Consider the following 136,946-nt stretch of genomic DNA (forward strand, 5'->3'; position numbering starts at 1 on the left):
TTTGAGACTTGATATTGCAAATGAATGTAGGGCCCTATGATTGAATCCAGTCATAAAAATGGAATTTACCAAATAACGCGGAAAGTTTGAATGAATTAATCAAAAATCGGACATTACACTTAAACCAAACCGCAATATGGACTAGTATCTGTAAATATTACGCCGCAAAAATACTATTTAAATGTGAATCCTGCATGTTCTGTGTGTCTCTGTTTTAATGGAGCAGACGAGCGGTTTTGTTTACTACACACACTGAAGCGCACATGACGCTCACTGTGATTTCAGCGTCTGTCGTCTCACTAAAAGAAGACATAAATACATGAACAATATCTGCTGAAAGTCACTTCATGAGCATTTGACCGTTCCATTTTTGGAAAACTAGCATTATATTATATATACACACAGAAATGTAAAGGTAGACACGGCAACCCGTCAAAATAAAAGTCCGGTTTAACTAAAGACATTGTGCCAGATATATATTACTACTACTACTACTACTAAAATGAAACAAACTGTATTTTTTAGGGTATAATCACACAACATTTCTTCCATGTTTTAATTTTAATAGTAACTTCCCCTTTGTTTGCCAAAAAAAAAGTTTGCTTAATTTTCAATAATTAAAAGATAAATGAAATTAATGTTTTATGTCTTCATTTGATAACCAGAACATTTTAAATACACAGAATTTCTGAGGGTAAAGAAACCTTTCATAAGGCTATTTTAAGAATAAATGTGAATAAATTAAGTATGCATTCAAATAATTAGACATGCTAAAACACAGAATTTGATAACAATAAAACATATGGTGAGAAAAAAAAATAAAACATTTCAGAGGGCCCTAAACATCATTTTTGGTAAAGTATTATTAAATTAATGTGAAATTGTATAAGTTTTATGATTTTAATTAATTAAACATGCTCTTTGATTAATAATATTTAATCTAACAATTAAAAAGGAGTTGAGAAAAATTTAAACGGAAAAAACGTAATTTGGAAAAAAAAAATAAAACGGATTTCATAGGGCCCTATTAATGTCTTACCATATTACTTTAATGTGGTATCCTATTTGTGCGATCTCCACGTAAAACTGATCGTGCAGACCAAACTATAAGTCATACAGACTTGAAATTTGGGGATGGGATGGTAGTACCAAAGTCCCAAAGTACATATAATGTTTTTGGTATTACTCACACTGCCTATGACATGACCAAGGCTCGCCTGACGGGGACACTACAGCGTACAAAAGTACGAAATCGCTCAAAACTCCTAAACTGTCAGTCGCAGACTCAAGTGTCTTATGTTGCTGGAAACCTAATTGGCTCATGCTAGACAAAATGCACAAATCAGATTCAGTCGCATTTTTTGAAAAACCTACTTTTGCAAACTAAGTTTCGCCTGAACGAAAACAAACCAGTGCAGAAAGATTCTCTGGAGAGTGAATATCAATTATTATAAAAAAGGTGAACTTTTGACTCACCATTGCAAAGGGACACCAAAATGTTCAAAAGGGGCAGGGACGCTTTTAGTAAAATGCCTATGACTCCTGAATATAATGAGATATCTCCAAACTCAGAACACTTATGTTAGAACTCCAACTGTGGTCACAGAATAAAAATTGCAGAGCTGGCGCTATAAGAGCAAAAAATACAGAAATGGCTATAACTACGCAACCATTCATCCTGTCAACATGAAAATTGGTGTGTACAGTCTTGGTCCGAAGTGCCACAAGTGTCTACAAGGATATTTGTGTATCTCAAAAAAACAATTTTGAGCAGCTCTTAGACAAGGTTAACGGAAAGCGGTCGGAACAAAAAACGGTGGGCCTGTTCGACTCCTGGCCCCAAAGGTCTGAGAGAAATCTGAAAGAAATCAGCCACTGGGGGCGTTATCACATTTTTAAAGTTTGCAAATGATTGTACATTGCATGGATTTTTACACATAAGCACGTTATTCATATCATACTACTGAACTCCTCATTCCGGACAACTTTGCCTCTAAAGCAACTGCTGTCAATCAAATTGTTTGTTAAAGGATTGAGATGTCGTCAACTACCTAATTTGCAAACTAGTCCTAGGTTTTCGCTCAATCTAGGAAAAACAGTGCAATACAATTCTCTGGACTCTCTAGGCCAATAATTATCAAAAAATGCTGAAATTTACCCTTTGGGAAACTTTAATGGGGTCATTTAGACAAGGGGCCTCTCCGAATTTACCCAAAATCCTATAAAGCCTAAAGGAAAACTCAAAACTTCACAAAACCTGCTGAGCACACGAGACAGGTGAGTCTAAACAAGCATGCAATGTTTTAAGGGGATTGGATCACAGCTGATGCTATAGCAGTCACAAACGTTAAAAAACATATTTCTTTGGTGAATTACCTGGTTTTGCCAAAAATGCTTTTTTAAAATCAATACTTTAGGTGGTTACAGGCTTGCTAAGTAATGTCTTTTTCCATACAAGCTTAATAACTTAAAGCACTTGAACCCCGGTAATCGGTGCTTGCAGCTATTTCTTCTCAGTATTACCCTATAGCGGCTAACAAACCGGATGTCTTGCCCATAGGCTTCTGTATTGAAAAATCTTACACCTTAAAAAGTTTTCACCAAAAATGTAAATTAAGCAACTGCCTTAAAATTTTGTTAAATCAACTTAAAAGTACAAGTCATTTTAACTCACTTTATTGTAATGAGTTGAAATGACTTGTAGTTTTAGGTTGATTTAACATCATCCATCAGAGATGTAAATAAGTTATTTAATCAAGAAACTTAGCATGACACCACTTGCTCACTGTAGCGAATGGGTGCCGTCAGAATGAGTTCAAACATCCCCACAAATTCAGTTTTCGAGTTGTAAAGCCAAAGGATGTTAATGAAGTGCAGAAGAGTTTTATAGTATTCAACTCAAGTTAAAGCACTGCACCAACTCCCAATTAATTGCCAAAAGTTTAATTCATTTCAGCAAAAGAATATCATCTGCACACATACAATATAGTCAATATAGAAATGACATGACAAGAACGTTGTGATTGTAAAAACATTTTGCCTGGAGAGCTGCTGTGAATACACATTCACAGCAAGCAAACAGACAGGCCCTTTATTCTATAGTCACAACATATATTTATTCGTATTTACAAATGTACACAATCAAATCCATACAAAGACACAAAATGAGACGTCCGGTTAACTAAATAAATACTGTAAACGTGTGCTGAGGGTCACAATCACCAGAACACTGCTGCTCCTTTACTTGGTTTCAATTGAACTGAATACAAACAGTGTGTGTTGTAATGCATCTGCGATTATCAGCTAAGGGCTAAAATGCACAAAACGTATTTGCCCGATAACTATTTTGTAACAGTGATGCTTGTTTCGTCAGTTTCTTTCTCAAATGGAGTGTTACGTTAATGCTTTTTCCCCAACAAATCACATTCCTTCTGCTTATGGCTGTCCAAAAATACCATTCGCCACAAAGGGCTGGAAGAACTGAACTTGAAGGGCATATTTATTCAAAAACCCTCCAAATGTTTATCCTCACATTCTCCTGCTGCTCACAGAGCTGTTCTCACATTATGGGAAGATGACGAGAAATCATATGCTGTCCAACTGCTTCATTTAATTTCTCTTGCACTATAAAAATCCAATGTCAGTTCAGCTTCATCGTATCTCTCTTGGCATGCGAGTCCTCAGGGGTTTTTTGGCGTAAGACAGAGACGTTGGTTAAAGACGAAGGTCATTGTCACCGACTGATGTCGCGGTTCCCCTCCCAGCTCTTTCCGGCGCTCTGTTCAGCGCTGCTGATGGTGCTCTGAAAGAAAGGATGCCTCAGGGCCGCAGCCAGAGTGAGACGCTTCGTCGGCTCGTACTCCAGCATGGCCTCGATCAGATCGAACAGCTGGTGATGCTCTTCAGCTTCAGACAGAAGATATCTCTGAGAGAGAAAATTGTATGAGAACATTAACATATGACTGGCCCGATTTATGTAAAGATTCAAAAACAAATTTATATCCAGAATTACAATTGGCCTGGAAAGCAAAAGTCGTCATTATGGAAGCCCGTTTTCACAACTGAATAAAAGTTTTTTATTCAAAAAAAAAAAAAAAATTTTTTTCGTGACTTTTTTTCTCAGAATTGTGAGATATAAACTGTAAAACAACTTTTCTCAGACATTTCTGTTTATATCTTGCAATTGTGACACTTCTCAGAATTGTGAGATATAAACTCATAAACTTCAAGACATAAACTATAAACTTCGTAACGCAACTTTAAGTTCATAGCTCACAATTCTGAGAACAAATGCCAAAAAAAGTCAGAATTGCGAGATATAAAATCACAATTTGTTTTTCTCAGAATTGCGTGATATAAACTTTACTGCGAAAAAAAAAAAAAGAGATAAAGACCTCACAACTCAGATTTTTTTTGCGAATGCAAGTTTCTCAATTCTAAGAAAAAAATAATAATAAATTGAGTTTATCTCGCTATTCTGACTTTAACACGCGATCGCCAGTTCTGAAAACAAAAGTCAGAATTGCAAGATATAAACTCAAAATGCTGACTTTTTCCTCCTCAGAAATGATATAAATTGCAAGTCAAAATTGCGTTAAAAAAGTTATTGTGACATCTCACAATTCTGACTTTTTTTCCCTCATAATTGTGATATAAACTCAACTGCGAGAAATTAAGTCAGAATTGCGAAATATAAACTCAAAATTCTGACTTTTTTCGCCAATTGATATAAACTTGCATTTGCAAAAAGTCAGAACTGCTTTTTTTTTTTTCCGCAAGGTTATTGCGACTTTTTCACCTTACAATTCTGACTTTTTTTTCTGATTTGTGATACAAACTCACAATTGTGAGAAATTAATTGCAAGAAAAAAAAAAAAAATATCAGAAAGCAAGTTTTTTCTCAATGTAAATTTATATAAATTCTGAGAAAAGTCAGAATTTTGAGTATATATCTTGCAAATCTGACTTTATAACTTGGGAGTTAATATCATGCAATTCTGAGAGGAAAAAAAAGCAAGAATGAGTTATGAGAATAATAAGTTGCAATACCCTTTTTTAAAATTTTTATTCAGTGGCAGAAATGGGCTTTCATAGGCCATATATATTGTAACTCAATCTGCCAAAAACTAAAATTCTGTAGATTTACAATAAATAAACTTGTATTGTATTTTTTTTTTTTTTAAAAATACATACATACATACATAACATACAATTGTTTATACTTAAAAAAAAAAAAATAAATAAAAATAAAATAAAATAAAATAAAATAAAATAAAATAAAAAGTGAAAACAAAAGTGATATCAAAAGATTTAAATATGAAGCCTCAAAACAGTCTGTTAGGTACCCGTAAAGGTTTGCAGTTTTCTCTGACGTATCTTCCTGCTGAAGAGTTTTCGTCCCAGTCCAGACGTCCGCGATAAAAGTATTTCTGTTTCCTGTGGTGTGAAGAAATGATCATTTTAGCTGCACAAACTGCTGTGCATGTAAACATGACTGAAATAGAAACTATGCTTTGAAGACAAAAACAAACCAAAAGAAAAAAAAAAAAACCCCAACAACCCAAAAACAGTTCTCAGCATCAACAACTTACCTAGTCTTACGAATCATCCGGGATGGAACAGGGCCCAAAATTCTCTCCATCATGGCTAAATGCTCCCGATTATCATGAGTCTGAGATATTAAAAAAGAACATTAAGATGGATGAATATTGCATATTTAGATGGGTTTTACAATACAGGTATGACAAATGTTCCTATACAGGGATCTGTGTGTGTCCGTGAGAACGAGAAAGAGCATTAGTGAGTGCATCTCGGGTCAAAGGGTTAATAGCAGGTGTTTGGCTTCAGTGTGCGTATGTGGACACCTGTAACCCTTTGGTCAGATTCTACCTGATCTTAAGCTGCTTAGTGAACATAAACAAGAGTGACTGTATAGACCTGCTGTCATGACTCAGTAAGGTGGCTTGAAAAAGGAAGTAGTGGTTAGATTTTGTACCTGGAAGAGAGTGAAGCCGAGGTAGTACTCGAAGAGGATGCAGCCTATACTCCACACGTCACACGGCTGACTCCAGCCCAATTCTACAAGGAAAAACCATTTGGTATAACATTTTGAGGTATGGAGTCATCTAATGGTGACATCCTGTTACTGCATCATAACCTTACACCAGCACACTGTGTACAGTACATACAGTCAGCAGCAAGTGTGCAAACTGTTCACTCCTTATGATTCTCTTTAAGGAGTGTAGGTGCATTATACATACACCAACAGTCAAAAGTTTTTGAACAGTAAGATTTTCAAATATTATATTAAATTTACATGTGTGTATTTTATTCTCATCCTATGTTTATTGTCTGTATGTTGTTGCTGTCTCTGTGTACTGGAAGCTAATGACACTAAAACAAATTCCTAGTATGCGCAAGCATACTTGGCAATAAAAAAAAGATTCTGATTCTGATTCTGAAACAAGTCTCTTCTGCTCAAAGACTGCATTTGATTTAAAGTACAGGAAAAACTGCAAAAAAAAAAAAATCAAATATTTTTACAATTTAAAATAACTGTTTTCTATTTGAATACATTTTATTCCTGTGATTTCAAAGCTGAATTTTTAGCATCATTACGCCAGTCACATGATCCTTTAGAAATCACTCTAATATTCTGATTTGCTGCTGCTGCTAAAAAAAAAATAAATAAAAAACCTATTGTTGAAAACAGAGTTTAATTTTTTTCAGGTATAAGGTTAATTTCTATAACGTAGAATGTTACAAAAGCTATTGCAATTACAAGAATAACTTACATTTTAAAACATTAAAATAGAAGACAGCTATTTTAAATAATATAATATTTCACAACATAAATAATAAATGCAGCCTTTGCGAGCATAAGAGACTTTCAAAACCATTTTTAAAATCTTACAAGCCCCAACCTTTTTATATAAACTCAAAATTCTGACTTTTTTCTCCAATTGATATAAACTTGCATTTGCAAAAAGTCAGAACTTTTTTTTTTTTTTTAAAGGTTATTGCACCTCACAATTCTGACTTTTTTTTTCATTTGTGATATAAACTCACAATTGTGAGAAATTAAATGCAAGATAAAAAAATATCAGAAAGCAAGTTTTTTTTTTCTCAATGCAAGTTTATATAAATTCTGAGAAAAGTCAGAATTTTGAGTTTATATCTTGCAATTCTGACTCAACCTTTTTATAGCATATTTCATAACAGATTAAGGTTGAGTATAAGCTTTCATGGCAACCAGTGTTACGTTGGACAATTCCCTGCAGTCTGTTGAATGAAGTCACTGTGGTCTCTAGCTGGCTCTAATTAAATTCTTTGTGGTGGAAAGGAAGAAGCTAATCTGTGTTGCTGCAGTGATTAACTCATTCTTGTCCTGTGCCTTAACTAGTCACGTTTCATGCTAATACCAACAGTTACCATAGTTAAAGGATAATGTGTACCACTAAAAAACATGCTTGTTTGGTCAGTCATTTGGCATGATCATCCTTACCTAAAATAACTTCAGGTGCTCTGTAGTGCCGGGTGGAAACAATGGTGCTGTGGTGCTCGTGGTCGAATGTAGCGCTGCCAAAATCCACCACCCTCACCGCTGTGTTCTTCACAGTACGCTCATCTCGCTTCTACCACAGAGAGAATCTAGATTAGTGGTCAGCTAATGGGGTTTTTTTTTTAGCTACTGTTGATGTCAACCAGTGGTTAAAAACTAAAGAAACGCTCATCACCTTCTCCACATTGTATGTAATTGTGAAGTCAGAGTTGACAAATAGGATGTTTTCTGGTTTCAGGTCTGTGTGGGTTAATTTGTTTTCATGCAAAACTGCAAATAACGAGAAACAGGAGAAATCAGCATATTCATAAACACTCTAAGCAGGGCCCTGGCCCTTTAACACACAGCAAAAGGAGTGCAACATCTGCTTTATTTGTAAAAAAAACATTCATTCCAATTTCAAAGAGCTTTTTGAAAAGTGTGTTTACTTACACTTGACAGCTAGGCAGATCTGGTAGGCCATATGACGCACTTGACTGATGGAATAGGGCAGGTAATTGTTTTCTTTCAGGAAATCAAAAGTGCTGAGAGCCAACAGCTCAAAACTGATACACATATGGCCATGATAGTCAAACCAGTCAAACATCTGCACACACAGACTAAGAATCGAGAAACAGAGAAAAGAAAACATTTTTCTTTAACAAGTCATCAATACAGGTAGGCTTGCACCTAGAATCTCTATACTTTATTGCGTATACAATTAGGGCTGGGTTAAAAAAAAAAACAAAAACAAAAAAACAAAAAAACAAATTTGATTTCTCAATTTTAATCTTTTCTCATTTTTACGAAACCATATTGATTCTTAAATCCCATGAATCAATTAGTCTAGCCTGTTGATTAGTTAATGAACGGAGTGCACCTCCCATCCAATAAATCACAATAAGCTTTTTTATTATGGTATTCAAACAATAAATGTAGTTTTGGCGCAGTTTAACATCGAGTGACAGATCACTGTAGCACCTCCGTTCAAGTGCACGCGAGCTGATCGCCTCCTCTGATTTAATACCAGTTTCAGCATGAAATAAACATGAACCACTGGAAGTAAAGAGCACAACTTTCCATAACTTTCCGTAATTGTTCAATCAATGTTTCAACTGTGCAAAGATGTCAATATAACAGCTTGTAAGCAACAGCCGGGTTTCCACCCAAAGTTGTGAATTTAACTTATGCGGAAAATTGGAATATCGCATAAACATTTGCGAACAAGCACCGTTTCCATCCAACGAGTCAAAGAGAACAAAATCATCACTTCCTGATAAACTGGCACTAAATCACTAAGAAAAGTAGGAGAAGCCACAGAATGTGTTAATTTTTATATCTCATACATTGCTTGCACCTCAGAGCAAGCAGATAAAACAAAATAAATGTGGTCACTGCTTTCAGAAGTGGATGCCTGCTATTTGAGAACGCAGTCGTCTATGACAGTTCTGGGAGGCAATTATACAGAAGTACTTTGATGACAGACTTTGCTCAGGCATTTCAGAATGACCATAACAATATTTCAGATGCTGTGGAACGAGATCGGTCCACTGGTTAGTCAGGTTTTGCTGTTCCATAGCGCAAAGACACATGACTATTTTGATGTGCATAGAGGAATTTATTCGGCAAATGCGTTTCCATCTTCCATTATTCACATTAGCACTTTTTCGCACAAGTCAAAATCCACCTCAAGCGAGCATAAAAACTTTTTTGCCATTTCCATCCCTCGTTTCTGATGCAATACTTCAAAATGTGCATTAAAACAGAGTGATGGAAACATAGCTAATGTCTCCTAACATTATTTACCTTTGTGACTTAAAACTCTTTAATCAGCTAGAAAAATTTACTCTAGAGTACTAAACATGCACCATAAAACATATTCATTATGATTTTCTGTTCTTCAATGTTTAATTTATGTTTGAATAAACCCATCAAGTTATGATGACATTCACCATTTAAATGTTTATATTTAAACTAACTGGAGTAGAAATACAATTACACAATTGTGACTTATTTTAAAAACTTTACTGAATGTAATTTAAGCATTTGTATACAAATCAGTCAATTTTAACCTTCAAAATTATAGTATTGTAGTACCAACTGACTCACGTATATTTTATCGCATTGGTTGAGAGATTTTTTTTCTTGAGACAATCTGGCACATACCTTACTGGATACATATGCAAAATAATTAATATTAGATCGATTTGGAAATCAAATCGCAAGCTTGTGAAGCAGAATTGAATAGAATCAAATTGTGAAATTTGTGTTAAAACCCAGCCCTATATACAATTATACTATACACAGATTTTGATCCAAACTCACTTCTTATTCTCAGGATCTTTCTCATTGATTCGTTCCAGTACGTTGATCTCTAGCCGTGCAGCCTCTTTGTACTTCTCCACATTTTTGATGATCTTCAGAGCGACGTGTGCTCCACCCCTTAATCAAGCAGAAGAGCGTTAGTTCAAACATTGCAGTTTTCACTTCTCTGTCAGTTAGCTTTCTAACCGCATACATGTTTTCAAACCTATAGAAGTAGTAGAAGAAATTATCCACATGCCACACTGATGGGACTAGTAAATAGATTTCTTGTTTGTTGTAGGGTGACATGAGTAAAACAGATTTAAAAAAATAATTTAAAAAAAAAAAAAAAAAAAAAAAAATGCTACTTGTAGAGCAATAAATGTAGGGATGCAGCAAAATAAAAATTGTGGGCCAAAACAAAAACTGAAAATTCCAAATGCACTTGGTGAAAAAAGAAAACGAAAATACTGATTATTTATCATTTTATTAATTAAATTAAATTATTATTATTATTTTTTTTTTTTTTGACTTTTAAGCCAAAATTTTGGCACATCCCTAAATAAAAGCACTGGCAAGATATTGGATAGTCCTTATTTTGCTTAACATTTTTTTAAAAGGAATATAATACATATACATATAATGATCATACACTGCATTTCTGGCCACAAGAGCAGATATTTCCCAGCCTAACAACTACACATTCATTTTAACAGCCAAGCATCACTTTTTTTGTTTGAAGTTCACACCATGCTGGTTTTGTACTAAAGCAGCCGATTGGTTGCCAAGCGATGGCGCTCACCTGCGATGATCAATACATTGCATCACCCTCCCGAAGGTGCCCTCGCCCAAAGTGCTGACAATCTCATCTAAGAGACAAATAGAGGGAACAAGACGTAGACAAAGGAGAGGGGAAGACGTAAAGAGAACAATTAGACAGCGCATTTAAAGAGCAATCCTAAACAAGCTTTTTAATAAATAAACTAATCTATTTGGGTTAACCTTAAAAAAAATAAATATAAATAATACGCACAGAATCGCTGAAAGGAATAAAGTAAACATGGTTTGAAAAAACGTCACGTTTTTCCAACAAAAATAGTCTGCATTTCGTTTTTTTTTTTTTATTAAGTAAAAAAAAAAATCAGATGTAGATGCATAAGCGGCTTTTATTAGATAAAAAGTTTACGGGAACATGTTAAACTACTTTAAAAACTAAAAATTATGCGCATAGTCACTATGGAAATAGCAATCATATCCTTAAATCTAAACGACTGACAGCATTCGATGTAGGCGCAATGTGAATCTTGATGTAGCCAAAAGCTGCAACAAGACCAGAATAAAACGCACATTATGGAGACGTGGAAAAGCTAAATCTGGAAACCTGGTGGTCAGGAATTAAAAAGGATCATAATTCTTCTACACAGCAACACAAACAGCCCAACCCCATAGAAAGAATAAATAAAGGAGCTACTAAAGACATGTTGGACATGCCTTCCCCCTTGCCTGTTCCGGCAAAAGGGGAGAACATTCTACGACAGCAATCGTCATCACCACCAACATCATGATCATGACCTCCTGCCCTCCCCTGTGTGTGTCTGCTGTGTGCTGGTACTGATAGGGAGAAAGGTTACGATATAGGAGTAGAGGAGTAGTAGTAGTGGCAGTGTGTACATCTCTCTTGCAGGACGTCGCCACTCCGACAGATCAGGTGACCCTCCTCGTCGTCCCTCACACACAGTGCCCGCGTCCCGCTGTCACTCCGCTGCTTCGGCCCCGGCCAGGGTCACAGGTCAGAGGTCACGCCACGACCGCAGAGGGAGGAGGGGAGGTGGGCGGAGCGGGGAGAGTGGAGGGGGGCAGCCGTAGCCACGGCGACGAAGATGAGCAGTGTTGTAGTTGTTGTAGGTAGGTTTGGTGGTCATGGGGCGATTCGTATGACACCACGTGAGGAGATATATATAACGATAGGGATATAGTGCAAGGGATCAAGTCAAAGATAACATTTTACCCCTCCCTTCTTGCTTGCTTGCTTTCAAACTCCCCCTCATCCCTCTGCCTAGCAAAGTCACAAAAAGCAACCTGCATCAACATTTACTCATAGAAGAGCACATGAGTAAAGGCATTGCTAATTCACAACTATTACACTTCTCCAAAGAAAAAGCTTGCTCTAATGGGAGAATGGACATAAAATTAAAAACAGCATACTTTCATTTTAAAAAAATCTTTTTTTTTTGGGTGAAAGAGTTAAATAGGTGTGTAGATAGAGCAAGATTAAGAATGGATGAGAGTTATGAGATATTACTTACAGAGGCTCTCCCAACAAGCCTATTTACTACTTACATTAACATTAACGTCTACTGGATTGAGCCTCGCTATAATGTTACAGATGGGGCTAATAAACACTGAAGGTCAAGACTTGGACTATCACTATTCAAAAAAAGACAAAAACGTCAACAAAAAGAAGAACATAAAACAAAGGAGGTTCATACTTACCCAATCCTGGGGCTGTGGAAAAGAAAAGCATTACAGAGAAAGAAAGACAGGAGCGTGTAGAAGTAGAGATAGAAGAAGGGGATTTGGGGGTGGGAAAGAGCAGGCTCGGGTATTGAAGTACTCACCGAGGACGATGGGCTATAGGACCTGGTTCTACGCCGCCTTCGTTTGTGCTTACGCCTGCTGCCTTTCCTCCGGTACGAGTCCTCGCGGTCCCGGTCGCGGCCCCGGCGGTAGTCGTAGCTGGGCGAGGCGTCGCGGGAGTAGTAGTTGCTCGGCGTCCCGTGTTCCCTGTCGCGATCCCTGTCCCGGTCGCGGCTGTGGTCCAGGCGCCGATAGCTCTCGCCGTAGTGTCTGTCGTACGGCCTGCGGTCTGAAGAGCGGTTGTCGTAGCTGGGGAAAAGAGAAGTGCTATTCAACAGGAGTGCTATTTGCTTCCAAGTGACCACTGCATACTACCTGGCTGGTTTTGAATTAATATTCATTTAAAGCTGCAGTCTGTAACTTTTAGCGCTACATGAGACTTGTTGAAGAACACTGTAGCCGGAGCTGCTTCTCTCAGTTTATGTCTATGACAAAACACTCAGGTACTGGGCTACTCCGCAGCTGTTCCTACCAGAACCGGTCTAAAATAGTCTGAATATAAAAATGTATTATTGGTAGGGCTGGGCGATTTTTCAGATTTTAATCGATTAATTCGAATTTAATGTTTTGCTACGATTTTATTTTTTTTTTTAGAAATTGAGGAATCGCGATTTTGAATAGAAATATTACCAAATGTTAGAATTAGACACTTTGTAATATGCCAATGATAACAGTAAATAGAAAAGAATGATCCAATGCGATTACCCACTCACATGTGACATGCTCATATCGCTAGCTTTTATGTTGACAAAGATGCTACATGGGCAGTGGAACAGGAAAAACATGCAAGAAGATTAAAGTGAACTTCTTTCAACTTCAGTGCCACATTTTTAGAATGCCGATTCACGCATAACCTGCTGCAAGACATGCGAGTGCAATAATCAAACGTGTCCATGTGTACCTAGAATAAACAATGGAAAAGCAGCGCAATTGAATTTAAAAAAAAAAAAAAAAAAAACTTGTGAAGAACTACTACTGTATGTCTGATATTTCAGTTTGTATCATGATGGCAGGCTGAAAGCAGCGGTTCATTGTTTTTACAAAATATTTATAGTTATTAAGAGTCTACTGGTGTTATACCTTCAGTCAATTTGAATTTGAATGAACTTTACTTTTGAGATTTTTTTAAAAGCATTTTCCTCTTATTATTTCTTAACATATATGTATAAGACAAGTTTGTACAAGATCTAGCTGTAGTTCATGCATCTTTTCTGGAAAGATATTTAACACGTAATTTGTTTCATTTTCTTTAACTAGAGGGTTAATAAAGAAAAAGTTATTTAAATCATGTTGTAGTCACATTTTTAAGCTGATTAGTTAAAAACCGTTAAAAATAATAATAATAATAATAATAATAATAATAATTAAAAAAAAAAAAAAAAAAAAAAAAAAAAAGTCAAATCACCTGGAAGAAGAAGAAAAAAAAGCCCTAATTACAGGTGTACCATAATGATTCAGGATTCAGGAAAATTTATGATGTACTCACTAATTATACGACTTTTGTAAATTATAAACAGAGTTCTGGACTGCATTTAAAAATTCTAATAAAATATATTACATTTGACACCGCAAAAAAAACCCTGATTACCATATTACCAGAAGTTTAAAAATGCATTATTTTTATTTCAAATAAAGTCAACTGCATACAAATTAAGAAAAATTAAAAAAAAAAAAAAATTAATTTAAATTTGAAAAATGATTCATTTGCTATCCAAAAAGAAAAGAAGCAAAGGAACTACTGGCTTCATTTTATGTAGGACTACTAAATTTAATAAACATAGCATACGTAAATCAAATTTTTTTTTTTTTTTGAAATACTTTCATTTATATTTAAAAAAAAATCCACTTTGTTATGTTTATTAAATATTGTGTTAACTACTTGCAATATTATCATTGTTTTATATACACATATTAATCTTTTTGAAAGTCCCATGCTTTTTAATCATCAAAAATATAGTAAAAACAGTACTGTAAAATATTACAATTTAAAATTTCTATTGGAATATATTTTAAAATGCAATTTACTGATCCTTCAGAAATCATTCTAATATGCTGATTGGGTGCTGAAGAAACATCTATCATCAGTGCTGAATATTGCTTAATATTTTATGCAAATTAAAAAGTACTACTAACACCTTTATTACTTAAGCTAAAAAATATTTCCCTGATAAATAAAAAAGCATTATAATAATGCTAACTTACAGTGCAACTAAACCGACAACATGTTCCTGTGGTTCCTGTGGTCAGGGTTGAGAACAATCCTATTACACAGCTTAATGCAAATCCTGCTGAATTGCTGTGAGCATCAAGCACTAGTAAACCACCCCACCTTGGTCAATACTTCCAGTACACAATCATACCTCCTGGATCGGGCATAGCCGGCATCCTGTCTGTGTCCTCTCCCTCTCCTCTCACGTTCACTGCTGGAGGAGAATGTCGGTGAACGGCGATGCCGAGGTTTTCTCCCTCGATCTCGGTCTCTGTCTCTGTCCCGCTCCCGGTAACGATCTTGGTAGCTGCTGCGGCTGGCCCTCTCCGAGGACGGGTACCGCCTGGAGTGCGGCATCTGCTCAAGATAAAAGTATACTATAATAATCATAAGAAATAAAAATGGGCATTGGAATATCTTGAACATTTTTTTTAACTGGAGAGGTCAAAAACTAAACTACATAAATCTTTAAACATCATATTTTAAATAAGATGAGAACACAACATATATTAACAAAATTGTTGACATCTCAATGTTTTCATTAAGTAGGGAAGACTGACATCTAAATAAATATATATGTGCTACAAATAGAGGAGGTGACAATCACTAGTCTGTGACTTTTATAAGTCACTTATTGATTTTGGATTATTAAAAAAAAAAAAAAAAAAAAAAAAAAAAAAAGTATTTACCCAGGGACAAGTGTAAAACAACATATGTCACCCTGGACCACAATACCAGTCATAAGTAGCACAGGTATATTTGTAGCAAAAGAAAACAATACATTAGGTCAAAATTATATATATATATATTTATATATATATATTTTTTGACCTGATGTACTGTTGGCTATTGCTACAAATGTGAATATGTAATATTTCACACGTTGTTAGTGTTATGCAATACTGAATACTTAAGAAAGGTTCTAGGTCTGCATGGAAACCAGTCTTTATATTATAATATTATCGAGAATATTACACTGGGTATTACACATAGTACTACGCACAAAAACATATTTAGGGAGAAAACGACGAGACTTGAGAAAATGAAATTAGAGTTTAAAAACGAGAATTAAGATTACCATTTAAATATAAACAAGTATTTAAACGGCACCCTGGTTAGAAAGCTGACTGGTAAGAATACAGAAATATATCAAGACCTAGAAATTTGAGCCAACTTCTATATTTAGCCAAGAAACCACAGACGATGATGTAACGAGGTAGGAAATACCAAGTACCTCGAAATTAACAGTAGTGAGTCATGTAAGCAGATTTACAGGTGTTTGTTATATATATAATAACTAGAAAAAACGACACTTTGGCAGAAACGAAAGGATATGCTAACTAACTAGCTCAAGTTGTTATTGTTTTTTCATCGCGATTTCTTTCACAGTGTAACTGCAGGGAATTCACATAGTAGTCGTTTCTATTGTTATAAAACGAGCGGTAGTGTCAAAACATGATATGGCATCGTAACGTTTGAAAACGGCAGATAAATATTATATTTTCTATCCGACCAGCTTCTCTCCGCGTCGACGGCCATTTTGAGATCTTTTAATCTTCAACGGGCCATTTCTCAAATGCTCGTTCGTGGGTAATTCGGCTCAAAGAGGGGCAAAAAGTGACAGACAGTAAAATAATGTGTTGTAATCACCGTCTTAGCAGCCAGCCCTGTCCGCTTATCCCAAAGAAAATCCGTGTTGACGCTTCGGCTCCAAATTTCTTACTCAAGCCCAATTAAACAGCGTTGAAAAAAACAACTTCCGGTCCCTCCTCCAAGGTCTTTATACGCGCGCGTGCCATTTGCACATCAGACGTAAACAACGCAATATTTATTCCAAGAGGATGATCTAAATATGTGCACTGTTACCAAATAACATAGTACAATAACACAAGTTTATTTTATTTAATTTTACAGTAGTAACTTAATTGTAATCTTATTTTATCCGATACTACAGTTCGACTAAGAGAATTTTATACATTACACATACCATTTTGTCATATAAAAGTTTTATTGCACCTTCCCAATAGTATTGTTCATACTAAGCTTTTTGACATGCATATTTGACTAAAAATAAATTACAGACAAGACAAATATTACACAAAAAGTCGTTTTTGATTTTTGCAAATTTTATTTACATTGAATAAGTGAGTATTAACAATTCTTGTAGAGGTTAAAAAGAATAAAAACAAACAGAACAGAACAAACAGAAAAATAAAAGCAACAACACAACCTTTAATATATTTTATTATTTCTTTTCATATTGAAAGGGTCATGATTGGAATGCTCTTCCAGAAAAGTGTCACAACTATGTTTCTGACAGCTTGGTGAAACTATAACACCTCAAGGAGAGTTTTAGTGTTTTATGTTGGTATCAGTATATCAGAGCAGTCTTCCTGTGCACCGCAAGGAGCCACAGCAGCAGAGCAGTACCTTCCCCTCCACACTGCCAACCTCATAGTTATAATCCCACGTCAACTCCGTACCTGCCTTGATGCGCCTGGTACAGGGAAATCAAAGGAAAATGGAATAAGACAACTTTATGGATATAATATTGAAAAAAACCACATCACATTAAATTAAAACATTAAAGGAGAAGTTCACTTCCAGAATGAAAATTTCCCATCATCCAAGATGTTTATGTCATCCTTTCTTCAGTCTAAAAGAAATTAAGGTTAAGGAAAACATTCCAGGATTTTTTTCTCCATATAGTGGACTTCAATGGGACCCAACGTGTTGAAGATCCAAATTGCAGTTTCAGTGCAGCTTCAAAGGGCTCTACACAATCCCAGTCAAGGAATAAGGGTCTTAACTAGCGAAACTGTCATTTTCAGAAAAATAATTAAATAAATAAATAAAATTAAAATGTATATACTTTTTAACCAAAAATTCTTGCACTAGCTCGACCTCAAACGTTATATAATCATGCACGCGTGACGTAGGTGGAAGTACCAACCCAGTGTTTACAAAGCGAACATGCAAAGACAATCAAACGCCGTTTTTCAAAAAAAGATAAACAACGATGTTGGACAATTTTGAAGTTTTTAACTTTTTAATTTCTAACTTTTTTTTACCTTTTTAAATTGAAGTACACAGACGAAGAACTAACCGCATATGACTTGCCAACAGAGTATGTGAGCGGAGTGTGGTGTGATTTTTAATGGCGTGAGGAGCGGATATTTTAAAAGTCGGAGCGTTGTGGTTTTCACTCGCTCCAAGAGCGCTCCAGCATCACTCCATCACGAGTAAAATTCATGACAACGACCCATAATATAGCATATTTAGCAAGAATTTGTGTTAAACACCTATTTAGCTAGCTTGATAGGAAATGGATCACTCAAATCAGAAAGAATGTGAAGACTAGGATGACAGCAATGGACAAAAGTTATACTTTTCAATTAACTAGTTTGTTCCTTCAAGATACTGAATATTTTCAGGTGAAAGCTTGATTTACACAAGTACAACACTTATTCACACGCAATGACTCTCTCAATAATGCATTCAAACAAATGTAAACTTATTGTGGTACTTCATCTGTATCCAATTTCGAATGAGAAGAAATCTGTAAGAAATGCAGCGATCTGTAGGTAAAATAACTGACGAAACGTACTGTTATTTTCATCACAAACATTTGCACTGCAAAAATCAGCAATTATACCTTTTAATGCCGACTACCATGTTAGCCTGGCATGAGGAAAAAAGTTTGCACACTAGTGTTCCAATAAGCCACTGTAAAACTATCCTGTTGTTTTATTTCTGTTATTTTCTTCTTTTAATATATGTTATGAACAGAACTGTGGTATTTCAAACATAGTAAAAGAGTTTAGATGCGGAGCGGTGTTTCTGGTATCACTGAGCGAGGAGTGGAGCGGGAAACGGTGAATCCAGAGTGGAGCGGTTATTAAATGCTCGGAGCACGGAGGGGAAATTGTTGTCGCTTCACTCCACTCACATACTCTGCTTGCCAATGTGATTATGCAATGTGCATTGCAGAGCTAGTGCAGGACAAGCATTTGTGGTCAAAAAGTATATACATTTTTGATTATTTATTTTGTTTTAGAAAATGACCGATCGTTTCGCTTGGTAAGACCCTTATTACTCAGCTGGGTTCGTGTAGAGTCCTTTGAAGCTGCATTGAAACTGCAACTGAACCTTCAATCCATTGACTCCCACTGAAGTTCACTATATACAGAAAAATCCTGGAATGTTTTCCTCAAAAAAAAACTTAAATTCTTTTCAACCAAAGAAAGCAAGACATAAACATCTTGGGGTGGGGTGAGTAAATTATCAGGAAATTTTCAATCTGGAAGTGAACTTCTCTTTAAAAAATAGCAAGGAGCAGTTTTAAAAAAGTTCACTTTCAGAACAAAAATTCACAGATAATTTACTCACTCCTTTGTCATCCAAAATGTTCATGTCTTTCTTTCTTCAGTCATAAAGAAATGATGTTTTTTGAGGAAAACATTTCAGGATTTTTCTCCATATAATGGACTTCTATGGTGCCCATGAGTTTGAACTTCCAAAATGCAGTTTAAATGCAGGGCTTTAAACGATCCCAGCCGAGGAAGAAGAGTCTTATCTAGCGAAACAATTGATTATTCTCTAAAAATAAATAAATAAATAAATTTAAAAAATTACACTTTAAATACTTTTTAACCTCCTCTTTTTTTTTTAGCTCTGCAGATGGGAACTGTCATGAACGGGAATATTCAGATTTCACGCAGAGCTAGACAAGATACGAATTTGAGGTTAAAAAGTATATAAATTGTAAATTGTAAACGCAAACTACATTTTGGAAGTTCAAACTCAGGGGCACCATAGAAGTCCACTATATATATGTTTTACTCAAAAACAAATTTCTTTACGACTAAAGAAAGACATGAACACCTTGGATGACAAGGGGGTGAGTAAATTATCTCTAAATTTTTGTTCTGGAACTGAACTTCTCCTTTAAGTAAAACTTCAATTTCTTTAATAGAAAAATCAAGCTGGTAAGAATCAAGGCACTGACTTGCTAGCAAAGAACGCCACCCATGGAAACCTGAGGTCGTGTGTGTCGACAAAGACATTCTGAACAAACAAATTCGGACTGCAGCTATGCTGTTGAGAAATGCAGAATTAGTAAAAAAAAAAAAAAAAAAAAAAAAAAATCATTGTTGGCACATCTACAACCATGAAAGGCTAAGTTTGGCTTACGTTGATGAAGCGCCCAAGGTTGCCCTCTTGTCTCGCGTCAATGATGTAACAGCTCTCTTCGCCGTTGAACAGTCTACGGGTGTTGTTGCCAGTTACAGCCGTCCTCGTTTTCTCATTCTTTGCACCTGTAGTTTCTAATGGTTTCACTCTTCTCTGGAATGATTTTATTGCAAAGCAACGCTTTGGACCTGAGGTTTCTTTACCTAGAGACACAAATCATAGACTGAGCAAATTCAACAAAACACTAAAAGCATTACATGTGGAACAGAAATTGAGAACAGAGAGAACAGAAACTGACCCTCCTCTCTCATTTGCCTGGTCACTTTTTTCTGAGCATCTTTAGATGTTACATGTGGCTTATGGGATAGTTTTTTCTCACCTAAATGTGTGTAAGTCACTGAACAGGTAAAGATGACAGGTCAAAAAAACAAACAAACAAACAAAAAAACACATCAGACACATTTGCTACATAGTACAGCAACATGAATAATGCAAAAAGGTTGCTAGATCTCAACCTATATGCATCATTGTCAATGTCTGCATCTCAGTTTGCATACTATGCATCTTAATTAATTTATTGTCTTTTTAGTTATGAAATCCCCATCACCATCCAAGTACGCAAACCAAGATGATTAAAATCATGTTTTACTGAAATAAAATAAAAAAATGAAAAATATTAAGCTAAAGCACCAAATTACTAAATGGTAAACAGGAAATAAATAAAATCTAAAAATAATAAATGTTATTAATAACATTATTAATTATTAGTTCTGTCAAAAGATTAATCGCATTCAAAATAAAAGTCTTTTTGTTTACATAATATATGTGTGTATACTGTGTATATTTATTATGTATATATAAATACACACACATACAGTATATATTTTGAAATTATTTACATTTTTCTCCATGTATATATTTATATTCATATATTTGATATTATATATAAATATTTTTAAACATAACACATTTTTCTTAAATATATACATACATGTGGGTATATTTATATATACACACATGAATATACACAGTACACACATTATGTAAACAAAAACTTTAGTTTTGGATGCAATGAATCGCAATTAATTGTTTGACAGCACTATTAATTATTAAAATAATTAGGAATATTTAAATTGAATAAAACACTGACTCAAAATATTAATCAACACAATAATAGTACAGAAAAAGAAACAAAAAAAAACACAACTTATGTAGCACTACATCTTACCTTTCATTTCCTCTTGTTCTGTGTCCAGCTCCATTTGTTCTTCTCTTTCTATGGTAAAAGCAACATAAAATTCAGTTACACATAGAAGTGAAAACACCTGCAATTGTTTGGCTTGTCTGTTCATATGGTCGTAAGGTTGAATATTTACACACGTCACACACCTTCGCCACTGCTAGAGTCTTCTTGGTACAGAGTGTTTTTCCATAATGGCCCTGTTTTCATTGTTATGGTCTTCTTGTTGTTTTCAACCTCTGTGTCTGAGAAATACGCCTCGCTCTCATATCCCTCTTTTAGTTTCTCCACACCCTCAATAAAGTCAAGGTTGGCCAAATATTCATTGCCAGACACCGTGTCATCTTCATTCACTCTGTCTTCGTTTACTATTTTACCTGTGAAGTGATATATGGAGGTGATGAGAGAGAAATTTTGTTGTGTTTATTAAAGAACGAAAATGTGTGTATCACTTACCAGTGAAAACACACAAAAATGTGCCCTTGGCCACATCATCTTTGCAGCGGATGCCCCATCCCTTGTGCTGCGTCATGAAGAGCTCCAGCCGCAGCTGCAGACCGTGCTGAACCAGCCTGTTGCTGCACATTCTCGGGTCACAACGGCACAGTGGGTTACACTCGTACACCCTACAGAGATGGAAAGAAAGAGAAGAGCGAGATTGTTTCAATCAACTTTGTCTGAAAACGTAAGTATAATGTTTTTAAGGTGAGAAAGCTACACACTACTGTTTAAAGGTTTGGGGTCAGTCTGATTTTTTTTTTTTTGGAAAGAATTGAATACTTTTATTTAGCAAGGATGCATTAAATTGATCAAAAGTGACATTAAAAACTATTACTGTTACAAATTTTATATCCATCAAAAATCTGTTTTTAACTTTAATAATAAGTAGAAATGTTGCTTGGAGCATCAAATCAGCATATTAGAATGATTTCTGAAGGATCATGTGACACTGTAGTAATGATGCTGAAAATTCAGCTTTGCATCACAGGAATAAATAACATTTTAACATATCTTCAAACAGAAAACACTTATTTTAAATTGTAAAAAAATGTTACATTACTGTTTTTATTGTATTTTTGTAAAAAAAAGTGAGCATTAGACACTTTTAAAACATTTTAACCAGATTATGTATACAATATTTTTTGACCATAAAATAAACACTAGCAATGCGTTACATCTGATTTTAGAGAGGAAAGTCCACTGTAATCAAATGAGAAACAAACAGACAGACAGAAAAACAGACTGAGGTGGTTTCTAACCCTGTTGGCAAGGAGGTTGGCAATCTCTTGTGTGTGTATCCAGCACTAACATCCACTGGACCTCCACTGCATAAGGACGTGGCCTCAATGGTCAGCTGGTGGCATGCACACTTTGACCTGTCACACATACAAATGCAAAATGTTTAATAGTCATTTCCATAATTTAAAAGGAATGTTCCACGTTCAATCCAATTTATGTACTCAAATAATTATGTCTTATTGGTCATCTAAAATCAAAAGGTATTATCAGCTCCCTAAATCACTATTTCCAAGCCAAAAAAATCTGGGAAGTCATATTTTGGGTATGACTCAAGAATTAGAAATCACAGGAATTATGATTGCTGGATAGGAATTAGTAGATACAATAAATAAATGGTTTAAAAAAAAAAAAAAAAGTTAAATGTTAGTATTTGCATGAAACATTTTATAAACTTTTTAGAGCCACCAACAACAAATAAGCAAAAGGTGCAACAACATACTTAAACGGGATAGCTCACCCAAAAATGAAAACTCAACCTCATGTTGTTTCAAACCCATAAGACCTTCGTTCATCTTCGGAACACAAATTAAGATATTTTTGATGAAATCCGAAAGCTTTCTGACCCTGCATGGACAGCAACACAACTGACACATTCAAGGTCCAGATAGGTAGTAAGGACATTGTTAAAATAGTCCATGTGACATCAGTGGTTCAACCGTAATTTTATGAAGCTACTAGAATTCTTTGTGCTCAAAGAAAACAAAAATAACGACTTTATTCAACAATGAATGCACAGTGAAGACTGACACGGAAGAGAAGAAATTGTTTTTTTTTTTTGGACACAAGAAATATTCTTAAAGCTCCAGAAAAATATTGTTGAACCACTGATGTCACTTTTAACTATGGACTATTTTTGTCCTTACTACCTTTCTGGACCGTGAATGTTTCATTGCATTGCTGTCTTTGAAGGGACAGAAAGCTCTCGGACTTCAGCAAGAATATCTTAATTTGTGTTCTAAAGAGCAACATAGGTGTTCCGGGTTTGGAACGACATGAGGGCGAGTAATTAATGACAGAATTTTCATTTTTGGGTCAACTAACCCTTTAATTTAGCAAGGGCTGACCCATATTTTTTATTGTCTTGCCCTACAGACATCCATTGTAAGTGGCACTTTTGTCTTTAATTTCAGAAATTTTTTACACTTGAAAATATGTACCTGTCCCGACAGCCATCTGTGCAGTCGCAGCCGATCAAGAAGTCTGAGCTTGTATTGATAGAAACACCTGGGGCTGGAATTCTGTCTTTAGTGTAAATGATGTTAGGAGCAAGTGTATAGTCCACTTCATTAACGCAGGGCACCGGCAACACCTCTTTGCCTTCTGTTATGTCCGGTAGGTAGAGGTGAGGCTTGCCGGTTGATGTGGAGGGAGGTCGGGCACGATTCACAAGAACAAATGGGTCCATACAGAACATTTCCAGGAAAAGGAAGTCACAACGCGTTTCAAGCAAGTATTCCTGCACTTCATGCATGTCGCACAAGCTCCGCCCACAAGGAGAACGATAGAAAATGTGGAAAAACACCTAGAGAGAGCAAATAACAAGAAATGTTCCTTGAGCAACCAATCAGCATATGTGACCCTGGACCACAAAACCAGTCTCAAGTAGCATGGGTATGCTTGTAGCAATAGCCAAAAATACATTGTATGGGTCAAAATAATCAAGTTTTCTTTTATACCAAAAATCATTAGCATGTTTAGTAAAGATCCAAGATCCAAAGATTCCATTAAGATATTTTGTAAATTTCCTACTGTGAATATATCAAAACTTAACCTTTGAATAATAATATGCATTGCTAAGAACTTCATTTGGACAACTTTAAAGGCAACTTTCTCAATATTTTGCATCCTCAGATTCCAGATTTTCAAATAGTTGTATCTCAGCCAAATATTGTCCTATCTTAACAAACCACACATCCACGGAAAGCTTATTTATTCAGTTTTCAGATTTCTGAAAACGTATTTCTAAAAAAACTCTGACCCTTATGACTTGTTTTGTGGTCCCGAGTCATATTAGAATGATTTCTGAAGGATCATGTGACACTGAAGATTGGAGAAATGATGTTGAAAATTCAGCTTTGCATCACAGGAATAAATTACATTTTAAAATATAATCAAATAGAAAATACCTATTTTATATTATAATAATATTTCTCAATATTCCTTTTTTTTAATTAAATAAATGCATCATAAGAGAGCATAAGAGACTTCTTTAAAAAACACTTAGTTACAGAGTAGTTGAACACCAAATTAACTCCACCCACCTTTCCATCGATGCGCCTTCTAGCCGTCATTCGCCGAAACTTAAAAAGCAGTGGGATGAGAAGTGGATTTTGACCACGGTGCATGTCGACTTGAGATGGTCTTACCCCATCCAGACATGCTGGACAACACCGATGATGCAAGTATGTGGACTTATACTGCTGTTGCTTTGGAACACACTCTTCTTCCTCAGAAACATACTCTTCTCCCTCATCAGAGGCAGGACGTTTTGCACTTCTAGAATATACAGCCCGATATAAGGAGGTTGGTGGTTAGTATTCCAAACGATTACATATTTAAAGAAATAGTTCACCCAAAAATTAAAACTGGCTGAAAATTCATTCACCCTCAGGCCATTGAAGAACAACAGATTTTGAGAAATTTTGCATCAAATCACTTTCTCACCAATGGATCCTCTGCACTGAATGGGTGCCGTCAGAATGAGAGTCCAAAGAGCTGATAAAAATCACAATAATCTACAAGTAATCCACATGACTTCATCAGTTAACATCTTGTAAAGTGAAAAGCTGTGTGTTTGTGTACATTAAAAAAAAATAAATAAATAAAAAATAAACCATTAAATCTGGCCAAATGTGTCCATAATCCATAATAATGCTTTTTCCAGTGCAAAAGCCGATCCTTTGTTGTCGTCTCACATCAAAATCCACCGGCATATTTGTTTAGAACTGCTTAGAATGTTTGCTTAGACTGTTTTCACTTTAAACATTTTGCTTGATCTATGCACATTTCTCTCCTGACCTGAAGAAATGGCTTTCTCAGTAGAGAAAGCAGTATTACGGATTGAGGACTCATGTTTTAGCCAGATGCAATGGTTTGAAGTTAAAAAAATTGTAATGATGGATTTGTTTCTTACAAACACACTGCTTTTCACTTCACAAGACATTAAACGGATAGACTGGAGTCGTGGGGATTATTTGTGGATTATTGTGCTGTTTTATCAGCTGTTTGGACTCTCATTCTGACGGCACCCATTCACTGCACTGTATCCACTGGTGATCAAGTGATGTGATGCTAAATTTCTCCAAATCCGTTCAGATGAAGAAACAAACTCATGTACATCTTGGATGGCAAATTACATTTTTTGGGTAAACTGTTCCTTTAACCAGGACAAGCCCATTACTCACCTTAAATCTGAGGTACTGTTTACAGTCGAAGATCTTACTGTGTGCATGCTATCCTTTGATACACGGACATCTTGTAAGAGAGGTGAAAGCTTTGTTAACCTCTGGAGGATGACCTTTGGCTGGAAAGTGGCTGACATCATCTTTTGAGGGATAACAGATGATGTTTTGGTAACTGTATCAGATTGTCGGGTCAGCCGTGCAGGAGATACAGCTGCTGAGGTAACAGGTGAAGTAACAGTCGATGAGGGAACTGTTGTTGTGGAAGAAGTTGTGTCACGCTGAGGTGTGGCATTTCTTGCTAAACAACAAACAGAGGGACATGTGATGCTATCAAATTATTGTATGACATTACAAAAATGATAAATAGAAAAAGTGCTGTCCTCCTAAATGTATGAACTTCTTTAAATAAAAAGAAATGTGAACAATAACACACAAAAATGTATAATCTAAACAAATGTTTTAAGAGATTAAAGTGCAAAAGAACACAGTTTTATCATATCGATAATGAGCATGTTCTTTATCCTAAAATACTGTATTAAAGGTCTACATAAAAAGTCTACCTTTTAAAGGAGGCTGTTGTGTTTTCTGTTGCGAAGGTTGTTGTGTTTTCTGTTGCGAAGATTGTTGTGTTTTTCTGTTGCGAAGGTTGTTGTGTTTTCTGTTGCGAAGATTGTTGTGTTTTCTGTTGCGAAGGTTGTTGTGTTTTCTGTTGCGAAGGTTGTTGTGTTTTCTGTTGCGAAGATTGTTGTGTTTTCTGTTGCGAATGTTGTTGTGTTTTCTGTTGCGAAGGTTGTTGTGTTTTCTGTTGCGAAGGTTGTTGTGTTTTCTGTTGCGAAGGTTGTTGTGTTTTCTGTTGCGAAGACTGTTGTGTTTTCTGTTGCGAAGATTGTTGTGTTTTCTGTTGCGAAAATTGTTGTGTTTTCTGTTGAGAAGGTTGTTGTGATTTCTGTTGTGAAGATTGTTGTGATTTCTGTTGAGATGGTTGTTGTGATTTCTGTTGTATGGACTGTTCCTCTTTCTGCTGAGGCGGTTGTTGCGGTTTTTGTTGTGTTTTCTGTGTGCTATTCTGCGGTTTATCTTTAGCCAGACGTTTCTTGATATTTACAATGTGTTCCAACCTGTCTGAGCCTTTATAAATCCACTCTTTCTGCTTGTCTTTCTGGAAAAAAACAACAACACCACATTTATCAACATCAAAATCGCCACCCTTTCGTATTAAAGTGATAAACAATGTGATACAGCCTACTAAATTTATCTCCAAAATCAGAATCTCCTAAAATCTGTCAGTGAGATTGTCAAGTGTGGGAGAAAACTTATGAAATGCACTTCTGAATATAAAATGGTGTGACATTCCCATGAAGTAATGTTTTTTTTACGTTCCTTGGTAAATGCAGATGAAAGAGTACCACCAGGTTCGCAGAGAAAACTAGAATCCCGCAGTAGACTCATTTTCACCTTAAAGCAGATCTGGATCAGGCTGCCATCCAACTGGAGCACCGTGCAGGTCTCAAACTTGCCATCCCGCATCGCCTTGGTGTCTTGGCCCACGCGAAGCACCACAGCAACAGGGTTGGGATACACACGAAGATATTCCTTCACCTGCAACCGATATGTCTCATCCTCAATGTCCTTCCACACCTTTTTCACTGCAAAGAAAAAAAAAGGTTACAAAACTCTTTTTAGCAGTCAAGTGATTATACTGGATCTTAACCTAATGACTGAAACAGAGCAATAAAGAAATTAAAAAAGAGAATTTCTCACATTGTTTGCAGACACGACGAATGTCTGGAAGTGCCAGGTAAGCTGCTTGACCGTCATCAAAAAACACCAAGAACCTGATAAAAACATTTAAAGGGATAGTGTACCACAAAATTAAAATTCTGTCATTAATTAGTCACTCTCATGTTGTTTCAAACCCGTAAGACCTGTTCATCCTCAGAACACAAATAAAGATATTCTGATGAAATCCAAGAGCTTTCTGACCCTGGGATTGACAGCAAAGCAACTGAAACTTTCAAGGCCCAGAAAGGTAGTAAGGACATTGTTAAAATAGTCCATGTGACATCAGTGGTTCAACCTTAATTTTATAAAGCTACAAAAAAACAATTTCTCCTATTTTACAAAGACCTATGTACAGTGTGCATGCTCCAGGATTTCACCAAAAATATCTTAATTTGTGTTCCGAAGATGAACGAAGGTCTTATGGTTTTGGAACGACATGAGTGTGAGTAATTAATGAAAGAATTTTTTTATTTTTTGGTGAACTAACCCTTTGATAAAATACATATTATGGGTTTGGACTTTATATCAGAGACATATACAAGACTAAAACGAGAAAATGAGACACTGTTTAAATATTAGGGATGTTACAATATCAAAATCTCATGAAGCAATAATATTACGATATTTAAAAAAAAAAAGAAAGAAAGAAAAAAAAAAAACTTAAAATTTTTTACATTTTAAAGTTAAATTATTCTATTTAATGCACTTTGGGAGTTCAAAATTAAGAGCTCCAACCCACGTTCTTAATTAGGAAACCTTCACACTGGTGTTTTAGGAAGCGAAACAAATTAGAACATAATAATAATAATAATAATAATAATAATAATAATAATAACAACAACAACAACAACAACAACAATGATAGTAATAAAAAAAAACCTCCAGCTTTAGTTAAAACAGGCTTACAAAAATGTAAGCCTGTTTTCTTATTCTAACATAAAACAAGTTTAGAATAAGAAGTTTAAATATATTTTTAAAAACTACATTTTTTGCCTGGAAGACCTATCGTTTCATATCGTCATGTGACCACGACAATGTCGAGACAGTTTTGCTATTGCAATGTTACAATATTGAGACCATCATTACATCCCTATAAAATACTAATACTGAAAATTTTAAACAAAACAAAAAGAAATATTCTGGATATTACACCTAATATTACCTATTTTATTCCATTAAAGAACAAAAAAACACATTTTGAATGACCTGAGGATAAGAGGACTATTCCTTTAACATAAACTCACCTCATGCGATTCTTGCGCTCAGGAAGTTCAACCAATACGGCCGCATTAAACTGGACCTTTCCTTCATTATCTTTGCAGCTGGCCACAACACGACAGCCAATGAACAAATCCTTAAGAATGGGAGGCTTCAGAGAGGCCACCTGATGAGCAGGCAGCACAATCTCTTTACCACTCTTAAACTCCACCTTATATCTTAAGCCATCCTCTAAAAGGAAAGAAAGATGAGACAGGTTTAAAAAAAACAAAAAAAACAAAAAGCAACCAGATGCATTAGATTTCCTCCTTCATTTTAATGTTTGTTGAATTTACAGAAAAGTTCAGTCTTACCTGCTGTTTGGACTTCTTGTACTGTCCCTTTACACCACAAGTTGTGTCTCCTTTTCCCCAAAACTTCCATGCTGACTTTGAGTTTTAGCTCTTCATGTTCTTCAGAAGACTCGCTGGGTAAAAACTTGGAACCTAAAAAGATCAGTGACAGAGGACAAATACTGTTACTGGATGAAATAAATACAAACAGAATCACAGAATCCGATCACAAAATGGAATTTACTGTATAATGCGGAATGTCACGGAATTTGCCAAACTTTGGATAAATAAATCAAAAGTAAGTCAGTGCGCTTCAGTGTAGTGTCTGTGAATATTAAGCCTCAAAAATACTATTTAAATATGAATCCTGCATGTTCTGTGTGTCTCATTTACTACACACATACTAAAGCCCGTGTGATGCTCACAGTGTTTCCAGCCTCTGCTGCCTCACTGTATGATTATGTGAACGCAAACAATCTCTACAACTGCTCTGAGAGTCACTTCATAATTTCTTGTGACAAAAACTATCATATCATATGCAATCAGAAACTCAAAAGTCTTCACGGCAACCTGTCAAAATCAAAGTCACAATACACTTATTTGTATTGGATATTCAACTGCACAATGTTTCAAATGTTAACCATGATACAGTGTAAAAGTTTGGGTTCTGTAAGATTTTTTAATATTTTTGAAAGAAGTTTCTTATGCTCACCAAGGCTGCTTTTATTTAATCAAAAATACAGTAAACCAATAATATTGGGAAATATTACTCCAATTTAAAACTGCTTTCTATTTATTATATATTTTTAATTTATACCTTTGGTGACAAAACTGAATTTTCAGCATCATTACTCCAGTCTTCAGTGTCACATGATCCTTCAAAAACATTTCTAATATGCTGATGTGCTGCTTAAGAAATATTTCTTACTATCAATGTTGAAGATAGTTGTGCTGCTTCATATTATTGTGAAAATTTGTGATGAACAGAATTTCAAAAAACATTTATTTGAAAAATAAATTTTGTAAGTGTAAAAGTCATTAGTGTCACTTTTGATCATTTCAATGCACCCTTGCATTTTGAATGTATTCATTTCTTAATTAAAAAAAACGTACTGACCCCAAAAAATTTGAACGGTAGTGTATTTGTTTAACTAAAATGTATGACAGAAATCATAATGTAAGATTATTCATAACAGATCAATTCTGATACATCTGTAACACATTATGTAAAGCATATATACTGTGATATGAACTGTATAAATAAAAAAATAAAGCTTACTTTCGTCAGGACTGGAAGGTTCTGTAAGAGCATCATTGCCGCTGTCATCATCAGAAGAATCGCCAGATGACTGTGATTTTGATTTAGGGGGTTCATAATCACTGTTTGTTGGTGACTTTGACTGTGATTTAGGCGGTTCATTATGACTGTTTATTGATGACTTTGACTGGGATTTAGGGGGTTCATAATCCCTGCCTGTCAATGACTTTGACTGTGATTTAGCGGGTTTATGATCCCTGCCTGTCGATGACTTCGGTTGTGATTTAGGGGGTTCATAATCACTGTCTGACGATGACTCTGATTGCGATTCAGGAGGCTCATAATCACTGTCAGCAGGACTAGCAGACTGATCCTCTATGTCAGAGGGTTCATGATTACTATCTGCAGGCGATGGCGCCTTTGTTTCCGATTGTGGGCTGGAAGAGCTGCTGACATGTGCAGAGTTTTTTGAAGACCTCACCCTAGGTGTTGGACTTGTCCTGGGCACAGAGGGTTTGGCAGATCTGCTTCTTGTTTTAGGCTTTTCGGTCTCATCTGTGGACTCTGAATCGTGGCTGGCAACAGTTTCAGCTTCTTCAGAATTGCTTGGCAATGGCGACACTTCAGCAGGAGTCTCTGCGGTCGGCTCAGTCTGGTTTGTTTCTACAGTTTCTGTATCGTCACCGGCATCAATTTCCATTTGTTCTGGACTGCTTGAAGGTGAAGGCATTTCTAAAGGGGTCTCTAATGGCACTTGAGGATCAGTCTCACTGGATGCTACAGATGCTGAACTAGGACAGATACTAGCTTTTAACTGTTCTGAGAGTGAAGGGATTTCAGGAGAAGCCACTGGCGGCAACGTAAGTTTGGTCATATTTGTTGCTTCACGATCTGAATTAAGGCTGCTTGACTGTTCAGAATCGCTTTCAAGCAAAGACAAAGGTGTTAATGCTCTCAGCTGAGGTTTGGTTTTAATTGATGCAATGGATGCAATTTCAAAAGGCTTTGAAATGCTTGGAGGTGAATCCATTTCTGACTTTATGACCCTCAACTGAGGCTCAGTCTTTATTGCTGCTATGGATCCAAAAATACTGGCAGTTGTTTCTGGTGGACTCACTGCTGTCAACTGAGGTTCAGATTTAATTAATTTTAAGGATGGACAGTTAAGACTAGCAGCGGTTTCATGTCGTTTTGAAATGCTTGTTTCCCAAGGGGTTAGTGCTGTCAGTTGTGGTTCAGTCTTAATTGTCGGTCTAGAATCTGACTTACGACCGGCAACAGATTTGTATTGTTCCGAGGACATTTCAGGTACTCTCGACAGTGATTCAGTCTTAACTATTGCAATAGAGTTTTCACGTGTTTCCAGCTTTGGTGTGACAGATTCAGAATGGACAATCTCAGGGGTTGAGCTTGACGAGGGTCTGTTTGAGAAGTCAGACGATGATGATGGTGATGTTGCACTTCCGGAGAAAGATTTATTAACCATCTGGACTAAGTCCTCAACGAGTCTGGATGACTTCTGAATGGCTACAGTCACCTTTTCAAGCTAAAAAAAAAAGAATGAATCAAGACAAAAACACAGACAGGGAAACAGACAGAAAGAATGAAAAACAGACTGAAATCAAGAAGGAAAGACACAAAGAAATAGACAAAGACACAGACAGACAAAAAATGTGTAATACATAGGGAAGTAATGATATTATCAATACTGTGATATTGCGATATCAAAACTGTCTCTATATTATCGTGGTATTAAACAATAGGTCTTCCGGGGAAAAAGTGTAGTTTTTAAACTACATTTAAGCTGCTTAAAACGTCTTAAAAGCTGTGTTTTGGTACCTTATCTGTCAAATAAACTAAAACCAAAAGCACAATATGGTTTAATTTCTTCATTAATTCTGTTTGTGCTGTGCGTTTTGTTCAGGCGATCAGCTCGTGAGCCAATTTTTTCAGCACCTCAGAACGGATGCATTCACAGTGAATGAATGCAGTTGAACTCGTTTATTGCATGTGCTGTGAGTTTAGCGCGTTTGGGAACGCAACAGCCACCAGTTATGCTTTATTTTCACGGCAGATGGTTACAGCATTTCATTAGATATGTAAGCTGGTGTTTTCCTTCAAAATAAAAGCTCTACTGTCCTTTCCGTCAAAATAAAAGCTTAAAAGTACAGTATGAATTTCTGACAGCTAGCGGTTTAAATTCAAGTGTAGAAATTAGGAAAGAATTATTGTCATTTCTCTACCGTAGTGTAAAGCAAAAATAATATACCTATAAAATGTGCATTTTCATTTATTTTACAATGCAATTGTTTTACAGTACATGGCTATTAGTGTCATTGTTGTATTTATATTACTATATTCTAATGTGTTTGGCTTCTTAAAACAACAGTGTGAATGTAGTTTAGACTTCAACAGGATATCACAAATAAAAAAAGGTTAGTCCCCTATAAAGTTCAGTACAAGTCAATTCACTGACTATTTTTCTTAGTTAAGATTTCTTCGTTAAAAACATGGGGTGGAGCTCTTAATTTTGCAATCTCAGAATCTAAGAATTTAACTTAAAAAAAAAAAAAAAAAAAATGTACAAAAATGTTCATTTTCTCACAATTCTTAATTTGTCTTTTTTTTTATATCGTATCGTGGACATCATATCGTGATATTAACATATCTTGACATTTTGATATCGTTACATCCTTAGTAATAAATAAAAGACAAAATAATTGATAAATGTAAAAATCACAGAAAACAATGAAAAAAAAAAAAAAAAGCACAAAATTAAAAAATACAGAATGAAAGTAGTAACGAAAAAAAATCAGCATGTGCAACACCAATTTTTTAGTTAACATCCTCACCATTGGTTCCAAGGTTTCTTTGGTGGCTGCAAGAGAAAAACAACATTTTTAATTAAAAAGCCATAATTTATCATATTAATATTTGCAATAGGGATGGGAATCTTTAGGTATCTGACTATACGATTCATATCGATTCTAGGGGTCACGATTAGATTAAAAATCGATTCACGATTTTTCGATTTTTAATCATGATTCACAGTTTTCACCGCATTTTTTGTGCACAATGGACATCAAATGCACCAGTATTTTGATACAAAAACACACTAGTCTAGTCCTGACTCAAGAAATCAGTGTTTCCTAATAACTATTATTTTCCCAATAAATCAAAAATATTTTACGCTTCCCATTAGGGTTGTGCCCGAATACAAATACCGTGTTCGGAAAGGGAACGGCGTGTACTACGGAACCCCTAAAGGGAATAAATATGAGATGCGATGAAAAATATATATTTCGATGCTTTCTTTCTATCTAGTTCACTATCAATACAAATATTTAGAGATAATTTACTCATCCCTTTGTCATCCAAGATGTTCATGTCTTTCTTTCTTCAGTCATAAAGAAATTATGTTTTTTGAGGAAAACATTTCAGGATTTTTATCCATATAGTGGACTTCCATCGTGCCTGTGAGTTTGAACTTCCAAAATGCAGTTTAAATGCAGCTTCAAAGGGCTCTAAAGACATAGATGAGATAGCTATAAAGATAGCTAGATAAGACCCTTATTCCTCAGCTAAGATCATTTAGAGCCCTTTAAAGTTGCATTTGGTTCGATTGAATCAAACTCAAGTTCGTTTTCCCCTTGGTGCAGATCTTTTGGGCAGGTCTGCATACAGCAATCGCACTCGGGTGCAACCAAACAATCATACCAAGACCCAGCTGAAGAGGTGGTCTCGGTCCGGTGCCAAACGAACTCTGATATGGTTAAACAGATGAACCAATGAATGGATGACATTAAGCACATGTGTGGTTTTGTTTACAGTTTCTGGTTCAGGCAGCAAAAAGGGCAGTGTAAAAGCGAACCGCACCAAAAAAATAAAATAAATAAACTAGCAGACTTTCCTTACACCCTAAACTGCATTTTGGAAGTTCAAATTCACGGGCAACATGATCACTATATGGAGAGAAATTCTGAAATGTTTTCCCTCAAAAAACATAATTTCTGTATGACTGAAGAAAGAAAGAACATCTTGGATGTAAATTATCTGTAAATGTTTGTTCTGGAAGTAAACTTCTTTATTATGCTCACTTTTTACTTTTACTCTGTATACAATGGAGCGGCAGTACTTACCAAACAATTTACAAGATTAGATGTTTGTCAGTGGTGCTCAGGATCTGCAAATCATTCAGCATTGTCCTATTGGTCATTTCTCCTTAATCTGTTTATGTGGTAAGTGAAATTTTATCTAATGTAATGTAACACGCAACTGCTAGCAGGCAGCTAACCATGTCCGTAGAATGGGTTGTTGGTTTTCCGTGCCTTTGCAAATATGGATATTCGGGCACATCCCTACTTTCCATAATAACAAAAGATCAATAATTAATTGCCCTCACTGAAAATGTAGCAAAATCTATTTTGTTTTTCTCTCTCCATTGCTGTTGCTGTTTTGTTCCGACAATTAGGCCTAGGCTATTACTATTATATTAAAGGAGAAGTTCACTTCCAGAACAAAAATTGACAGATAATGTACTCACTCCATGTCATCCAAGATGTTCATGTCTTTCTTTGTTCAGTTGTAAAGAAATTGTTTTTTGAGGGAAACATTTCATGATTTTTCTCCATATAATGGAATGCAATGGTGTCCCGATTCTGAACTTCCAAAATGCAGTTATTTTCATAAAAACAATACAATTTATATCGTTTTTAATGTCAAATGCTCATCTTGTCTCACTCTCCCTGTTTTTTCCCGGTTTATGACAGTTCGGGTATGTTGAAAAATTCCCATCTCACGTTCGCCCTCAACTTCAAAATTATCTTATATCGCCATTTTACCTTTTTGGTTAAGGGTGTTTGACCTTCTTTGCATGTTCACTTTGCATAAACTGGATCTGTACTTCTGCAGCGATGTAGGATGATTTTGAAATCATTTTTGAAGCTGAGGGAGAAAACGATTATAGAGTTTTTTTTGACCCTAACTGTCTTGAATCAGAATACAGTTCAGGGAGAGAAAGACAAGATAAGCGTTTGAGATTAAAAAGTATTTAAATTGTATTTTTTAAAATAAAAATAACCAATTGTTTTACTAGGTAAGATCCTTCTTCCTCCGTTGGGATCGTTTACTACCACATTTGGGATCATTTGAAGCCGAACTGCATTTTGGAAGTTCAAAATCGGGGCACCATATCAGTCCATTATATAGAGAAAAATCCTGAAATGTTTACCTCAAAAAACAATTTCTTTATGGCTGAAGAAAGAAAGACATTAACATCTTGGATGACAAGGAGGTGAACATTATCTGTAGATTTTTGTTCTGGAAGTGGACTTTTTTTTATTTAGAAAATCGTTTTTTTGAAATTTGTGAATCAATACGAATCGCTAGAAGACTGAATTAAGATTTTAAATGCGAATCGATTTTTTTCCCCCACCCCTAATTTCCAAGAACTTTTCATTTAGATGTATGTCTCTTACCTCCAAGATCAATGACAACAATATCATCATCTTCCCCATTCAATACGCTATTTTCCTGTATCCCTTCATCTGTGATGCCAATGACACCCTGTGGTTCTCCTCCTCCTCCTTCTTCCTCCTCCGAATCCTCATCTCGGTAATCCAATCCCAGCATTCCATAAAGGCCCTTCATCACCGACTCACACTCAAGGACTGATCTGATACAGACACAAAACACAGTCAAATGGCCACCGTGATTTGGAAATACGGTCATCAGGCATTAAAAAAATACAGTAACTCACTCGTAGGCATTGCTGTACAGGAGGCGGGTGCAAGTGGATTCCCTCTCCCTCTGCTTCACCCACTCCTCCACCTGCGCCAGCTGCTCGCGTCTCTGCATCAGATGAGGGTTTCGTTCCACCTCAGCCTGGATCCAGCGCTGCAGGTCATCCTTTGTCATTCTCAGGAGGTTATCGTCATCTTTTCGGCTACTCATGGCTTTACTGGAAAACATTTTGGAAAAAGGTTGGTTGTTAATAACTGCACAAGATTTGCTCACAGATTTGGAGAAATGCAGCATTACATCACATGCTCACCAGTGGATCCTCTGCAGTGAATGGGTGCCGTCAGAGTCCAAACAGCTGATAAAAACATCACAATAATTATGCATTATATTACTATGTTATTATGGATTACAGACTCTCATTTTGGCCAGAAGCAACAGTTTAAAACATCTTAATGATGGATTTGTTTCTACGAGCACGCTGTTATTCACATACAACACATTATCACTCTGTAGCTGAATGGATAACTTGTGGATAACTGTGATGTTTTTATCAACTGTTTGGACTCATTCTGACGGCACCCATTCCCTGATTCATTGGTGAGCAAGTGATGTGATGAAGTGAGCACATTTTTAGCAGATTTTCATTTTTGGGTGAAGTACTTCTTTAACTCCTTAAGTTCTTTTTTGTATTTGTTCTTTAAGTATTTGTACAGAAGGCACATAGTTTGAATTAGATTATGCAAATAATGACTGACAGATCAAGAACTGTAAAGAGGCGTGACAACTGGAGGGAATAAACGTATAATAACTTTCATAACTTCTTTCCCTTTAATCTGACTAATACTAAGGCCTAATAAACCAAATGTGGTAACTCTTTGCTATGGCAATAAATCGCGTAAAGCAAGATTTTAACACAAGGGGACATACATACTTTCTAATTCCCCAAATCGCTGCTGTAGTCTGTCTGAATCCTGAGGAATCTCACATATCAAAAAAACGTGTAGCTGCAGATTGTATGGCGGACACTATTCCGCTTTTTATATGTCGATAAAGCACAAAGTCTGCCAGTGCTGCACGGAAGAGTCTTTACGGATAGCCTACAACCTCCGACATCTCACGAAAAACTAAAAAGTGAACAATAAAAGAACTAAAACCGCAATGAGGGACACAATATCCACACTTACTGAGCCTGTGTGCTGGCGGATGCACAGTCTACAAGAGGCATTCTGATTGGTCCATTGCACGTTGACGCGGGAGGGTTAGCCACGCCCACATCAATAGGGGGATTAACGGGCATAGTTGGGCGTAATTTAAGTATGTTAGGTCTAAATAATAATTATTTTAGTCTAAACGCGTAGTTCCACGTGTTTTTTTTATCAAATGGCTATTAAAGATTACAAAAAATTGTATTTTTTCAGGTGTAATTTATCGTCAAGCTTCTTTATGGACGAGCCTTTACACGTGCCATCTGTTACTTTTCTCAGCGCTGGGATGTATGATCCAATTACAGTCGTTTATTCAGGTTGTGTTGTGTTTAGTCTTTGAAAAAGGATCAGACATAAACAGCTCTGCAGCAATTGTCAACAGGTAAAGGAAAAATAGAGTAACATACTTATCATGTAGACTTGATTTTGAGGTTTTGTTTTAATAAACATGTAGTTTATGGTATAATGATCATTTTTAAGATATTAACTAATGCAGTTGTAGAAAATAAAGCAATTTTTTTTTGATGGAGCACAGGAGTCAGGATCCTGGACCAGTGAATGAATGACCGCCACACAACACCAGTGCAATTCACTCAAGGGTCCCATGACTCTTAAGACTAGACTTATGTCATGTCTGCTGTCTATGTTCCCAAAATACATGAGTTAGTATGGGGGGGCACAGGGTGTTGTGGATTCTCACAATCTCACAATGCCAAAAATCTATATTTATATTAAGTAAAGATCATGTTCCATGAAGATATTTTGTAAATTTCCTAACATAAATATATAAAAATGTAATTTTTAATTAGTAATATGCATTGCTAAAACCTTTGGACAACTTTAAAGGCGATTTTCTCAATATTTAGATTATTTTATTCTATTATTTTTTAAAACCTCAGATTCCAGATTTTCAAATAGTTGTATCTCAGCCAAATATTGTCCTATCATAAACCAAAAATCAATGGAAAGGTTTTTTATTAAGCTTTCAGATGACAATTTGAAAAAAAAGACCCTCATGACTGGTTTTAGTGGTCCAGGGTCACATATAGCAGAAATATACTGAGAAAAATGTACGTATAAAACAATACAGTTTTTTCAGCAATCAGTTTCAAGGGAAGAGTTTAATAGAAAATTATCAAAACAGTGAAATAACATGTAGTGACCAAAATGTTAAACAAATCAAAACTAATTTTTGAACCTTTATTTAGACCTCATTTTGCTCCATGTATAATTTCAGTGAAAATGTAAAAATACAACACAGCAAAGATAAAAAAAAGTTTAACAAATTATGAAAGCATGAAATATTAATATGGTTGAGTTGTGGCAGTAATTGCATATATTAATCCCTTCTTGTCATTTGTTAGGCTTCACTAGTGGTCTTGGGTTCACTGTGTTCATCCTCCACCCGACCAGAGCAGTTTTTCTTTAGAGGGTCCCTGAGAGACATCATTTCCTGTATCTTCAGGTAGGTGTCACAATCTGAGGGAAACTGATTCCTCTGAAAAACATAGTTGAAATCAAAACAAGCTCTTTAAAAAGGATAAATTCTCTAGAAAAAGAATGATGATACTCACGTTGAGAGAAAGACGCAGAAGACCACCTTCACCCTGGCCTTCCAGAGATGAGAGGAATGCCTTGAGTGACTGCTCAGTCAATTTATTTCCTGCATTATCAGAAAATAAAACATTACAGCAATAATGAAAAATGTTTCAGTCTAATGCTGAAATTAAATAAATTCTGAAATGAAATCACCTGAAAGATTCAGAGAAGTAAGGCATGTGTTTCCTGGATTAATGACTTTCCCTCCAGTGTGCACAATTCCAGGATCCAATAGAGGATTCACTGTTTCAACCACCTCCACTCTCTGACAAACAAATGCTTACATGTTTAATGCGAAGTATGTTTAAATTTTGAAAATCAAATTATATACACTACCAGTAAGATTTTAAATGCTTTTTAAAGAAGTCTCTTTTGCTCCCCAAGCCTGCATTTATTTGATCCAAAGTACAGCAAAACAGAAAAATGTAAAATATTTTTACTGTTTAAAATAATAGTTTTCTATTTGAATATACAGGTGCATCTCAATAAATTAGAATGCCATGGAAAAGTTCATTTATTTCAGTAATTCAACTCAAATTGTGAAACTCATGTATTAAATAAATTCAGTGCACACAGACTGAAGTAGTTTAAGTCTGTGGTTCTTTTAATTGTGATGATTTTGGCTCACATTTAACAAAAACCCACCAATTCACTATCTCAACAAATTAGAATATGGTGACCTGCCAATCAGCTAATCAACTTAAAACACCTGCAGATGGTCTCTCAGTTTGGTTCACTAGGCTACACAATCATGGGGAAGACTGCTGATCTGACAGTTGTCCAGAAGACAATCATTGACACCCTTCACAAGGAGGGTAAGCCACAAACATTCATTGCCAAAGATGCTGGCTGTTCACAGAGTGCTGTATCCAAGCATGTTAACAGAAAGTTGAGTGGAAGGAAAAATTGTGGAAGAAAAAGATGCACAACCAACCAAGAGAAACGCAGCCTTGAGATGCTTGTCAGGCTAAAAAACCATTCAAGAATTTGGGTGAACTTCACAAGGAATGGACTGAGGCTGGGGTCAAGGCATCAAGAGCCATTACCAAGAGATTACTCCAGTCACATGTTCATTGAAAAATCATTCTAATATTCTGATTTGCTGCTCAAAGCATCCTGAAATGATAATAATAAAATTTTTTCTTGAACAGCCAATCAGTATATTAGAATGATTATCTGAAGAATCATGTGACACTGAAGCCTGGAGTAATGCTGAAAATGTAGGTCTGATTACAGGAATAAATTACATTTTAAAATATATTTGAATAGAAAGCAGTTATTTTTTTTAACAGTAAAAATATTTCAAAATAAAACTGCTTTTGCCGTATTTTGGATAAAATAAATCCAGGCTTGGTGAGCAAAAGAGAATTCTTTAGAAAACATTAAAAAATCTTTTGACTGGTAGTGAATATAAATGCTTTTTGGAAAATGTATTTTCCTTCCTGGAAGATCCTTATCTTTGTCTTATTCTTACCTCTTGTTCAGATACTACGAGATTATTGTCTTTGCCTGCTGATTTTCCAGCCTGACTACGGGGAACTTTATTATCTGAATGAAAAGCAAGAAAGAAATATTTTCTCTACATATAAACTATGTAAAATATAAAGTCCATTTCTGAATCTCAAAAACAGGCGTCAAAGGAATTTAAATACCTTTCTTGGCCACCTTTGGCTCCTCTTTCTTTGCTGCCTGACCTGCCGCTGGTTTTTCCTCTTTTTTTAGGGTTTTCCTACATACAATAAAGTGAAATCATGCAACAAACATTTAAAAATATACATGTCATAAAATGCATATGCAATATATAGGAAACAACACTACTTTACCTTCTTTTTGGTGGAGTTCTTTGTACTCTTGCTGAGACGATCCAGCGAAGAGCTGCTGCGGACAGAGACGGGCCGCTCATGTGAGTCTGCAAGACTAACCAGAGATGGCTGGACCATTGTTGATTCTTCACCTTTAATTAGCAGCTTCCTCCTCTCAACTATCTCCTCATGTGACAAAGCAAAGGGCCCAAGCACCTAAACAAGGAAATGAGAAAAGATTCATGGAAATATCCTTGTTTAATGTGTCAAGTTTGAGCAAGGCAGATCAAATGTAGTTGCTAATAGGAGTATATAAGTATACCTCAGCCAGATGAGCTGCTCCATTATCCCCTATTTGATTGTAGGATAACGACAGACACAGCAAGGAACGGTTGAGACGCAGACCCTTTAAAAAAAGAGGTATGGCTGAAAAACTCTTGACATCATTACAAACTGTCTGAATGCCTTCACATAGACAGACTTTAATTTTACACACCTGAGCAATGTGAATTGCACCCGCATCACCAAAACTATTAAAGGCTAGGTTGAGTGACAGGAGGTTTTTGTTGGCAGAGTGTACTGTAGACAGAGCCGAGCCAATCAGACGGGCTCCTTCCTCTCCTATATGATTATTACGTAGTGATAAATCTGTCAACCTAGCATAGACATTATTTGAAAAGAACTGAGTGAAAAAACACTACAAACAATGCATAATCATAATGAGAGAGATATATTATAACACACTTGAATTCTATATTTTTACCCAGAAGTGAACTAAATCTGACAGAACCTAAAATAAAATATTTTTTTACTACAATTTAAAATAGCAGTTTTCATTTTAATATTTTAATTTGATTGTAATTTATTCCTACTATGGCAACACTGAATTTTTAGCTGCCATTACTAGTTAGTTTTCAGTGTCACATGATCCTTCAGAAATCATTCCAGTATGCTGATTTGCTACCCAAGAAACATTTTTATTATTATCAATGTTGAAAGCATTTTTGCTGTTTAATATTTTTGAGGAAGGTCTAATGCAATGTTACCCAAAACATTTATCTCAAACTTCTGAATGGTAGAATATATTGTAAGCATCATGTGTATGTGTGTTTAAAAATGAAAATGACTCACATGCTGTCTTCCCCTATGAGTAAATGGTAACTCTGCTCAGGGAGTGGATTGCCCTCTAAAACCACCTTCCTATCAAGATATAAGTTGGTAGATGATGTCATAAGATAATCTATTATCATAAATTATATTCCAAATAGATCTTTTTTTATGTGGTGCAAAGCACAAAGTAGTAGGCCTATCCAACTTTTTCCTACCCGTAAGAGTGAGTGCATTTGTTTGTTCATTTTATGGTTCTGGCTTCCAGTCTCATCTGCATCCAGCTATTTTTAGCTGTACAAAACAGCTTGTTTTGCTGCTGGATATTGCAAATTGGGGTGTCTTACCATATTACTTTAATGTATTGTATTAATTATGAGCACACTGGTTTGTAGTGCAAACAATTTTATTGTTTTCTGTGCATTGTAATTCTTGTTATTTGACTAGGGTAGTCATGGCACTTAGAGAGTCGGGCTTGTAAAAAAGGTTGCTGGTTCGATTCCCGCACCAGCAGGAATTGAAGGTGGGGATTGTGAATAAACAGCACTCTTTCCATCTTCAATACCATGACTGAAGTGCCCTTGAGCAAGGCACCGAACCCCCAATTGCTCCCTGGGTGCTAGAGCAATGGCTGCCCACTGCTCCGGGTGTGTGTTCACAGTGTGTGTGTGTGCATGTGTGTTCACTTTTCACTGCTGTGTGTGTGCACTCGTGATGGGTTAAATGCAGAGGACCAATTTCGAGTATGGGTCACCATACTTGACAATACATCGTCACTTCACTTTTACTTATTTCCACGTTAAAGAAAAAGGTGGATAGCCCATTAATGAATATGATTTCGTGAAAGATAATCATTTTAAGCCTTAAATAACATTCTGTGATTTACTTTATGTTTTCTTTAAATTAATTAGTTAAAGATTACTTAAAACCCACTGAATGTGGTTCTTAATAACACCAGAATAAGAATGAATGTAAAGGGCCTTGAAGATGATTTGACTGTTCTTACCTGAGATTTGAACACAGAGAAACTGTGTTTCTCATAGAGTTGAAAGTGTGATCCGTCAAGCCCATACGCCACATGCTGCAAAACAACACCGTTAATGGAAATCTGACATAACATATTGTTAATTTGCAACATAAACACTCACAGACACAGGCTTACTGTAAGCACTGTAAGTTACTGAGGGACGGCAATAGCCTGCTCAACACCTGAAGCAGCACCTCATCCACCTTCCATCCTATTGCAAGATAATAACAATAATAAACAAAAGACATTTCATCTTTGTAAATATCTTATTGTTTACAAAGAAGCAACAGCCTTACCAGATATTTTGACTTCCTTGACACTGCCGTGGTCTTCGTTATCTAGCTCTATCTGGAGGCAAGGCTTAGAGGACCATGTTGTCATCTGACTTTCTAATGATGTCTGAAATTGATTGTCTTTTTCAGTCCATGTTAGGGATTTCATTAGGAGAAAATGAAGAGTTTTTATTAAGAGATACGAATAAGAAATATACTTTTTATCTTTCAGCAGAGTAGACATTAGAATGTACATTTTATGTACAACAGTATTTACCCATAACTCCTCCATTTGTAGATGCTGACCGCTTTATCTTCACAGAAGGGATCTCTTTCACAGCCATGAGTTTACACAGCTCTGTGAAGTCCAGCTCCAGATTTCCTGAACACTGGTAATCATCTAGTGTGAGCGATACAACAAAACACTTACCTTCATTGACTACCACACAACACATTTGCATTTGAACTCCATCACACAGGACATATAGTTCGGTTATTTAAAGATCACATTAAGTCAAAATTTAGTCTGTCTGTCTTTACAGTCACACACCTGCAGTTTTAGGCGGTTCTTCGTCAGTCACAGAATCCACCTTGTCCACTTTCTCCTTGGAGGATTTTTCAACTCGTTTTTTCATCTTTCGAGCGGTGAACTAACCAACAAAGCTAAATAATTAATAAAACAAAGCTAAATAGTTCATAAAATGATTAATAATTTATAATAAATACACAGTGAAGTAACTTTTCTCGTTAGTTCTGCCACTCGTTCAGGTTGTATTTCGTTGCCATGTCAACAGCTCGAGCTAATCAAACTCACCTGGAATGCAACGAGTACCAACTGCGTCACCTAGCGGATGGCGGCAAACAGAAAACGGAAAATATACCGCTCTGGTAGGTAAAACCTTACAAAAATTACCATAGTATTTTTTCTTTTTTGCCTGTCACTCAAAAACTGTCACCGCTAGTAGATGCAAGAAAAATAATGTGCCGAATAACTAACATAAATATCGACAAATGCACTTCAATTCAATAATAAACATAAATAAACTGAGACGGCAGAATGGTTTAAAAAAGATGAATCGTTATCCCTAATTAGTGCTTTCAAACGATTAATCGCATCCAAAATAAGTTTTTGTTTACAAAATATGTGTGTACTGTGTATATGTATTATGTACACTACCAGTCAAAAGATTTTGAACAGTAAGATTTTTTTTTTTTTTTTAAAAGAAGTCTCTTCTGCTCACCAAGTCTGCATTTACTTGATTCAAAGTACAGCAAAAACAGTAAAACTTTGAAATGTTTTTACTATTTAAAATAATTATTTTTTATTTGAATATTTTTTAAAATGTAATTTATTCCTGTGATTTCAAAACGGAATTTTTAGCATCGTTACTCCAGTCACATGATCCTTCAGAAATCATTCTGATTTGCTGCTCAAAAAACATTATCATTATTATTATTATTATTATTATTATTATTATTATTATGTTGAAAACAGCTAAGTACAATTTTTTCAGGTTTCTTTGATGAATAAAAAAGTTCAGAAGAACAGCATTTCTCTGAAATAGAAATCTTTTGTAGCATTATCACTTTTTATCAATTTAAACGATCATTGTTAAATAAAAGTAATTTTTATAATTTTTTCCCCAAAAAAAAAAAAAAAAAGCTTTTGAATAGCTGAATGGCAATTTAAATGATTCCTGAAGAATCATGTGACACTGAAGACTGGAGTAATGATGCTGAAAATTAGGTTTGATCCCATTAATAAATTACATTTTAAAATATATTCATATAAAAATAAAAATATTTCAAACTTCTACCGTTTTTGCTGTACTTTGGATCAAATAAGTGTAGGCTTGGTGAGCAGAAGATACTTCTAAAAAAAAACATTAAAAATCTTACTGTTCAAAAACTTTTGACTGGTAGTGTATAAATACACACATATAGTATATATTTTAATTTATATTATATATAAATATATTTAATATATGAATAAAACATTTTTCTTAAATATATACTTGCATGTGTATTTATTTATATATAATAAATATACAAGGTACACACATATGTGAACAAAAACTTATTTTGGATGCGATTAATCATTTGACACCACTAAAATGAATATATTTCTTCTGTCAGGAGGACATAGTAGTAATATTTTTTAAATGTAACACTGTAATCTTTACGAAGTATGAATCATAGTCCAATTTTCGAAGCAAAAATGTGGCAAATTTAAAAACAAATGGCTCAATCTCAAAAGTTAATATCTGCATCAAAGTCAATGTATGTGAAAACATCATTTACATCTGGCATTAATAAAAGAGCATTGAATAATGAATTACTTTCACTGTGTTTGGTAGTTCAAATGATGGTACACAATGTCAATGTGCTACGCAATAGTTAAAATTCACTTTATTTGAAGATGTAATGACTGTCCATACAGTTAAAATACGATTTGTCTGTATACCTGGAGTAATAACGGTTATGACCTAATAAAGAACTGTATCACAGATTCTCTGCTAAATGTATGAGCAACAGGCAAGTATATTCACAATAATGTAGTGCTTTTTATTAAAAAACAAACAAACAAACAAAACAAATAGAATATAAAACAAAAAAAAAAAAGTAAAAACCAACAGCATTTTCATGACTTTATAATTACAAACTTTGAACCAGAGTGGAAGAAGTTTCGACAAACTGTACACAACATCACAAAATGCCTGCCAGTCTGTCCATATACAATGCTTGCATCTTATTTTGTGATTGTCTAAAAAGAACTAAACAAATCACACAAAAAACACACAAATACAAGAAATACAAGCATTATATTTATGACCGCTATCACAAAAAACAGAACAATCTTTTCTCATCTGAAGAACCAAAAATATGACAACAGAAAAAATTAAAAAGGAGATTAAGAACATGATATCGGGTTGACAGCGTCTTTTTCTCTGCCAAAATATCATTTTACATTTTTATGTTGGTTTGTTTTTTTAGTGTTCAACACTTTGCAGCAAAAAACGAGGAACATTATATCTTTTTCTCCTCAGAAAGTAATAATAATAATAATTATAATAATGTTAATATTAATTATTACAGTGACGGGTGCCAGGTGTGGGGTCACTGCGACGTCCCCCTATCCACAAAGTCCATCAGACGATCCTCCCTCTCGCAATGAGCTCAATTCAGCTTTCTGGGTAACAAAGTTTTTGGAAATTTGTAGCGATTATTATCATAACGCGTCTGCCGCTTTCATTCGCTTCTCGTAAAGTTACATGTGACAGTTCTGTCAATACAAATCGCATAATAATCATAAGAATCGTAATAATAATAATAATAATAATAATAACAATAATAATAATAATAATAATAATACATATAGGGCTGAATCCTGTACAATACAATACACAAAATCCATTATCAAGATATTGCTTTTGGAGACATTTCTCACATTTTACCGTCTGTTTATATACATAGCTTGGCACTATACAACGTTCTTTCCTTTCGTTTGTCAGTTTTCATTGTGTGTTTTTTTTTTCATCTTAGGGGTCTGAAATACTTCTGTCATAGCTGATGCATTAAGGGCAAAAATCTCATTGTGATTTTGTTTATAAACATTCTCCATGGCAAAGGCCATTAAAAACAATAAAAGAAAAGAAAATGCACTAAAACCTGGACCCGCCCCCGTCCCGCCCGCCCTACAAGCCACTCACAAAAAATATGACATCACATGATACAATACGTTCTTGTGAATTCATGAATTTAACTGTTTATTAACTGCTGTCAAGCCCTTAGTTGTTTCCTCTTTCATATTTATATTATTAGAATGGGCTCACACACACACACACACACACACACACACACACACACACACACGCTCACAAACACCGTAAAGAATCTCACACACTACCATAAACAAAAAAAACGCTCAAGATAATGGCATTCTAAGGCGGTATATAAAGCCAGCGCGCCTCCACTGCTAGATTTTGTCTTTTTTTTTTTCATTTTGAGCTGGTGAATTAAATACTTTTAAAAAAGGGGCGGGGCTGGCAGCCATTCTAACCAATCACAATGCCCACGATAACAGAAGCGAAACATTCCAGCCCAGTCCCGAAGTCCCGAGCTCACAAATATGGATAACCCCCACCCCGTCGTGCTCTGTTACTAATGTAATTACAGTATAACAAATAAAAAACGAACAGAAAAAGAAGGTAACATACTTATGTTTTGCTTTATCATACAGCATTGATCAATACTGCGTGAGTGTTAGTGTGTCTTTTCCGTACATCTCCGGGAGCGAATGATGTCCTTGTTGTTAAAAGTGCAGTTAGCCAACGTTTTTTTTTTTCTCAGCTCTCTCCTTTCTCAGTCTACGGGCAGTGTGTGTGCGCTACACTGCACCTCCTATGATTTTTTTATTTTTTTTTTTACATTTTTTGCCTCGTTTTCTTTCTCAAGTCAACCACAAGGTGGCGCCGGACTCCCATTTTTCCCATGTGCACCCGGAACGAAGGCCAAATATAGTACCACTTAGTCATAGGAGACATTTGACCAGTGAAGTCGTAGTTCGTCTGCGACAGTTCGGTCGCCTTTTTCTTTTTTCTTCAGTTTGAACTTTCCTATGTCTGACGCTTGTACTTTTAAATGCATCTTGGTTGACGACAAATTGCATGTTCTCAGTGCACGAAGCTCGGGCTGGTCTCTCTCGTAGTTTCTTTAGAAAAAAGAAACCGTGAGATATAAATATGAACTTGTCGCCTTTCACCTGTTTACCGCCTTGTTTTCAGGTGTAGTCCATCCACCTCTGCTCCTCTATATTCGTTATTCTGTTGCTGCTCTGCGGGCGTGCTCGGCAGAGTGTGTTGTCAGCATTACTTTCTACAAATGAATTCGCTCAGTCCAAGCGTCCGTCTGCGGAGGCGGCGACCAGAGCCTTCCTCGAGAAGATACGTCACATCTATCGCTGTAAGGGAGACGTAAAAAAAATGTTTTTAATCAAACTAGAGGTTACAGTAGATTTGTAGCTGTATGCAGCTAAATGAGCAGATTAAGAATATACATGGTGTTTACAAGTTTTTTTTTAAAAATCTATATAAGACAAGTCCCAGTTCTTATGAATTGTTTTTTCAATTATTCTAAATAAAATAAAGAGTATAATAATAATAAATAATATTTCCCAAATAAAACTATTAATAAAGTATTAATTAAATAATACGCACTACATACATATACATAATAAAACTGGATGAATCTCCAAATATCGTATGATAAAAATAATAATAATATTAATAACATTTCCCAATTAAAACTGTGAAAATATTAATAAAATCATACATTACTGACTATAATATAACGGTCCAAATCTCCAAATTAATAACAGTAATAATAATAATAATAATAATAATAAATAATAAATAATATTAATAAAATAATACATTATTGACTGTCTGAATCTCCAAATATTCTATAATAAATAAATAAATGCATACATACAATTTCCCAACTAAAACTGTGAAAATATTAATAAAATATCACATTATTTACTATAATATAGCTGGCTGAATCTCCAAATATATATAAATAATAATAATAATAAAATAATATTTCCCAACTCAAACTGTATTAATATTAATAGTATTAATGAAAAAATACATTATTGACTATAACTGTCCAAATCTCCAAATATATAATAATAATAATAACAACAACAACAACAACAACAACCACAACAACAACAACAACAACAACAACACTACTACTACTAATAATAAACAGTAATAAAAGAATACATTATTGACTAAAATATAACTGTCTGAATCTCCAAATGTTATATAATAATAATAATAATAATAATAATAAACAGTATTAATAAAATAATACATTATTGACTATAACTGTCAGAATCTCCAAATATAATAACAACAACAACAACAACAACAACAACAACACTACTACTACTAATAATAAACAGTAATAAAATAATACATTATTGACTAAAATATAACTGTCTGAATCTCCAAAAGTTATATAATAATAATAATAATAATAATAATAAAAATAAACAGTATTAATAAAATAATACATTATTGACTATAACTGTCAGAATCTCCAAATATTGTAATAATAATAATAATAATATTTCCTAACTAAAACTGTGAAAAGAGGTCAAAGAAAAAATAAACATTTTTAAAAAGTAAAATGTAACATAGCTATATTAAATTTTAGAACACAAAACAATAATTAATAGTATTAATTATTAAAATAAATAAAACATTTCCCATCTTAAACTGGAAAGTATAAAATGAATGACATTTGTTAGCCAATCTAACAGAAAATGTGCAGGCAATAAAATAAAATAAAACAAAATAAAACAAAACAAAATAAAATAAAATAATGTCTGAATCTCATGAAATCTCATCTTTCATTAAATGTCAAAAAAAAAAAATCTAAACAAAGACTATGACAATGCATATTTTGTTGTATACTATAATATAATTCAACTGTAACACAAAATAATCTATTAATAATTAATTTGAATATGAATAATATTTTTATGAATATCTTTGTTAAATCATTAATATGAATAATGCCATCTGAAATTAAAATATGAATAAAATAAATTATTGACCACATTCACAGTTACGGGTGAATCTCAGAAATAAATTAAAGAAATATAATAAATATAATAAATTAAGAAAAGAAATAAATATATAAGGTTTAGTTTGTATTAAATATTCAATGAATATGAAAAACTTTCAGTGAAGTCTTTTCTCATTTGTGTTTGGAGCAACAAAGATTTAAAAAAATGTTAATTTATGGTACTGAATGACAAAAAAAGGCTTTTACAACCTAGTCAAAGATAATTAACATATTAGAAGAAATTAGGTTGGAAGGAATGTAGCCTTTTGGTTAAATAAATCTTCTCTGTCTCTTACCATTCTTGCTGGGCGCCCGGTGCAGCAGGTCGAGCAGGATCTTGTTCAGTCGCTCTCTCTGTGCTTCCCTTCTTCCCAGAATTGATGGATGAAGGGGTGATGAGGAGAGTGAGGATGAGCATGGGGCATCCGACGCTTCCTGTCCTCCTCCTCCTCCCCTCTCTCGGGATCCCTCGTCCGTCTCTCTCCTCTCTCCCCTCTCTTCACCCTCCTCTTCTTCCTCCACATCTTCCTCCTCCCCACCTGTCCTCCTTTCCTGTGATGTGGATAGCTGGGGAACAGGGGCGCTGGATTCCTCCTGAGTGGTCTCCATCTCTGCCTCCGCTCCTCTACCTCCCTCCTCCTCCCCACCTCTCGAAAAGCCGGCAGACAGCCGGTCACATGACGCGCTGGGGGAGGGCTCTTCATCGCAGGTTGCAGCACCTTTGGGCCGCTCACTTTTCCAGGCAGAGCGGCCGCCGTTCCTCTTGTAGTTATCCGGCACATAGTGAGGCTGTAGAGATAAGAGAAAATAAAAAAGTAAGTGGAAGCAACTTGCGGATTTAACAACTAGTTAATATTCAAAAAACCATGGGTTAAGTAGTTATGTATAAACCATGAAAAAAAGCAGACTTAATTTAATCAGATTTACAGACAGCCCATAATGCCACTTCCCATTGCAACTAAAACTGTCAAAATATGAATACAAAAAGACTATGGGCTATAATAATTTACAGGTGACTCCCAAAAAGGAAAGTCCAGTTAAAATGTCAACCTTAATTGAAAAAAAAAAAAAAAAATTACACACACACATATACAGAAGAATAATTAGAAAAACAATCTTAAAACAAAATAATACTACTATTAATATCCGGAAACATTTAAATTTAAATCTGTAAAAATATGAATAAAATAAATTAACCATAAAATAAAAATGATGCCTGAATCGCAGAAAGAAATGTCCCAAAAAACCTCGAAGTAAATCTGTAATGTAATAAATTAAACTTTAACAAAGTCATAACAATGTTAATATTAATAATAATTATTAATATTAATATCATAATTTCCTCAATTAAAAAAAAAAATAGGGAAACATTTTGATATGTTACATAATATTTTATATTAAATATAAAAATGTGAAAGAAAATAATGTTACATTTCCCAAGAAATACTATAAAATATTGTATTTTATGAATCTCGAGTTATGAGTTTGTGATATAATATATGTGATATATATGATATAACACAAGTTTATATTAAATATTAAAATGTGCACTATTAAAAATAGTAAAAATAATTTTAATTTAAAAAAAATAAGAAGAAAACATTACATACATAAAATTATTTTTTATATTAAAATGTGAAGTAAAATTAAATTAAATTCAATTAAATTGAAAATTTCCCAAGTAATGCTGTAAAATATGAATTAAAAATTATTGTCAATAATTTGTAACAGGTAAATCTCAGAAAAGAAATGTCCAGGTCAGATTTCACCTCCCAAAAAATAGGAAAACATTTTGATATTAATGTAACATAAGTTTATATTAAATATTAAAACATGCACCATTAAAAGACTAAAAAAAGTAACAATAATAATAATAATAATAATAATAATAATGTTAATATAAATAATAATTATTAATATTAATATCAGCACTTCCCAAGCAATACTGTAAAATATTAATTTAAAAAATAATATTGTCAATAATTACAGGTGAATCTCAGAAAAGAAATGTTCAGGTTGAATTTCAACCCTCAAAAAAATAAGAAAACATTTTGTGATATAAATGTAGCAATTCTTTATATTAAATAAAATAATATTTAAAATTCCCAAGTAATACTGTAAAATAAAAAAAAAAAAAAAAAAAAAAATATATATATATATATATATATATATATATATATATATATATATGTATATGTATATATATATATATATATATATATATATATATATATATATATATATATATATATGTATATATATATATATATATATATATATATATATATATATATATATATATATATATATATATATATATATATATATATATATAAAAAAAAAAAAAAAAAAGAAATCACTTTGTGTTATAATGTTACATAAGTTTATATTAAATATGAAAATGTGCACCATTAAAAGACCATAATAGACCATTATAAAAGACCATAATAAATGTCAATATTAATAATAATTATTAATAATAATAGCTGTGAAATATAGTATATTGTATACTGTATAGTATATATATATATAAGTATACTGTGAAATATGAATAAGAAAAAAAGCTATTTTCATCAATAATTTGTTATGGGTGAATCTAAGAAAAGAAATGTCCAGGTCAAATTTCCACCCCCAGAAAAATAAAAAAAAATAAAACATTTTGTGATATGATGTAACATAAGGTTATATTAAATATTAAAATATGCACCAGTAAAAGACCAAAAATATATTTTTTGATTCAATATAGCCATATTAAATAATAAAATACGTAATATTTTACATATATACTATGCAAATACTTCTGTATTAGTTTTGTGAGATTCCCAGCTTAAACAACTACTCACTGAGAAGTCCCTCTTCGGCGTCAGTCTCTTGGGGAAGTGGTTGAACGCGTAGGGCTTGGTGCAAACTGGGTACCGGTTGCGATGGATCTTGTAGAACAGGTGTGCCGATTTATCCAGCCGGTAGTCGCAGATGTAAACGTCCTGTTCCTTTACCCCTTTCGGACGACCTGAATCCATTAGCGAGAGCAGCAGGCATTAGCATGCAAAGCGTATGGAGTTTTCAGCAAGTAACATCTGGTTCAGTACATTTCTTGGATCTCACTGTTGATTTGTTTATGTAAAACTGTTGTATGTGTGAACATCTCACCCTTGCAGTAAGTATACAGGTCCAACACGCAGCACGTTCCCACCACCGCCTCCAGCGGGATGATCTCATAGAGAGGCACTCGGAACAACTCGTTATGATAGAAGCGGCGGGAAGGAGAGTGATGCGTCTCATGGGGACGGAAGTAGTGATGACCAAAGGCAAACCTCTCACCTCTAAATAGAGAAAAAAAAGAGTTGAGATCAAATCTAAGCTCCATGCTTCTGTTAATAAATGAAAACAAACACTGACGATGTGATTTAATAAAGTAAGACATATTTTCCTTTAAAACAATCCTGCCTCTACAATCAGAAGCTACTGACAGGAGAATAAGACCTAGCCTAATCGCTAAAATCTGTCTGGTTGCTAGAAATGTTGTTCCAGGGGCAACAAAGATGTCAATGCTTAAAGAGACAATTCACCCAAAAATGAAAACCACTTAATGATTTTCTCACTCTCAAGCCACCCTGAGTGAATATGACTTTCTTCTTTCAGACGAAGACAACTGGGGTTATATTAAAAAATGTCCTGGCTCTTCCAAGCTTTTTAATGGCAGTGAATGGGTGTTGAGATTTTGAAGTCCAATTAAGTGCATGAATCCATCATAAAAAGTGCTCCACACGTAGCATATTTTCACAAGAGCTTATGCTACGTCTACATCCTACATCATTCGCTGCCACGCCACTCTTACGACTGAAAACTATGTGCGACTATGAAAAAATATTTAGGAGTACCAGTGCGACTGGCCTGATCAGTTGTGTTTGCGCTGAGGGGAGCTTCAAAGGTTTCTACGTGTTTTTGCAACGTTGAGTAATGTATCACAGACATATCTCACAAATCCTTTCATAAACAAAGTGTAGAGAGAGTGTAAATAAAGAGATTCATTGAGCAGTGTAGAGAGCTTCATTGATTGTAATGGAGCTTTGTGAGATTGCGATGAATTAAGATGAGTGACAGCTTTTAATCATTTTTAAGAAAGTTTGTAAATGAGATATTGATTTAAAACAACAGTTAAATAAACGAGAAATTAATATTAAGTGACTTACACTGTCTGACTATAACACTATTGCCTGATTTTGCTCTATTTCGTTGACAAAAGAAGTTTGAAACAAGTCACAAAAAAAAGTAAAAATAATTTTAATAAAAAAAAAAAGAAGAAAACATTTTGATTTAACATAACATAATTTTTATATTAAATATTAAAATGTGAATTAAAATTAAATTAAATTAAAAATTTCCCAAGTAATGCTGTAAAATATGAATTAAAAAATTATTGTCCAGGTCCATTTCACCTCCCAAGAAAAAAAAAAATAGGAAAACATTTTGTGATATTAATGTAACACAAGTTTATACTAAATATATGAACTAAGATAAGTGACAGCTTTTAATGATTTTTAAGGAAGTTTGTAAATGAGATATTGATTTAATACAACAGCTAAATAAACAAGTTAATATTAAGTGACTTGTCCGACTATAACACTACTGCCTGATTTTGCTCTATTTCGTTGACAACAGAAGTCTGAAACAAGTCACAACTGATCCACTGCACATCTCCATTTAAACACAGCTGTGTTTATTTTATGAATGAAAGTCCGTTTTTAAACAAATCTAGTGATTCAATTTCCCATCTATAAGGAGTCATTTGCTTCCTGAATGAATCAGCCGTTCGAACGAATCAAATGAATGAATGAATGATTCAGTAATTAAATCAGTGACTTGCCTCCACCTACTGGCAGTTTTAGTTTAATTTTTAAAGTATCTTTTCAGTTATTTAAATCATTTAATATTTCTATACTCAAAATTGTAGATTTAAAACATCAACATGAATTAATGAATTTGATTGCACTCATGCCACCTCTGAGCCTCATTAAACATTATTTGTGTTCTTCTGTGCCACCTCAGTAGTACAAATTAATTGTTAATACTGATTTAATTTGATTGATAACTTATTTTTTTAGAAAAATGCTTATAACATATATATATATATATATATATATATATATATATATATATATATATATATATATATATATATATATATATATTTTTTTTTTTTTTTTTTTTTTTTTTTTAATTTGACATATAAGATTACATACTTATAATAAAGTTAGAAAAATTCCATTACAAAGGTAAAAACAAAATTCCCCTGGAAATCACTTTAAGGAGTCAAATATCCCCTCGTAATGAAAAAGCTACTGTTTGATCAGATTTTTGGATGACTGATTAGAAGGTGCTCCTCAAATTTTGACTGTGCTCCTAAATTTTTTTAATTAGGTACACAAGTGCTCCTAAAAAGAAAAGTAAGCATAGAGCCCTGAGAATCAAATAAAGAATTGAACAAGGACACATTTAAAAATCTTGGGAGTGTAGTGAATCTCACTTTTCGTTTTTCCAGAGTTTCTCGATACGGAAGATGTCCAGTTTGTCTCTATTGATATGAGACAGGAGACGGTATGACTGACGAACCGGCTGGCCTTCTGTCGTGCGTCTGCTGTCTCTCATGAGGTACACACAGTCACCTGCAACAGCCAAAAGCAAACATAAACTTTGCATGAAAACAAACATAAACTTCTAATATGCTGATCAGAATGATTTCTAATAAATGTTGCAAACAGTAGTGCTGCTTTATATTCTGTGAAAACTGATAAATTGTTTTCGGAAAACAGCATTTATATGAAATAGAAATTGTAATATGAATGTTTTATCATTACTTTATCTAATGTGTCCATGTTGCAAAAAACTATTGATTTCTTTAAAAAAAAAAAAGAATATCACTGACCCCAATCTTTTGGACATTAATGCAGAATTCATTTCACAAACACACACACGTACCCTGATGCAATAGTAAGTCATCACGAAGCAGGCATATATAATAGATGGAACCTGATTGGGCATAGCTTGGTTGGGGCACCATTGGGACCTCCTGTTGAAATATGACGGGAAATACATAAAAGACAAACACACACACTAAAAACTGCTTTCAAGAGTTCTAAACTTCCTGAATGACAGAGGAGATCTTAATCCTAGGGTGACCTTTAAAATGTTGTGATAAGAGACCATATGGCTGTGCTAAACATAGTCAGAGAGGAAGAAAGATTTGTAAAGTTACACAGACTGAAAGGTCACATACCCTGTCCACGGGACGAGGGTCACACTGTTCACAGAGATAATGCTCCACGTCCGCCTCCAATCGCATACAATCACAGTGCTGCCAAACCTGACAGACAGAAACAGAGAGAAAGATTACCTATACTTCCCTCAATTACACGTTTTAAAGGTCCACTGAAGTGCTTTGAAACACGTAGCGCTATTTTATGTGTTGACGTAATTTCAACTAAAACAGTGACACAGGAATATATTAGCACCTTAAGGCTAACATATACAATTTACAGTCTACCAGGCGAAAATCTTAAGTTTGGTCACTTTAAAAAATAAAGCTACAGCCCTCCTCAACAGGGAGATTCAAATTCCTAAACTTAAGTATGAGCACATACCATGCACTTCTCACACTGGATCATGAGCCCCTCATCCTTGTACATGCCACAGATGCAGCGGATCACATCATCATCTTTGTCATGACTGCCCGCTCCATCGTGGTGATGGTGGTGGTGGGCGTGGTCTCTCTCCAGCGAATCAGAGCTGTCGGCCTCACTGGCCGTCTCGCCTACAATCTCATCAATCTGGACAGCAGCCTCATGGCGCGCACCGTAGTACGCCTTCCTCAGCCGGCACACGTCACGACCTACAGCAGACTTACGCCCGTAATATTTCTGTTGAGAATAAGGAAAAGTACAAGAGAATTTTTTTTAATGAGGACAAGATTACGGAGTGAACTATTTATCCAAAATCACTGATTTGTTATACTTTGAGTACTTCTTACATTGATTACAATGATTTTATTAATTATAATTATTTCTTATTTTGTTGTTGTTGTTATTTTTATGGGCTTTTTTAAACTGCATTTTTGTAGGTAGGACAGTTGAGAAATGATAGGAAAGCAGGATCGCCAAAGGACCTCAAAACGGGAATCGAACTCCGGTCGCCGTGAGCGCAGTTGCGCTGTATGTCAACGTGCTAACCACAAGGCTGTTGGCGCTGACAATTACAATTATTTCTATTATCATTACTTATCATAAAGACATCATAGCCTACTATAATCATATTTGTGTATGTATAAGAGAAGTGGGACTAACCTCAGCATTGCGAAACACTTTGAGCATGTCTGCATCAAATGCCTCAACTGTTTTGTAGTGTCCAGTAAGGATCTGCTTCTCTATGGTACTGAGATCTAGTGGATCGGTGACCTTCTCATAGTACTGTACATTCCTGTTGACACATATGGACATTTTTTTTTTTAATCAAAAAGATATTTTAAAAAACAACAATGAAATAAAATGCAAAAAAAATCTTTAAGTTGAAATTTAAGGGTTAATGTTTGGAACAGCCACCTTCCAACTGAAAGTACCAAAAAATTGATGATTTTACATATATATATTATATATACATATATATATATATATATATATATATATATATATATATATATATATATATATATATTAAGAAAATATATTTTTTGAGGAAAACATTTCACATTTCCTAGCGAAACGATCGGTTGTTTTCATTTTTAAAAATACAATTTAATTGTTTTTAAATCTCAAACACTCGTCTTGTCTTGCTCTCCCTGAACTCTGTGTATTCTGGCTCAAGACAGTTAGGGTATGTCCAAAAACGATCGTATTTTCTCCCTCAACTTCAAAAATCATTTCAAAATCATCCTACATCGCTGCAGAAGTACCGACCCAGTCTTTGCAACGTGAACATGCAAAGAAGATCAAACACCCTTAACAAAAAAGGTAAAACAGCAATATAGGACGATTTTGAAGCTGAGGGAGAACATGAGATGGGAGTTTTTCGACATACCCTAACTGTCATGAACTAGAAAAAAACAGTCCAGGCAGAGTAAGACAAGACGAGCGCTTGATATTAAAAAGTATATAAATTATATTATTTTTATGAAAATAACAAATAGCTTCGCTAGATAATACCCTTCGTTCTCGATCATTTACAACCACATTTGGGATCATTTGAAGCCGCATTTAAACTGCATTTTGGAAGTTCAAAATTGGGACACCATATCAGTCCATTATATGGAGAAAAATTATGAAATGTTTTCCTCAAAAAACAATTTCATTACGACAAAAAGACATGAACATCTTGGAGGACAAGGGGGTGAGTACATTATATGTGAATCTTTGTTTTGAAAGTGGACTTCTTTATTGTGTGTTTCAATAGATAATAAAAGGATCTTAGTAAACATCTAAGATTTGAATACTTAAATGCTTTTTAAAAAGTTTTTTGGTTGTGGGACAGCAGTTTGCACCAATTCTGTAGAATGGCCCATATAGAAAATATATCTGCATAAGTATAAAACATATCATAAATATAACATCTGTACTAAGAACATAATATTGTTCTCACCTCTTCCTAGAAGGCAGGTTAAGCAGCGGAGCAGCAAGAGTCTGACCAGATGAATCTTTAAAGAACAAGAACGCAACTGATTATGTGACAATGCAGGTCAATGTGTTTCAAGTGAAAGTACGTCTCATGACGCCGAGGCAATAAAACAAAAATGCACTCAGATTAAATAGAAATGAAAATCAAAGCAAAATCGCATACCACACTAATTGAATTTTGCAATTTTGCAGATTTCCATCAGAACACAAAATAAGTAATGTGTGTCAGTACTTTGCAATAAGTTCACAAACTACAAATGCATGTCAAACTCAACGTCTACACCATGATTATGATCTTTGCTTCTTGCTTTGCATAATGAAAATGATTACACAGCCATTAAAGCAACCGCCAACAATATAAAGATCAAAATCTAAAACTGCAGATTTTAATGGCTTTAATGGCTCAGTGTCAGACAGTTTACCTTTGTAGCTCGTGATCATGTCACAAATCTCCTTGAAGATGTGTGCCAGGCGTGCAGTGCGCGTAACTTCTGTGTTTTCCTCGGCTGCCGCAAGTCTTCGCGTGCGCACGGAGCGTGACGTCTGCAGCGCTGAGAACTGAGTCAGAAATACATCTGGAAAAAAGCAACACACAATGCCAACCGTTCAAGACCCAAAGCCAAAAATGACAAACTTGAGTTGATAACTTGCGTGCATGTTCACACACCTGACTTGATGTTGCCGTCATCACGGATGACTCCTCCCCAGCGTGTGTAAAGAGACAGACCGCTGTTCTCCCTCTCTCGCTCCCTCTCTCCCTCTCGCTTCAGAAGTTCCTGTTTCTCCCGCATCTTCTCCCAATTCCGTAACAGGAACACTCGATGTTTCAGCACAAAGTTTCTAAATTAAACAAGAAATCAGCAGGGGATGTCTGAGCATGAGAGATTAGGCTATTATATTAGAGGTCGTTCTCGTTTAAAGTCAAAATGTAAAATTAAATTACGGCTGTTTTTGGTACAAAAACATCCTTGACTTTTAATTGGACTTGCAAAGCGTGTAAAACATGACCCTTTAAAACCAGCCGCCCAGAAAATAAAAAGTGTGTGATGGAAGCCTACCTTTCTCTGTTTGACATAGGCTTCATTAAAAGGTGCTGGTAAAACTTGCTGCTGTCACTGGATTCTTCCTCCTTAAAGGTCAAATAGAAAAACAAAATGGCTTTGCGTTAAGAAAATGTTGTACTAGTAGCAACTGTAGCCAGTAGTAATGCATCACTATTGAATGAACAGTGTCATACCCGTTTCTTCAGTGAGTGTTTGGACTTGCGTTTCTCCTTCAGTCTTCCCAGCCTCCGGGCTCCGCCTCCGGATCCGCCCCCTTTCCCAGGCAGCCCGTTGATTCGCTGGCTCTTGCCGCCAATGATGCCACGGCAACCCTCTGAGCCACACTTGCAGACTTGCTGCATAGCAACAAGAGCAGAGAAACATTATCATTTGGCAAGCAAGAGGAAAATGTGAAACAACTACAAGACAAACAGATACAACCAAGCGTATGGAAAAACCTGATGCTAAAAAACTAACAGAGGTGATTAACCTCATTAGTGTGAAATGAAAAAATACATACGAAAATAATAAATACACAAAATAGTCCTTATCCTTTTAGATTCTGTGGCTGAAATTATTAAGCGGCAATGAGTGATTGCATCAACACCACTGATCCGGACGAATGAAGTATAAGCATCCGCTACAAAACACACCTGTATGTACATGCTCCAGACAGGCACGTCTCTGATATGGAGGATACGGGTGACTGTAACACTGCCAACATACCTGTTCTTCTGTGTTGAAGGAGTGGAAGTTGTAGTCATATGTCAGTTCTGTTCCACTGTTGATGTCTTTCAAAGCAAACAGACCAATGCGGTATACTCCATTCACCGACCTGAGAGACAGACGGACAGACTGATGATTTAAACTCAACTCAATTTTTGTCAAGTTTCTAAAGCAATAATATAGATAGTTGCACTGCTAATAATCTGATAGTGCAATCCATGTTCCATTTCTTAGTAGAAATGAAAAAGCTTTTATATTATTATTATTATTATTATTATTATAAGCAATAATAATATATGTACAATATTAGCATCTTATATATACTATACAATGCAAATGTTTGCTGTCAGTATGTTTAAAAAATACAGTTAAACAGTAATATTGTGAAACATTATTACATCTTAAAACAACTGTGTTCTATTTTAATATATTTTAGAATATAATTTCTACATATAGTGACAAAACCGAATTTTCAGCATTATTACTCCAGTCTTAAGTGTCACATGATCCTTCAAACATCATTCTAATATGCTGATTTGCTGCTTCTAAGTCCACTTCCAAAACAAAGATTCACATATAATGTACTCTCCCCCTTGTCATCCAAGATGTTCATGTCTTTCTTTCTTCAGTTGTAAAGAAATAGTTTTTTTTGAGGAAAACATTTCAGCATTTTTCTCCATATAATGGACTGATATGGTGCCCCGATTTTGAACTTCCAAAATGCAGTTTAAACACGGCTTCAAACAATCCCAGCCGAGGAAGAAGGGTCTTATCTAGTGTAACGATCGGTTATTTTCATAAAAATAATACAATTTATATACTTTTTAATGTCAAACACTCGTCTTGTCTTACTCTGCCTGAACTGTTTTTTTCTGGTTTATAACAGTTAGGTTATGTCGAAAAAATCCCATCTCATGTTCTCCCTCAACTTCAAAATCGTCCTATATCGCTGTTTAACCATTTTTGTTAAAGGTGTTTGATCTTCTTTGCATGTTTACTTTTCAAAGACTCTGTCAGTACTTCTGCAGCGATGTAGGATGATTTTGAAATGATTTTTCAAGTTGAGAGAGAAAATACGATCTGAGTTTTTGGACATACTCTAACTGTCTTGAGCCAAAATACACAGAGTTCAGGGAGAGCAAGGCAAGACGAGCGTTGAAAAAGTATTTAAATTGTATGTTTTAAATGAAAATAACCCATCGTTTCGCTAGATAAGACCCTTCTTCCTCAGCTGGGATCATTTACAGCATTTGGGATCGTTTGAAGCCGCATTTAAAGCTGGGAAGTTCATTTATCAGTTCAATTTGGGGATTTCTTTTTGAAGAAAGAAAGACATGAACATCTTGGATGACAAGGGGGTGAGTACATTATATGTGCTGTTTTGGAAGTGGACTTCTCCTTTAAGAAACATTTCTTATTTTTATTAATGTTGAAAACAGTAGTGCTGCTCAATATTTTTCTGGAAACTCTGATACATTTTTTTCAGGACTCTTTAATGAATAGAAAACTCAAAAGAACAGAATTTATTTTAAATCATTTTTGCAACAATGCAAACATATCTACTGTCACTGTTGATCAATTTACATAGTAGAACTATTCATTTCTTTCTCATACAGACTCAAACTATTGAAGAGTTAGTGTAACCATTGTTTTGATATTGATATTGCTATTTACCTGTTTTAAAGTAATTTTATTTTGCTTGCTTTTAAATTAATGCCATATACACCGTCGTTCAGAAGTTTGGGATCAGTAAGCCTTGTCTGCTCATCAAGGCTGCATTTACTTGATTAAAAATACAGAAAAATTATTTTTGTATATATTGTGCAATATTATTGAAATTTAAAATAGTGATTTTCTCTTTTAAATGTACTTTAAAGTAGAATTTATTCCTGTGAAGCAAAGCTGAATTGTCAGTATCATTACTCCAGTCTTTTGTGTCACAATATCTTTCAGAAATCATTCTGATATGCTGATTTATTATTATAAATACTAGAAACAGTTGTGCTGCTTAATATATTTTTTGGAACCTGTAAAACTTTTTCAGTATTCTTTGATGAATAAAACATTAAAAAGAACAGCATTTTTAAAAAAAAAAAATATATAGAAACCTTTTGTAACAATATACACTAATGTTCAAAAGTTTGGTGTCAATAAACTATTTCTTTCTTTCTTTCTTTCTTTCTTTGAAAGAAAATACTTTTATTCAGCAAGGACATGTTAAATAGTTTAAAAAAAAAAAGTGTTCTGAAAAACATGCACAACGGTTTCCAACATTAATAATAAATCAGCATATTTGAATGATTTCTGAAGGATCATGTGACACTGAAGACATCACAGAAATAAATTATATTTCAAAGTATATTAAAATAGAAAACTGTTATTTTAAATTGCACTAATATTTCAGAATATTACTTCTTTTTCTGTATTTTTGATCAAATCAGTGGAACTTGGATGAGCATAAGAGACTTCTTTAAAAAACATTAAAAATATTGCTGATCCCAAACTTTTGAATGGCAGTGTATGCATGAAGATGACAGTGTAGAAGTTGACAGTTACTGGACATGAGTCACAGAAACTGATATTGAATTGGAATTTCCCAAAAACAAATAAACAGTCCGAGAAGTAAATCACTCATCAAATGCTGCTTTCATTAAGCGTGAAGGACATCTGATACCCTATCGAGGGGAGCTTATCAGCATTTACAATATTGCCGTTTAGAGTTTTGTAGCTTAGCATATTTTGTTTTATATTTGCGTTACCTTCTTTGTACTGCAACTAATATAATAAGATATTTTATTACAACTTCCTCCCGTGCAACTTTATGTGCAAGTACAAACTCAGCCTCAAACAAGAACAACCACAAGGGAGTTTTCCAAGTCATTCAACCTATGGGCGGTTGAGTGCTTTATGGTTTAGGCTAGATTTGACTATCCTTACCCTGCCTGAATAGTCATAAGGTCAAAGATGTAAGATGAAAGGACACACTGAAGAACATCATGTTTTGGTCTTGACTGTCTTACAGCTTCAATACACTGCAGCTATGCATAAATGTTGAGCCTTGAAAGCAAATTAACTCAAGCAACACCAAGCATTCTAGGCTTGATATTGAACAACTAGGCTGAGTTGTACATTATGCAATAAGGTAGAATGAGGCCATTTTGGCACAGATGTGGTTGTGTGGGTGTGTGTGCGCTCTAACAGCTAACCACTGGGCAGCACAGCTGTGTCCCCCACCCTAAAACACAAGCTACAGATAATCGCTCTTCTGTGACAAGATGGATGATCTGCCACCATCCAGCCTACAAGCATGGTTTTTAATGTGTGAGAAAAACGTGGATAGAGCAAGAGATAGAGGAGATTACATTTTTCTCTGGACTGTGTGTGAACACCAACACCCGGCGTGTGTGTAATTGTGTTACGGTACCAAGCAGATGTTGGTCACTGACCTGGATCTTGAGTTCACAATCTCGTTGCTAATATATAACCCGGTAGATTTTGAATAATTCAACTAATAGTGACCTCTTCCTCTTCGATTTGTTCAACATGACCATAGCTTATTCATAACACAGCAATTTCTAAAGGATAAAGTCATTGCTCGCTCAGTACCCGTGGCTGTCCACGTCCCCAGTGACTCATGGAATGATGGAATTTTAGTAGCTCTTCAGTGACTCATCAATGGTTTTGTTTTACTCACCATTTCTGCATCTCACAGTTTGGCTCGCAGCTGTGGTTGACAAAGCGAGCCTCGTTGCCCATGCTGTAGCTGTCGATGACCATGCCGCTGTCAAGATTCAGACAGTAGTGGCCACTGTTGGAGAAGTACTGCTCCATCATGCGACTCCTAAACACAAAACAGACTTGCTGAATGTATGATAAAATCCTTCATAAGAGCAAAGTAAACAAATCAAATTAAAACATCCACGTTTCACATCAATATTGGCTGCTTTGAAGGGAATGAAGACATGTATGGCTTAATATAACATAAATGATGTCTCTAACTGAAATATGTAGTAGAAAACCCATTAAAGATTTACTTTATTTAAAGGGGTCATCGGATGCCCATTTTCCACAAGTTGATATGATTTCATTAGGGTCTTAATGAAAAGTCTATAATATACTTTGGTTAAAAATTCTCAATGGTTTTGTAAAACCACACCCTTTTTACCTTGCCAAAATCAGCTCTGCAAAAATCATCCCAATCTGGCTGAGGCTGTTTTAAATGTTAATGAGCTCTGCTCGCTCCGCCCCTCTCTTCTCTCTGTGGAGTGACGAGCCTGTTTATTTTAGCCGTGTTTAGCTGCTAAACTTGCTAACTAGCACATTATTAGGAACGGCGATCGCAAAGATTCATAAAAAAAAAACCCTTATACTCACTTCTGCCGTAAGTGAAGCTGGATCACAAATGATTCGCATGAACATAGACGGATATATGTAGATGGGGAGGCGCATTCCCTTCACAAACAAACGTAATCTAATGCATCAGCTCAGATGTCGGGGTAAATGACGACCACTATGTTCATTATTACATCCAGCAACACAACACCTCAATCGCTCAATTCTTGTCAAACTTACATCCCTGCTCCAGCATCAAAACATGGAGGTTGGACTGTTACAACTGATCTTAGGTAAGACGCTAATGTCAATTAACTATCGTGGGAGCGGCCTCTGTGGGTGTGACGCAACAACGACCGGCATCTGAGAATTTATTTTGTTACAGATTACAGAATATTATTTTTTTTACAGATTAATTAATTTTTTTTTTTACCATTACAGGGTAGATCTGCACATACACTGCCAACACACATTAATGTCCAAACAGCATGTAAAAGTGAACTTAGCATCCGATGACCCCTTTAAGAATCCACATCATTTTATACATATTTTTGACTATAGGGGGCACACTTATTTTGATGACTGATGCAATGCTACATTGTGCGACTTTTGGTTGTAATTTTCAATCGAAGGGCAACAAAAGAAACAATGCAAGTCTTCACTGCTTTCCTTTCGATAAGAAAAGGAGAAAAGGATGGAAAGATGCCTGTGGACAAATAAAACATCCTGAAGACTTGCGTCTTTGTTCTTTCCACTTTAGCCCTGATGTCTTTGAGGACCACAGCTACTGAAAGAGCTTACAAATGGCAGAGATAAGAAACACTAGATGCCATCCTGGCAGGATGTAAACATGCAACGCTTGTCATGATGCACAGATTTCACTCGATATCCGGGGCCGTTTAGACTCCTTGTGGGGAAAAATCAATGGTTTCAACCCAACCCTTTTTAACCCTACGCTTATATCCATCGCCACCTGTACGTTTTTTCAGTAGCTGTGGTCATCATATAAGTATTTTATTTTTCGAGTTGCGTTGCGGTAAATATACCAACAGGTAGCTCCAGTAGCTCAACGAGTGCAACCATTTCATGTCATCGAAATAATGGTGCCCCCCATAGTCCAAAAAATGTATAAAATGATGTGGATTTTTTAAATAAAGTAAATCTTTCTTGGGTTTTCTACCACATATTTCAGTAAGAGACATATTTATGTTATATTAAGCCATACAAGTCTTAATAAAATACTTTTGTATACGTTACACCATTACATGATTACATAAACTAGTGAGTTAAACCAGTTCACTGAAACTGTCTGAATGCTGTAAATAATGTTCCGTTTCTTGCACAGACCAGTCATTTTGCTTCATAAGACCTCTATACATAATCAGGAGCCACGGGTATTAATTTTGTGTTCCGTGATATGCTTTTTTTTTTTTCTCAAAGACGGACAGCCGCTGACTTGCATTTTTATGAAACATGAAAGACCACAGTTACAGCTGAAAATCAAGAAAAAAAGTCACAAGGATGGCCTGAGGGTGAGTAAAATAACAGCAAACTTTCATTTTTGGGTGAACTATCCTTTTAATGTAGTTGCAAAATGTGGCTAACCTGAACTCCTGTTCGCTGACCACCTCTCCCAAGTACTCAATGATGAATTGGCCGGCACGTAGAGGCTGCTTGGTACGGATCCCCCAGCCCTTCCCTTCAGCCCGGAAGCGCTCGAGGTACTGCACCCACTCATGCCTCTGGATACGCTGGTTATCACACTGATCACCACACGGACACGTACTTGGAGAACACTCTGCGAAGATCATCCTGAGACAGACAGATGAGAAACCAATGGGATCCACTTTATGAACTCCACCAGTACACTAGCAGTCACAAGTTTTTGAACAGTATGTTTCTAAAGAAGTATTTTTTGCTCACCAAGCCTGTATTTATTTGATACAAAGTACAGCAAAAACAGTAAATATTTTTACCATTTAAAATAACAGGTTCTTTTTGAATATATTTTAAAATGTAATTTACTCCTGTGATCAAATCTAAATTTTCAGCAACATTACTTCAGTCTTCAGTGTCACATGATTCTTCAAAAATCATTCTAATATGCTGATCTGCTGTTCAAGAAACGTTTTTTATTATTTTTATCAGTATTTAAAACAGTTGACTGGAGTAATGATGCTAAAAATTCAGCTCGTAAATCACAGGAATAAATTACATTTTAAAATATATTCAAATAGAAAACAGTTATTTTAAATAGTAAAAATAGTTTTGATAATTGTACTGTTTTTTGCTGTATTTTGGATCAAATAAATGCAGGCTTGGTGAGTAGAAGTGTACAACTTGGTAGTGTAGGTAAGCAGAAGAGAAGATGTAAGCCTCCTACCTGTTTAGACAGTCATCCTGACAGCCCTTCTCGCTGTGCTCTTCAGGCGCCCTGCAGTTACAGGTGGTGGCTTCATAGCCAGAAAGAGGCTTCACATCCACATAGACATCTAAGAGGGAAAATATAAATGTGTTAGTCTTAAACATCTGCAAAACAGAAAGTGTGAAAAAACGAGAGCAGCATAATCACAAAGGAATCAACAACTCCCAGTTCTGTCAAATCAGTATATTTACGGAAACACATTTATGTTCTGCTCTGTAGTGTTGTTGTGCTTATGGGGTAGTGATAAAAACTAATGAAAATCTACTTACTGGATCTGATCTTCTTGTAGAGAGGCACATCGGGTCTCTTGTAGAGCTGCAAAGAACAAAAATGCATCATTTAGTAAAAAGATTTTTGCTGACAATGAGGCATTAAATGGCGTTAAACAGATTTACTCTTACAACAAGGGAAAAACATCTGACGATACGGAAAGAAAAATGAACTTAATGAAAAATATATTCTCTGAAAACCTAATAATAAAGAATAAAATAATAAAGATAATAAACAAGTAGATTAAAGATGTTTATTGGAAACCAAGACCACAATACTGAATAACAAAATGATTTTGCAGCAAAAAATATAAATGACATATGCTGCTGTCAGCTTAAAGAAAGATGTGGTTTTAAGGAGTTACCTGATCGTGTTTCCAAAGCCACAGGATGTCATAAGGCAGCTGGAAATCAATGCGTTTCTGTCTCAAGTATTTCCCTGGACAAACACAGAAGACAAATTGCAGTTATTAATTCAATCTCTTTGTCCTTTCACTTGAGGCTGCGCCATTCCAATATTGAATCAACTAATCACCTCATAACTCATAAACCATAACTAATCAGCCTGATTGCCCATGGGGCCATACATAATGAACTGGTTAGGAATGACAATGAAAGCTGTATACTGGAAATTCCACAAGCTTACTCACGGAAATAACAGTTCTTTAAAACTAAATCAGTCAACCAAACTCCAATTAGATATAGTGCTAAATTAAGTAACGCATGTCAAAATCTGCAGACTATTAATGGTCTCAACTTTAACCTATGATTAAATGACTTAAAACTCACCAACATGAATGGGGGCAGGAAGAAGGCCATACTCGTGTTCGCCTGGAGTGTATTCTAACTTCTCCTTCTTTAGCTGTAGCAGCTGACTGCGAGGACTGATGGGAAAACGTAGGGAGGTTACGTTTATTTTCCTAGTCTATGAGTGATAGATAATAAGATGTGCTGAATGCGTTCATTCTTACTCGTCAGTCTTGTACACATCAGAGTAAAGCCCCGCTTTTTGAAACTTCTTTTTGGGTGGTCTAGCAACTCTCTTCTCCCGTTGACTGGTCACTGATGGGTTTGGGGCTTGTTCCAGGGAAGTAGGGCCTGTGCGCTCTGGGGACGACTGGCCATCCGGTTTTCCCTCCAGCGCACTGCAAAGAAAAGCATTCATTTATTATGAGATTAAAAATTGTGTCGTTTAAGTCAACATTAAATTGATGTCATCATTAAAGCACCATTAAAGGTTTCAAAAAAGTTGTGGAGGAATGTAAAAAAAGGACATTTCAGAGAAAATTCTCAGACCAGGATATGGACACAGATATTTTAAGCAAAGCAAATAGGTTGGTTTTGATCTTATCTTGATTTTAAACAGATTTTAGATACGTTATCATATTTATTTCACGCTTGCATGTTGGTCCATGTTAATTCAAAGCCATATCAGTGTCACATGATACATCACAGATCATTCTAATATGCATAAATGGTGCTCAATGACTTCTTATCAATACTGAAAACAGTTGTACAACTTAACGGGAAAATTCAAGCTGCAAGAAGCGATAAAAGGGCCCTTGTAACCGGGCTCTTCATCACCTGGTGGCTTTAGGAAAACAGTGAATGGTGAGCAATATGCATTTAAAGCGGTAACTATAGATAGGGATATGTCAAAGTCATTTATATATGCCAAACTTTCTGCTACCTGGTGGTGGTGTTATGACTATAACTGGATATTTGCATGTAGATGTCTTCAGGCCAGCACTTTTATTAAACATATTAAGTTTGGTGCAGATTGAACATGGTATGTCTGAGTTAGTGCAAAGCATGATGTATCCTGTTCCCAACAGGTGGCACCATGATTAGAACTGAATATTGGCTTTTAGATGTCTTCAGGCCAGTACTCTTACCAAACATATGAAGTCTGCTGCAGAATGCATGTTTAAGTTAGTGTAAAACAAGTCATTTCCTGCTGTCAGCAGGTGGCGCTATGATTTTAATAGAATATTTAGATGAGTTCAGGCCAGGACTTTTATCAAAACGTGAAGTTTGGGGCAGATCAGACATTGTATGGCTGAGTTACAACACCTTATATTCCCATGGCAAAACATTGAAATCTGTCAAGCCGCCACGGACACGCCCTTCAACGAAAACTCAAGATATTTGCAATTTAACATCACAAAGGTCTTTTGATTAGACCGACCAAATGTAATGTTGATGTCATTAAATCTCTATGAGGAGTCTGTTAGAGCGTGAAACATGCCACTTTCTGTTACCAGCAGGTGGCGCTATGACTATAACTGAATATGGTCATGGGCATGTGTTCAGGACAGGACTCTTATTGAACATGTTAATTTTAGTGCAGATCAGTCCTGTTTCATGGTGAAACATTGAAGTTGCTGTCAGGCCGCTATGGACACGCCCTTCAACGAAAACTCAAGATCTTCACAATTTAACATCACAAAGGGCTTTAGATTACACTGACGAAATCTGGTGTTGATCTGTTTAAATCTCTAGGAGGAGTCAGTTTAAAATACAACACCTGAAAATGGAAAAAAAAAAACGGCACGAAACTTGCAGAGAAAATTCAAAATAACAGACTTCCTGTTGGGTTTCGGACCTCATACGAGGGGAGTTTTTTGAAGGAATTGGTGTGTTACATGTGTCTACCGAATTTCGTACATGTATGGGAAACATAGCTTGAGGGGGACTTCGTTGAAATTTTATAGGTGGCGCTATGAGCCATTTTGCCACACCCACTTCTGAAGACCCATATCAGACGTAAATTTTCACCACTTTTGGTATGTGTGAAGAGTTTCAGTTTTCAAGCATGTTAAGGCACTCAAAAATGCAATTCAAATTGGATAAGAAAAAGAAAAAGAAGAATTTGAGCAATTTCAATAGGGTCCTCACACCACCACTGCTCGGGCCCTAATTACTCACCCTCATGCCATTCCAAACCCGTATGACCTTTGTACATCTTTGGAACACAAATTAAGTTATTTTTAATGAAATCCGAGAACTTTCTGACCCTGCATAGACAGTAACGCAACTGACACGTTCAAGACCCAGAAAGGTAGTAAGGACATCGTTAAAATATGACTAATGTCCATGTGACATTAGTGGTTCAACTGTAACTGTAACTGTAACTTTTGAACAGCATATTTTGTACCACATACCTGCGAAAACAGTGCATTTCCTCCTGCGTCAACCATCCCCTCCCTCCTTCTGTTCTAGCTCTCGCCATCACATCCTCTTCTCTAGCAGCTGGTCGTTCTTCTTCTTCTTCCTCCACCTCTCTTTCATCCTCCGGTTCCTCTTCTTCCTCGTCGCCTCCTTCTGTCTCCCTGTCCCAGCGTTTTCTCTTGCGTCCCTTTCTGCGCTGACTCTGTATTACAGACTCAATGACGTCAACAACGGTGTCTCCCTCCCAAAGCACACTTCCTCTGTGCCTTTCAGGTAAAGGGTGGTTCTCCTGTTCAGACGTCTGTGGTGGGGGTGACGGGGGAGGCGAGGGCAGCGGGTGCTTTCGGGGACGGCCTGGACCTCGTTTTTTCACCATGTTGTTTCCTGTGCGTGCTTGCCTCTGGAGCTTCTTTGCACGGAGGATCTTGTTGACATGGTGCAGGTTGTTTTTGGGAGGGGGCCGATGGGAGTGATGTGAAGGGGGGGAGTCCCGGCAGCATGCAGGCTGAGAGGAGCATGTGGAGGGACTAGCCTGCCGGCTGGAGGGCCGGAGAGCTGCGGCGCTTCCAGGCGGGTCGAGAGTGCAGTGAGAAAGGCAAGAGGCAGAGTGCGAGAGGGATAGAGGAGGGTGGTGGTGATGGTGGTGCCGATGATGGGGGCCCTCAGAAACCTCGGGAACAATGGACTGGCCAATTCGGTTCTGTGTGCCAGAAACATTTCCTGTGATATTAAAACAAAAGGTGGGTTGAGTGGCTGAAATATTATACACAAAAAATTTAATTATAACAACAATTAACAGAACTTTCCCCATCACCCAATGTCCCAAACATATCAGGAAATCAAGCAGTCAAAATTAACAAACTGCAGAATCTTATAGTCAACAGAGACAATTATAAAGAAAACAATGGCTAAAATAAATTAAATAAAAAAATAATCAAAAATAAAATAAAATGCTCAAAAATAAAATCTAATAAAACAAAAAGCAAAAAATTAAATGTTATTATAATAAAAATAAAAAGCAAAAAAAATAATAAAATAAAAGGCAAAAAATAAAATAATTATTACATAAAACAAAATAAATTAATTAAAAAGCAAAAAAGGAATACAATAAAATAAAATAAAAAACCAAACAATAAAATAAAATAAAAAGGAAAGAATAAAAAAGGGATTTAAAAAAGGGATTTTATTTTTTGCTTTTTATTTTATTGTATTTTATTATAGTAACATTTTTTATTTTTAATGTTACTATAATAAGATACAATAAAATAAAAAGCTAAAAATAAAAAAAATTACTATAAAAAAATAAAATAAAAAGGAAAAAATAAAATAAAAAAGCAAAAAATAAACTAAAAAGCTAAAAATAAAAATTACTATAATAAAATAAAAATAAAATAAAAAGCAAAAAATAAAATGTTATTATGATAAAATAAAAAGCATAAAATCAAAGCTAAAAATAAAATACAATTTTACTAAAAAAAAAAATAAAAAGCAATAATAAAATAAAAAAAACAAAGCAAAAAAAAATGTATAATATAAAATATTTAAAAAAAAATAAAAAGCAAAATAAAAATAAAATAAAAAGCTAAAAATCAAAATTACTATAATAAAATAAAAAAGCAAAATAAAATAAAATTTACTATAACAAAATAAAAAAAAATAAAAAATAAATGAGAAAATAAAATAATAAAAGAAAATAAAAAGAAAAGAAAAGAAAAGACAAAAGAAAAGAAAAGAAAAGAAAAGAAAAGAAAAGAAAAGAAAAGAAAAGAAAAGAAAAGAAAAGAAAAGAAATAAGGAAAGGAAAGAAAGGCCTGTGTATACCAAAGGACTGTATGCAGCAAATATTACTGACTGGCCTTTTTGAGCGCTGACCAACATTCAATACAAATAAACAGCAGCCTGCTACTGACTAAGCAAAACTCTCTAATTCGTGGTTAGATCATCTTTTCATAGAGCATGTTTATTAGCAGGTAAATAACAGAATGTGGAGTTATTATAGATGGTGTAAAAAGATACTCATCTCCTAATAGCCAAATTCTGATGTAGCTGAAAATAACTGTCTGACAGATTCAGCAAAAAGCAGCTACATGTATTCATGTGTGCAGTGCCTCATTAACTGAGTTCCCTCTATCCTCCATTATCCCTTTAATTAACTTACTCTCAGCCTAACTCACTTTTCAACACAGTCTAGTCTATTATGTTCTATTCATCTTATCTTTCCATCAGTCAAACCCATCCTTCCACATCTTTCGATTTCATTGTTTTTTGTCTCCACAATTCCTCTATGCAAGACGTGTTACGAGTCGGGGTTTAATACTTATGCTCAAATCACATAATAATGACTGCCTAAGCAAGCACCACTACATATGTGCACCAATTCATCAACTAACTCTTCCTTCCAATCACATCTTATTCACTGTCTTAGTTTTATTCTTATCAGTTCCATTTTCCTCCAGCACTTAATCCTCCTCTTTTACTCTTTCTCATCAGTTTCTTGCTCTCGCTGCTACAGTGAATTAATGGTGCAGTCAATGACCGTTGGATGACCTCATGTCCTGAGCTCTAATCCTGGATTACATACTATACTTTGCCGTCTCACTAGGGACCCTCTATGCACGAGCACATATACCCAAACACACTCTCCATCCATCCCAGCATGACTGAGAGCCTGCACTATTATGAAAAAATTGCTCTGTTTTAGCCTGGTTCAGCACTGCAACATCTGAACAGGTGTGAGTGTGAAGAAATTTAGACTATTTGCAATCCCACAGCTGTTGGAGTGCAACTAGCCATTAGGGAGTAGACTAGGTACACTACCAGTCAAAGGTTTTTGAACAGGAAGATTTTTGATGTTTTTAAAAGCAGTCTCTTCTGCTCATCAAGGATGCATTTATTTGATCCAAAGTACAGCAAAAACAGAATTACTGGTGAGCAGAAGAGACTTCTTTATAAAAACATTAAAAATCTTACTGTTCAAAAACTTTTGACTGGTAGTGTAGTATGGATTGTCGAACCTTTAACAACAAGCTGCAACTTCAACTAGTCTCGTACCAACTGCTTTAAACGGACCATGCAAAATGTTTCTGATGTGATGGCTTGGCCCTGAAATCAATACAGAACACTGACTGGAAGTACAGGAAATGAATCATAAATTTGTGGCATGCACTGAAGCAAGTGACGTCCAATAAAATTTGAGCACAGAATTATGGAGGACGCTGAGGCAAAGCTATATTTGGAGAATGACTACATTTCACTGCATTAATTCTGCAACCTTCACAAAGTCAAACTAAATTTGGGTCACCTTAGGAGGTTCAAGCCCAGATTTGCATTCAGTCATTTGACAACATCCAAGGATATAACAGGCTTCGGAACATCAGCATTAGTTTGTAAGATTTCTCACTTACCAATCTCTCTTCTCTCTGCAGATGTGGAACGATCTCGTCTCACCGTCCGATCCAACCGTGAAAGACTGGGACTCTCTGACGCTCCACCTTTTTTGCTGCGACTCCCTTTGAGGGAGGTCCGAGATAGTGCAGATGTGAACAAGTTGGTGTGGTGGCTGGTCTCTGCCTCCTCAATGGGGGAAGCAGCATCTTCTTCATCACTCTCCGAGCACTCCGCTGTATTTTGCATGTGTCCTTCAGAGAATGGACCAGACCCAGAAAGGGACTGGTTTCTAGAGAGTTTGGAGTAATCGGTTTCAGAACTTCCCATCCTGAACCAGGAGTCAACAGGATGATGTCCTCGGCTCGCGCTGCCCAAAGACAGTCGCGAAGGCCCAAGACAAGACATAGAGGCTTCTTTTCGCTTGTACCGTTCTGCAGAAGATGAGGAGGAAGAGGAAGGGGAGTTGGCAGAAGCCGCCTGTTTGTTAGCACTGGAGTCGGCAGAGCCATCTCGGCCGAACCGGCAACGCTGCAGGGACTCTACGCTCCCTCGCTCCCCTCTTCCAACTCCCAACCCTTCACCTCCACCACTTCTGCCTCCAATGCTACCTACAACTCCTCCAACATCATCACCCTCCTCTTCTCCACAGCGATCTCGGTGCTTGTGCCTATGCTTGTGTTTGTGGTGCCAGCCAAATGACAGCTCGGACGACATTGCGGGATAGAGTACTGATGAACGACCACCACCCAGGTACTCCTGCCTAAGCAGCTTATGTTTCTTCTTGTGAAATTTGGAAGGGTTGAGAAGCAAGTGCGAAGGGTGATGGTGATGGACATACGAAGGGGGTGGAGGTGGAGGAAAAGAAGGGGAATGAACGTGGTGGGATGGGCCAGAGTGGGGAGCCTGGTGATGGGGATGAGGGTAGAGGGCACTTGCTGGGGTATAACCACGATAGTACCCAAGCCCCAGCGGGGCTGAAGAGTATGGGACACCATAGGAGGGGTGATAGAAACCTCCACTGGAGAGGGGAAAGCCTAACCCAGGTACAAAAGGTACTTCTGATATAGAATCTCTGAGCTTGGGTGGTCGCCCTCTTTTCTTTTTAAGATCTGGCTTACGGACATAATGAAGGGAATCGCATGGGTAGGCTGGGTGGGGTGAATAATATCCACTAAAATTGATCCTAAAGATGGTGGGCAAGAGGTCTCTGTGTAGATAGTGATGAGGTGGTGGATTGGTTCCACCTCCAAGGCTGCTGCTGGCTCTGGCACTACCCAAGGTAGATCCACGGCCAGGGCCTGGTGCCCCTGCACCCAGACCCAAACTGCTACCCAAACGAAGCGTAGGTGTGCGATGACCAATTCGTATATCACTGAGCTGCACGCAGATCTCATCCAAATCTGCCAAGAAGTCTGGGTCTTGCCGGCGTGACCGCAGCTGCAGGTACTTCTTCTTGCGCTTGCGCTTTTGCCTTTTTAGTTTGTCATAACTAGGGCAGCCATGTCCACGGCGTTTGCACTTATGCTTGTGCTTCTCTTTATGTCCTACTAAAGCTGGAGACGGGGCAGCTGGGTGCGGTCTTCTTGTATCAGGCGATGCCCTCGCTCCAAGTGGGGAGGGTGTAGGTGAGGGACGTTCCAAGAGAACTGAAGATGAGTGCCTCCTTCGACCTCTCGAAGAAAGCCCCATTCCAGCTCCCATGGCTGGACCTATGACGCCAGGCATTAAGAGTCCACTTGCCATACCCTGCGAGACCCCTACACCAGCTAAGCCACTTGCACTGCCAGCCTTTTCCCCACGGTCTGAGGTGCTGTTGTTGTCTGTCCCAATGCCACTGTCACTGGGTACCGTCTCTTCGCTATGCGACTCGCTGACTGGGGAAGGTGTAGCCTCCTTCAGCTCACTAAGAGGAGCAGGAGACGTGGGCAAGAGTGGCCTTGGTGGAGAAAACTTTCGGTAATGGTAGTGCTGCCGGTAGTGGTGGTGGTGATGGTGGTAACCCCGGCATGATGATTTCTTTTGAGATGGGTTTGCTGTGGATGATGAGGAGCTTGCTACAGTGCGAGCAGAGGGGGCTGAAAAAGTAGGTGGGGGAAAGGAGAATGAGTGGTGGCCCTGATGGGAATGGCTGCAGTGTGGGTGGGATGAGAAATGCACTGAGCCAGGCTCAACAAAGCTAGCATCGCTAATGGGACTCTGGCCCCCACTTGATTGCGAGAGCGATGGGGAAGGGAACACCTCAGACGGAGGCAACTGGTGTTGCTGGTTTTGTAAGGCCTGCGACTGGTGATGATGGTGTGGGGACGAAGTGTTTGGTGACAAGAAAGGTTCAGGAGGGGGCGTGGGGGCTCCTGGGGAAGGATTCGCTGATGTTTTTGGCTTACGACCCCTCCGTTTACCCATGTATATTGTCCCCTTTTTGCTAACGTTGATCTGGGGTCCTAATTTGCCCCCGAATGTAGCAGCAAGTGATGATAGAGACTGTGGTTTTGTAGCAGCCGCAGCCCCTGGCGCTCCGCTGCTTCTGGAGCTTTCCTGTTCAGTCCCTGGTTTTGGCCCAAGGAGTATCTGGCTCAGGAACCTCTTTCGTTTTACTGTTTTCATTTTATTAATTTTGCCTATAATTGTCTTCATGATGAGCTGCCCATTGCCCTTGCTACGAAAAGGTTTTTCACCTACTGAAGTATCCCCCGACTCAGGAGCAAGTGTTGGGGGCTGGGTTTCTTGCGGAAGGTTTGGTGGCGAGCGCTTGGGTCGCCCTCGCTTTCTTTGCATGGGTTTAGGTGGATGAAAGTCCACTTCAGGATGCAAAACAGGGGGATCCTGCTCCTCCTTAGATTTGAGCAGACTGGAGTAGACTTTTGAGGGTGCCAGTTTGTTCGGGGTGCGGCCACGTGCTGGTGCATCTAACCGAGGCATTTTGGACTTGGGCCGTCCCCTCTTCTTGGGTGAAGAATCAAAAAATTCAGAATCAACAGGGGACATGCGATTAGCAGAGGGAGTCCGTTCCACAGGTTGCCGAGTAGGAGATGAGGAGGAAAGCCCTGATGGCATTGGTTTCTGATGGTTAGAAGCAGCCTCATGTAAAGTTTTGTGGGTGCGACTCACTGCCTTCGTCCAGCGAGGCCGTCGTCCTCGCCGCTTCTTCAGAGGCTTTGAATCCTGCTCAGCTGGTGATGCAGGAGATAGAGCCCCAGTGTCGTCGCATAGTGGAGGTGGGCTCCTGCTGGCACCAGAAGGGTATGAAGGTGAAATAGTGCATTTGGTGGACTCAGCAGGACTTGGTACCCCACTAACACGACTTTCCTGATTGGGACTACGTTTGACTGGGCTTGAGCTCTTACCCCTCTCACTTCGAGGAGCTGACAAAGAACACCTTTCTTTAGCATCTTGCTTCCCTGGCATGGCCGGAGTAGAACCCTTACTTAAATCTCTGGGACTGTCCATGTCTTTGTCTCGCTCACGCTCTTTGTCTTTCTCAGTAAACTCCTCTAATCGTGAGGGGCTCGCTCTAGGCCGTGAGGTTAGTGAGCCTGGCAAACCCATGTGACAGCCTGTACTTCCTATTCTTTCTAAAGAGGAGGACGAAGAAGAGGAAGATGGTGGTGATGAAAGAGAAGCCGTGGAGGAAGAATGAGATGGGCAAAGCCCAAGACGAGACTGAGATTTCATTCCACTGGTGGTACTGTTGTCAGTGCTATCGTTTGTGGATGTCGTCGTCAAGCGACTACTGTTTTGAGACAGTGCAGTACTAGTGGTGGTGGTGGTTGTGCTGCTGTTGCTACTGGTGACTCCTTTTGAAAGTCCATCTGACTCCTCTTTTCTAGAGGTGCCAGAAAATTTCTCCAGGATACTCTCTTTATTTTTGGAGCCATATGGGCGACCTGGGGGCCGTGAAACCGGTGGTGGTGGGGCAAGGTGCACCGCCCTGGAATAAGTGTTCCTATTGGCCATAGCCCGTTCAGGGCGCTGCAGATTAGAAATTAATGGAGGTGAGCTACTGTGTGCTGGAGCTGGTGACACCTTCCGGGCTTTTGGCTTAGGGCACTTTGAAGGCGGGCATGTAGCTATGAGCTGAGCAAGCTTCGCAGTTACCGTAGGGGTACCCCAGGCAGAAATTCCCCTTTCTTGTTCCTTCTGCCCCTCAGGAAAATTGTACTGAGGAGTTTTTAAGCTACCATCCGTTTTGGAGTCCTGTTGCGATGTGGCAGCTGGGGGAATTGTCGGTGGCGATGGGGCAGGAGCAGAGTTGGTTTGTGGAGCATGGTTTTTCTTTCCAGAGGAGGATGATTTGCTTTCTGTCAGGGGGCGATGAAGATTAAGGGGTCTCTCTGAAGAAGCAACAGATTTTACATCAGCCTTTCCCTCAGACTTACAGGCAAGTTTTGGAGGAGCCTATGCACATATAAAAGAAGAAAACAATGAAAATAATTTGACATACATTTAATTCAGTGTAATATGAACAATCATGTACCACAAAGAAATGATCTATTATTAACTGTGCTGGATTTCACCTAGTTATTACCAAAACAATCTAATTTCACATTAATGTCACTACAGTTCCTGATTATTGATTGAATTTAAGACCATTATGACTTGTCCCCCCCCTCCAAATCAATAAAACAGCAGAAAGACTTAGAGGAGGGGAAGAGTTTAAGAGAAATATGGTTTCAAGACATTATGACAGAATTAAGGCAAAGAAACCAAAATAAAGATTGAACAGAGTACTCTGGATCAGACAGAAAAGCATAGCTTTAACTGAAATGAAAAAAAATTAAACAAATTGAGTGTTTAAGTGACTGAAAGAGAGGAAAGCGAGAAAGAAAATAGGGCAAGATTTGCAAAGCTTGTTTATCTGATGAAACCACATTAGCTTAGTGAAAGGAAAGTTTGTCTAGACCTTTCAATCGTGTCACTGTTGGTTTGCCTTTTATGCAATTTTAGCTAGTCTCTTTCTTTATTTACAATGTCTTAGACATCTAAGAAATGTTAAACACCCTTACCCTTTTTGCTGGAGCACTTCCATTCACAGGTGTGACTGGGCTGGTGGAAACGGGAGGAGGAAGAGAAGGTGAGGGAGATGCAGCAGCAGGAGCAGTAGATGATAAAGATGCTCCTCGGCTGACCGAGGCGCTTTTCTCTGCTTCTTTTCCACGACTTGGGCTAGAAGTGTTGCTGCTCGCATCATTGGCTCCGGCCCCACGATTAACACGCCCTCCGCCTCGTCCTCCACTATGCCTAACAGTTGCTCGAAAGGCTGGGCGACAGACATAGTTCTCCAGTATCTTAGGAGGCTTCTTCATGCGCTTGGCCTGTAGACCTATCTTGAGCTTGACATTGCCCTCAGAGTAACTGGTTTCTTTGACCGAGAACTGTGCGGGTTGCTGCTGCTGTTGCTGCTGCTGGTCACTAGTCCCACTCTCAGCACCAGAAGTTTCACTTTGAGCCCCATCTCTTGGTTTCTCTCGCTTTTTCTTTTCCTCTTCATCGTCCTTCTTTCCTCCTACTCCCTCTTTTTCGCGTTCTGCTGGAGGGGCGTTGGCAGGGAGCGGGGGTGGCGTAGAGGGCCCCCCCTGTGTCCTCTGATCCATTGGTGATTTGGGGAACAAGGGGGGCTTGAGTGGGACAGGATGTTCTCACTCACAGGTACAGGTAGGTACTGGAGAACCGTGCAGATGTCAGGTAGGAAGGAGGAAGTGGAATGAAGGGGAAGGGGAAGGGGGGAAAAGCAGAGCTTGGAAAAAAATCCTTGTTGGGTTGAAGTAACGTCGTCCCTTCCCAAGTGCCCAGCCCTCTCACCTTCAAACTGAGGAGATAAAAACAAGAGAGGGGGTGTTACGACCATAAGACAAATTAGCCACACTTCTGAGACAGCCTTAACCTTTAATTTAATTATTAACACAGAATGGCTTTGCAAACATGGATCACCACAACAAAGACGACTTTGAGCGATCCAACTAAGGACACAGAAAGGCTAGACAGTAATATCCAGACCATACAGAGACTTTTGATTATGGATATTTCTAAATGATACCCTACGAGACCAGACAGAAAGCATCAAAGAGGCTTTTGCAGAGGCTTTTGCACTGCTTCATATTCTGATAAACGAATATGATCCCATGCACAATTTGACATGAATAATGCATAATAAACGACAACTTGTAAGATCATGTAAACATATTTTACCAGATAAAAAGTCATAAACAGAGTTTTGATGTCTGCTCATCTATTTGATTGGGCTCAGTACTTTAACTAGTAGACTAATTCATTGCATAAATGTATCTGTTTACCTTTTAATCAAAACTGGAGATAAAGTTTTCTTGTGTTATGTTTGATGACACTGCTTTTTGATAGTTATCAGCAGTCTGTTGTTCGTGTAAACACTCAATGTTTCATTTCAAGAAGGCGTATCAACTACTTTTACAGTACTTTTTTGGAGTTCAGCCTCAGTCCCATTATAGGCAAGTCCTTTTGCAAAACATCACCTTGTGTCCCACATAGGGCTTGGTGATAAAAAGGTTAATAACTACCGCAAAATTATCGCAATATCAAGAGTTCGACAGGGTTTATGCGGAGTGGAAACAGCACTGTGAGATCCAGTGTGAAGCTCTTGAATTCAGTGAAGGACACAAATGACTTGGTAATTTAAACTAGTTTAAAGTCAGAAGAAACGGTGCTGACAAACAAGAGAATCACTGTGCCTGACAATACAGTCAGAAGGCTTTTCATTCTACAAATCGCCATCTTTTACCATGCATTTACTATAGTAACGCAAACTGCACCATGTTATTGTGGCAGAAATGTGGGATATTCATATGCAACTTTATTATGTGATTAATGTAGACATGTATTAAATGTATTAAAGGAGTAATGGAATATAAATACAGTATTTTTGTTAGAGTTAAACTACTGTCAAGTTAAGCTACTGTCAAATTTGCTTTTCCAAGACACAAAAAAAATTATATTATTAATATTGCAGCCTGCATGCTAACTGTGCTGAAGATACACGTTATCAAAGTCAGGCAACACAAACCTGTTTCATTATTCGAAGCAATATCACTCATTAAAACCTGCAGAAACTGAGAAATACATTTAGTTAAATAAGAATGACTGGAAAAGTGTAAAAAATGAGTGTTTGTCATGTTATGACCATAAAGAGTAGTTTAAAACCATAATTAATGGTCTGGTTTCTACAACTTTCACTTATGAGCAAAAATCTGTCTTTAAACTTGAAAAAAGTTAAAAAATTGAAATTTGTGATTTTATCTTTGGCCATATCGCCTAGCCCTAGTGCCACAGAAAGAAATGTGACCCTGGACCACAAAATAAGGGTCATAAGGGTCAATGTTTGACAATTTTCTGAAAGCTGAATACATAATATTTGGCCGAGAGACAACTATTTGAAAATATGGAATCTGTGGGTGCAAAAAAAATCAAAATGTTGAGAAAATCACCTTTAAAGTTCTTAGCAATGCATATTACTAATCGAAAATAAAGTTTTGATACATTTACGGAAGGAAATTTACAAAATATCTTCATGGAACATGATCTTTACTTAATATCCTAATGATTTTTGGCATAAAAGAAAAATCACTTTCACCCACACAATGTGTTGTTGGCTATTGCTACAAATAATACACCCGTGCTACTTAAGACTGGTTTCGTGGTCCAGGGTCACAAATAAGTCATAAAGATATGAAATGATTTATTCATATAACTAAAAATACTTGGACAGAAGCTCAGGAGTCATCATTTTTAAATGGTAATTGGCAATTCCAAGCAGTAAAGTTCACAAACAATTCACAATCCTTTGTAAAAAGCCTTTCTAATAAATTGACCTGGATTATAAAAGACAGAGAGCATAAACTTTTTCTGGAATGCACCAAAAACGTACTGGGGGCTTGACAAAAGTAACCTTACGCCCCCTTAAACACCTCCAAAACAAAAGGCCACTGAGTAATTTAGTACTGCACCGACCACAGGTGCTTTCTGAGGGTCAAGTCATTGAGAGGCGAGTCCGAGCGGTGACCTCAACATAAAGGGCCCTCTGGGAGACAGAGGATCCAGTCACCTTTCCGAGCCCTTTTATGACTGCCGATCAGAAAAGAGCAGAGTGAATGAAAGACCGGGAAAGAAAAGGAAAAGAGAGGGACAGAAGCGGACAGTTTCTTTACGCCCCGCTGAGAGCGAAGGTTTAAAGATTACACAAGTCTATTACGAACGCCTAGGTCATTGGAACGCTACGCGAATGGTTACGGCCGTTTAGCGCTCGGCACGAGAAAAAACTCCGAGAGCCATTTTACGGAGTGTTGTTTCATTAGTGGTGGTCTTTTATATTGAGAAAGTCGTTTTCTGTGAAATCACCACAACTATAAACCGCGCTCCAGAACTTGGAGTCCTGCCTTCCTACTCCCGACTTCTCAATGTTTACTATAATTACTCACCCCATTTCACTTAAACACGCCCTTTCTCTTCCATTCGCCCTCTCCCGTTTCACACACGGCCATCCAAAAATCACACCTCTCTCATTCTCTGCCCGACCTACCCTTTCACCCCGTTCTGTCACTCTTTTCGTCCTCTCACTCATTCAGTCTCCCTCTAACACTCACTTGGAAATCTAACAGTGCAGCGGTCAAACTAGAGTCGTTGTGCTCCCGCTAATCGAAAACACATTTCCCCAGCGCTCCCTCCCTCCGTCTTTTTTCCCTGGTCCGTCCCTCCCTCAGTGACAATCATTCCCCTATTTCCTCAGCGCTTTGGGTCGTACTCCGCTTCTCGTTACTGTGTTATTCGCTCTCTCGTCCCTCCTCTCTTTGCGGAGAAGATGCCAAAAATAAATGCTACCTTGTATTGTAAAATGGCTGAGAGAAGTCTTGAGGGAAGCTGGACAACAATCTAACACAGCATCTGAAGCAATGCAAATCAAACCCATGCTCTTGGCGTTGCAAGCATCATACTCTACCAACCAAACATTTATTTTACAGTGGTTATGTTACAAATATTACATGTTGCTATAAATAATTACTACACTAACAACAAATACTTTTCATTTGCTATGTACATGTAAACATGAACACTACACAAGTGTAGTGCCAATTTATCAACAAACAAAAATGAAACTCTCAAGTGATTCTTGCGCTTCCGCCTCAATCCACGCTTCTTCAGCACCTGTCATTCACGACTCTTTAATCTATGCTTGTTTTGGCAGCATACATGTATAATATACTAACTCTGTGTATCTTAGTCTTTCTTCTGCTATAAAATTACGTGCCCGCGTTTCTTCTACGAGCACCGAAAGCCACAACTTCCAGCCAGCCAAAACACACTGCAGGACAAATTGGGAGGCAATGAGAGTTGAGTTGTAGTTTAGATTTAGTAAGCCTGAGGGTGACTGCATGGCAAGAAGAGAAAAAGCATTTGCAAACTACATCTAAAATTATAAAAGATATAGTTTAGAGAACTTACAGCAGACAATTATCTCCTCTCATTTCCCACTCTTCCTTTCAGATGCAGTTACACTTTCTTCAAAACTGGCATTTAAGCTACAGGACCACATTCAAGCTGCAATTAAATGGAAGCAGCAATTCTTTTCTTCCATATTGTGATGTGCACTGAGATTAGCGAGAAAAAAAAGAATGGTTCATGGCTCTATCCTTGGTCTGTCTATCAGGTCACTTGTCACGGTTTGGTCAGTTACCCGAATACGCGGCCATATTGGTGATACTCGGATGTAAACAACAGCATGGATTGCATGGTTAATGTACTACTGAATACGCTGTTCTGCTAATTTGTGCTGTCTAACCACAGAAAAAAACATGTGGAAGCTGCTAAATCATATAGAGAAGGACTTAGTGAGCAGGAAATGGTACAACTGTTTGACAAACTACAGTTTACAGGTGATAAAGATACATACAAGTATGAATTAAGATATTAGCCTAATATTTCACCTATCTGACCGGAAATTATAAGAACAAACACGAATGTTGTCAAGACTCTTGTCCTGGAAGTCCTCGTTCAGTTTGGCCAACCACAAACGCTTTTTGTTCATCAGACAATTTTTTGAACTCTTCATGATTTGTTATAACTTTTGTCAGTCTGTAGTACTCCAAATATTTTTCCTGGTCCGACCAATTAGTACAGCCCAAAACATGACAATAATTGACCATTTTCAGCAGCAATAATCAGCTAAATTTGTGAGTCTCTTTTGGTTCAGTGGCACTGTTTACATTCAGTGCTGCCAATATGGCCGACTGATGACGTGACATAAAAACCCTCTATTGGACAGAGGCAGATCTGAATGCTAGCAATGACTAGAAAAGTCTAGCGAACATCCAAAAGAAAAGTCTGTCATTTCACCAGATGATCACGTTATGATATTCCAATTAAAAATAAGTTCAAAAGGAGCAAAAATGAAACTTATATGGATGAATCATTCACAATAAGATTAATATTCATTTAGCAAATAGGCAGAGTGAATTTCGTTTCATGCTGATGTTAATACAGACTTGTGTTTTGGTAAAACAGTGACCTCAACATGTAATGTAGACACTTAAGCCACACTTGCATGAATGTCACTGCATTAGAAAACATAACATCCAACGAAGTGGCATATGGAAACAAATGATGCATTGACCTTTTCTTAGAACTCTTTCTTAAGTTAACTCCAGGGCTGTCAAACGATTAATCACGATTAATCACTTGCAAAATAAAAGTGTTTACATAACACATGTGCTGTGTGTATCATATATATACACATACATACATGTATGTACTTTAGAAATATTTATGTGACACTGGACCACAAAACCAGTCGTAAGGGTCACTTTTTTGAAATTGTGATTTAGACATCATCTAAATGCTGAATAAATAAGCTTTCCATTGGTTGACAGAGAACTATTTTAAATTTTGGAATCTGAGGGTGTAAAAAAATCTAAATTGTGAGAAAATCACTTTAAAGTTGTCCAAATTAAGTTTTTAGCAATGCATATTACTAATCAAAAATTGAGTTGTGATATATTTATGACAGGAAATTTACAAAACATCATTATGGAACATGGTTTTCATTTAACATCCTAATGATTTGTGGCATAAAAGAAAAACCAATAATTTTGACCCATACAATGTATTGTTGCCTACTGCTACAAATATACCCGTGCTACTTAAGGCTGGTTTTGTGGTCCAGGGTCACATATGTATATATTTATATTATATATAAATATAAATATTTTATACATAAAACTTTTTAATTAAATACATACACATGCATGTGTGTTCATATATACATAATAAATGTACACAGTACATACACATATATACACACAAACGTTTATTTTGCATGCGATTAATCGCGATTAATCGTTTGACGGCACTTTTGCAATTACTTTTATCTTGATTTTTTTAGGAAGACGTTCCATTAACGTCTGACAAGTATCTACATAATTTTATTCTTAATTTTAAACGGTATATTTAAATATCGTGCATGCACAGTCACAAAAAAATGTAACTTAGTTTAAATTTCTAATCTAAAAATGCCATTCATATACCAAGCGTTCAAACAAGCAACAAGTCCGCACATCTCCAAACGATTCAACATACAGCTCGCAACCTAGCATCAGATGCCATCAGAAAAGACCACAAAACGAAACTAACCCGTCTAACACAGGCTATAAGCATTGGGATCTGCTATTAATCGGCACTCATATTTCAAACACAGTGCGTCTTGGCTGAATCTTTTCCCGACCACAAACTAAATGCCTGAAATCACGCCTATCCACTCAAACAGCTCTCAGCCAGCGGGAAGCTTAGTTCTGGTTTCCTTGACAGCGGTGTCAGAGGTCAAAGGTAGCTCAAAGGCTCCAGACACCACTTTCTACACTGCTCAAGACATCTGCTCCAATGGGAAAAATATAACCAAGCGATGGCGCGCGCAATTTGCACGTGCAACGAACCCTATTGTGAGCGAGGTTAACTGAGGATGATCTACTCGCAGGTGCTGTTGAAGGTTAGTTTCTATGAAACGAGCACTGGCCAAAGCTACCGCAACATTCCCTAAACAGCATCACGTACTAGCGACAACAAACAAAGCGCAAGAGCGAACATTTCGTGCATCAAAACACTGCATTTTCTTTAGTTGTTTTGACATATGTCTTAGTAAACAACCACCTCGTTCAAAGCACCAAAGCACATTTTCAGTCTAAATGCAAAGTAACAAGCCACTCACCTTAACAGCGATCCAGAACGGCGTTCACATAATTTGCGTTCAAAATCCTCCCTTCGTACGCAACAGCATGGTCGCTCGGATATTTATCTTCAAATCGCTGATGTCCCCAAAAAAGCAAAAGGAAAAAGAACGGTCACATTTCTCGGAAAAGAATTCCAACTAATGCATGGCATAACAAATTACTCCTCAACTGTGTATATCCAGTCATCCCGCAAAAATGAGCTGTAACGATATTTATCTACGTGAGGCGCACTGGTCACGGTTTATGATCCTAATATAGCTAGCATAGCTCGTTAGCAAAGAGCATATCTTGAGCTTAAGCTTAAATTAGAACGGTGTGTCCAAAACTAGACTGTATGAAACGATAACAGCTAGTTATTAGACTGAGACTGTTACTAGGACAAGATGTCAAAATAGCTTGCTGCCAGTGCAATTTTGAAAGACACATGTCTGTGAGCAACGTAAGTTGGCTTTGCCCAACATCGCGGTTACAACCCCACGTATACAACGTCAACGGTCATTCAATTCACGTCTCTGTGTTGTTTACTGCCCCCCAAACGAGCGGATTCACATCAGGTTGATCGTACCACTAAACCCGCACTCTAATGATCTGTCCTGTCAGGCACATTTGCTGGAATGGCTAGCCTAACCCCGCGATCCGTCCACACGACTAGTACGTTAATGTAACGAAGCAGCCGCTGTTGGTGGGGATCACGTTAGTAAAGTGCTCCCTTCTCGCCCGGGCCGTCACTAAAAATCCAACAATCGCGTAAAAACATCCAATAGAAGCGGAATACAAAAATCTAACGCTCTTCGGGATGAGCCCTGCACGGGTTATTAAAAACACGAACTGTCAACAAAATGGCGGCTGCTGCGTTGAATCAACAGAGGACCCGAAATGGATCTCTCCCTCAAATTCTTCGCCCTATCCCTCGTCTTCTGTGCGGCGCTCGTTACCCGTGATAATCCGATATGTCGCCCGAATCCGTCTCCGGGTCCGCGTTAGTCGAGCTCAGACGCGTCGGAATGGGCCTCTCTCGTTAATCGGGCCTCCATGTCTGCTAAGCCCGTATCGTTTCTGTCAGTACAGCACGGGCATTCTCACAGTCAGAGCGGGAGGGGAGGGGAGGAGAGCAGAGGAAAGGAGGGGGGACGGGGAGAAGGGAGGGGAGTCGAGGGCAGTTGTCGAAGGCTGTTCGACACTTTCTCCCTGCTCAATTGTGCGGGGCATACAAATTCAGCTAAGCACTTTTGAACAAAATGTGGGATGGATTTGCTTTCCTCACATGAGAATGCCGAGCAAGGACATGTTTCACATCGAATTGCGAAAGAACGTTCATTTCCGAACGATTTCGAACTCCTGGAAAGGGGGGGCGGGGGGTTCGTGTTGTCGTACGCTCGTGGCAGTGTTTACCCACAGTGAAATATCGAGACTCCCGTGGGAATCGTAGCCGTGAGGCGGGTTGTGTAACTCCGTGAGTGAGCACTGAGCAGAAATCAATCATTAGGAGAGTCCCAGCTAACAATTTTTGGTTCTCAGAACGTTCCCAGAACGTTAGGTTTTGGTTGGCAGAACGTTATTTTTTTTTAAGGTTTGTTTTTAGTTAGCCAGGGAAGTTTTCTTAAAATTCCTAGAAGAACGTTAGTTTTTGATTCTCAAAACATAGTATTTAGTTTGTAGAACAGTATTCTAGCGTTAATGTAATGTTCCCCTAACGCTATTAAAATGTTCCTATAATGTTAGTTTTTTTGTTAGCCAGGAAATATTTCTTAACATTCCCAGAACGTTAGTTTTTAGTTTGTAGAATGTTCCCAGAACATACACTACCATTCAAAAGTTTGGGGTCAGTACATTTTTATTGTTTCTTTTTTGTTGTTTTTTAAGAAATTAATACTTTTATTCACCAAGGATGTATTAAGTTAATAATTAAAAGTTTATTAAAAGTTAATAATAAATAATTTACATTGTTCTAAAATATTTATATTTTGAATAAACACTGTACTTTTTAAACTTGTTATTCATGAAAGAATCCTGAAAAAAAAAATTACAGGTTCCAAAAAATATTTGGCAGCACAACTGTTGATATTATCCAACATTGATCATTCTAATAATAAATCCGCATATTAGAATGATTTCTGAAGGATCATGTGACACTTAAGACTGGAGTAACAGCTGATAAAAATTCAGCTTTTCATCACAGGAATAAATTCTATTTTAAAGTATGTTAAAATAAAAAACATTATTTTATATTGTAAAAACATTTTGCAATATTACGTTTTTTTTTTTCTATATTTTTAATCAAATAAATGCAGCCTTAATGAGCATAAGAGACTACTTTAAAGACTATTACAAGTCTTACTGACCCCAAACTTTTGAACGGTAGTGTATGTTTTTTTGTTTGTAGTATATTATTGAATATAGTATATTAATGAAAGTCCCCTAACATTATTCACCCAGAACATTCCAAGAATGTTGGTTTGTAGAACATTATTCTAACATTAACATTCTACTAACATTATTATAACATTCTTAGAATGTTCCCAGAACGTTTTTTTAAGGTTTGTTTTTGGTTAGCCAGGGAAGTTTTCTTGACATTCCCAGAAGAACGTTAGTTTTTGATTCCCAGAACATTAGTATTTAGTTTGTAAAACAGTATTCTAGCGTTAATGTAATGTTCCCCTAACGCTATTAAAATGTTCCTATAATGTTAGTTTTTTGTTAGCCAGGAAAGATTTATTAACATTTCCAGAACGTTAGTTTTTAGTATGTTCCCAGAACATACGTTTTTTTGTTTGTAGTATATTATTGAATATAGTATATTAATGAAAGTCCCCTAACATTATTCACCCAGAACATTCCAAGAATGTTGGTTTGTAGAACATTATTCTAACATTAACATTCCCCTAACACTATTATAACATTCTTAGAATGTTCTCAGAACGTTTTTGTTATGGTTTGTTTTTGGTTAGCCAGGGAAGTTTTCTTAACATTCCCAGAACGTTAGTTTTTAGTTTGTAGAATGTTCCCAGAACGTACGTTTTTTTTTGTTTGTAGTATATTATTCTAACGTTAATGAAAGTCCCCTAACATTATTCACCCAGAACATTTCAAGAATGTTGGTTTGTAGAACATTATTCTAACATTAACATTCCACTAACATTATTATAACATTCTTGGAATGTTCCCAGAACGTTTTTTTAAGGTTTGTTTTTGATTAGCCAGGAAAGTTTTCCTCAAGGAATGGTTTGTATAACGTTACTTTAACGTTCTTATCCACATTTTTCCTGAGTGACAGGGTTGCCAGGTTTTCACAACAAAACCCGCCCAATTGGTGAGGTTTTCCTGGTACAGATCGTATTCCAGGTGCTAAATATAGAGTTATTGGGGTTGCTTCAACCCGTGGACATGAAAAACAATCTGCGGCAACAGTGTTAAAATAGCCTAATTCTGCGGGAAATCTACAGACTTGGCAACACTGGTAACCAACAAGCGCTGCCATGATAGATTATAACTTCTTTTTGGGTGAGCTTGTGTTTCGGTCTCCATAGAAATATATGTGAAAATGGGGTAAAAAGATCGACTAAATTACTTAAACTGCTGAAACGTTTTAAATATAACTACATGTAAAAATGTGTGAAGGGGTAAGCTGTGCATTAATTTGACTGTAACCACCAGAGACTGAAAATGTAAAGCATCTTTCTGTTAACATTATTACCATTATGGTTGGTGAAAATTTATCTAAAAATAACCATTAGGGAATGTTTTAAGTTATTTTAAAAATAACCACCCTTGTTTTATGGTTGCAAAATAATAATGTAATTTAATTGATAATTAATAATAGCCACCATGCAGTGTTCTGGGAACGTTATTTTAGGATTGCAAAAAAAAAATTGCACAAAAAAAAAAAAAACTTAATTAAAAAAAAAAATCATTAGCGAACGTTTTTTAGGGAAAGGTTTTTTTTTTAAACAACCACCAGGCAATGTTCTGGGAACAGTATTTTATGGTTAAAGTTATTTTTAGATTATTTAATAATAGCCACCATACAACGTTCTGGTAACATTGTTTTAAAAAAAAAACTAAAAAGAACATTCTCCACTGTTAGTATTTGGTGACAAAAATAACTTGTTCAAACTATGTAATTATAATTCGTTATTGTCTAGTGTTGGGTCATTCTTGAACGATTCGTTCATTTTGAACACTAAAGATCGTTCATTTTGATACACTAGAGACCCAGGTAAACAATTAATTAATCTTTTCTGTTTCTTATAGCATTATAGTTTTGTCTTGTTTGTAGTGTGATCAACGTTTGTGTAAGCGGTAGATGTGTTAGGGAAGTAACAAGTAACATTTTTATTATATTTTTCTAAAATGAACAAAATGACTCGAAAAAAGATTCGTTCATTTTGCTGAACGAGACTCAAAGGTCCGAGTCTGTAAAATGATCCGAACTTCCCATTACTATTATCGTCCATGGTAAGAACGGCCCTTAAAAATAATACAAAGGAATGATCACCCTTTTCCCCCATCTGATGAATGATAAAATAAGTGACAGCCAATCAGAATCCGCAGACAAGTCTGAAGGAGACGTGTTCATAAACAAAATGAGCGAAATAAAAATGAACAAAATGTGTATGATAGGGTACATACTCTCTGGGGCCTCTGAATATATGTATACACACAAATTCATAAATAATAATAAAACTGTTTCCGTTGTGAACGACTCTTTTTAACGAATCGTTGAGTATGAGTCAATGATTCACAAAACACACTCACTTGACGCCACCTACTGGCGTCACGAGTTAAACGCAAAAAGAACGACTGAATGAATCTTTTTAGTTGACCGATTCAAAAGAGTCAGTGAGATGAATCAAAATCCCAGCCGCTGTTGCGAAAGGGAAGTCGTTATAAAATTTTCTGGCTCTCGAGTCGAGTCAGTTTTAACCACAGTGAAATATCGAGGCTCTCATGGGAGCTGGAGCTGTGGAGAGGGTTGTGTAACTATAAGTGGGCAGGATTCAGTCATTAGAGCAGCAACGACAATATTCAAACCTGCTTTTTTTATTTGACCTTTTACTTCGTCCATACAAAATTCTACTGAACTCAAGCTTGGAGGAGGAGGGTTGCGCAATCCATATGGTTATTTTTTGACGTTGATCTAAGTGGCTGGTCAATTCTGCGTTTACACAAGTGACTAATATAACAAGGTATTGTCATTGCAGGGCTATTGCTTCATGAAAAAATATTAATATTCATAGTCACGTGACTCATTTACTTCTAGTAATGCAGAAATGACCTTGGTGAAACAGATGGAAATCAAACCTCATGGTTTATATAGTGAAACTGTTGCTGTTTCATAACTGCAAATGAGATGATAATTAGTCTGACTGACGTGTCGCACATTAATGACAGAAATTAATCATCAGCTTATACAAAATAATGTATGACAGCAGGTTTCACTGGAACTGATATGACTTCTTATTAGTTTGTAATGCAAATCCTCCTCTCACAACATGCAAACTTTACATTATAATGTGAAAAAACAGCAAAACAGTAGTATTATTACGGTTTTAAGTAACTGTTTTAATATATTTAAAAATGTAATTTATTCTTGTGGTGGCAAAGCTAAATTTTAGCATCATTACTGTAATATTCAATGTCACATGATCCTTCAGAAATCATTCTAATATGCTGATATTGTGCCCAAGCAACATTTCTTATAAATAGCAATGTTGAAAACTGTAATACATTATGATACTCTGATGAATAAAAAGTCCAAAAGAACAGCATTTATTTGAAATAGAATTTTTTTGTAGCACTATAAATATCTTTACTATCACGTTTAATCAATTTAATGCATCCTTGCTGAATAAAAGAATGAATTTCTTCCTAGAAAGACATTAATCATTAATTAATCATAAAGTAACTTATTCAATCCCATACAAGGCTTAATAAAGGACTTGGCCATTCTGAGATTATTAAATATTATGTCAAATAAATATTCAAAATCTAAATTACACCGTTTTGTCTCATTTTTCACCATCAGGCTGGATTATTTATAATATATCAGCATTATATTGCCATCAACCACCCTGCATTTTAAATATCACTATCAAAAACCCATTATAGTTCATAGGCTTCGACACCTAAAATTCACAAAATTTCTCTTAAAAACAAATATTGGTTTATTTGTTTAAGAGTGCAGTATGTAACAGGTTGGCTTCTCTGTAAAGTTATGCGCCTTTTTCTGGTTATTTAATGTAACATTTTTTTCTTGTAAACATTTTACCGTTGCCTGTGTGATTCCAAATGACACTCAAAATGTTCAAAGGCCATATTGTGAAGTGAACTTTCTTGTAAGTGGGACTGTGTCTCAAAATATGGAGCAGCTGAGGAACCCTGAGAATTAGGACAAAAGCACCAAGAGGATCATCAAGAATAGTTCTAAAACATGTGAATACAATAAATACGATTCTTTTTTTTTATCCATCCACAAGAACACACAAATCTTCAAAACACCAACGCCAAACAGAAAACATCAGTGCAAACTATCAATCTAAAACACGTACAGCACAGACAAAACGTTTCACAGTGCAAAACTTGAGCAGGTACCTAAATCTTTGCGTTTTCACGACGCCTTCATGTGAGTAAAGGCATGTGCGGAGCAGATGTCATCTGTCGACAGGTAAGGGAAAGTAAACTGTGCGCTTATTTCATTGTGAGGTATTAAAACGAGAGCTCTGAAGAAGCTATAGGGTAAACGTGTGCCGTGTCATTAAATATGCATATGCAACTTGAACTGCATCCCCTGAGACATCTGTATCATCTATCTCAGTGCTTGTGAGCTCCAGTCCTGCGGCCCACCTGAGAGACTGCGTTTGTTCCATCCTGGAATTATTCAAATTGATTATATGTGTCACATGTTCAAATACAAAGCTCAGGTTGGACTGTAAACGTCGTTGGTGGGAGTTTGGGCACAATTATACTTCACAAAATGCTAATCAGACAGATACTGAGTGAAAGAGGTTTGTCTACCTCGATTAAAATGTCTTTTGACATAAAAGGCACTTGACAGGAAGATCTTTTTAGGGGCATGAAGCAATGGTGCTTCTCTCATTCTTCGACTGATCAGAATAATAAAGGAAGGAAAAGGAGGCTAAAGAGTCTCAAAGGTGCTGCGTTCCTCTGCATTCGCCGGTGATTGAATTGCCCCTGGAGGTCTTCTCTGTGGCTGGAAACCCCGGTCTTCACCATCCAGACTTTTCCGGCAGACAGGGCAGGTGTCGTGCTGTTAATATAAAACAGCACAAAATGAGGACAGAAGAGTAAATGTACACTACTGTTCAAAAGTATCAAGAGTATCTAAGATTTTTTTTTTGTTTTTTAAAGAAATTAATACTTTTATTCAGCAAGGATATTTTAAATTGATCAAAAATTATTGTAAAGACAGCTAACCAACAAAATCAATATCAGATAAATGCTGTACTTTTTAGCTTTCTGTTCATCAGAGAAATGTGTCTTGAGCACCAAATCAGCATATTAGAATGATTTCTAAAGGATCATGTGACATGTGGAGTAATGATACTGAAAATTCAGGTTTGCATCATAGGAATAAATTATATTTTAAAATATATTCAAATAGAAAGCAGTTATTTTAAATTGTAATAATATTTCACAATATTCCAGATTTTACTGTATTTTTGATCAAATAAGTGCAGCCTTGGTGATCGAAAGACTTTCCAAAACTTTTAAAAAAATCTTACCAACCCCTAGCTTTTAAATGTTAGTGTAGGTTATTTTAGTTGTACATGACATCGTTTTCAAACATCATGAACTTCTGAGCACATTTCAAACCTGCCACCTCAAAAATTCATGTTTGCGGTGACTGTGTGTATTCTAGAGAGAAGACGTTAAAGTCTGTTCAAGTAACGTTAACCACAAAGTTTATTGTGCTCGTAAATTCGAAAACTGACATTTTAAAAACCCACTGGAAATTCCCGAGGGTGAATTAGTGTTTGGGTTGGTCTACAAGTTGACGTCACCACCGACCAGCTCTATGAGCTTTAATTAGTCCATTAGAGTAAAGCTGTTTTTTCTATGTCCACTAGAGGTCCTTCCAAAATTTTTAATGTTTTGTTTTTTTTAAAGTCTCTTCTGCTCACCAAGCCTGCACTTATTTGATCTAAAGTACAGTAAAAGCAGCTAAATTTTGAAATATTTTTACTATTTAAAATAACTGCTTTCTATGTGAACATATTTTAAAATGTAATTTATTAATTTGATTTCAAAGCTGAATTTTTCGCATCATTGCTCCAGTCACATGATCCTTCAGAAATCATTCTAATATTCTGATTTGCTGCTTAAACATTTATTATGTTTAAAACAGCTGTGCAGACTTTTTTTCTTTGATGACATTATAGTCTTTATCATCCTTTTTGATCAATACAAAGCATCCTTGCTAAATAAAAGTATTCATTTCTATAATTCTTAGTTAATAAACATGGCTCTGAAAGCAAAAGATCCAACACTTAGGTCATTTTATGAGCCTCATACCAGTTGTAGCCAGGGCACGATACAGTTGCTGTGAAAGTAGTGCAGACAGGGCAGCTGTCGGACAGATTCCCCTTCAGAGTACTCCTCTCTACACACAGGGCATTCCAGCCGGCATGCTGTGAGAGAGACGTAGAAAAAAAAATATGCATGGATGAACACGCAAGGAAAACGGAAAGAGCGACGGTCAAGCCCTGCATGCACTTTGAAGCGGAAAGCTGGAAATCAAAGGGATAGTCCGGTCAAAAAAGGAAAATTTAATTTGATTCTAAAAGCAGTGCATTGTGTGTATGCCATATTCATATCAAATATTACCAGAGACTCATATTTTCCCCTCATATTATTTATTGCTGAGCTGCAAAACCGTTTGTTCATTCAGTTACAAATTTCTTAAAGAGACAGTACACCCAAAAAATCAGAAGTGTGTCATCATTTACTCACCCTCATGTCATTTCAAACCCATAAGACCTTTTTTATCTTTGGAGAAAAAATTGTTGAAAAAGTCGTTATTTCTGTTTTTGCACACAAAAAATATGGTTGAACCACTGATGTCACATGGACTATTTTAACAATGTCCTTACTTACTTTTTGGGCCTTAAACAAGTTGCGTTGCTGTCTATGCAGGGTCAGAAAGCTGTCGGATTTCATCAAAAAATATCTTAATTTGGTTTCTGTAGATGAACTGAGTGCTTGGAACGACATGAGCGAGTAATTAATGACAGAATTTTCATTTTTGGGTAAACTATCCCTTTAAAGAGACAGTTCAGCTAAAAATGTAAATTCTGTCTTAGTCTCATGTTGTTGCAAACGTACGCAACTTTTTTTTTTTCTGCTGAACACAAAAGAGTTTTAGAAGATTTTATAGAATGTTTGTTGCCAAACAGTTCCAGCTCCCATTGAGTTCCATTGTATTTCCATATAATGGAAGTCAACGAGAAACTGAAACTGTTTGGTTATTAACATTCTTTAGAATATCTTCTTTTATGTTCCACGGAACAAATAAAGTCAGGTTTGGAAGAACATGAGGTTGAGTAAATGAAAAAATGTTCATTTTTGGGTGACTATCGCTTTAAAAAACTTGCAACTGAATGAACAAGCTGATTTGTAGATCAGCAATAAATAACATGAGGGAAAAAATGTAAGTCTCTGGAAACATTTCATATAAATATGCTTATACACAATGCACTGCTGTCAGATTCGTACATATTTATCATGTTTTAACACTATCCAGTATACCCTTTCGAATTTGTCATACTCAATACAATGGTCTGCCAGGAAAAGCAAGAAAAATGCTTCCTGGAGGTGACCAGAAATATGTGAACAGCCCTGTTTTGCTCTATAGCACTTAAAATAAAGTGTGCATGGTGACTCAGAGGATTATGGGAACTTACCAGCCTGTTCTGAGGAGATGCTAACGGTGGGGAGAGATGAGATCATCTCCTTCGCAGCAGGAGGGGGGCCGGTGTTTTCAGACTGAGCAAGCAACTGGAAGAGTAAAGAAAATCTGCAACGGTTGATGAGCAGGATATTTCTAATGCTTTAATTGTCACAAGAAAAATCTATAATGTGCTTATCTTTAGAAAAAATTTTAAGTGCCAACAGGCAAAATGCAGTGAAGACCAATGAGGCAAAATCCGTAAAGGTTAAGGACATGAGTCATATCACAAATGATGTCAGTGACATCAGATGACAGTGTGACTCACCTGTGTGATGACCACATCCAAACCTCCTTGTCCCCAAGCATAATCTCCAGGGTTCGAGTGCAGCATGTTAGACCTGAAGAACAGGTTATTGATTAATCATTGGATGGATCTGTTGATACTGTCTCGACATATACAAATAAATGAATTTGTAGGACAAAAGGACATATTGAATATCTTCTGTTGGTCCAGGAACAACATTCCTGTCAAACAACTGAGATGATGGATTGATGTGAATATTGTTTAAGCTCAGCCAAACCCAAAATCTGTTTGACTGATTGGCAGGAATGTTATTTCAGGAACATATTGTACTTCATGGAATTACGGTAAACCACAAAACGTACCATGAGGAGGTTTGGGAACTTGCACTGTCAGAATTGGAAAACAGACCAGCTAGAAACTGCTGGACAATCCTTCATTAAAGAAACAAAAACAGAGTTGTTGCATTTAAAGGCAAATTCACACCACACAGACAGATGCAGACCAATGCGACAGCTGACTTAGTATAGCATGTCATTTCTCATGCTTTCTAAAACAACTGACAGGAGAAACACACTGATCAGTCAAAATCCGACTATATATATATATATATATATATATACAGTTGTGCTCATAAATTTACACAACGCTTGCAGAATATGCAAAATAAGAGGGATCATGAAAATGGCATGTTATTTATTTAGTACTATCCTGAATAAGCTATTTTACATAACAGATGTTTATATATACTCAGTAAGAATAAAAAATTACCCCGTTCAAAAGGTTACATACCCTTGAATCATAATACTGTGTGTTGTTTCCTGGATGATCCGCTGTTGTTTTTATGTTTTGTGATAGTTGTTCATGAATCCCTTGTTGGCCCTAAGCAGTTTATCTGGCTGCTGTTCTTCAGAAAAATCCTCCAGCTCCTGCACACTCTTTGGTTTTCCAGCATCTTCTGCGTATTTAAACCCTTTCCGAACGTGAATGTATAATTTTGAGATCCATCTTCTCACACTGAGGATAATTGAGGGACTCATACAATAACTATTAAATATAATAACAAAAGATGAAAACATTCACTGATGCTCAAGAAAGCAACACAATGCATTGAGAGCCAGGGAGTGTAAACTTTTTGAATTTGATGATCAGGGTAAATTGTATTCATAGAGATATGTATATATTTATGCAGCTTCTGAATTGCAATACTAAATGGAGAAAAATGTACACATCATTATCCTGTTCAAAAGTTTACACCCCCTGGCTCTTAATGCATTGTGTTGCCTTCTTAAGCATCAATAAATGTTTTTAACTTTTGTAATAGTTATGTATGAGTTCCTCATTTTTTCTCAGTGTGAAAAGATGGATCTCAAAATCATACAGCCACTTTTGGAAAGTGTTCAAATATGCAGATGCTGGAAAAACCAAATAATGTGCAGGAGCTGGAGGATTTTTCTAATGACAAACAAGGGACTTCTGAACAACTATTACTAAACATAAAAACAGTCATGGATCATCCAGGAAACGAGACACAATTTTAAGATTCAAGTGTATGTAAACTTTTGAACGGGGTCATTTATATAAATTCAGTCATTACTGTCTTGTGGAGTATATATAAACATTTCTTATGTGAAATAGTTTATTCAGGTCAGTACTACATAAAAAAGAACAGTTTTCATGATTCCTTTGATTTTGTTAAAAATAAAAAAGTTTTTTTGTATGTGCAGGATATGTGCTGTCCTGAATTCGATTATTATTAAAATAGTTCACCCAAAAATGAAAATTCTGTCATTATCTACGCTCTTGGATTTGATCAAAAAAGATATATTTTTTATATATTTTTTTTATTTGTGTTTCGAAGATGAACAAAGATCTTACAGATATGGAATGACATGAGTAATTAATGACAGAATTTTTTTTGGGATGAACTATCCCTATAAAATAATTTAAATTAGTCAACTCAAATCCCAGTGCAAAATAAAAGAAACATGGATACACTAAATATAGTAGCCTTCTTCAACTGTGAAAGAAAAAAATATATATTTATGAGTAAACCATGTTGAAACTGAATGTTAAACTTTAAATACAGGTCATCATATATTCTGCCTTTTAGAACTCCTAGTAGACAGCAGCTGTAACAAGTGGCATTTACACACCCCTCCACAGCCTGTCCCTGATCCAGTCTAGAGTTTCGTTGCTGGCTGTTTTGTTGAGGGAGGAGCACAGGCTCTGTGCAGTCTGACAACGTCTCCACGGACGCTACAGGTCCCGCTGTCCCAGAGGCAAGATCGGCAACTGCTGCCTCGACCCCTGAACGGCTGCGGAGCGCATCTGTGACGGTGGGGTCGGAGAGGAGGGCTGAATGTTCCATGAAGAGCAGCTGCCACAGCTAATGGCAAAGGAAAAGACAAAGGCGTCATAGAAAAACAAAACCATGACTAATCCTTCCTAAGATATCATTTCCATATATATATATACTACCAGTCAAAAGTTTTTAAACAGTAAGATTTTTTATGTCTTTAAAGCATGCTCACCAAGCCTGCATTCATTCGATCTAAACTACAGCAAAACCAGTAATATTGTGAAATATTTGTACTATTTAAAATAACTGCTTTCTATTTGAATATGTTTTAAAATGCCATTTTTTCATCATCACTACACCAGAATTCAGTGTCACATGATCCTTCAGAAATCATACTTATATGCTGATTTGCTGTTCAAAAAGCATTTTTAAAAAAATTATGATCAATATTTAAAATAGCTGAGGACTTTTTTAGGATTCTTTGATGAATAGAAAGATCCAAAGATCGGCATTTATTTGAAATAAAAAGCTTTTGTAACATTATAAACTATACTATTCAAAACGCTTGGAGTCAGTATTATTTTTTGGCTAAGAAATTATAGAAATTAATACTTTTATTTAGCAAGGATGCTTTAAATTGATCAAAAGTGATCATAAGGACATTTATAATGTTACAAATGATTTCTATTTCAGATAAATGCTGTTCTTCTGAACTTTCTATTCATCAAAGAAACCTGAAAAAAATATATACTCATCTGTTTTTAACATAATAATAAATGTTTTTTAAGCAGCAAATCAAAATATTAGGATGATTTCTGAAGGATCATGTGACTGGAGTAATGATGCTAAAAATTCAGCCTTGAAATCACAGGACTAAATTACATTTGAAAATATATTCAAATAGAAAAAAGTTGTACTGTTTTTCCTGTACTTTGATTCAAATAAATGCAGACTTCTTTAAATACATTAAAAAGTCAAAAACTTTACTGGTAGTGTATAAACAACTAATTAGATGCAGTTAATCACTTTATAATTAATTAATTTATTAATTTACAATTAATTAATGTATATACAAATTGCAAAATAAACTACAATAATTTAATAATAATTATCTACAATTTCAAAAAATATATCAGTTATTCTAGAATAAGGATTATTTGACATTTTAATTTTTTTCTCTTAGTTTTAGTTTATTTTTAACAACTCTGTTATGTGATTTTGTAATTTTTATTTATTTGTTTATTTATTTATTTATTTTTAACTAATACAATTTAGGTGTAATTATTTATAATTCAGTTTTAGTTTATTTCCACTTAGTAATTTCATTGCTTTTATTGCTTTAATTACCTTTGCTTAAACTGATTTCAGATGACAAGATAACCTTTTAGATAATTACTTTTTATTTTTTGTTTAACTTTATTTCAGTTAACAAAAATTAAAAATGTTTTCATAGTTTTAGTTAATGATTTTAGTTAATGATATATGATATTCGAATAATGAGTTATGCGAAGACGATGGGGAAAAATTATTATACCTCCGCAAACTGTGAGGCCATGTCATCACCTGCAGCGGCAGCAACATCACGTCTCTGAAGAAGACTAATTAAACATGTTGTAAAAGACAAACATCAAAATTGCAAAGGATATACTGTCTAAGTTGAGTAAACGGAGATTTATGGAATTACAGTAATAAAAAAGATTTATCATTAGTTACTGACACAAAAGCAAACATTACCTTGAATTCTCTGACACCTCTTCAATGAAGCCAGATTCACATCTGGGGCAAACATATTCCTGTTCAAACACAGGCACACTGTTAGGTACATTAGATATAAAGATGTTAATCTATAATGTTTTATAGCTTATCATCTATCAGATGACAGCGCCAAACAGATTCTGATGTTGACTTTGAAAGTCAAAAAAAATGCAGGCTTATCATGTGTTTGTTAGTATAAAATTAAAGTATTAAAACACGTGATAACATGTCCTGAAAACAGTTCAACCTCTCAATTCTAATCTACCTTTATATAGTATCTTTACTTGTTTACCTAACAGATATTACCAAAAAACGTTGATATTGGAAATTTAGATTTGAGGATTAAATTCCTATATATTATTTTTATTATTATAAATTGTGCAAGCATGCACCTTTGTGTATGACAAACCTGTCCAGGTCCCACACATATGCCAATCAATGTACTGCTATGCGTGTTTCTACTTGAACAGGGTTGCAGACGGTCGAGGCTGTGCTAAATTTGGCATCAGTGTAACTCCCAAACTTGGATACTGAATTCCTCGCAACCATGGCACTCATCACACACTCCTTAAAACGTTTAGTTACGTGAACCACAACTATACCAATGCGCGTAAACTCATAAAAAGCCTACATGTATATGAAATATATCCAGTACTGTAAGTTAGTAGGCTATTTATTCTGTAAGTTATCACTGTAAGAAGGAAAACTTTAAGTTAGTTGCGTTGAGGCGTTTGACGGGGTAAGGGTGCGTTACACTAAACGCACGAATGCTCGCTAATGAAGTGTTGCTGTGTACTTACAGGCAGCTTTGGGTCGATTTCACCTTTACAGCAATGACAGAAGAACCGGTGTCGTGGAGCAGCGGCTGCGGCCTCCGCCATCTTCACTCACTAAAAGCTGCTGGAACTATGACGTTACGCTTCGTACTTGGAAAGGAGCGTCCGTTGTCAAGGAGACGCGTCGTTTCGATAAGGCTACCGTTACTTGAGATCCACGAGTTTCCAAACGGTAAAGCTTCATTAATTCGACAAAAGAATTTAAAACAGTACTATTTATAATAATTTCTTGCGAGAAAGTGAAACGAAATATTAAATACCAAATAAAAATGTCCCCTACCTGACGGTTTCATTTAAAAAACCTGCTTTTCATTAAGTAAGACATTTTAAGATATTTATATAACAATATATATATATATATATATATATATATATATATATATATATATAGACTTTCTATATATATTCTATATATATATTTATATATATTCTAAATATATTTTCAATTTTTATTTATTCCTGTGAAGTTTTAGCATCATTACTCCAGTCACATGATCCTTCAGAAATCATTCTAATTTTCTGATTTGCTGCTCAAAAAACATAAAGTATAATTTTTTCAGGTTTCTTTGATGAATAGAAAGTTCAGAAGAACATTTGTCTGAAATATTTTGTAACATTATAAATGCCTTTATCATCTCTTTTGAACAATTTAAAGCATCCTTGCTAAATAAAAGTATTAATTTCTATAATTTTTTTCCAAAAAAAAAAAAAAATACTCCAAGCTTTTAAATGGTATATAATGTTTTTTTTTTGAATGGTATAAAGGCTTTATATTTCAGATAAATGCTGATCTTTGGATCTTTCTATTCATCAAAGAATCCTGAACAAATGTACTCAACTGTTTTAAATATTGATAATAATAATAATAAATGTTTCTTAAACAGCAAATCAGCATATTAGAATGATTTCTGAAGTTTCATGTGACACTAAAGACTGAGTAATGATGCTGAAAATTTAGCTTTGATCACAGGAATAAATTACATTTTAGAATATATATTAAAATGGATATCAGTTATTCCCAATAGGAGAAGAGTTTGAGGCGGGACTATCATTGTTTAATATATAGCGAGTGCAACGGCACTATATAAGATGCATATTCATGACCTTTAATAAAACAAATAACACAGTGACAGTTACAAGAACATACAGCAGCAATACAATAACAGTAAAACAACCAAGTAATACTTCCATTTAGGCATATACTATAGTGTTAGACAAAACGTTAGATTGAAATTACAAAAAAAGAAGAAAAGTTACAAATCACAAAAGCAACTCGGATATGTTGGCCACTGATAACCGCAGCAATCTCCGCTACCACGTTGATAAGAAATTGTGAGTTTTATATCAAGGTATGAAGTTCGACAGCCTCAACTCATGAAAATAAAACATTAGTCGTGTATAACTGCAAAGAAGTACATACAGTAGTTTAAGCTGCATCAGAACATGCGTTTTCATAAATAAAGGTCAAAGCAAGAAATCCATCCACCAACAGACTAATAAACTGAGTCATGAATCTCTAAAATATGATACGGGATTTCTCTCTTTCATTTAAGAAAAACTTTTGGCAAGTTAAACTTCACAGGTTCTAAGTAGTAACCTCCATTCTAGAGCAATGAAACCATCCCTTTCCTTGCCATGTACAGCTATTTACACATGAAGAAAGAAGTCAAGGGAAAAGCAAAGGCAGAATGTGGCACGTCTTTGTTCAATCTGCAAGGCTGCTGTACCTTACACTTACAAGCTTCAGAATTCTAAGCCAAAACCTGGGGAACAAATTATTAGAGTGACTTTTTCTAGCATGAAAACGGAAAGACTATTAAATCAACCAACACCTAGATCCTGTTTGCATGTCTAAACTAAAGACCTAATCCTCAGCAAGACCAATGAATACAAAAAGAAATCCAATCATTTTGAGTTTGTGTGTCTTGACATGCATGCACGAGGGGTCTAGGGTAAGTGTGTTGGTTTCCAACTTGGCCAGTGCTAGAATAAGTCACTTTGTTTCAAGGCTGTGTAAGCAATCAGGTTCTTCTTTCTTTTCTTTTATTCAGCTCTCTCTACCGGGGTGCGGTGAAGGCGCCTTGTGCGGCAGAAACAGTGGCATTGGTGGCTGCCTGGCGCACTGCCTGGTTGGAAAGCACGCCGGTAGCAAACTCAGCCTGGGCCTTCTCAAAGCTCGCTTCAGTCTGCCTGTACATAGAATGAACCTGATGGGAGAAGATGCCAAAAAAATAGTCATTCAACAGATCAACAGATCAATTCATTGACTATTACAAATTAAAATTCTACATACAATTATTGTTCAAAGGTTACACATCCAAATGTCATCCAAGATGTTCATTTCTGTCTTCAGTGGCAAAGAAATTAAGGTTTTTGCAGAAAACATTCCAGGATTTTTCTCCATATAGTGGACTTCAATCAGGATCAACAGGTTGAAGGTCTAAATTGGAGTTGCAAAGCAGCTTCAAAAACCTCTACATGATCCCATTTGTGGTTATAAAGTATATAAATTTGTATTTTTCTTAGAAAATGACTGATTGTTTCACTAAGACCCTTATTCCTTGGCTGGGATCCTGTAGAGCCCTTTGAAGCTGCACTGAAACAGCATTTTGGACCTTCAACCTGTTGGCTCCCACTGAAATCCTGGAAAGTTCTTTTTAAAAACTTTAATTTCTTTCTGACTTAAGAAAGAAAGACAGGCATGGACATATTGGATGGCATAGCGGCCAGCAAATTATCAGGAAATTTTTGTTCTGGAAGTGAACTTTAGATTATATCCCTAATTTGGCTGCCAATGGATGCTGTTACTAGTGATGTGATTTACCCTCTTGAGCAACACCACTCCCATGGCCGCCTGAGCGGTGAAGAGCACAGCATTTATCATCATGATCGCACCCACTGCCTTGTTCTTGCTAAGAGCGGCTAAACTCACGATCCACCCACTGTGACACAAATGGGAAAGAAAGAGACACACTAAATGATGATAAACAGGTTAGTAACCGAATCTGTACATATGTGTCTGTTTCGTGACACTCACCTGAAGCCCCAGCCAGGGATACCGATAGTCATGATAACATAAAGCACCAGTTGGGCGAAGAAGACGAAGAAAAATGCAAAGAAGTTGAAGGAACTGTCACTCCTGTTGAGAAACGGAAAGCACAATGATCAATTCATTATGTATGTCACATATGAATTTTAAAAAGCTGTATCTGTGCCTCCAAAAACATTAACGTAACGGTATAACAAACTATTATACATTTCATGTTGTCGTGTTGTCGTAGAGCAGGCAAAATGGTCTGAAATCTGCATAATTTGAGGGATCACTCATATCTGCAGAACAAGTTTTATGCCAAAGTTTAATACTAAGTTGTGGGTTTATTCAGTAATAAACAGAAATAATGACACTTAATGCCCTTTTGATGAGTTTGTTTCTGATCTGAACAGATTTGGAGAAATTTAGCATTACATCACTTGTTCACCAATGGATCCTCTGCAGTGAATGGGTGCCGTCAGAATGACCAAACAGCTGATAAATACATCACAATAATCCACAAGTAATCCACTCCAGTCCATCAGTTAACATCTTCTGAAGCGAAAAGCTGTGTGTTACTAACATACAAATCCATCAATAAGGCTTTGTAACATTAAACCTCAAAGTTTAAACCTGTAAACCTTAAATCCCCTGTTTTCCTCTCATATCCTCTTGACATATTTCTTTAGAACTGTTTTGGACTGTTTCGTAAACAAAGCTTGTTTCTTTCCTGATTCAGACAAGATTACATGTGTATTGCTGTGATATTTTTATCAGCTGTTTGGACTCATTCTGATGGCACCCATTCACTCCAGAGGATCCATTGGCAAGCAAGTGACGCAATGCTGAATTTCTCAAAATCTGTTCCAATGAAGAAACAAACTCATCTACATCTTGGATGACCTGAGAGGGAGTAAACATCCAGCAGATTTTCATTGAAATGCACTTAATAGCTGAACTGACTGCTAAAAATGGGCTTGCTGCCGCCCTCAGTGAGAGACCATGGTGGTACGTACCTGAAGGCTTTGTACACAGGCCTGTACCAACAAACAAAGGAGCAGGGGGTGAAGAGGAGAAACCAAAGTATGGCAAGGCCGAAACCAACTCCATTCAAGGGGTCCGCACAGAACCAAGCCAAACAGGAGATGAGGTTAAAGAGCAAAGTGCATGCTGTGACTACAAGAAAAAAGACAGAGAGTGGTAAAGACAGAGAAAGATAAGTACAAAGAAAAACTGCAGACTAGCAAGCTAAGTAACACACTGAAGTAGTGGATGACCAATTTATTTTATTATTATTATTATAGATTTTTTTAACCATAGGCCAATTTCTTTCAAATTTCTCACAGACCTTTGGGACCATGAGTCAAACAGACCCACTGAGTTTCGTTCCGATCGGCCTCCGTTAACCATGTCTAACAGGTGCTCATACTTCATTGGCCAATGCCCGCCATGTTTTTTTTTTGTTTTTTTTTTTAAATACGTAATTCTCCTTATAGACACTTGTGGCACTTTGGACCAAGAGCATGAACAGCGATTTTCATGTTGATAGGACAAATGGTTGCGCAATTATAGCCATTTTTATGCTTTGTCCCTCTTATAGTGGCCAATATCAGTGATTTTTGTCCTGCGACCTTAGATTGAGCTCTTACATAAGTGTTGTGAGTTTGGTGGAGATATCTCATTTAGTTCTAATAAAAGTGACCCTGACCCATTCGAACATTTTGGCGTCCCTTTGAGTCAAAAGTTTGACATTTTTAAAAATAATTATTTATATTCTCTCTCCAGAGAATCTTTCTGCACTGGTTTGGTTCCGATCGGGCGAAAAAACTAGGACAAGTTCACAAAAGTAGGTTATGTATAAAATCCAAAGCACCTGAAAATGTCACCAGGCTCATGGTCAAATCTGAGGGGTGCGTTTTGTCCCGCGTGAGCCAAGGATTCCAACAACATAAGACACTTAAGCCTGCGACTGATGGTTTAGGAGTTAGGAACAATTTTGTATTTTTGATCGCTGTAGCGCCCCCGTCAGGCCGATTGGGGTGAGCCTGGGTGGCGTTGTCAGTGGTGTGAGTACTACCACCCCTCCAAGTTTTAAGTCTCTACAATTTACGGTTTGGTCTGCACAATCAGTTTTACGTGGAGATTGCTGATCCGTGACCATTCGAACAATTACAATAAGAGCTCTGAGTGTAATATTTGAAGTTCTAGTCAAAGGTATCTTACAAAATCACATGAGGGCGAGTTAATGAATAACTAATGAGTGAGTTAAAGAGGTCATATAATAACTTTGGGTGAGCTACTGCTTCCAATAAACATTTTTACCCAGTATTTACTAAAACATTTTTAACTTAACTTAAAACTTTTAACTTAAAATGCTTTTAAAATTCACAGCTTAAAATGACCAAATACTGGTTGATTAATCAGTCTGGCCAATATATTGGTCAATCACTACAGAGATAAATTCATTCAAGTATTTACAAAAAATGATAGAGGACAGATCCAAACCAGAGCCATCCACACACTACAAAAGGCGTATTATTTACAAACTTACACATCCAGTAGTAGTACATGGTGGTGACAGTGCGCTGGAAGCTTTGGCTAATCTCCACATTAATGTCCTGATAGAAGCACGGTCCCACCGGGCAGAAGGAGGGCAACGGGGGCCAATTATTCTGACGAGCTGAGGGAGAAGGACACAGAAAGAGATTCATTTCCCCATTCAATCAATCACATCCGCTAGCATCACTCCATTAATGTCTTGTTCATTACCGCCAAGGTCTAAATCTTACTCTTTTGAAAATACCACCCATCCATCACTGTCATCTTTTTAACCGTTCCGTTTCTTTGTCCCCTCCTCTCTCATTCAGAACTCATCCATCTCTCCACTTTCATTGTAATCCTGACCAACAATTTTCCTAAAATACACTTGTTAATGCGCATCCATCTGCTTCGTCATCCTTTACATATAAAATCCTTTTCTATTCCTGCAGATTCTTTTTCAGGATTCGAAAAAAGTGTAAATGGAGTGAAAAAACAACTGTAGTGGAAAAAGAATTAATGTGTTATGCTTTGTGTTCTTCTAATCCTGACTGAAATGAAGCCTCTCATTCTTAAAAACACACTGATTGCTTGTCCCATTTTCTGCATTGAAAATCTGCAGAATTGTGTAAAATTGTTTATCCAAAAGTGGATTTGAATGTGGTAAAATGTGCAAATGGAGCTCAGAGTACTTCACTCTTTTGATAGCTGAAATACTTTTAATTAAAACTCTTCCATAATGTATCTAGATAAGTACATTTTCTGAAAATGTGAGAGGTGGTGCATATGTAACACCTGTGTCACAAGTTCATTCCTGTGTAGATGTTGTGAGTCACTTTAACATAAAAACTACCTGAAAACTTTTATGCACATAATGCCAGGAGCAAAAACAAAGACAAGGGGAATTTCACTATGGGTTGAAGAAGTTTCATTTTCATTTCATTCCTCTGGCAAACACACATATCAAGATATTTTTTCTCTCAAGAAATCAAGATATTCCTTCACTCACCGGCTCCAGATCCAAGTGCATGTGCTTTCAGCTCTCTCTCTCTTCTCTCCAGCTCTTTTGCTTTTCTTTCTAGTTCCTCTTGCTTCCTCAACAGATCTGCTGTGGTGGCATTTACTGCAGACTGCAACAGACAGAGCAAGAGGCAGTTAACAATTATGAAATGCAGAACTGTTTTCTGTCACTACAACATTATTAAGCATTTTAGCACAGTATCAACTGTTTGCAACTCAACAGGGAGCAAAATTGTCACTGAAATCCAGCTACATACTGCGCTTACTCTTCCAGAGCAGTACTTGGTCATCAAGTCTGCATTTATTTGATCGAAAATAGAGTAAAAACAGTAATATTCTCAAACATTATTCCAATTTCAAATAAATGTTTCCTATTTTAATATAGTGCCATTCAAAGGTTTGGGATCAGTAAGACTTGTAATGTTTTTTAAAGAAGTCTGTTTTGCTCATCAAGGCTGAATATACTTGATCTAAAACACAGAAAAAACAGTAATATTGCAAAATGTTATTACAATATAAAAAGTAATATACTTTAAAATACAATTTATTCCTGTGATGCAAAGCCGAATTTTCATCAGCCATCACTCCAGTCTTAAGTGTCACATGATCCTTCAGAAATATTTATTATTAGAATTATCTATGTTGTGCTGCCAAATATTTTTTGGAGCTGTGATACTTTTTCAGGATTCTTTGATAAATAAAAAGTTAAAAAGAACAGCATTTATTCAAAATAGAAAAATTTTCAAACAATATAAATCTTTTCTATCACTTTTTATCAATTTAACATCCTTGCTGAATAAAAGTATTAATTTCCTTCAAAAAAAAAAGAAAGAATAAAAATGTACTGACCCCAAACTTTTGAACGGTAGTGTATTGTTAGAAAAGGTTTGTATTTTAAATAAATGCTGTTCTTTTTAACTTTTTATTTATTAAAGAATCCTGTAGTATCACAGGTTTCAAAAAATATTAAGCAGCATAATATTAAATTCCAGCACTGATATTAAATTAGTATACTAGAATGTTTTCTGAAGGATCATGTGACACTGAAACACTAAAGCTGAAAATTCAATTTTAATGTATATTACAATAGAAAAACGTTATTTTACACTGTAATAATATTTCACAATATTATTTTTTTCTGTAATGATCCCAAACTTTTGAATGGCAGTGTACATTTAAAACATAATTTATTCTTGCGATGCAAAGCTGAATTTTCAGCATCATCACTCCAGTCTTCATTCACATGCACCTTTAGAAATCATAAAATCTTGATTTGCTACTGATTTTAGCAAACCTAAAATTTTTGTAAGAAACCGTGATCATTTTTTTCAAGCTTTTTTGATGAATATAAAGTTCTAAAGAACAGCATTTACTTGAAAGTCTTTTTTGGCATTATTAAAGTCACTTGTGATCAATTTAATGCATCCTTGCTGAATAAAAGTATTAATTACTGATCCCAAACTTTTGAATGGTAGTTCATCTTTATTTTATTATTTATTTTATTTTGATTTTCTTGCTATTCCCATAAACAAACTAATAAACATTAGCCAGACTCAGTGGTCTTAAGATTATTCATATAATTCAGTTTAATCACACTATCCATTTTGTGAAAAACTCTAAAAGCCGTCCAAATATAGAATGAAATAATTGTAAGATCAAATTATATAACCATTATGCAAGCTTTATTGCTCAATAACCACTCTAGAATTGCATCATGGTTGACAGATCTAGATCTAACAGAATAGTATTAAAATAATGTTTTATAACTGAAATAAGAAGCATACACTGGCTTGATGAGAAAGCAAATGTGCTGTAGTTGTTGCAGTAAAAATTCTAACAATAAACCACCAGATGCAACATATATAGTAAATCAAGTGTTATGCACCTTTGTGAACAAATACGACTCAATTTAGTTAGCATAAACAGCACCTGTGTTCCATAGGATCCATAATTCCTGGGCTCCGTTGGTGTGGTCCTGCTGGGAGGCGTTTGGGCAGGAGGTGCAGCAGGAGATGTGGCTTCATAGGGAGGTGGAGGCTTTATTTCCCAAAGCAAAAAGCAAACCAATTAATATCGGCTTAATAAAAATCTAATTAAGCAAAAAAAAGTCATCATAATGATGCAGGACTACTACAACACATCAAATTAACTTTAAAAGGCCTTTAAAATGTAATATTACAAAACACAAGACAAGAGATTATGATAACGTGACATGAACCTGATAAGCTGACATGAAACAGTGTTTGTAATCCATTGTAATCCCATCATGTGATGTATTAATAATTAAAGGCTAAACCTAGTCTGCTCAACGCTGACAATTGTCAGAATGGAGATATTTACCGCTGTTGTGTTGTTGTCAAATGGGTTGTAGAGGTCCAACGTGGCATAGCCAGTGTTGCTGCTGTGCTGAGTCACTGATGGATCCTGTGAACACAGGAAAACAACCTCTCAGTTCATTCATAGCAGGTGGTAGATTAAACCCCTGGGCTGATATCACAAAAGGTCAACATTTTTAACCAGCAAGGTGGCCTAAGAACTGACACTTTAACCTTTATCTTGCACTAATATCATTGATTCTGAGAAACTTCATCTGCTATATGGGGACAACCTTCGAAACACAATAAGACATGAAATTCATCTGGAATTCAACTCTGGTTAGTTACTTGCAGTTTTATCAGATGAATTTCAAGTATTATTTTACTAGCATCAACTGATACACAAGACGCATGGGTAAATTTGTTGGGTTTTTTTCCATGATCTTTAAAACCTTCTGACATTAAACCCTTGGGCTTAAATTTAGATTTAAAGACAAATATAAAGTGCACCTAGATTTCACTTTAAAATAAAAATGTAATAACATTTTTTGCCTTATTCAGCCACCATACACTACACATTTATGACATTTTTCTGTACTTAAAAATAAAAATGTAAAAAAAAAATAATATTTTAACCTTATTCAGACACTATATAATATTACATTTTATTTTTTAATTACTTAAATATTTTGAAAAAATAACGTTAAACAATAACTAGGCATATGTCCAAACTTTTGCTTGATATTCTACTTATTCATGCCGTTTTTCTTGAAATATTTAATTTCATTAGTTGATTCATTTAATTTTGCAATACTTAAAGCAACAAGTCATCCACAACTAGTAGTTCAAATTCAGAGCAGAATGTCAAGGACACAGATTGGAAGGATCATTCATACAAGAACTCAATCATGTAATTTAATATGATTGGCCTGGCCTTTGATGACTGGCAAGTCTTATGACAGCATCACAAGAGGTACAGCACCACACAAATAAGGCCACAGATGAAAACATCAACTCAAAACAGTTTTATAATGTACAGTTCCAAAAACTAGAACATTGCATTACCTGAAATGGATTATGATCATCAGCTGCTTCAGCAAAAGTGGTGTATTTTGACATTTTGGTAACGTTACTGCTTTGGCAGTTTTGATCTTGCCAAGATGTAAAAAGAGGTTCAACTCAACCGCGATGACCAGGTAAACACAACAGTGTTGTGTAGCGGACAGTTACCGGCAGAAGTCAATCCAGTTTCGTAAATACTTAGATTTCAATAAGTCAAATTAAAATAAATAAATCACGCCGCGACCGGTTAACACTAACTAGCTAACCAACATCACAACGAGACGTCAGGTGTCCGTGTCAAGTCAACAGCAAGTCCTGTCCTTATTTTACAGCGATTTATGGTCTTCTTTTTTGGTATTTTTTGGTATTTCCTTTGTTAGATCCGACGAGCAACACGATTTTGTTTCAATTTTACTCTTACTGTGCTGTTGTGTAGCGCTGGTGTACAGGAAATATGTTCATGTCACATGATAAGGGTGTTGCCAGGTTGCGCAAAAAAAACAAGTTTTTTTTAAAAAATACTTTTTTTTTACGTTCTGGAGGAGTCAACTTCAAAATAATGTACCTTATTCACATTTACAAAAATGTAATTAAAACAGTTTACATACAACTAGAAATAAATTAGTTGTTAATTTGTAAGTGAAAAAATAGAACTAAAATTGCTTACAATTAGCGGACATGGCAACGCAGCAGAATCGACGCTTTAAGAAAAAGGTTGCGTCACATGACAAGGAAGAGCCAATGAGAAAGCGGTCTTATATCATATGACGAGGGATTTTTTTAGTAAAAAAGCGCATGTCTGAGGAATGAAGCAAGGGGGAGTGTTTCTCCACAAACTAAAATCTTGTATTTCATGTATTTCATTATTATCATATTATTTAAACAATAACAGCAATAAACATCTATTTATCTATTGGTTATTAGTTACATTTAGCATTTAGAACAGGGGTCACCAGACCCGATCCTGCAGGGCCGATGTCCCTTCAGAGTTTAGCTCCAACCTTAATCAAACACACCTGAACCAGCTAATCAAGGTCTTACTAGGTATAGTTGAAACATTCAGGCAGGTGTGTTGAGGAAATTTGGAGGTAAACTGTGCAGGACACCGACCCTCCAGGAACAAGTTTGGTGACCCCTGATTTAGAATGTCATCCTGTTCATGTTCCCCATTCAACCACTAGGCGTCATTGTTGCTTCGAAAAGCGAGGCAGCGACGTAATTTCCCTCTGTCAACTATAGGTAGGGGCACCGGGGCAAGTTGTCACATGGGGAAGATTGCTGAAGACTCGCTATTCTCAAGTCATGTGAATTCACATGGATGACAGGAGGGCAGAAAGTCAGTCATATGATACCTCAGAACACAAATATACCACTACTCCCCCAGCCCATGCACACGCAGTCACCCTTCTGCATGTTCTTTCATAAATCTGTTAGTTCAGATTCACATATTTACTTTCTGTTATTGAAAGTTTGACCTTACTGACTGCAGACGTTCAGGTTGCTTTCTCTGCTAATAAAGTTTCTGCAGTTGCTGCGAGTATATAAAGTGCTCCACAAACAACTAATTCAGCACTTTGACCAGATGTGGATGAAATTCACAAATATTGACTGGAAACCAAGAAACCAGACACTTCACCAACTGACTTTTGAAACAGTGTGGCTCCTGGATCGCATTATTTGTATGCTCTGATCTTGGTGTGCAAGCTCCCAGTGAAGTTCAAATGCAATACATTAATCAGCGAGCATGACAGAGTGATGGTAAACAGGAATGGGACCTTAAATGAACCATTCATAGAGAAACAATAAGTTCTTTATTTGTGAGTTCAGAGAAAGGTTATACTAAAGTGACAAAGATTTGTCACCATTAACCATCATTCATTTAAAACCTCTTTTTCTCCTCTCTAAGTGGGTGTGTCCGTTCTTCCTTTTGCTTTCCTTCGAAACCGCAACATTCCTCAGCCAATCAAGCGATGAATGGCCCCATGACATCACCGCCTGTGGAATGAGCTGACATGAAGACTTCACTGGTGGGTTGCCAAGGCAACCAGCAGGGATGGCGGGAGCTTCAGTGGACCGTGTGGGCTTGTGGGTTTTGCTCTTTTTTCTTAGCGGTATGGTCTCAATTAAAGAAGAGGACAAATCAGGATCTGGGTCTTATTAAGTGCATACCGCCACAATGGGCTTAAACCACACAAGGCCAGAGTTAAATACATGTTGAAGACTTGATGACCCTGTTCCAGAGTTCTTGTAATATTAATCTTCTTAACGGGGTGTGCAGTGAACACGCCAGGCGTCGCAGCGGATGTGAATCCGTGTCTCAAAGCATTTTGGCATTCACTTGGAATTGTAAAATGAGTCAAGAAGCCCAGAGAGACAGATGGAACAAACAGAAGTTAATGCTGTGCAAATGTGCAAAACTTGCCACTACAATGAAAGGTGCTGTAGGTTGTTGCTGGGGTGTTGCTAGGTGGTTGTGAGTGTGTTCTGGATGGTTGCTAGGGTATTGCTAGGTGGTTACTAGGTGGTAAGAAGCTCTGGGTAGTTGATAAGGGGATTGTTATGTGGTTTCTGAAAGGTTGCTAGGGCTACTGGGAGTACTGGGTGGTCGCTAGGGTGGTTTTTAGGATGTTCTGTTGCTAGGTCTAAGCTAAGTGGATGCTTTGGGTGGTTGCTGGCTATTTGCTAAATAATTTTTAGGGTGTTCTGGGTGGTTGCTAGGGTGTTCTGTTGCTAGGTCTAAACTAAGTGGTTATTAGCAAAGACTATAGAATACCCAAGACCTGTCACTCCTATAGTTTTGAACACCCTGGTGAAAAAAACAGCATATGCTGGTAGGTATGTTTTGATGCTGGAATGCTGGTTAGGTAGGTTTTGATGCTGGTGTAAGCTGGTCCTTTGCTGGTTTATGCTGGTCCTTAGCTGGGGAAAGATGCAACACTCATTATGGGCGTGACGCCCCGCCTTTTTAATGAAAGAGCCAATCGTGGATTAGTAAAGTCAGCGCGACATTAGTAAAGTCAGTGAGACATGCGCTCACTGGCTGATCTCACCTGAAAAATAAGCTTTTTTTAAGGCTATTTGAACATAAGGAACAATATTTATAAGGCAGTTCTTGTCAGATTTCTTTGGTGATTTCAAATATGAAATTTAATCGTAAGCTTGGTGAACAGTTTTGGAGAATTTGATGTTTTCCTGTTCAAACAGATAGAAGCTGCACTTGCATGCCCAAGAAGCATTTCAAAGAAGGCCACCGAGTGAAATGATTTGCCTTAAAGGGACTTTGTTATTAGGAAGCTTTGGGTGGTTGGGTGGCCATCGCTAGATAATTGTTAGGGTGTTCTGGCTGGTCGCTAGGGCATTGCTAGGTGGATTTTAGGACGTTCTATTACTAGGCCTAAGCTAAGTGATTGTGAGAATGCTTTGGGTGGTTGGCTGGCCATTGATAGACAGTTGTTTAGGGTGTTCTGAGATGCTTGGGATTGCTAGATGGTTATTAGGGATGATGATTGCAGGGGGTTTTCTGTGGTTGCTACAGTAGGTCTTAGAACTGTAGATGGCTGTTGGAGTTATGGATAGGTGCTACAGTGTTTGTTAGGTGATTTGGTGTTTGCTGGGGGATTTTTATGAGGTTTTTGAGAGGTTGATAGGGCGATGTTGGGTGGTTACTGTGAGCTTACTGTGGTTTTTAAGACATTCTGTTGCTCGTTTGCCTTGACCATTGCTAGATAGTTGTTTAGGGTGTTCTGGGTGAATGCTAGGGCAATATTAAATGGTTTTTATAGGTGATGAGTGATTGCTGGAAATTCTAGGTGGTTGCTGGATCTTAGGACTGTAGGTTGTTGTTGGGGGGTTATGGATAATTGCTAGGGCATTGCTAGGTGTTTGCTGGGGGATTCTAATGGGTTTTTTGAGAAATTGGTAGGGCATTGCTAGATGGTTACTTGGTTGTTGTTAACCCTATGCTAGGATGTTACAGAGTTCTAGGTGGTTGCTAAGTCACTGCTAAATGTTTGTTACAGATTTCTGGGTGGTTGCTAGGAATTTTAGATGGTTTCTAGGACATAGCTAGGTAGTTGTTAGGGTGTTCTTGGTGGTTACTATGTCATTGCCAGGTGGTTTTTAGTGTGCTCTTGGTGGTCGTAGGTGGTTGCAGTGATTCTTGCAGTGATTAATGCTTTAGCAAACACCACAAAACAGTCACTACCTCTGATGTTAAGCACAGTTTATGGATTTTTTCAACCTCCTCCAGAAAGTGTGTGAACTTAACTGCAACCTCTGTACACTGCGCCACACATACATTTTTAAGACATCATAGGTTATGTGAGCTTAAAACACTTAACAGGGCCACTGAGAATTACAGAACACACATACGCAATACAGCAGACTGAAATTATGTGCAATCTTGAATAAGTCCACTGTGAGCTTTGTTGTCTGGAACCTGGAAAATTCATCATCGCAGCAGACTGAAAAAACACAGCAGTCTCTGAACGCTGCTAAATAAATGTGTGTGTGCAGAGAAAAAGACAGATACGGAGAGTGGAAGAAAGATTTTTAACTTAATTTTGCTTTTCATCAGTGTCATTTTGCATCATTTACTTATACATATTATTTTATTAAACTTTCAGAAGTATTTGCCCTAGATTTAGAAAAAACAGTTTGGATCAGGAATCTGGCTGTAGAAAGACAAAAAGCATGAGAAATGACAGCCGTTCTTTCTGACCTCATGCAGTAACTAGCAACAGATGAGAGAAAGAGCAGAGGGAATATAACCTTAAAAATATGAAATTATTTTTCTTTGCTAGCGTTTGCTCACTCTTTCCATACCTCTCCCTCATCCCCCCATTACTCCTTGCCAGAAAATAATTTAACAGTTGATGTACACTCATGAAATACAAATTTACAGTGCTGTTCAAAACTGTAAGTGGTTGGATCAGAAGACAGAAAGCAAGAACAGATACAAAGAACACTTTGAAGAAAAGGAATGAGGCAGAAAATGAGTGTAAAAGTGCAACCGAGGTTAGTGTCAAAGAGATGACAATGAATTAGTCATAAGATTTTTGGGGGTTTATAAGTATAAAGGTTTATTGCTAAAAACATTTTTGCTTGATAAGCCACATTGTGGCATATACATGAGACTGCAACATAAAATGCACCACCAACAAAAATAAATACACTTTTCAGCCAAATGCACCAAAAAGAACAATGCAAACTCACTACCATCTTTATACAAGTACCACGTCTGACCCTTCAAACACCTCTCCTTCTCTGGCACACAAACTTAGCACATGTCAAACATACAAAAATTGGAAGGAACAGGCTATTTGTACAATAATAAACTAGCATTTTAGCACATTGAATGACACGGAATGGAATAGAAAGAACTGAAATTTAAGGATCCTTCAGTCTCGTTCATACACACGGGTGCAGACAACATCTCCGGCTCTCATGGTCTGGAAGATAAACATCAGAGATGTTAAGAAACCACCAACTAACTACTTAAACAATTGAAGATCCTTATCCAATGGGCTTAAACATGTCGCCAGATGTTATACATTCACATTTCCAACCAGATCTTGTTCTGAATTCAAAGAATGCTCCTTTTAAGTTCCAACCACACAACACTGATTTACCGAAATGAAAGGTACAAAGTATAAATTAGGAACAAAAAGCACAGACACTGAGTGGCCTGTTTACTGTAAGTGGACTAAATGGGAGCAGTGTGACTTCTATAACGTGAACTATAATAGTGAGAAGTGAACAACATCTATTACCATAAGGTGTTGAGCTTTTTAAGAAGCTTTTTAGAGTAGGCCGGCAGTCTATATTATAGTGACATAATTCAATTGAAAATGTTATTTTGAACTTACAAGAATCATCTGCCCATCATTGGTCAGTTCACGTGTCCATGATGTCTCAGGCCCCTCCCCCTTCTGCAGCGTTTGCTCACAAGTGATTTTACGGTCTGTCTCCCATTTTGGAAAACTCTGATGAGAAATGGTTAGAAACAGTTAGAAAAGGGCTAAAAGCAGAGATATTAATTTAAAATAGCTTTATAGACTGTTGAAAACATACCTCGTGTTTGTGTGCACAGTTAAAAGTGAACTTTCACAATGAAATAAAGCTAGATATTAACATATATTGTTCAGTATTACACTACCAGTCAAAAGTTTTTGAACAGATAGATTTTTGTTTTTTTTTTTTTTTTTAAAGTCTCTTCTGCTCACCAAGCCTACATTTATTTGATCCAAAGTTTAGCAAAAACTGTAAAATTTTTACTATTAATTTATTAATTTATTACTACTATTTTAGTAGTTTTACTATTTAGAATAGCTGTTTTCTATTTGAATATATTTTAAAATGTAATTATTATTTCAAAGCTGAATTTTTAGCATCATTACTCCAGTCACACGATCCTTCAGAAATCATTTTAATATTCTGATTTGCTGCTCAAAAAATATTATTATTATTATTATTATTATTATTATTATTATTATTATGTTTAAAACAGCTGAATATAATTTTTTCATATTTCTTTGATGAACAGAAAGTTCAGAAGGACAGCATTTATCTGAAATTGAAATATTTTGTAACATTACAAATATTTTTATCATCACTTTTAATAAACGTAAGGCATCCTTGTTAAATAAAAGTATATATTTGTATAATTTCTTTCCAAAAAAATTATACTGACTCCAAGCTTTTGAATGGTATAGTGTAATGGTATGTTTTTTTTATTTCAGATAAATGCTGGATCTTGCTATTCATCAAAGAATCCTGAAACAAGTGTCCTCAACTGTTTTAAATATTGATAATAATAAAAATAAAAAAATGTTTCTTAAACTGCAAATCAGCATATTAGAATGATTTCTGAAAGATCATGTGACACTGAAGACTGGAGTAATGATGCTGAAAATTTAGATTTGATCACAGAAATAAATTGCATTTTAAAATATATTCAGATAGAAAACAGTTACTTTAAATAGTAAAAAAATTTCCAAGTTTTACTGTTTTTGCTGTACTTTGGATCAAATAAATGCAGGGTTAATGAGTGGAAGAGACTTCTTTAAAAAAACATAAAAAATCTTACTGTTCAAAAACTTTTGACTGGTAGTGTATATTCTTCTAAAAGTAAATCCTGCAGTTTACAGAGAGAAAAGCATAATCTGCTGAGATGTACGGATGGGTGGCATTACTGTGCATGGGCGTCCATCCACCGTAGCCTCGTTGAAGGACTCGCCCACCGTGAAGGACACATGAGTGGTCCGCACGCTAGTGGAGGTCTGAATGGAGAGACTTTCTCCCTGCTGTGTAATCTCAACAGCCGGTTTGGAAGCTGCTGCAACTGCAATCTTCCTCAGAAAGACATTGACACCTGTGGAACACACACACATACAAATGTGCTAAGAAATTAAAAGGCCATTTATCATTATCAGCAATAAAAGCCATTTTTCCTACAGCCAATTTCCTGTCTCTAATAAGCGTGTCCAATCTGCACTGGAATGTTTTACAGTCTAAACAACGGTCGCATATTTATGCAATTAAAAATCAGGTGCTCCAGTCTTAATGTTTACACCAAGGAAATCTACACCTTTTAAATATCGAGTCAAGACAGTGGATTCATTCTCGCATTTATTAGGGGCAACGGTGTACTTGGTCTAAGTGAACTCCCCCTTGAGTGAATAATTGGGGTCGAGGGACGGTGTGTCTACAGAGCCAAACGGCTGGCCGAGGGGCCCCATATCAGGGTTTGTGAGCCTAATCGCAATCCCATGAGGAAATGAAGCAGAACATTTTTCCATGCAGCTTTCCATTGATTGTGCTCATGGTCTCAGTTTGACCTTAAAACATCATTTTAAAAAATAATAGTAATTAATGACACTGACATACAGTCATGCAAGGGGTTCTTTTGGTTTATAGTTTGTAAGATGATAACAAAATGGCTTATTTTATATTGTAAAACAAATAGCGTTGTCGCTTTTTTATTTATTTATTTTCAAAGACGTAATAATACAAAACATGTATAAAAAGTAATTCAGTTTTGCAAGCACTTCCTTTTTCGGGCTTTTAATTAGACTTTTTTCTTTTTTACAATTTAAAGTTACACTACCTTGACATTTTTTAAACATGACAAAAAATTAGAATTACTTGTAATTATTTTAAATAAAAAAATGTAAACAAATACGAATACAACGGTCACATTTTAAAACTTTAAAAGATTCTGAATTTTAAACATAGATAGAGTGTTTATAATAATGACGAATTTTGAAAACTCACCGAGAGCTTTTAAAAGTTCCTCGAAATTTTCAGAGCTTTTCATTTTCCAAGATCCGGAAAAGTCAGCAAACGTTCGCTCCGTGTTCGACTCCATGATTCTTCGTGATCTTTGATCTTTCCTTTCAGACAGTTGTTTTGGACCGCTCTCCTCTCATCTGCCGGCGTTCAGCAGTCTTTCTCTCTCTCACATCGGCCTGTGAATGTGCGCTGCGTTCTCGACCAATCCGGAGCGTTTGCGCCTGTGCCGCGTTTCATTGGGCGGCCGCTGCTCGGGCACCATGTGCTTCCAGTAAAGATTCAATAAGACCTCTATTTGCCCCACCATTTGGCTTGAGCAATCGGGTCATATACTGCTAATTCCTTTAGTTGCATCCTAATACGTGTTATTTGTCATTTAGCTTTTATCCAAAGCAACTTGCAGAATGATTACAAGACTCCTTGTTCATGCATCACACCTTCAGGGATTCTCACTTTGGACTTCAGTTGTAGTTACATTTAGGTGTCATCTACTGAATCAGAAAGCATTATGTTTTTAGAGATTTTGTCAAACAAGGAGCTTTTGTTTAAAAACTGAGTTGGTGCAAAATACATGGAAACCCCCATGTTACTCAGCTCCCTTTCTCTCATACAAACATGCCAACAAAGACATCCCATGCTGAGCTTTGTTAGTATTCAGACCACAACAGTCAGCCATTGTCAGTCAATCATATCACAGCTTCAAATCTCAACGTCTTCTGTCTCTTGCTGAGAGCTGCTGTAGACTGATCTGTATCAGTGTCCTAACAAGACTCTGGCTTTGCATTTTCATTTAGACCTCCTATAAAGTTTTGAGAGACTTTATGTTTTTATGTTGAGACGATAACAATATTTTTTGAACATAATGTAAAATCATATTTATAATAGGAAATTATAGTTAAACAATATAATATACACTACCAGTCAAAAGTTTTTGAACAGTAAGATTTTTAATGTTTTTTAAAGAATACACTTCTGCTCACCAAGCCTGCAATTATTTTTAATCACAGTAAAATTTAGATTTTTTAAAATTTTTTAAAATAGCTGGTTTCTATTTGGATATATTTTAAAATCTAAATTATTCCTCTGATCAAAACTAAATTTTCAGCATTATTACTCCAGTCTTCAGTGTCACATGATCCTTCAGAAATCATTCCAATATGCGGATTTGCTGTTCAAGAAACATTATCTATGTATAAAACAGTCGAGTATATTTTTTCAGGATTCTTTGATTAATAGAAAAATCCAAAGATCAGCATTTATCTGAAATAAAATGCTTTTGTAATATTATACACTATACCATTCAAAAGCTTGGAGTCAGTATACTTCTTTTTCAAGAAAACAAATTATAGAAATTAATACTTAATACTTAATTAATACTTTTATTTAGCAAGGATGCTTTAAATTGATCAAAAGTGATGATAAAGATGTTACAAAATATTTTTTATTTTAGTAAAAACTGTTCTAAACTTTCTATTCATCAAAGAAATCTGAAAAAAATTCTACTCAGCTGTTTTCAAAATAATAATAAATGTTTTAAATAAATATTAGAATGATCATGTGACTGGAGTAATGATGCAAAAAAAAATTCTGCTTTGAAATCACAGGAATTTTTTAATATATTCAAATAGAAAACAGCAATTTTAAATAGTAAAAATATTTCTAAATGTTACTGTTTTTATACTTTTGTACTTTTTTTCTTTAAAAAATCTTACAGTTCAAAAACGTTTGACCGGTATATAGTAATATTTCTGTTTGATTACATTAAGTTTGCCCTTTTCTACTAAAGTTAGGCAGAGGACGTTTTTTACAGCTGAAAAAGCATCCCATTCCATATCAAGTATGCCATAAAATCAATGTTATAAAGTTCTTGTTCACTATCTGTTAATCTGGAACTAAAGAGCTTCATCTTAAAAATGCTTTATGTTAACAGAAGACAGCACTGTTCTCCATCCAAGAAAATGTCAGATGCTGAACTTTTCTTTAAATAAGAGCTTTTTTACTGCCTTTAACTGAAAATTGAGTGTTTTCTCTTGTCCTTTGGCATTACTGACACACTATTTTCCCATTTAATGCTGTAAAGCTTCTTTCTCACAGTTTGTATTGTTAAAAGTGCTATATACTTGACTTGACTTTTTTTTTTTTTTTTCTACATAAATTTTGCCACCGGCTCAGTGTGACCTTAATAAATGATAAAGCATCACTACTAGTTTTCCTTAATGAGTTCCATTCATTCTCTCCAAACCCACTCGTTCACTCTCTCTTTCTCTCGCTTTGCTCTAATCTGCTTCACTTCATTTCGTTTTTGTTCCTTTTGTGCACGTCTCCACATTCCTCATACAAATGGCGTGAAAGAAGCAGAGAGGAGACGAGAAGCAAATGGAGTGTTTGAGTGGCCAAAAGGGAGCCAGGGAGGAAAGAAAGAATGAGGCCGTGTAAACTGAAACCACATCCTCGTCTCCAAATGCTCGGAGGTAATTACCAGCCGATTCCTGAGCTGCTCCCCACCCGTCCCTTTTCTCTCCCTTTACCCCCTGATCCCACCCCTCCTACCAAGAACATTTCAACAAGTCTGGATAAGAAATGATATCCCTGGAAATGGAACAGAGGAAAAGCGTAGGGGGAAGACGAGCGAGAAAGAGAGAGAGAGAGAAAGAGACTGTATTTTCAGTCAGAATGGAGACAGTGGCAAAAGTTCAAGCTGTTTTCTTGCTCTCACTTTGAATGCTTCCCCTAAAAGCACGTCAGCAAGGCTTTCTTTGAAGTGGTAGAGTCAATAAAACTACTTGAATTTGAATGAGAAAACAATCCTGATCCCACACTCACCTACTACTGACCCCATTATCCGGCAGACGATGAGGAATTCATGTATGAAAGAAAAAGATAGCAGAAGGAGGGGGAATATTTCAGCATAAAAAGCCAATTATTTAGAGACTAACTGAGCAGTCTACATAACAACCACTCATGACCAAAGTGCACATGCCATCATAAACTGAAGAGCCTTTCATGTCACAAAACATAACAGAAGTTCAATGGGCCTAATAAATATAGAGCAGGCTTAGTTAAAATACTAAATGTTATGTATCTAACTTTTAAAATGAAAAACAGTATTTTATTAAGAAACATTTCATGTGTATCTTAAAGGGATAGTTCACTCAAAAATGAAAATTTAATCATTAATTACTCACTCTGCTGTCATTCCAAACCCATAAGACCTTTGTTCATCTTCGGAAAACAAATTAAGATATTTTTGATGAAATTGAAGATTTTTCTGACCCTGCATAGACAGCAAGGTTTACGTGCAGATCAGTGTTGCCAAGTCCATGGTTTTCCTGCAGAATTGCGATACTTCAACACCGTTGCTACGGGTTGTTTTTCATGTTTGTGGGTTGAAGCGACCCCAATAATGTGATATTAGCCCCTGGAATGCATATTTTACCAGGGAATGTATGCAAAAAAGCTTTATTTTATCCCCTAGAATGCAATTTCTACCAGGGGACCCCATCCAAAATCTGATTGGGCTAGTTTTGAGCTAGTTTTGAGTAGCAATTGGGCAGGTTTTGTTGTGAAAACCTGGCAGCCCTGCTGCAAAACAAGGCATGCGTGTGCGTCGTGGTACTCTCCAAAATGGCTTAAATAAATTGTTGAATAAAGTTGTTATTTCGGGGGTTTTTTTGTGCACAAAAAGTATTCTCGTAGCTTCATTACATTACAGTTGAACCAGTGATGTCACATGGACTATTTTGTCTAGGTTCTTGGTACCTTTCTGGACCTTTAAAGGAGAAGTCCACTTCCAAAACAAAGATTCATTTTTCTTCATATAATGGTATGGTGCCCCGATTCTGAATTTCCAAAATGCAGTTTAAATGAAGCTTCAAACGATCCCAAATATGGTTGTAAATTATCCCAGCCGAGGAAGAAGGGTCTTCTTTCTTTTATTCTGAAATGTTTGTCTTGCCTTGCTCTTGTTGAACTCTGTGTATTCTGGCTCAAGACTGTTAGGTTATGTCGAAAAACTCCAATCGTATTTTCTCCCTCAACTTCAAAAATAATTTCAAAATCATCCTACATCGCTGCAGAAGTATCGACCCAGTCTTTGCAAAGTAAACATGCAAAGAAGATCAAACACCCTTAACCAAAAAGGTACAAAACAGCAATATAGGGCGATTTTGAGATGGGAGTTTTTGACATACCCTAACTTTCATAAACCAGAAAAAAACAGTCCAGGCAGAGTAAGATTTAAGGAGTAACGTTTAAGGATAAACGTTTGACATTAAAAAGTATATAAATTGTATTATTTTTTATGAAAATAACCGATTGTTACGACATAAGACCCTTTTTTCTCGGCTGGGATTGTTTACAACCGCATTTGGGATTGTTTAAAGCTGCATTTAAACTGCATTTTGGAAGTTCAAAATTGGGGCACCATATCAGTATGTAAAAAAAAGCTAAAATGTTTTCCTCAAAAAACATAATTTCTTTACGGCCGAAGAAAGAAAGAGATGAACATCTTGGAAGACAAGGGGGTGAGTACATTATTTGTGAATCTTTGTTTTGGAAGTGGCCTTCTCTTTTAACTTGGTAGGACCCTCGCTGTCTACGCAGGGACAGAAAGCTCTTGGATTTCATCAAAAATATCTTAATTTGTGTTCCAAAGATGAACGAAAGTATTACAGGTTTGGAATGACATCAGGATAAGTAATTAAGGACAGAATTTTCTTTTTTTTGGGTGAACTGTCCCTTTAATATCTTGTCTAATCAACAAAAATGCTTCTTAGAGAATACTACTGTCACAGGTTGTCATTTTATAGGTTTTCTCAGTCCTGTTAGTCACCCTTCAGGTGAGAATTTACAGAAAATGTGATGATAAAATTTCAAAAGATGTTTAAAATGATCCAAATTTATGTAAAATCTCTCACTGAGCAGTCATTTTCATTCTGTTAGGTTCCTCTGTGTCTTGTTATTGTATATGAAGCTATAATTAGTAAAGTCTATTCATCTAATATACCTGAATTAATTCCCCTCAGGCGTTGACTGAGCCGTTGAAATATCCTCCAAAAAGCGCAAACGTTATTTTTTCAAATCTATTTGGCGCCACCTAGAGTTCGCGCGCTTACTTCCAGGAACTGTCTGCTGAACAGAACGCTTTCCCACCCGTGCACAGTTGAAGGTAACACGGACGAAACATGGCGAACCACCTTCGCTTCGTCGCTCGGACTGTCATGGTCCAGAATGGCAATGTCGATGCGGCTTATGGCGCTCTGAGCAGGTACTTGCTGAAGACTTTGATATTTGTATATATAAAGATGTCGTTGTTAATCCGTTAGTTAAGCGCTAATGACTGGTGTGACCGTGTACATAACACGACACATGTCAAGTGATGTAGACCTGCATGTTCTGTTCTCAGTAGGTCATTACGTTGATGCATCTGAATTATGTATGCGTTGTAGTACTCCAGGGTTTTTTAAACTCTGAAACCCAGTGACCCCTGACTCAAGACTCAGTATCAAACTGGATTTTCATGTTAAAGAACATTACGGTTATTGTATAATGAGTAACAGGGCATTAGTTAGAAAATAAATAAGTTAGCCATTAAATTTCTGTAAAGTGTATAAATCTCACATGGCCTCTAGCACCTACATCTTAAAGTATTTGGCAATATTTACATCTAATATTTATGTTTTATTATTATTTTTTTTCAGTTATAGTTAACTATAACAACCCTGGTTGCCTGACCTCTTATATGGTTTGAAAAGTCACGCTGACAAGTCTGAAAATCTTTAATAATTGAAATCTTTATTTGCAGCTTAATATGAGCTCTGATGAGAAATGATGCAATGTCAAATAATAGTGCAAATAAACAATTTATATTAACATATTAAATGAAATATCATTAATACACAATTAAAGCAAAACAGAATGACAAATTAACAGCCCTAGGTAAATTAAAGTAATAACATCAGTGTGTATATATATATATATATATATATATATATATATATATATATATATTTGTGTGTGTGTGTATACAGTGGGTAAGGAAAGTATTCAAACCCCCTTAAATTTTTTCACTCTTTGTTATATTGCAGCCATTTGCTAAAATAATTTAAGTTCACTTTTTTTCCTCATTAATGTACACACAGCACCCCATATTGAGAAAAACTGAAATATCACATGGTCCTAAGTATTCAGACCCCTTGCCCAGTATTTAGTAGAAGCACCCTTTTGATCTAATACAGTCATGAGTCTGTTTGGGAAAGATGCAACAAGTTTTTCACACCTGGATTTGGGGATCCTCTGCCATTCCTCCTTGCAGATCCTCTACAGTTCTGTCAGGTTGGATGGTAAACGTTGGTGGCACTCTGGAGAAGGTTTTCGTCCAGGATATCCCTGTACTTGGCCGCATTCATCTTTCCTGCAGCTGAAAAACACCCCCACAGCATGATGCTGCCACCACCATGCTTCACTGTTGGGACTGTATTGGACAGGTGATGAGCAGTGCCTGGTTTTCTCCACACATACTGCTTAGAATGAAGGCCAAAAAGTTCTATCTTGGTCTCATCAGACCAGAGAATCTTATTTCTCACCATCTTGGAGTCCTTCAGGTGTTTTTTAGCAAACTCCATGCGGGCTTTCATGTGTCTTGCACTGAGGAGAGGCTTCCGTCGGGCCACTCTGCCATAAAGCCCCGACTGGTGGAGGGCTGCAGTGATGGTTGACTTTCTACAACTTTCTCCCATCTCCCGACTGCATCCCTGGAGCTCAGCCACAGTGATCTTTGGGTTCTTCTTTACCTCTCTCACCAAGGCTCTTCTCCCCCGATAGCTCAGTTTGGCCGGAAGGCCAGCTCTAGGTAGGGTTCTGGTCGTCCCAAACGCCTTCCATTTAAGGATTATGGAGGCCACTGTGCTCTTAGGAACCTTAAGTGCAGCAGAAATGTTTTTGTAACCTTGGCCAGATCTGTGTCTTGTCACAATTCTGTCTCTGAGCTCTTCAGGCAGTTCCTTTGACCTCATGATTCTCATTTGCTCTGATGTGCACTGTGGGCTGTAAGGTCTTATATAGACAGGTGTGTGGCTTTCCTAATCAAGTCTAATCAGTATAATCAAACACAGCTGGACTCAAATTAAGGTGTAGAACCATCTCAAGGATGATCAGAAGAAATGGACAGCACCTGAGTTAAATATATGAGGGTCACAGCAAAGGGTCTGAATACTTAGGACCATGTGATATTTCAGTTTTTCTTTTTTAATAAATCTGCAAAAATGTCAACAATTCTGTGTTTTTCTGTCAATATGGGGTGCACTACCAGACAAATGTTTTTGAACAGTAAGATTTTTAATGTTTTTAAAGAAGTCTCTTCTGCTCACTTAGTCTGCATTTATTTGTTCCAAAATGCAGCAAAAACTAACTTTACAGACTTTATCAAAAGCAACAAATCAGAGTATTACAATGATTTCTGAAGGATCATGTGACTGGAGTAATAATGCTAAAAATTCAGCTTTGAAATCACAGGAATACATTTAAAAATATATTTAAATAGAAAGCAGTTATTTTAAATAGTAAAACTATTTTAACTGTTACTGTTTTTGCTGTACTTTGGATCAAATAAATGCAGGTGTGGTGAGCAGAATATACATTTTTAAAAAACATTACAAATCTTACTGGTAGTGTATATAAAGAGATTTTTTTTTTTTAAGAGAGATGTCTTACTGCTGAATTTTCTTTAGAGGGTGCAGTTGAGTTGTACTCTTGCGAATTGGGCTTGAACATATGATCAAAATTCTTTTGGTTTTTGCAATACGTAAGCTTGGATTTGGTTTGCAAGGTTGCCTTGTTTTCACCAAATCACCAAATAATAATACAGTATGATATTTCAAGTTCACAGATTTTGTAATGGTTACATGCTCTTTCTCTGTCTTTTTCTCTGCAGGGTGCTGTCCACTGATGGAATCATTGAATCCGTGAAGCGTCGAAGATACTACGAGAAACCCTGTCGTAAGCGAGAGAGAAAGAGCTACGAGAACTGTAAGAGAATCTACAACACTGAGATGGCCAGAAAGATATCTTTCGTATCAAGGGCACAAAGACAAGATCCATGGCTTGGATGTTAAGATGAGATAAACTGACTGTTTAAGTTGACCAACACATGATTCATGCTCTGTGATCTGTCTCAGAAGATAAAGATCCACAGGAACATTTTACACATCCACCATTAAAACTTCACTGCAGAACTGTATTGTCAAGACTGTCGTCACCTTACTTCTATTCTGAATGTTGTGATACTGTTGACGTGTTGACTAACTGTTGTATGTTATTAATAATAAAAAGCTGTAAAATCAAAACTTGATGCATCGTCAATAAATATGCTTCTGTGTTTTTGTCTAAACTTTTTGAACACTGATAGCAGTTAAAATGTGCACATTGAGCCAGGTTTAAAGTAGAAACGAATTCAAACGAAAGGTGAAAGTTTTAAAGCAGGCATGATGTGGGAGCAGATTAAGCTCAGATACACACTAATTTCTTTACTGCGTACTAACATTTTGAAAATGCAGAAGTGGAGTACCTTATCTGGTGAAATCTGAGACTTCACTGTATTGCTAAAGTGGAATAACCAGATGTTTTACAGACCAAACCAGCCCTTGAAAAAATATACTATGTGACGCATAACTGGCAATTACTTAAGCAAACAACAGTGGTTCTAGATGGATGCAGACCTGCTCTTACTAGTTACACACTAACAGGGCGGAAGTCATTTTAAATAAAAATAGTTAAAACATCACAATGTGTCCAAACCTTTAGTGCAATCAGTTACATACTAAAAATAATCATTTTTTAACAGTGCATAGGGGTTTATTTTTTATTGTAATTATTACATTTTCATTTTCAGGTTTACCTTTTTGACAATTGACTAGTGGCACCACAGCAATGATCTTGTATTTGATAGCCAGCTAAAATACTAAAATATGAGTCCTCTATCCATGATAGTTCTCTAGTGAAAAAAAAGGCCCATCTGAATCAGGAGGGAAACATGCAAAGATCAAGCACAAGTATGCTGGTCAGTGTCAGAAATTAACTTTTCCATTATGGGGCAATATTTGCCCCCTGGAATTGATTTCCAGCGGCTTTTTTTTACATTTGTGAGGGCAATTTTTATAATCACCTTATTATGAAAACCATATGTTGTCTTTAATGTCACATACTTAAATGTACCCAATTACTTTAATCAGTATTTTAAATAGCCAATAACAATAGACTGTTTAAAACTGTATCTAAATTATACATGCAAACAACAGGAGCTCACAGGGCTGCAATATTATAACAAAAAATCATTACTGCTGTTTACATTGTAATGATGATTATTAATATCGATATAGAAAACAATATAATACGTTTTTGTTTCATTTTGGGCACTTCACATTCTGGCTTCACAGACAAACATGTCAGTCCACGACCTGAGCCAAGTCTAGCACAAGTTATGCAAAAACTCCCGTTAGAATCACTGAAGCTACGACATTAATCTTTTATTTACATCTGCACCGTGTTGTGTGCTTATAAACAGCTTCAGCGTCTTCAGCGCTGAATAATCTAAGCGCCTCTGATTGGCCAATGCATCTCTAAGTTCAACACAAACGCGTTTGATTGGTTAAAAGAGTCAACGTTGCGCAAAACAGCGTGTAAACGCAATCTGATGCAGTGTGAGCAAAACTAAACGACACTTATCATTCATTTTCACATTTCATTTTAATCGCTACAGCCCTAATATGTTGTATAATTGTGCAGGGGCATTTTTTGCCACATTGTCTTGAATTTATAAGGCATTTTTGTTAATCTGATGGGATTTTTACCACAAGCCCTCGTTAATTTCCAACCCTGATGCTGGTGGATTTTGATGTGAAAGGACAACAGGGGATAGACGAGACTTTTCCACTGGAGAAAGTGTATGGAGTCGTATTTTGGCAAGAAGTAACGGTTTAAAGTTAAAATGCCTTGATGATGGATTTATTTCTAACAAACACACAGCTTTTCACTTCACAAAATGTTAACTAGAGTCGTACTTGTGGATTATTGTGATGTTTTATTCAGCTGTTTGGAGTTTAATTCTGACGGCACCCATTCATTACAGAGGATCTATTGGTGAGCAAGTGATGCAATGCTAAATTTCTCCACATCTGTTCCGATGAAGAAATCGGAAAATCATCTACATCCTAGATGGCCTGGGTTGTCTTTTTTGAGTCAAATGTTTCTTTAAGATTAAGTTAATAGGTACATTGGCTGTTCTGGAATACTTAAGTCTATGGAAATTTATGCACGTTAAATTGGCTGAATTGCACAGTATATGTTAACTGGAAGGAGCTTTGTAGTAAGTGTTCTTTCCTTTAGCTGAGCTCAAGGTCTGTGTCATATATAATGTGTAACATGGGGGATGGGTCTCTCTCTCTCCAGAGGATCAGTCAAATGTATGGCTGTGGTTGGGGCCTCTGTTCTAAGCATCTGAAGTGGTTTGCTTTCCATGAAGTCATGTTTACATTTTAGTCTAACTAGTGAAAATTTAAGACGTGCCACTTCTGTTCTTTCAGTTGCTTTGGGGACGTAAACAATGTTATTCACAATTGTTATTTATTCAACGCAGAGTCTTTTATTTAGAGTTGACGTTTGAATTATTTCCTATTTTTAAACATAATTATTGTAAACAAAGCTTTGTTTGTTTTATTGGTATAATTGTGCATGGTATGTGCACAGAAAAAGATCCTAAATTGTATAGCAATGTGACATTCTGCCACAGGTTTCACAATATTCATTCTATACATGTAAACTATGCAGGGGGATGGGCTGCTGGTTTAGTGAGTTCACACAGTATAGCTGAGCATTCAACCTCTCCTTCATGCAAAAACACTGTTAAATGCTGTGCAGTATAGGAAATGTGCATGTTTTAAAATTGCAAAACATTTATTAATTATTCTAATATTCTGATTTATTAATACTTTATATTAATAAAGTATAATATGCATTTATAGTTAATATTAATTTTATTATTATTATTTAAATGCATTATTTAAATAAAATATTGCTTATTTATTTAGTTTGCAAGGAAAATACTTAAGATTAAAACTAATTTAGATTTTTTTTCTGGCAAAATCACTGAGCAATATGCATTTTATGAACCCGATACTTCTTCTTTAAATAGATATTTGTATGGTAAACTATAATAATAATAAAAAATCAGCATTTCTGATTTACTTTAACTTGATATACTAAAGCTAACACTAAAACTGAAATAAACTATATAGACATTTAAAAAAACAAAAAATGCAAAGCACAACAAAATAATATAACTAAAATTAAAATGGAACTATAAAAACAAAAACTAATTCAAAATATTAATTAATTAATAAAAAAGCCTGTCTACATAAAACGAAAACATACATTTAACATTTAATATACAAAAAAAAAAAAAAAAAAAAAAAAATATAAAAAAAAAAAAAAAAATATATATATATATATATATATATATATATATATATACATAAAATGAAAATATACATTTTTTTAAAATGGAAAACCTTTATTTAATAAAGTATATATTTGTAGTTGTTTATTCTTCTTATTATTATTACTATAATAAAAATACAACAAAATAGCACTAACTAAAATGAAAATGAAAATATAAAAGCAAAAACAAATTCAAAATATGAATTAAACCCATAATATTAAAATAACACTGGTCAGTGTCTGTAAAAAAACCCTGTCTATATAAAACTAAAATATACATTTAACTTTTAATATACATAAAAAGAAAATATAATTTTTAAAATGGAAAACCTTTATTTAATAAAGTATATATTTACAGTTGTTTATTATTATTATTATTAAAGAGCAAAACACAACTAAAAATACTAACTAAAATGAAAATGAAAATATAAAACTCATATATAAATATAAAAACTCATTCAAAATATTATTTAAACCTAAAATCACAATGGTCAATATCATCAAAAAAAGTCATAAACATACATAAATATAATCAAACAAAAATAAACATACAAAATATATTTTTTAATGAAAAAGATTTATTTAATAAAATATATATTTACAGTTAATTAACTAAAATTTAAATGAAAATATAAAAACAAAAACCAATTCAAAATATTAATTAAACCTATAATATTAAAATAACACTGGTCAGTATCATCAAAATAAAATAAAATATAATTTTTTTAAAATAGAAAACCTTTATTTAATAAAGTATATTTTTACAGTTGTTCATTATTATTATTATTATAAAAAAGCAAAACACAACAAAATAACACTATAACTAAAATGAAAATGAAAATATAATGCAATTAAAAACATTATATAAACCTATAGTATTAAAATAACACTGGTCAGTGTCAATATTTAATAATGTATGTTTGTTGTTTTGTTATAATAATAATAATAATAATATTAATTAGCAGAACACACACTGTAACTAAAATTAAAAACATAAAAAACTGAATTCACCAAATCAAAATATTAATTAAACCTATAATATTAAAATAACACTGGTCAATGTCAGCAAAAAAACAAAAAAAAAAACAAAAAAACCCTGTCTACATGTTTGAATTGATCTGCTATAAATGAGTTAGTCCCTCCTGCTGTGTACATGCTAATAGGGCCTTATAATGTATCTTATCAGTGCCCAGCCTCCCACAGGGTTTATACTGGGTTTATCCGATCAATATCCAGTTGTCCTTGGTTTTGGCGCCAATACACAGCAATGTTCATGGTGTGAATGGGGACAAGCTGATGAAAGTGGAGCATGGTTAACATGCGACCTATATTCTGCTGTGTACACTGACTGTTGACCTGCAGGTGGGCAACAACAGGGCAACTGGAGGAAGTTGGAATCAGTGACCTTGAATGGCTCGCACAGTTTAAAGATTGACCAAATGTGTTTGGGATTGTAAACTTTCAAAGCAGTGTGTGGATGCTGTTCAAGACATATTTTCCCTAAATGAAACAGGAGAAGAAGACAGAATAAAAAAATAGGATTAAATGTTTTATTAGACGTTTTATTAGCATTTAATACTATGAAAATAAATATTCTGTACAATCTAACTAATTTAGATTCAATATTGGGTGCAGAATACGTCAACTATAAAACATTATTAGGTTTCTTTATTTCACACAGTACATCTTCAGTAATGACTGCACTTATTTGAATGTTGTTGTTAGATCATTATTAATTCATCTGCCCTGAAAGGCTCATATTTACTCTTGACAGTGTCCTTTTGATCATAATTACCATGAAACAAGCCAAAGCAAATGTATTATTATGGACAATACTGCCTGGTCATTTCTCTGTCCACAGGAAGCACTCATAAGCCCATTTTTTGAGTGAAACTGAGCCAGTAGCACTTGTTGTCCTGAGCTGACCTTCTCTTTTTTGCCAGATACTAACAATTATAGTTGTGCTATTAACTAAGAAAGTTTTAAAATGTCAACAAGTCGAAGGGCAGTGTGTGGATTATGCAATGACTTTCAGGGAGGCAGAATTTGTTTGGAAGGGATTTCTGAATATAATTTATGGGACTGATTCATCTTGCAAAATGTTTTTTTTTTTATGTGACACCAGATGCTATTATAGTTTTAATTAATTATATATATATTTAATTAGTTATTATTTATGTTTATTATGCTATATTTCTATTTCTATTTTCCATTTAATTTATATTATATATATTTTTATTTTAGAAAAAGCTTTTGTTTTTATTAATTTTTAGTTTTAGTTCTTTTAGTACATTAAGTTAAACTAAATGAAAATGAGAAATTTTGCCTTGCCAATTTTAATTGGTCATTTTATTTTTTTATTGATTAATTTTATTATAGTTACTGTTTATTTTAAACAAGTGACATTATTATTGTTATTATTATTATTGATTTATTATTAATTTATTTATATTTTTAATGGTTAATTTTATTGAACTGTAATAACCACCTCTGGAACAGTTAGGCTAAACATCAATATCATATTCTAAATATATATAAAATAAATCTGATTCATCTTGAAAAATACTTTTTTTATGTGTTATTATAGATGTTATTATTTTTATTATATATTTATTATTATATTATTTTTATAGATTTTATTACTTTTATAGTAATTATAGTTATTTATCATTTTGAGTTATTATATTTATACATTTAGAATTGTTAATTGTACTTTTTTTAAGTATATATAGTTTTTTTTTATTTATTTTTCAGTCAATTTTTAGTTTTGGTTATTTTAGTACATCAAGTTAAACTAAATTAAAATGAGAAATGTTGCCTTGGCTATTTTATTTTATTTATTTTATTATTTTTTATTTTATTTTATTCCAGTTTCTGTTTACTTTATTTATTTATTTATTATTATTGTTATTATTTTAATGGTTAATCTTAGTGAATAATATAGTTTATCTTTTATTAGTTATTATTTAGGATTTTGAGTTATATTTATATATTTATTAATTTTAAATGTAGTTTTTTAAGCTTATATAATATTTATATACATTCAATTCATTTTTAGTTTTAGTTATTTTAGAACATTAAGTTAAACATAAATGAAAATTAGAAATGTTGCCTTGGCAATTTAATTTAATTTAATTATTTAATTTTATTTAATGTAATTTTAGTCTTATTATTATTATTTCAATTGTTAATTTTAGTGAACTATATAGTTTATTTTTTATAGTAATTATAGTTATTTATTATTTTGAGTTATTATATTTATATATTTAGAATTGTTAATTGTACTTTTTTTTTAAGTATATATAGTTTTTTTATTAATTGTCAGTTAATTTTTAGTTTTGGTTATATTAGTACATCAAGTTAAACTAAATTAAACTGAGAAATGTTGCCTTGGCTATTTTATTTTATTTATTTTATTATTTTTTATTTTATTTTATTCCAGTTTCTGTTTACTTTATTTATTTATTTATTATTATTGTTATTATTTTAATGGTTAATCTTAGTGAATAATATAGTTGATCTTTTATTAGTTATTATTTAGGATTTTGAGTTATATTTATATATTTATTAATTTTAAATGTAGTTTTTTAAGCTTATATAATATTTATATACATTCAATTCATTTTTAGTTTTAAACTGAAAATGAGAAATGTTGCCATGGCAATTTTATTTTATTTTATTTATTTTTTCCCCTTCTCTTTTTTTCTTTTCTTTTATTCCAGTTACCATTTATTTAATTGAAGTATAATTTTTGTTGTTATTATTATTATTGTTATTATTATTATTATTATTATTTCAATTGTTAATTTTAGTGAACTATATTGGTTATTAGTTATTAGTTAGTTTGAATTATTATATTTACATATTTATCCATTTTAGGCAACAGACATCAATATGTTAGGCCAAACATCAGTATCATATTCAATATGATATTGAACAGCTGTTTATATTTAACAGATGTATTGTTTCTTATCTTATCTAATCTTTAATAGATTTCTGATGAATTTATACTAAATTGCTAAATCATAACAACAGCCCTTAACAACAACATACTGTTGCTGTGGTTACTTCTAAAACAATTTAAGGGTCATCTAAACTACACCACTGAAAATAAAGTCATTATGTTCCAAACAAATTGCTGAGTACAAAAACTACCTAATGTGGAACACTAAGTACCATCTGTAAAATGTGTTCCAATCCGTAGTATCTGCCTCTACACACGAGTGCCACGTGCGAAGGTGGGGGAGTGCAAATACACGAAACCGACCAATCACGGCTCAGACGCCCAGGGATTGGATCTACTTTTCCTCCAATCAGCGATTGCATTCTTATCCGTCAGCCAATGGGAACGCAGCATGCGTTGGCCTTTGTCCAGCACGTGTAGCGATTCACATGTTGTCCCTCGCTGTAAAGTGACGTTAGTGGATAAAGGAAGAGAATAGAAGTCCAAAATTTTTCTCAGGACAATAGCACGCACGACCAAAACATCAGCACACGGTCTTATTAAGCAATAAAGTATATGAAACTGCCTTGTGGCGTACGAACAGCACGTCAGGTCGATTCAGTGACGCTGGACACCAGTTTGTTGTTGTACCGACCCAGAAACGACCCACCATTAAGGTAAGGGTGTGTTTTATGTTTAAAAATGATTAAAATATTCACACTGTACTGCAGAAGTGCTTCACGTGTTGGTCGTCGCGCTTAATGTGTTTACGTCATGTGGAGATGAATTATTTCTTTGTTTTATCAGTCTGCTTTTTAGTATTATTATGGTATCATAATTGCGATTTTAAATTGATTTACAAAGTAGGAAATTCAGTTTTTATTGCAATCTATCACTAGTGAATATGTGGGGTCCGTACGTATCGTGTTGTTGTTGTTTTTCCACATGTGGTTAATGTTTTTATTAGCACTTTTCAATTATTTTTTTATTTTTATGTAAAGAATGTGCATTGCTGTTTAATGGTTTAACAGCTGAAATGATTAAATTTATGGATGATTATTCGTCACAGCCCACATGGACTAAAATCTTAGTGAGCATAGCACAAATAACAGTGTCTTTAAAAAAAAGTCTTTAAATATTTAATATTTCCGTTTATTAGACGATTTGATCTAAAACGCCTATTTTTCTTTCCTTTCCTTTTTTTTAACTACCAAACAGTCCATCTGGTGAAAGTTGATTTGTCTTAATGGCACCGCCTAGCTGCTTATTTTTATGAGGCACATGCCCTTGAGAGGGTTTTCTTTAACTTCAGTTCTGAAATACTACACCGTGGCTGTGTCTCAAATCTAGCTGTCCATCCAAACAACATTATAGGCATTATAGGCACACTAATATTATGTTACATTCATGTGCTTTCCAAAACTCCTATAGGTAGATGACTGTTTTCAGAGGCACAGCCCATATGTGGTTTTGTGGCCTTTCACCTAGTTAAAGGAACAGTGTGTTCTGTTCTTCATGGATAGTGTGATTTTTGAACAGGGTGTTTATGATATCTCTGTAATCTCTATTTCAGGTTTGGAATGTATCCTGTGTTCCTTTATCAGTTTTTTTTAATCCATGCTTTGCATTCTCAATTGTTTGTTTGGTGCTTGCACCTCTCTGGTTGCTTGACTTAAAGAAAAGACAAGTTTCTATACATTTTTCTATCACATATTCACAACAATAAGGGGTTTTCTGCAAGTCCAGTCAAGCGAGTAGTTCAGCTTTGTATGTGTCCTGGTAACATATATAGGCATATACTATATGTAGCTACGCTGTTCAAACAATTGAGGGGTGGCTGTGTGTGTATGTATATGTACACTGCCCTCCAAAAGTTTGGAAACGCCCTAGAAAAGTGGGGTTTTTGAAAATATTGGCATGAATCCTTTTTAATTTGTGATAATTTTGCACTGATAAGGGACAACACAAACTACGAAAACATATTTTATTACATAAACAGTTTATACAAACGTAAATTTTCAATTTATCAAAATATCCACCATTAGCAGCTATTACAGCTCTGCATAATCTGGGCCTAAATTCATTGTGTT

At 35.7% G+C, this 136,946-nt stretch overlaps 9 protein-coding genes and 1 long non-coding RNA gene across 12 annotated transcripts in view; 3 read left to right on the forward strand and 7 right to left on the reverse strand.

The window, feature by feature from the left end:
* Nucleotides 1–2,927: 2,927 nt before the first annotated feature.
* On the reverse strand, nucleotides 2,928–16,481 carry clk2a (CDC-like kinase 2a). Of its 3 annotated transcripts, XM_051136748.1 has the most exons (13): nucleotides 16,341–16,481; nucleotides 14,842–15,047; nucleotides 12,463–12,730; nucleotides 11,516–11,606; nucleotides 10,647–10,713; nucleotides 9,866–9,982; nucleotides 7,994–8,160; nucleotides 7,737–7,831; nucleotides 7,505–7,634; nucleotides 5,996–6,078; nucleotides 5,592–5,671; nucleotides 5,346–5,436; nucleotides 2,928–3,925 (listed from the first exon to the last, which is right to left on the reverse strand). In XM_051136748.1, the coding sequence occupies exons 2-13, from the start codon at nucleotides 15,045–15,047 to the stop codon at nucleotides 3,734–3,736; spliced, it is 1,587 nt and encodes a 528-aa protein (XP_050992705.1). In that variant the 5' UTR covers nucleotides 16,341–16,481; the 3' UTR covers nucleotides 2,928–3,733. The 3 variants fall into 3 exon arrangements, with proteins under 3 accessions (XP_050992705.1, XP_050992707.1, XP_050992706.1); XM_051136750.1 differs by lacking the exons at nucleotides 11,516–11,606; nucleotides 14,842–15,047; nucleotides 16,341–16,481 and having other exon boundaries at nucleotides 12,463–12,610; XM_051136749.1 differs by lacking the exons at nucleotides 14,842–15,047; nucleotides 16,341–16,481 and having other exon boundaries at nucleotides 10,647–12,349; nucleotides 12,463–12,601.
* Nucleotides 16,482–16,820: 339 nt separating this feature from the next.
* Nucleotides 16,821–37,385, reverse strand: setdb1a (SET domain bifurcated histone lysine methyltransferase 1a). Its single transcript, XM_051137218.1, has 22 exons — nucleotides 37,343–37,385; nucleotides 36,175–36,375; nucleotides 35,894–36,090; nucleotides 33,269–33,294; nucleotides 30,438–31,962; nucleotides 29,180–29,311; nucleotides 28,853–29,057; nucleotides 27,588–27,661; nucleotides 27,282–27,472; nucleotides 26,892–26,985; nucleotides 26,547–26,597; nucleotides 25,827–26,100; nucleotides 24,684–24,918; nucleotides 23,580–23,944; nucleotides 22,383–22,499; nucleotides 21,580–21,749; nucleotides 21,273–21,500; nucleotides 21,112–21,159; nucleotides 20,182–20,280; nucleotides 19,884–20,086; nucleotides 19,699–19,787; nucleotides 16,821–17,187 (listed from the first exon to the last, which is right to left on the reverse strand). Exons 1-22 carry the CDS (start codon nucleotides 37,381–37,383, stop codon nucleotides 17,070–17,072), a joined length of 4,683 nt encoding a protein of 1,560 aa, XP_050993175.1. The 5' UTR covers nucleotides 37,384–37,385; the 3' UTR covers nucleotides 16,821–17,069.
* On the forward strand, nucleotides 26,382–26,679 carry LOC127182107 (uncharacterized). Its single transcript, XR_007829847.1, has 3 exons — nucleotides 26,382–26,422; nucleotides 26,472–26,543; nucleotides 26,616–26,679. It is a non-coding gene; the product is annotated as an uncharacterized LOC127182107 (long non-coding RNA).
* A 1,146-nt stretch (nucleotides 37,386–38,531) lies between the features above and the next one.
* Nucleotides 38,532–44,209, reverse strand: lrrc71 (leucine rich repeat containing 71). Its single transcript, XM_051137038.1, is given in 15 exon segments — nucleotides 38,532–38,861; nucleotides 38,938–39,026; nucleotides 39,116–39,227; nucleotides 40,437–40,510; nucleotides 40,615–40,681; nucleotides 40,683–40,691; nucleotides 40,786–40,980; nucleotides 41,087–41,170; nucleotides 41,261–41,420; nucleotides 41,896–41,964; nucleotides 42,878–42,952; nucleotides 43,034–43,109; nucleotides 43,195–43,311; nucleotides 43,448–43,570; nucleotides 43,721–44,209. Coding segments are annotated over 15 exon segments (1,473 nt in total). The 5' UTR covers nucleotides 43,806–44,209; the 3' UTR covers nucleotides 38,532–38,723.
* Nucleotides 44,210–45,714: 1,505 nt separating this feature from the next.
* ash1l (ash1 (absent, small, or homeotic)-like (Drosophila)) lies at nucleotides 45,715–87,162 on the reverse strand. Its single transcript, XM_051136203.1, has 27 exons — nucleotides 87,000–87,162; nucleotides 86,043–86,139; nucleotides 78,826–79,628; nucleotides 73,840–78,217; nucleotides 70,429–71,155; nucleotides 68,236–68,409; nucleotides 68,054–68,148; nucleotides 67,630–67,703; nucleotides 67,265–67,310; nucleotides 66,954–67,062; nucleotides 66,176–66,382; nucleotides 63,933–64,079; nucleotides 60,239–60,347; nucleotides 59,707–59,868; nucleotides 59,528–59,598; nucleotides 59,137–59,309; nucleotides 58,892–59,044; nucleotides 58,435–58,489; nucleotides 57,147–57,279; nucleotides 56,448–56,723; nucleotides 56,084–56,170; nucleotides 55,786–55,876; nucleotides 55,334–55,472; nucleotides 52,957–53,129; nucleotides 52,650–52,816; nucleotides 50,103–50,595; nucleotides 45,715–48,130 (listed from the first exon to the last, which is right to left on the reverse strand). The coding sequence occupies exons 3-27, from the start codon at nucleotides 79,411–79,413 to the stop codon at nucleotides 48,039–48,041; spliced, it is 8,919 nt and encodes a 2,972-aa protein (XP_050992160.1). The 5' UTR covers nucleotides 79,414–79,628; nucleotides 86,043–86,139; nucleotides 87,000–87,162; the 3' UTR covers nucleotides 45,715–48,038.
* Nucleotides 87,163–91,698: 4,536 nt separating this feature from the next.
* On the reverse strand, nucleotides 91,699–101,267 carry rnf115b (ring finger protein 115b). The gene is made up of 9 exons (XM_051136207.1): nucleotides 101,130–101,267; nucleotides 100,309–100,367; nucleotides 100,109–100,172; nucleotides 98,429–98,661; nucleotides 96,638–96,706; nucleotides 96,297–96,369; nucleotides 95,985–96,078; nucleotides 94,597–94,712; nucleotides 91,699–93,331 (listed from the first exon to the last, which is right to left on the reverse strand). Exons 1-9 carry the CDS (start codon nucleotides 101,208–101,210, stop codon nucleotides 93,200–93,202), a joined length of 921 nt encoding a protein of 306 aa, XP_050992164.1. The 5' UTR covers nucleotides 101,211–101,267; the 3' UTR covers nucleotides 91,699–93,199.
* Nucleotides 101,268–102,250: 983 nt separating this feature from the next.
* scamp3 (secretory carrier membrane protein 3) lies at nucleotides 102,251–111,606 on the reverse strand. Its single transcript, XM_051137428.1, has 9 exons — nucleotides 111,135–111,606; nucleotides 110,095–110,178; nucleotides 109,684–109,791; nucleotides 107,744–107,864; nucleotides 106,748–106,876; nucleotides 105,213–105,372; nucleotides 104,203–104,304; nucleotides 103,990–104,107; nucleotides 102,251–103,372 (listed from the first exon to the last, which is right to left on the reverse strand). The coding sequence occupies exons 1-9, from the start codon at nucleotides 111,186–111,188 to the stop codon at nucleotides 103,223–103,225; spliced, it is 1,026 nt and encodes a 341-aa protein (XP_050993385.1). The 5' UTR covers nucleotides 111,189–111,606; the 3' UTR covers nucleotides 102,251–103,222.
* A 3,939-nt stretch (nucleotides 111,607–115,545) lies between these two features.
* Nucleotides 115,546–119,638, reverse strand: crabp2b (cellular retinoic acid binding protein 2, b). Its single transcript, XM_051136142.1, has 4 exons — nucleotides 119,406–119,638; nucleotides 118,325–118,503; nucleotides 116,999–117,115; nucleotides 115,546–116,581 (listed from the first exon to the last, which is right to left on the reverse strand). The coding sequence occupies exons 1-4, from the start codon at nucleotides 119,497–119,499 to the stop codon at nucleotides 116,531–116,533; spliced, it is 441 nt and encodes a 146-aa protein (XP_050992099.1). The 5' UTR covers nucleotides 119,500–119,638; the 3' UTR covers nucleotides 115,546–116,530.
* A 4,895-nt stretch (nucleotides 119,639–124,533) lies between these two features.
* Nucleotides 124,534–127,765, forward strand: mrps21 (mitochondrial ribosomal protein S21). Its single transcript, XM_051136139.1, has 2 exons — nucleotides 124,534–124,689; nucleotides 127,354–127,765. The coding sequence occupies exons 1-2, from the start codon at nucleotides 124,607–124,609 to the stop codon at nucleotides 127,532–127,534; spliced, it is 264 nt and encodes an 87-aa protein (XP_050992096.1). The 5' UTR covers nucleotides 124,534–124,606; the 3' UTR covers nucleotides 127,535–127,765.
* Nucleotides 127,766–135,306: 7,541 nt separating this feature from the next.
* Nucleotides 135,307–136,946, forward strand: part of ciarta (circadian associated repressor of transcription a) — an 8,943-nt gene continuing 7,303 nt past the window's right edge. Inside the window, exon 1 of the mRNA XM_051137036.1 lies at nucleotides 135,307–135,533. The gene's annotated coding sequence lies outside the window, so the exon portion shown is untranslated. The remainder of the gene's footprint in view (nucleotides 135,534–136,946) is intronic.

Source organism: Labeo rohita, chromosome 19 (genome assembly GCF_022985175.1).
Source record: "Labeo rohita strain BAU-BD-2019 chromosome 19, IGBB_LRoh.1.0, whole genome shotgun sequence".
In the NCBI taxonomy this organism is placed as follows: domain Eukaryota; kingdom Metazoa; phylum Chordata; class Actinopteri; order Cypriniformes; family Cyprinidae; genus Labeo; species Labeo rohita.

Coding starts and splice junctions, on each gene's coding strand:
- scamp3 (XM_051137428.1), bottom strand. CDS start 111,188: ATGTCAAAATACACCACTTTTGCTGAAGCAGCTGATGATCATAATCCA. Junction 109,792..110,094: donor TTGACAACAACACAACAGCG/GTAAATATCTCC, acceptor TGGGAAATAAAG/CCTCCACCTCCCTATGAAGC. Junction 106,877..107,743: donor TGCACTTGGATCTGGAGCCG/GTGAGTGAAGGA, acceptor CTTCTCCCTCAG/CTCGTCAGAATAATTGGCCC.
- setdb1a (XM_051137218.1), bottom strand. CDS start 37,383: ATGCCTCTTGTAGACTGTGCATCCGCCAGCACACAGGCTCA. Junction 26,101..26,546: donor TTCGCAACAGAAAACACAAC/AACCTTCGCAAC, acceptor CACCTCAGCGTG/ACACAACTTCTTCCACAACA. Junction 20,087..20,181: donor CAGGCAAATGAGAGAGGAGG/GTCAGTTTCTGT, acceptor TTGTGTCTCTAG/GTAAAGAAACCTCAGGTCCA.
- crabp2b (XM_051136142.1), bottom strand. CDS start 119,499: ATGGAGTCGAACACGGAGCGAACGTTTGCTGACTTTTCCGGATCTTGG. Junction 118,504..119,405: donor GGAACTTTTAAAAGCTCTCG/GTGAGTTTTCAA, acceptor TGTGTTCCACAG/GTGTCAATGTCTTTCTGAGG. Junction 117,116..118,324: donor TGGATGGACGCCCATGCACA/GTAATGCCACCC, acceptor ATTTCTCATCAG/AGTTTTCCAAAATGGGAGAC.
- rnf115b (XM_051136207.1), bottom strand. CDS start 101,210: ATGGCGGAGGCCGCAGCCGCTGCTCCACGACACCGGTTCTTCTGTCAT. Junction 96,707..98,428: donor CAGGGACAGGCTGTGGAGGG/GTGTGTAAATGC, acceptor TCTTTAATGAAG/GATTGTCCAGCAGTTTCTAG. Junction 93,332..94,596: donor TCGTGCCCTGGCTACAACTG/GTATGAGGCTCA, acceptor TTATATTAACAG/CACGACACCTGCCCTGTCTG.
- ash1l (XM_051136203.1), bottom strand. CDS start 79,413: ATGGATCAGAGGACACAGGGGGGGCCCTCTACGCCACCCCCGCTCCCT. Junction 68,149..68,235: donor GATGTGTACAAGACTGACGA/GTAAGAATGAAC, acceptor TTTTCCCATCAG/TCCTCGCAGTCAGCTGCTAC. Junction 60,348..63,932: donor AACTGTGAGATGCAGAAATG/GTGAGTAAAACA, acceptor TCTGTCTCTCAG/GTCGGTGAATGGAGTATACC.
- mrps21 (XM_051136139.1), top strand. CDS start 124,607: ATGGCGAACCACCTTCGCTTCGTCGCTCGGACTGTCATGGTCCAGAAT. Junction 124,690..127,353: donor GCTTATGGCGCTCTGAGCAG/GTACTTGCTGAA, acceptor TTTTCTCTGCAG/GGTGCTGTCCACTGATGGAA.
- clk2a (XM_051136748.1), bottom strand. CDS start 15,047: ATGCCGCACTCCAGGCGGTACCCGTCCTCGGAGAGGGCCAGCCGCAGC. Junction 5,437..5,591: donor CGGATGATTCGTAAGACTAG/GTAAGTTGTTGA, acceptor TTCACACCACAG/GAAACAGAAATACTTTTATC. Junction 3,926..5,345: donor AAAACTGCAAACCTTTACGG/GTACCTAACAGA, acceptor TTTCTCTCTCAG/AGATATCTTCTGTCTGAAGC.